Below are 144179 nucleotides of genomic sequence, written 5' to 3' on the forward strand. Positions count from 1 at the left end.
AATGTTCTTGAATCAAAACAATCTCTATAGGTTTGTATCTCTAGGTCTCTATAGAGCTATTCACACTGAGGAGATTTTTTGGGGGGGCTTTAGTCGGTGTGTCGATTTATGTATTGTTAATTTATTGCTGGTTTATTTATTCATTGACCATTTGATGAGATGGGTCGTCCAATTAGATTTGAGCTTTAGATCATGTGCCCGGAGAAGTTGTTGTTGTTTTTGGCGCTACAGCACAGAAGGCTGTTTGAAAACCAATGTAGATGCTAAAGAATAGTGTTCCTGAAAAGATGCGAAGTGTCTGAGACAACTTTTCACAGTGATTACAAAATCAGTCAAAAAATAAATAAATAAATAAATAAAAAAGTAAATGAGAAATTGTAAGGATGATGATTTGTTTTTGGTGTACTGGTGAAGCTACAAGAATAACTTTGTGCTAAATAAATAAATGCGTTTATTTATTTTAAATATATATTTTTAGCTTAAAGAATTCTCTTCAACATCAGTTCAAGATGTGCTTTCATGAGAGCTCTACGACATTGCGCTGCTGGTGTATAAAGCCCACTTTATACTTCAGCATCTAGTGATGACTGTACCGCACTAGCCTTGCTGTGCTCCTATGGCTCTCTGCCCCTAGTCTCATAATGCAGTTTCATAAAATACAGCTGAACCACTGACAACACTTGGACTGTTTTGACAATGTTATTGGTCCCTTTCTGGGCTTTGATTGTTACATATTTGATGCATATGCAGTGTCAGACATCTCTTGGATTTTTATCACAAATATCTTAATTTGTTTTCCAAAGATGAGTTTGGACCAACAATAGGGTGAGTAAATATCCACAGTAGTACCATCCCTTTAATTTACTGCATAAGTGTAATGGAACAAAAGACTGCGGTGCAGTCAAAATGGCAGTGCAAAATACTTACCGTACAAACAGTGGGTACGCTAAGTATTTAGACTCCCTAAAGCAGCTTGGTAAAAACTTAAGAACATATTTTCCACATTAATATACACACTGCACCCCCATACTGACAGAATTGTTGACATTTTTGCAGATTTGTTAAAAAAGAATAACTAAAATATCACATGGTCCTTAAGTATTCAGACCCTTTGCTGTGACACTCATATATTTACCTCAGGTGCTGTCCATTTATTATACTGATTGGACTTGATTTGGAAAGCCACACACCGGTCTATATAAGACCTCACAATGCATGTCAGAGCAAATGAGAACCATGAGGTCAAAGGAACTGCCTGAGGAGCTCAGAGACATAATTGTGGCAAGGCACAGATCTGGCAAAGGTCAAAAAAAAATTATGATGCACTTAAGGTTCCTCGGAGCACAGTGGCCTCCATAAATGGAAGACGTTTGGTTGTCTGACCAAAAATTGAGCTATCAGGGAAGAAGAGAGGTAAAGAACCCAAAGATCACTGTGGCTGAGCTCCAGAGATGCAGTCGGGAGATGGGAGGAAGTTGTAGAAAGTCAACCATCACTGCAGCCTTCCAACCAGTCGGGGCAGCGTGGCCCGACACATAAAAGCATGCATGGAGTTTGCTAAAAAACACCTGAAGGCTCCAAGATGGTGAAAAAAATAAGATTCTTTCATCAAATGAGACCAGGATATACCTTTTTGGCCTTTATTCTAAGCAGCATGTGTGGAGAAAACCAGGTACTGCTCCTCACCTGTCCAATGCAGTCCCAACAGTGAAGCATGGTGGTGGCAGCATCATGCTGTAGGGGGGTTTTCAGCTGCAGGGATTGGACGACTGGTTGCAATTGAGGGAAAGATGAATGCTGCCAAGTACAGGGATATCCTGGACAAAAAAAAAACTTCTTTAAAGTGCTCAGGACCTCAAACTGGGCCGAAAGTTTAACTTATAACAAGAAAATGACCCTTGTGGCTTCACAACAAGTCTGTGATTGTTCTTGAATGGCCCAACCAGAGCCCTGACTTAAACCAAATTGAACATCTCTGGAGGAATCTAAAGATGGTTGTCCACCAACGTTTAGCATTCATTCTGACAGAATCTGCAAGGAGGAATGGCAGAGGATCCCCAAATCCAGGTGTGGAAAACATCTTTTCTAAAAAGACTCATTGGTGTATTAGATCAAGATTGCTTCCACTAAATACTGAGCAAAGGGTCTGAACACTTACTAAGATACATACCAAGATTGCATTTAATTAAATGGTTAGCCAATTGCATTTGATAGATTTCAATAGATGACACTTTCAATAAATCATTTGCCATGTTTTTGTACAATTTTTCAATGGATGTCAATGTCAATTTTATTTTTATAGCACTATTAAACACAACCAAAGGTTGACCAATATTGTGCGTGGTTTCTTTTGTTACCAGAAAGCGTCAAAAGTGTGTGATGTTTTCGAACTGAATCATTTTGGGAAGGTTCAGCTGATTCTGTCATAGTTTCTCCCATCATTGTCAATATTGCATACTGCATCTTTAACCATTCCAAGACTGAAAAACTGCAATTAAAGCTGCTGTCTGCAGATCAGCTTCTTTATAAACCAGCTCATCCCACTGTCTTTATCGCCCAAGACTGCATGCTATCTGTACAAGCATTAATATAAACAATATTATTAAGAAGAAAAGCAAGCAATTTATAGTCAATTTTATTATGAATGTACAGTATTGGACATTACAACGGTGCAATAAACATCTTTACAGTCAAATTTAAAATAAAAAGAACAAATTACCCTTAGACTATAACAACTGTAGGCAGACAAAGAAACTGATATTAGAAAAAAAAAGCTAACGAACATTACTCACATACCGTCAGCAAACCAGAATCACAACATTGACATCAAGTGTGAAGACTCATGCGTTACAAAAGTGACAGCTGGTCAGAACCGCTGTTCAGGTGAAAAGTGCTTGTTAGGTGGGAGTGGCACAACGGCCCGGCATTAAAAAAATAAAGTGTGCAATGTAATGTGAACGATGTTTACAGTACTTTGACATTTCCCTTAAACAAACTAGTAAACACAAAGACACACGTAACCAAGATTGAGGGACAAAACTGAATGATTTTCCCTTTGTATTCGTTCATTATTACATCGTCAGGGATGATTCATATGCTGATTGTGCAATTCTCCTTTTTGGCCCGTTGTTAAAGCAAGTATTGGGATACAAGTGGAATAGGGAATGACTGATTGTACATGCGCAATTTTCCAAACACATTATAGTTTCAACTGAAAATGGGATGGAATCGACAAAACAAATGATATTTTCCGTCATCACACAAACCATTTCATGTCCAAACATCCCAAATCTGAATCAAAATGTACACGCTATTAGACGAACAATCAAATAAATCATTCATTCATTAACCGACCCATCCAAACATGTTTGGACACACACCTCTGAAGCGTTTTTTTGATCATCATTAAACATTTACAATTTTCTTCTTTCAAGCCGACCGTATTACAAATATAACGATTCGATTACACTTTCAAACATTTGTCGTAACAAAATACACTTTCTATACATACAAGCTCAGCGTTGATTTGTGGACTATTTAAAAATCTTCTATGGGAACGCAAGTGCAACTGATGCCTATAACCCATCTGAATGAAAACAAACAAACCAAAGAAAGCTACTAATATGAACACAATTGGGTAAAAACAACCAACGTCATACTACGGTTACATGAAGCACTTCGGGTTGCTTGTTGGTGAGCGTGGTCCCATGTTTCCACAATAAAGGATGATCTCTCGCTCTCTAGGAGGTTAAAGTGTCTCTATGCAAAAATAATTTTCTCTGGTGTGAAGAAGAGCTTAAGAGAAAGAGGACGACACATACATGGACACGCGCTTCACACTTCGCCACGAACGTCCACTCAGAAAGGCACCATGCACATGTACACGACTGGAGAAGAAGGCCAGAAAAATGAACAACGAAACGGAAAGATGTCGTAGTCATCAGCAGCAGAATTTCTGTCAACTCCAGGTCAAAGGTTAAGGCTTCTGTCATGAGTTATAGCTACAGATACTGCAGTTATAAGGCATCCTGAGAGGATGGAGAGAAAAGTACATAGCTTGGGTTAGAAATGTGCTGAAAGTGCGATACATTCAATTGATGTGCATTGTACTTATTTCCACTTTACAGCACAATACCGTACAGTATGGTTTGGTACGGGTAAGGGTGTACTGTCATTTTGATTTGAATAGTGAGGGGGTAACAAAATGGGGGACAATGTTTCAAATTTGAATCCATATTCATTCATTCATTCATTCATTCATTCCTTCATTTTCCTTCGGCTTAGTCCCTTATTTATCAGGGGTTGTCACAGCGGAATGAACCACCAATCATTCTAGCATATGTTTTACGCAGCAGATGCCCTTCCAGCCGCAACCCAGTACTGGGAAATGCCTATACACTCTCAGATTCACACATGCTCTCATACACTACAGCCAATTTAGTTTAGTCAATTCACCTATAGTGCATGTCTTTGGACTGTGGGGGGGAAACCGGAGCACCTAGAGAAACCCACGCCAACACAGGTAGAACATGTAAACTTTGACTAGCAGCTTTTTTCTAATGTATACTATTTATTCTATTCTTTGTAAATAATAATAATAATTATGAAACATATTACTGACCGATATATCTGTTTATTTACAATGAAACCTCCAGATTCCTGGAATTTTTTTTGTGTGGTTGTGGTTCGGGGAGGGGGGGGGGGGGGGGAGGGGGGGGAGGTGTCACATCCCAATGTTGACAGCAACTGCATCAGATGCAGCACATTATGGCTCCAGGTTAAACTTTCTGACACCTTTACGGCACTCACGTTTAAACAATGCCTATTGTGTGCACTGTTGTGTGCAAGGTTTATTTATTTATAACCACCTCAGATGATATTGCGGGACGCAAGCCACTGGCATTGTTATTTTGGGGGTGACGGGCTGAAAAGTTTGGGAAGCCCTGCCTTAACTTATCCCTCATTAATGATCTCATTAATTAGCATTAATAATAATAATATTAATAATTCCTCACATTTATACATTGATCTGGACACTCAAAGCGCTTTACACATTGGGGGGAATCTCCTCATCCACCACCAGTGTGCAGCATCCACCTGGATGACGCGACAGCAGCCATATTGCGCCAGACATCACACCACACACCAGTTGATTGGTGTAAAGGAGACGAAAGAAGTGATGAAGCCAATTATCATATGGGGATAGTTAGGAGGCCATGATGGACAGATGCCAGTGGGCAAATTTGGCCAGGAGACCGGGGTTAAACCCCTACTCTTTTTCAAAGGACATCCTGGGATTCCTGGGATCCTGGGAAGTCGGGACCATGGTTTAACGTCTCATCTGAAAGATGGCGCTCACTGAGTAGCATGGAGTCCCCATCAATATACTGGGGCGGTAGGACCCACACAGACCCCTGCTGGCCTCACTAACACCACTTCCGGCAACGACCTAGCTTTCCCATGTGATCTCCCATCCAGATACTAACAAGGCTCAGCCCTGCTTAGCTTCAGTGGGCGACTATGTTAGAGTTACAGAGAGCTTGCTGCCAGTGTCATGAGAAATGCAGACCACCCCCAAGACAACTGGGTCCACCTAGGACCCTGGGTGATCCTGTTGGTTCATTGAAGTTGTAATAGGTATAGTTTGTAGCGCCCGATTCAAAAATACACAGTTGAAGTGAGAATTATTAGCCCCCCTTTTTTTTCTTTTTCAAATATTTCCCAAATGATGTTTAACAAAGGAGGGAAATTTTCACAGTGTGTCTGATAATAGTTTTTCTTCTGGAGAAAGTCTTATTTGTTTTATTTCAACTAGAATAAAAGCAGTTTTTAATTTTTTAAAACCCATTTTAAGGTCAAAATTATTAGCCCCCTTTAAGCTATATTTTTTCCGATAGTCTACAGAACAAACCATCATTATACAATAACTTGCTTAATTACCCTAACCTGCCTAGTTAACCTAATTAACCTAGTTAAGCCTTTAAATGTCACTTTAAGCTGTATAGAAGTATCTTGAAAAATAGTCAAATATTATTTACTGTCATCATGACAAATATAAAATAAATCAGTTATTAGAAATGAGTTATTAAAACTATTATGTTTAGAAATATGTTGAAAAAAAAATCTCTCCATTAAACAGAAATTGGGTAAAAAAATAAACAGGGGGGCTAATAATTCTGACTTTAACTGTATATATAAACGCAGTGAAATCTCGTTTAAATGTATGTAATTTAAAAGAGCGTTATAATGACATAAAACTATTTTAAATGATGTATTTTGTATACTGATGTACAACTAAAACCATGTGTTGTGGAATGGAGAATTTCTCTTTCATGCTTTTATTTTAGAAAGTGCTACCAGTTCTTATGTAAATATATAATGCTACATATAAATACATAAAAACATCCAAAAGACATTATTAAATGTTTACAAGCGCTTCAATTATTTAAACTTTGCGTGTCTTTAACTTACCTATAATAATGTGACTAATATGATGAGTCTTGTTAAAATCTCAAGACTGAGAATAGACTATAAAAGCACTTTTGATCAGGCATTCAACGCAGATGATCCATTGGGGTCCCAAGTGGACTCGATTGCAGGGGGACTCGATTTCTCACCAAACCAGCTTAACAAACTTAAAAGCTGTAATTATCATTCTGCACTATTTATTTTCATTTATATTATATTTAAACTTATTATACTTTAATTATATTTAAACTATTACATTTATCCCTAGCTTGTAAAAATAGAAATAAATAAAAATAAAACAACATCTTCAGAAGTATAAACTTAAAAAGTATGTCAGGCACAGTGGTATTGTTTTATTTTCATTTGTTAATATGCTGGCAAATGTTTAACATTAAATATAAATGATACAAGGTAAGACTAATGGTATCAAAACAGGTGAAAAAATGTTGTGATGCCCATCATCTATATAATATCAGTGTTATGACAAGTTTAATTCTAATGCAATAATGCACACTGACATGTGAGCCCCTTTACCTGCTTGTTCAGGCTGTACTGTCGGGTTCATACTGACTCAGGCGTTTTTTAGTCTTTAGTTCTTTCAGCCACTGAGGAGAAGACTCTTCTCTGAGATGGAACAAAGAGAGAGAGGGGGGGGGGGGGTAAAAAATCTGATTAAACAATTATAATAATAAAATAAAAATCACAGAATTGTAGCCAGAGCTCTCACCCGTTCTCCTTGCCACCAGCAGGGGGCAGCACACGGGGAGCAGCTCGAGGCAAGAATGGAGATTTGGGTGAGCGTGAGAGCTGAGAAGATGAAGGGCCGTCTGTCTGATTGTCTGAATCTCCTCTTTTCTTTAGCTGAGCCTGAAATGAACAAATGAGTGTTAAAGAAGCAGCCAAATCATCAGTGTCCTTTAAACAAGGTTTCAGTTCTAGGATACAAGGCCAAAAAACAACAACTATTGAGAATCATGTTTTGTTAGATTGTCACCAGCACAAAATGGTACAAAAAGAATAGACAGGAAAAACATTTTCTCATGGAAAAGTTAGCAACTTTTGTTAGCGAAGTTTATGAGATGGTGAACTGACAAACAAACAAATAAAAAAATGTACACAATTTTCTGCATGTCTTCTGACCTATTCACATGTATTTTTTGTGCAGGGTTTCTGAAGATTTCACGAAGTTAAATTTAAGACTTAAGACATTTTTAAGACCATTATGAAGGAAATTTTAGACTTATACAGGGCTAAACGCTGAGGATTTGTTTTCGAATATTCCAGTTAGAAAAGATTTTTACTTGCCCTATCAAAAATGATTAAAATGTAATAAATTGAATAATAAAATAATCATAATTTAGATTTTGTTTTTCAATAATAATTTTTATTTATTTTTTATTAATTTTCAAATATATCCATTCACAAACCTTAGAGCCCTTACCAAGAATAGAACACAACAAAGCTGTCATTTACGTCACTCTACTATAATAATACAATTAAGAAAAAACAAATTTAAAGGAAAATTAAGACCTGTTAAAGAAGATTTAAGACCTACAACACAACATTTCAGTAGATTTAAGACTTTTAAGGGCTAAAATGTAGCTTTTGAGACTTAAGACATCTTAGGACTTTTTAAGACCCTGCGGATACCCTGTTTGTGGTTTGAAATTTAATATAGTAAATGTCAGAAGACCTTGTATATCATTTGTAATATTCTAATATGTACACTTCCTGGACTGAAACCACTTAAGTTTAATTGATTATTCACATGTAACGAATGGAGGAAGATCAAACAGACGCATTTCATTATTACATACACTTTTTAAACAGCCCCCAGAAAACCACCCCACCGGGAGGTCACATACCCAAGCGATCTTGATAGGTGAGCTTCAAACACTATCTTTGCCATGATGACAGTAAATAATATTTTACTATATATTTTTCAAGACACTAGTATACAGCTTCAAAGACTTTCACACTCACACATGAAAAGAACTGGACCTTTCTTTTAATAGCCAATTCTATATTCTAGAATGTCGGTAATGTTGTTGCGTGTGAGTATGTTCATGTTCTTATTCACAGGTAGACAGCCATGTCTGTGCTAAATAGTGTTCACTGATAAGTTACTGGAAGTATGTCAATCTTCTTGGTGTTAAAACCCTTAGAAGTATTGCTTAATAACTTAGACTTAAATACCATCACATAAGTGTTTGATATGTATGCACAGCTAATGTGCTTTAGAGAACAACTGTATGCATTGTATTTTGGTACTTGTAACACACGTTGAGATTATAAAATCTTTAGCATGTCTCTATGAAAACATCTCTCTCTCTCTCTCTCTCTCTCTCTCTCTCTCTCTCTCTCTCTCTCGTATAGTTCAAGTCAGAATTATTAGCCCCCCCGTTTATTTTTTTCCCAATTTCTGTTTTTTTGTTCAACACATTTCTAAACATAATAGTTTTAACTCATTTCTAATAATCATTGCCATGATGACAGTAAATAATATTTGACTAGATATTTATCAAGACACTTCTATACAGCTTAAAGTGACATTTAAAGGTTTAACTAGGTTAATTAGGTTAACTAGGCAGGTTAGGGTAATTAGGCAAGTTATTGTATAACAATGGTTTGTTCTGTAGACTATCGGAAAAAAAATTAGCTTAAAGGGGCTAATAATTTTGACATTAAAGAATTAAAAACTGCTTTTATTCTAGTTGAAATAAAACAAATAAGACTTTCTTCAGAAGAAAAAAATATTATCAGACATACTGTGAAAATTTCCTTGCTCTGTTAAAAATCATTTGGGAAATATTTAAAAAAAGAAAAAATTCAAAGGGGGCTAATAATAATGACTTCAACTGTATGCATGCTTGTAAATAGATATGTTGTCTACACCTTTTTGTTACTATTATTAAACGTTTGAGCACACATAGATTGTACTAATTTAAGGTTGTACTAATCTGTTAATGTAGTAAGATAAATTATTCTTCCAGACCAGGAAATTAATTGATCTTTGAATTAATAGACACATAAATTGTAGGCTCTAACAGAACAGCAGTTCAATTTAATGTAATTTGAGTTCGGCTATTAACAATAAAATCAACCCAAATATTCATGATTAAATAATAACTTGTTCATTCGTTCATTCATTTTCTTTTCGGCTTAGTCCCTTTATAAATTTGTGATCGCCACAGCGGAATGAACTGCCAACTTATCCAGCACGTTTTACGCAGTGGATGCCCTTCCAGCTGCAACCCATCTCTGGGAAACATCCATACACACTCATACACTACAGAAAATTTAGCCTACACAATTCACCTGTACCACATGTCTTTGGGCTTGTGGGGGAAACCGGAGCACCCGGAGGAAACCCACGCAAACGCAGGGAGATCATACAAACTCCACACAGAAATGCCAACTGACCCAACCAAGGCTTGAACCAGCGACCTTCTTGCTGTGAAGCGACAGCACTACCTACTGAGCCACTGCGTCGCCGATAATAACTTGTTATTATTAATTATTAATATTAATAATTTTATGAGCTTAATTTGCTACACATATGAACAATTATGCTATAAACAAATCAAATTCTCAGCTACAAAAGCCTTGTACTCCATTAAGATTCACTCCTACAAATTTGATCATAAAACTATATGCAAACATTATATTTCTACAAATAAATTATCAATAGATATAGTGCGAGCATATGTTGTGTTTTTGTTTCCTTCATATATTATTATGCTGTGATCGATGCAAAAATAAAAACATAAATAAATAAATCAATAAAATTTGTGAAATATTGTGGAAAAAAGGGTGGCATGGTGGCTAAGTGGTTAGCTGGGCTGAACCAGGAGGCCTTTCTGTGTAAAGTTTGCATGTTTTCCTAATGAATAATGCTCCAAATACATGCAATCAAGGATAATTGGGTAATGCACTGGGAGTGCTTGTGTGTGTTTCCCAGCACTGAGGGTTGCACTCTATTTTGTTCTATGTTGTACTATCTTGTTTTTCTTTGTTGTTAATAGTTCTGTTATAGATATGATGGCATGATTGAGATCATTGTCTTGTCATGGCTTAATTTTGGCTAAACTTTAGCTGTCAGATGGTCACTGAGTTAACACACACCTGAAGGCTCCAGACCAATGAACTGCTAAAATCTCTGTTGATGGTCACTTTATTAGGTATTTTATTAGAAGTGTCTGGCTTATTTTTGTTGGCGCTATATGCTGTTGTTCATATGTTGAGTGTTTTTCTTGCAAATATCAGATTTTCAAAGTCCTTATATGGAAAAATGTGAATTTCACAGGGTATCCTAACTTGACTGTATGAAATATCCAGTAAACTACTAATGTATGATCTTCTATTTCATATGTCATGCTTTGCAGGATTAAAAAAAGCAACTGAAAGAAGAGTACCCACAGTACCCTCACCTTCAAAGCAGACGGGTCCATGCCAGGGAAAAGAGCCACTCTCTGAGGCTGAGACATGGAGGAAGTGCGGGTCTCGATTCCCTTGGCCTGCTCCTCAGAATCAGACTCTTCCGCCTCCTTAAAAGAGTCAGCTTTCTCCTCTACAGAAAAACAGAGACTGAAGTGAGTGCTGAAGACTAGAATTAGTTGACTTCCCAGCAATACACAGACAATAGGCTATATCGCCACGTTTAGGATCTGGTTTGTTTAAAATCAATGGTCCTCAATGTCTGAATGTGTTATGTCTTAAAGTGGATCTCATGCCATGTGCCATGTCTTTAAAGGTCCTGTAAAGTGCTTTGAAATGTGCATTTTTTGATTCGATGTTTGATGTAATCTTAAGTGAATCATAAAGAGAGGTTGAGATGATAGGATGCCGATCACTTTTTCACAGCCAATAGTGTTTTGTTTTAATCGCAGCTCTGACAGAGAGAATGGTTGAGCGCAATTGCATCAAATGAAAACCGAATGAGAAATGCATTGATGGGGGAGCAGAGAGCATTTGATTGGTCAAGATTATATGAGAATCTAAATCATTTGCATACCTGTCAACATTCGGATCATAAAATCCGGGAGATTTTATCCAGGGGTGCGCATGAAGTAGAGAGAGAGAGAGAGGAGAGGGAGAGAGAGAGAGGGTGGGGGGGGATCGGGGCGAAAGGTGCGCGCGAAGTCCTGGGGGGGGGATTTGGTTGGGGTGGGGTGGTGGTGAACCCTGCACGCGAACTGAAGAGTGGGGTGAAGGTGCGCACGAACTGGGAAGCAATTATGAAGATGGTTGGGCGTTGGGTTCGGTGTGCATGGGGACTGAACCTAAAAGCATGCTGCACACACACCCTGATAACCATCCCATGACTTTTAAAAACGGACTATCACTAAGCTTGCAGATGAGTTGTGTGTGGGTCTATGAATGATTGCATGATTTCATATAGCCATGTGCAAATATAGCAGCAGATTTTTAATACATAAATTGAAATTATTAAAAAATAGCCTAGTTGTTTTATATATCCGGCTTCAATGAGGAAAATATGTATTAACAAAATCCTTTTATAACATTATTAAGTGGGAAAAAAATAATAGCCTATAGCAGGCTAGCCTGTGTGTGGCAGCATTGCGGAATTAAAAAAAAAAAAAAAGTTTTTATTCGTTTTTGTTTTCTGGTGATTTTAGTTTTTGTTATTCAAAATAAAAAATGAAAATCAAATCATTTTTGAATTTTGTTTTTCCGTTTTTCATCATGAAAACGAAAAACGAGCCGTTTTTTTATTTTTCGTTTTAAAGTTCAAAAACGAAAATCAAAAAACGCTTTAAATTTCAATTTTCGTTTTTTAATTTTAAAATAAATTTTAAAATAAAATTGGTGGAAGTCGCTCACTCTCTGTTGTAAAAAACGGTCGCCTGTCGCTTTGCCGCTGCGAGTCGCTTGTAGTGTGAATGAGTCGCAAGTCTACCTAATGAACTATATTTTCTAATTAAATACTATTATCAATGCTGTAGGAACACATATAAAATTGAAAATAGTCACATCATCATTTCACCACAAGTTTATCGGGGGCTTAAAAACCCTTGCCGTGCAATTAGCACATAAAGACAAGAATATGCACATGTCTCACTGCAAAGAAAAAGTCGAAGTAAGTACCTGTCGAGTCCCTGAAGCGCCATTCATCGTCTCTGGGTCCCTCTGGTACTTGTGTTAGGAGTGCACTGTGACGGGCGGCTCGAGATGGCGGAGCTCTGCGAGTGCTCTTCTGGTTCAGTTTGACCCTGCCACGCAGCACACTAGTGTCTAACAGTGCTGTTGATGTCTACAGAGAAGCACAGACAAACAAATCTCATGTATAGCTTCTTTTGTATTAAACAATTATTGAAATTTAATTATCTATCGAATGGAAATTTCACCAACAGTTTGACTAGGTTTTACTTCTTCTAAAGATCTTCTGAAGAACCAAATGTCTCATGTGTTTTGATTAAGGTTTATAAATGAAAAAGAATAAATGAAATCTGTTGTGTCTTGGATCAAGCACCATGACTGACATGGATTTACTGTATGATGTCTTTATGAACTTTTTTGTTTGCATGATGAGTGAATGAAACACCCACTATTAATCATTACATGAGTAAGAACTGACCTCTGGGAACAGAAGCTCTGTCTGCTTTCGAGGCGATGTGGTTGAGCCATCTGGAGTGTCGATGAGAAGGGGTTGGTCAGCTGTGTGTGGTGGAGTGGGCTTTCGTGGAGATGGAGTGAGGTTCCCTTCTGATGAAGGTGTAGCTGGAGTGAGGCTGAAGTAGACGAAAAAGAACATAATTACATTGTGTTAGTGTTTAATATGTGCAGTAAACGAAGAAAAAAAAGTTTCACAAATGGTGGATCATGTTGCAAGAAGCAACTGTGACTGTATTTATACACTACTTATATTCATTATGTTATTCAGGACGTGCTGTAAAAAGTCAATTCAACACTATTTTAACTATTCTTCACTATTTTTGGCTCTAAACACCAACACAATCAATTGAACAAGGTTTTAACACAATGAAACAAACTGCAGACTGTCAGCTTTAATTTGAGGTCATTTACATCCAAATCAGGTGAACGGTGTAGGAATTACAACAGTTTGCATATGTGCCTCCCACTTGTTAAGGGTCCAAAAGTAATTGGACAGAATAATATTCATAAATCAAACTTTCACTGTTTAATACTTGGTTGCAAATCCTTTGCAGTCAATTACAGCCTGATGTCTGGAGCGCATAGACATTACCAGACGCTGGGTTTCAACCATGGTGGTGCTCTGCCAGGCCTCTACAGCAATTGTCTTCAATTCTTGCTTGTTCTTGGGACATTTTCCCTTCAGTTTTGTCTTCAGCAAGTGAAATGCAAGCTCAATCGGATTCAGATCAGGCGATTGACTTGACCATTGCATAACATTCCACTTCTTTCCCTCCAAAAACTCTTTGGTTGCTTTTGCAGTATGCTTTGGGTTAGCATACTGTGAAGGACCGTCCAATGAGTTCTGTAGCATTTCGCCAAATATGAGCAGAAAATATTATCAGTAAATATTATTTGGGGGGGCATATATAAATGGGGGAAATGTTGTATGAATGCTTTAATGTGTTATTAACTTTCTGTTAAAATGTGTGAAGGTCATGTGACCATCAGGAAGAACGTAGCATCTCGTTCCTCAAAGAATGAGTACAGTGTTCTAGCGTTCTCCAGAGTTCGTTCTTCTGAGGTAACTTGTCAAGACTGGTCTCCACGAGAACGTGACTCCATTCTCTGTGTTCTTGCAATTGAGAAACAGACTGAAATAGTATTTGTAACATATAACACAACTCAGCTTTTCTGTAAAATCTTAGACTTAGCAATCAATATATTTTTGCCTTTATCAATAATCTGTTGGATGCAATGTCACAACATGGAAGAAAAGCTTCTATGCAACTTTAGTTACATCTGAACTTTAACAGCAGATGATTTGTACACCATGTACATTGATTTGCTGCCCTACATGGGTGTCGTTCGTATAATGAGATTTAAACCATGCATAATTGTGCAGTGCAGTTCCTAATAAAGTTACCAGTTCCTGGACGACTACATCACTTTTGCAACACACTGTCCACCAATCTCAAGATACAGCCCATGAGACCCGATGATCCCCATATATTAGCCCTGATTTCATCTGAATCCCGTTTGCATTGGTCACTACTGTAACCAAAGCTCTCGTTCAGCCCCAGTAATGAAGATAAACGTGTCTGTGTGTCAGTCCAGCAGATCATTAGAGCTCTGCTACAGATGGTCCACTCGATAGATGCAATTGACCGTGGTGTTGAGTTACAAAAAGTGGCCTTGACAATTTAGTTTGAGATCAAAAACGGCTCTTTTACGAGTTTGTGTTTGGTGTGAGGGTATATGTGTGTTTTTTCACCTGTCATCTGTGTGTAGTCCTGTCTCCCAGGTGCCGTATTGACTGTCAGTCTCCTGCACCAGATTGTCTGTGTCTTTATTTTCCTCCTTTCCTCCAACGCTCTGTTTTATAAGCTCCTGCAGGGAAAGGAAGAAAAGAGGATTTTAAACTAAAAAAGCTAACAAATTGATCTGATTCTACAAAAGGGGAAATAAGGACAAATAATGATGTAAATAATTTTCAGTTTCTTGCATAAACAGGTATTAATTTTGTTTTTTCCATATGCATTTATGACTTTTATAACGCCACGGACGACTGTTTCAAGTAAAATACTTTTATACCTCTTTATAACTTTAAATATTTTATCTTAAAGGGGAATATATGGGGAATATACACCACCGGACAAAAGTTTGAGGTCAGTACGATTTTTAAATGTTTTAAATTAAGCTTCTCCTGCTCACCAAGGCTGCATTTATTTAATCAAAAATAAAGTACAAATTCTAAAATTGTGAAATGTTATTGCACTATAAAATAATTATTCAAAAAAAGTTTATAATTTAATTTAATTATTTATTCCAGTGATTTTAAAGACGAATTCTCAGCTTCATTACTCCAATCTTCAGAGTCACATGATCCTTCTGGAGTAATACTGACTCAAAGTAATAAATAAATATTTAACAAATGAGTATTTAACAATTTAACATTTTTTTTACATTTAAAAAAAGCCGCCTTGATCAACAGAATAATTTTATTTAAATTATTAAATAAAATGAATAATTAAAAAAAACTTTTGAAACCCCAAACTTTTGACCGGTAGTGTAAGTATATATAAAATAAGTATTCAGAGAGATTTGTGATCAAATCTTGGCATGAACAATTACAGTTTAAAAGTGGCTAAATATATTATAATTTATTTATTATTGTTCAATTTTCACATGTCGTATCTCAGTAACCATTTCCCATTTTTACACACTTAAAAATGTGATTTATTTCTGTGACCCTGTACTACAGTCATCAGTGTCACATAAAAATGTAGAAAACTGATTTATTGCTCAGGAAAAAAATAAGGGACCTTTGAAAATTTGAAAGTTTCTCTGTATTCTTTAATTTTGTGCATTGAATTATTTGTATTTCAATATTATTTTATTCTATAAAGTCTGGTAAAATTCCTCAAACATTATAGTTTTTGTCATCTTTTAGTTCTGTTTTGTTTAGTTTTTTTTTGTTTTTTTCCTCCAGAAAAACAAATACTTTAATTTCTAGTGATTAAAAATCTGGATTATTCCACCAAATAATTACAGGCATTGTGTAGTCTAAAAATTAATATAAACATATATGAAACTGTTACGATCTTAGTTGATCTAGGGATGTGACTGCAACAAAAATAATTATATATAAATAATTGGTGATGGGTGATATGCAGCGGCTGAAAAAAAGAACTCTCATCTCCACGACCAAAATGGCTAATGACTTTAAAAACCAAGGTCAAATCAAGAAAAAGTTATATAACAAATAAATAATAAAAAAAACACATAAAATAACAAAATAACAAATAAAATAGAACAAACTTCTAAGAAAAACTCATCAAAATCTGAAAAGAAAAAGAAACAAAAATACATCAACATAAACAAACTCGCTTTACTGGCATAAATAGGTGAAAAATAGTAAATCAAAACAAAATGGCACTTACCTTCTAAGTTAACCATAAAAATAAATAAATAAATAAATAAATAAATAAATAAAGATAAATCAGTCAAACCCACATCTCTTTGGGTGAATTGTTGGATGCTATCAGGAAGATCATTAACAGTAGAAGTTTGTTTATATATATTAATAGACCTGGAAGCTAGTAATATTGAGCTTTTCTGAATGAACATGATGCTTCAGATTGTGAAAAACCATGAATGAAAAAAAGTTAAATCACCTTGCAGTACTGCAAACAACCAGCAGGTGAAGCTAAATCTCTGAACAACTCAGTCATAAAACCCTCACACTCTCCCTATGGAGATGTGACATCACAGCAGCAGAGCTGGACATCAGCCAATCACTGAGTGAGGAGACTCAATCTGCCCACCAGAGCCATAAAAGTAATACATCACAGAACACAACAGCATTAACAATCCTGTAACAAATTACAGTGGGCAGCATAAGTGAGTACGTCCCCTTTTTGAAAATGAATACATGTCTCCATTTCTCAGTGAATATGGACAACATATTTTGGTATATTTAAACAAATCAGTTCTATTAAACAGTTAACATCTTTAGGAATAGCACGATAATAGATGTACATTCAAAACTACAAACTACACAATTTGAACTAAATTATATACAGTGGAAGTCAGAATTATTAGCCCCCCTGAATATTATACTCCCCAATTTCTGTTTAACAGAGATTTTTTCAACCCATTTCTAAACATAATTGTTTTAATAACTTATCTTTGCCATAATGACTGTACATAATATTTTACTAGATATTTTTCAAGATAGTAGTATTCAACTTAATGTGACATTTAAAGGCTTAACGGGGTAATTTGGCAAGTTAGGGTAACTAAGCAAGTCACTGTGTGATGATAGTTTGTTCTTTGAACAATCGGAAGCAAATATTGCTTAAAGGGGCTAATAATACTGAACTTAAAATGATTGTTTTTTTTAATTATAAAAACTGCTTTTATTCTAGCCAAAATAAAACAAGACTTTCTCCAGAAGAAAAATATTATAGAAAATACTGTGGAAAATTTCTTGCGCTGTTAAACAAAATTTGGGAACTATTTGAAAAAATAAAAAATAAAAATAAAAATAAATAAATTAATAAAAAAATAAATAAAATAAAATAAAAAAATAAATAAATCACAGGAGGCCGAATAATTTTGACTGCAACTGTATATATTTTTGGTTCTGTTGATTTTTCCTCTATTAAAATCGCATGTATTATTTTTCCCCTAACACATTCATTTAGTACTAATCTTTGCACCTTAATATTAAGACCTTAAAATAATTTAGATAGATAAGTTCCTATTTTTGGCTTTGGTACTGACTAATCAAATGTGTATAGACACATATTATTGAATAGCATCCTGTACAAAATAAGGCTGCACGATATTGGAAAAATCTAGTATTGCGAATTGTTTTTTTTATTGTGTGATATATATTGGGATATGAATACAATTTCACCAGTTGAATTAATCTCTATTTGGAAAGAATTCATAATGTTAGATCAATTGGCATGATTCTGCAGTTGGAGTGCATCTCCATAAAATCAAATAAGCAATCTATAATTTTCTCAGACACATTTTTGTTGTGGTGTGTGCTATTTGCAGTGCATTTCTGTATTTGCATGTGTTGTGAGTATTTTCATGCACGTGCTTAGTCAATGATTGATGAGTTAATGTTTACTATTTGCATCTCTATAAAATCTAATAAACAATCTATACGCTTTTTGGGCTCCGCCAAACACATTTTCGTTGTGGTGTGTGCTATTTGCAGTGCATTACTGTATTTGCATGTGTTGTAAGTATTTTATGCATAATCTATAAATATTATCAAGAAAAAGATACAACAAAAATAAAATGTTTTATCATTTCCCGAGTCTAACCGTATTCAAGTACAGTAATTGAATGATAAAAATAAAAATAATTAAATTAAATGATAAATTAAAAGTCTTAAAATTTATTATACCGGAATGCTTTTAAAATGATTATACAATTCCAGGCATTAAAAACATATGCAAATGATACATTTTGATACAAACTCAACATTGCATATATCTTGCGATATGACTATTGCGAATTATCACATTGTGATATCGATGCTGAATTGATGTATTGTTCAACAATATATCGTTTCAGCGTCGATATTGCAATGTGCAAATCTGCAAGTCATATCGCAGAATCTTAAGAGGTTTCAATTTAATTTAAACCATTTGGACACAAGATATTTTAACATTTTCTGCTTCAACAATTAGATTTGAATAATTGGGTTTATATATTTATACAATGAAGACCCTGTTAATTAACATTTGATTATTAAATGTCTATATCTCAATACTGTTAGACTCCACTGAAAGCCACTGTTTTGATTATTTAATTTTTCAGAATCAGAATCAGAATCAGAATCAGAAAGAGCTTTATTGCCAGGTATGTTCACACATACGAGGAATTTGTTTTCGTGACAAAGCTTCTACAGTGCAACAGGATTACAGAGACAGGACAAAAAACAGATAATAAATATATTTAAAAAAATAGAAGTAAGTAGTGAGTGCAAATATACAGATAGACAAGTGTATGTACATGTTTATTACTATATACAACGTTATATGTGCAGCTGTTATGTGCAAATTGGCATGTAAAGTGTGTTGTTAAATAAGTGTATATGTGTATAAAACTGTATGGCAAGTAGTGATGTTGGCTCCACAATTATTATCATCAAGTGTTCATGAGATGGATTGCCTGAGGGAAGAAACTGTTTCTGTGTCGGGCTGTTCTGGTGCGCAGTGCTCTGTAGCGTCGACCAGAAGGTAAAAGTTCAAAGAGGCAGTGTGCTGGGTGTGAGGGGTCCAGAGTGATTTTGGCAGCCCTTCTGCTCGCTCTTGATAAGTACAGTTCTTGGGGAGTAGGAAGCGTTGTACCAATGATTCGCTCAGCAGTCCGTACTATTCGATGTAGTCTTTGGAGGTCGTATTTAGTAGCTGAGCTAAACCAGACAGTTATTGATGTGCAGATGACTGATTCAATGATGGAGGTGTAGAACTGTTTCAGCAGCTCCTTTGGGAGGTTAAACTTCCTCAGCTGACGAAGAAAGTACAGCCTCTGTTGAGCTTTTTTGACAATGGAGTCAATGTGAGTGTCCCACTTCAGGTCCTGAGAGATGGTGGTGCCCAGGAACCTGAATGACTTCACTGCTGCCACAATGCTGTCCATGATGCTCAGTGGGGGGAGAGCAGGGGGGTTTCTCCTGAAGTCCACTATCATCTCCACTGTTTGAGCGTGTTGAGCTCCAGGTTGTTGTGGCTACACCAGACAGCCAACTCCTTAACCTCCTGTCTGTAAGCAGACTCGTCACCGTCCTGAATGAGGCCGATAAGTGTGGTGTCGTCTGCAAACTTCAGGAGCTTCACAGTGGAGTCTTTTGAAGTGCAGTCATTCGTGTACAGCGAGAAGAGCAGTGGGGAGAGGACACACCCCTGGGGGGCGCCAGTGCTGATTGTACGGATACTAGATGAGAATTTTCCCAGCTTCACCAGCTGCTGCCTGTCCGTTAGGAAGCTGTTGATCCACTGACAGACAGAGGTGGGCACAGAGAGCTGAGTTAATTCGGGCAGGAGAAGTTTTGGGATGATAGTGTTAAACGCCGAGCTGAAGTCAACAAACAAGATCCTCACATAGGTCCCTGGTCTGTCTAGGTGTTGCAGAGCATAATGCAGTCCCATATTTACTGCATCATCCACAGACTTGTTTGCTCTGTAGGCAAACTGAAGAGAGTCCAGTGAGGGTTCAGTGATGTCCTTCAGGTGGGCCAGCACCAGTTTTTCAAAAGACTTCATGACCACAGATGTTAGCGCCACCGGTCTGTAGTCATTTAGTCCTGTAAGTTTGGGTTTCTTTGGGATGGGGATGATGGTGGAGCGTTTGAGGCAGGAGGGCACTTCACACAGCTCCAGTGATCTGTTGAAGATCAGGGTGAAGATGGGGGCCAGTTGGTCAGCACAGGATTTTAAACAGGCTGGTGTTATAAAATCTGGGCCTGGTGCTTTTTTCCTCTTCTGTTTCTGGAAGACCTGGCGCACCTCCTCTTCACTGAACTGTAGGGCAGGTATGAAGGGGCGGGGGGTGGTGGAGGGGTTAATGGTGGTGTGAAGAGCAGTTCAGAGTGGGTGTGGGGGGTTTTCTCAAACCGGCAGTAAAACTCATTCAGGTCGTTTGCAAGTCGTTCATTGTCTACAGTGCTGGGGGATGGTGTCTTGTAGTTTGTGATGTTTTTCAGACTTTTCCACACGGACGCTGAGTCGCTGGAAGAGAACTGACTCCTTAGTTTCTCAGAATAGTTCCTTTTTGCGACTCTGATCTCCTTTTCCAGTGTGTATTTGGCCTGCTTATACAAGGCCCTATCCCCATTCCTGTAAGCAACCTCCTTGGCCTGGCGTAGCTGTCTGAGTTTTACAGTGAACCATGGTTTGTCATTGTTGTAAGTGAGTTGAGTCCTGGTAGGAATGCACACGTCTTCACAGAAACTGATATAAGATGTTACAGTCTCTGTGAGCTCATCCAGATCGTTTGCAGCAGCTTCAAAAACACTCCAGTCAGTGAGGTCGAAAAAGGCTTGTAGATCCCGCTCTGTTTCGTTAGTCCATCTTTTCACAGATCTTAATACAGGTTTGGCTGTTTTCAGTTTCTGCCTGTAGGTTGGAATGAGATGAATCAAACAATGGTCAGAGTGTCCCAAAGCTGCTCGTTGGACGGAGCGGTATGCATCCTTTATTGTGGTATAGCAGTGATCCAGTATATTTCTGTCTCTTGTGGGACATGTCACATGCTGTCTATATTTTGGCAGTTCACGGGACAGTTTTGCTTTGTTAAAATCCCCGAGAATGATTAAAACAGAGTCCGGATGTTGTTGCTCTATTACCGTGATCTGATCGGCTAGTTTCTGTATCGCCAGACTCGCGTGCGCGAGCGGAGGAATGTAAACACTGACGAGGATGAACGAGCAAAACTCGCGCGGGGAGTAAAAAGGCTTACAGTTAATAAACAGTGCTTCGAGATCTGGACAGCACATCTTCTTTAAAACTGTTACATCTGTACACCACCTTTCATTGATGTAAAAGCACGTCCCGCCACCGCGTGATTTCCGCGTTGATTCTTCGTCGCGATCCGCTCTGAACAGCTGATAGCCCGGTAGGTGAAGCGCGTTGTCCGGTATGGTGTCGTTCAGCCAGGTTTCCGTGAACACAGAGCAGCTGAATGCAGAAAATCCCTGTTTGTCTGAGAGAGCAGAATGAGTTCGTCTATTTTGTTGGGTAGAGAGCGGAGATTTGCTAGATGGATGCTAGGCAATGCGGTCCAGAAATCCGCGCCGTCTGAGTTTCACCAGCGCGCCTGCACGCTTTCCTCGTCTGCGCGCTTGAAAGCGTTTGGCAGCACCGCCGACTACAATGTCCAACAAAACATCAGATAAATCCAGGTATGGAAAAATATTCGGTGGTGTATGTGCCCGAATGTCCAACAATTCGTCTCTGGTGAAACTAATTGTAGGAATATGACTTGAGACAGGACAAACTAACAAAAACACAAACACTACTGCAGAGCACGACACGGAGGCTGCCATCGCCATCGGCGCCATCTTTGTATATATCTCTGTTCTAATGTCTTTATCTGTGCTTTAAATGATATTGTGTACTTTTGCATAATTTTGTATACTTAATGCAGATCCCCAACAAAATCATTACAATCAGTGTAAAATTATTATAATTTTTTTCAAATAGTCATCTTGCGTAATTATATTCACATCGCAATATATATTGCCGAAAACAAAAATATCGCAACGCCATTTTTTTCCAATATCGTGCAACCCTAGTACAAAATCTTAAGTTAAAAGAGAGATCTGTAAGACGTGTACTCATTTTTGCTAAGACCTGGGGTTCGTTCTTCGTACGTGGATTACTCAATTCGCTGGATTTGGATATTGATGATTTGACATGATCCAGGATGGTTTAGTTCTTCAAAACTCATCTGAGACTTGTTGTCATAACAAGGCTCATTTCATACAAACAGGATTAGATCAGGTAATTTCGAGCAAAGGCAATGCTAAAAGTATGTACCGAATTCTGATATTTACTTAAAGTAGTTATATACACTTGGGAAATAGTAAATATATATTTTTAACTATATATATATATATATATAGATATATATATATATATATATATATATATATATATATATATATATATATATATATAAATATATAAATAAAGTATTAAATACATGTTAATAAAGCGTATGCAATCTCCACTTCGAAATAAAAGTAAAAGACTGCCACCTGGTGGTTCAAAGATAAAATTTATTGATATAAACATTTTAGATACAAACGAGTACATGCACAATATTCGACTTTTTTTAAAAAAGGATAATAATTTATGCAGTCATGCACGTATTTTTACCGCTAATATGATGGTGATTTGATGCTTTGCAAAAGTTGCAGACACCTTTACCGATATCAAAATGCTTTTTGCATGCTAAATTAATTTATACAGTTATTCTTTACGTCGATAAAAAAAAACTTGAGTAGGCCTAGGCTACTATAATACAGAAAATCTTCTCTAAATGTCTAAACAAAATACATTGATATGCATTGAAATACATGATGAATACTCTTGACACATGAAAGAATAAAACCTGCAGCTCTCAACAAATGTGGAAAGATATTGCGTGTCATATTTAACAAACGGTTTACTGCTAATTTAACGTAATTTTGCTTACATGGATAATTTAATATTAATCAGATGATGTCATTACACTGCTGTGCCGTCAGCCAATCGTTGCATTGCTGATAATGATAGAGGATTGATAGATCTGTCCTTCACAACACACGCAGCAATCTCAGATCAGTTCATCCAGATATTTTAATCTGATTCACGAACTTGTTTGAAGAACCAAATTAACCAGAGATTAGTTATCAAGATTAACAGATCCAGGATCTGCCAAATCATCTTAGATCATTAAAGCGAGGTACGAAGAACGGACCGCTGTATGTATGCAAGTGAAATGACAAGTAAAGCACAGCAGGAATATACTGGACTCCCATGAAAGCACAGCGATGACCTCATAGAAATATACTGGTTGAACTGGTGAACGTGTTCATTCAGCCATGCCCTTTTTAATGAGGAGACTACAGAGGGTACAGTGTAATACACACACACACACCACACACACACACACACACACACACACACACCACACACACACACACACACACACACACACACACACACACACTCATCATCTTGCTGATTACAAGCAGAACTGAACTGCACATGACGAGAAGAGAACTTCAAATCAACTTTTGAATGAGTTCATACAGCAAAGTATTATTAAAAATTGTGGAAATCAAAAAATCGTGGAAACTATAACTACATCTTTTTCTTCACATTATTACATTTACATTAGTAACAGTGTTTTTTCAGTTATATATGTTTATAGTTTTAATCACTTAAAGGAACACTTCACTTTCTTTCATTTTACACTCCCCTATAGTGAAGGCCTGTGCACACGGCACGCTTTTTGCTCGCATTTCCGTCAACGTTTACTGTCTGTGACTAAATAAAGGACACCAATGTAATCGTGCACACCAACGTGCAAAACGGCAGACGTTAAAGCGTCATTTTTTAAAGAAATGCCTCATGCTTGTTTCTTTGTTTTGGTGCGTCAAAACCTTCTCCACCAATCAGATTGGCACTTTTGGTCTCAGACTTAGATGATGTCCAGAGGTGATATGAATATGGAGCTGCTTATTGCACCGGGGAACAATAATCATTTCTTCATCACTAGAGCTGCTACTTGAACCATGCTTGTTCGAATCGCCAGTAACTTTTACAAGCGTGTCAACTTTGTTCTTCTTCTGCGTTACAAATGGATGTCACAGGCTTAAAGTTGTGTGGCGCCCACCCTGTGCACCGGGGTCTTTCTGTTTTTCATTAGGCACCATCCAATGTCAATAAGTGATTTTGCATACTCTACTGCTCGACGCCAGTGAAAAATCGCAAGGGTTGAATGCGGAAAACCTCTCGAAAAACACTGACGATAAACGCAAATAAAAAGCGTCCCGGGTTGTACGAGCCTTAAAACAGTTGCATTTTATTTTCTAATCTATTCTGCCTATTTCTGGATCTGGCGGGAGCACTTTTAGCTTAGCTTAGCATAGATCATTGAATCCGATTAGACCATTAGCATCTCGCTCAAAAATGACCAAATAGCTTCAATAACATGAATAGCAGCTTGGTGCTGGGGACTATTTTCATGGGCTGCGTAATATCGGTGCGCATTAGCAATTAATAACTACATACAGACATAGCTGATATAGATTCATTTCAGCTTACATTTCCCAAAATACTCTAAATTTACTTTCAAAATGTACAACATGAAGCATATTCAAACGACAGAGACCTTAACAAAATATGTGATGTGGAATTGTGTTAGTAACTAATTATATTCAGTAAATTCCTTTCCCGTTCCCGTTATTATTGTTATTTTTATTAACTTTTAACTCACACTTACTCATGAATGGAACATGAGAAGGTCACCAGAGCACATTTCAGATTTTAAAGGGCACCTATGGTGAAAAATCTACTTTTCCAAGCTGTTTGGACAGAAATGTGTGTAAGTATAGGTGTATAAACTGTCATATTGGGGTGATATAAACACACCCAGTGCTTTTTTTTTTTTCAAATTTAACAACATAAAAACGGTGGACCAATTGGAGCGGTTTTCAGATCGACCGCTACTTTAAGTAGGAGTGCGGTCCCCCCGCCCACCAATATTGATTGACAGCTGCGCGCATTAACATTGTCCCGGTAGTCACGTGTATAATCAACAAGAGAGGACGAGCGCAAAGCAGCCGGGAATAAAAGGTGTGTTCAGTTCGCTAGGATCATCAATCATCATCAAACGTGATCAAGAGTGAGTTTCAGAAGTTTATAATGTTTTAAAACAGTGCATGTGTGTAATGATTATAGCGATTCACTTCAGATTCACTTAATCAGCACAGCCGCGTGTCAGAACAATTATAAAGGGAAGACACTTCAATCGCGATTTGTGGACGTTAAATCTGGTTTATTTTGTACATTAATATAAGAGATATCCATACAGCAGTGGATATTACCAGTATCATGTCACATATGCGTGCAAAACGAGTGCAAAGCTTAACGCGCTGTCTCTCTCTCTCTCTCTCTCTCTGTCTCTGTGTGTGTGTGTCTGCGTGTCTGAGCTATGTGTGTGTGTTTGTGTATATGTCTGCGCTACGTTTGTGTGTGTGTGTGTGTGTATGTGTGAGCTATGTGCCTTGTGTCCTCGCTGTGTGTGTGCGTAAACTTTGTAACGACATTGTGGTGACTCTTGTTGCAACTCCGCAAAAAAAAAATGCATCAGATACTGATTGTTAAAGTTCTTACTGTAGTATTTCTCACACGCGTTACGTGAGATCTGCTTCCTGAGGCAGCCGAGGGCAGCGATTGCTCACAGGCACGTGGGAACGGTGGGCGGGGAGGACTAGCCTTAAAGGGCCAGTACAAAAAAACAGCAAAACCTTTTTTCCAGCTAAAATATAGACACTTCAAACAGCTATAATAAATAATCTGATGGGTGTCTTGAGCTGAAACTTTACAGACACATTCTGGGGACACAAAAGTCTTATATTAAATATGAAAAAAGGGGTAACCTATGTGCCCTTTAAGATTATTAGATTTACATCAGTAACGGTGTTATATTAATTTCACTATTATATACTTTTTGTTTTAATAAACACTTAAAGAAACACTTCATTTTATTTGAAAATAGGCTTGTTTTACAACTCCCTTAGAGTTACACAGTTAAGTTTTACCATTTTCTAATCCATTCAGCCCATCTCTGAAATCTGACAGGAGCATTTTAGCTTATCTTAGCATAGATCATTGAATCGGATTAGACCATTAGCATCACGCTCAAAAATAACAAATAGCTTCAATACATGCATAGCACATTCCTACTAATAGTGCAAGTGTAAGGCTTGGTGCTGGGGACTTTTTTCATGGTCTGCGTAAAATTCATTGCGCCTTCTGCAGCAAATGAATTAGCACTTAATTAGCATTTAATAATCACATACAGACATATTGATATAGATTCATATCAGCTTACATGTCCCAAAATACTCAAAATTTAAAATCAAAATCTACAACATGAAGCATGTACACATGACAGAGACCTTAAACAAAACGTGATGTGCGAATGTGATAGTGGACTAATTATATTCAGTAAATTCTTTCCTGTTCCCGTTTCTTACTATTAAATTTAAACTCATGAATGTAAAGTGAGCAGGTCACCAGAGCCACATTTCAGATTTTAAGACTACAAGTATCGATCAGAGCATTAAGTCATTAATATTAATGGGAGAGAGAGTGTGTGTGTGTGAGTGTGTTTAAGTGACTGAATGAGAGTAAGTATGTGTGTGTGTGTGTGTGTGTGTGTGTGTGTGTGTGTGTGTGGTGTGTGTTGTGTTGTGGGTTTTTGCAATAGAAAAAAGAGCACAGGATGTCATTATCAGCTTTGCCTTTCCGACAGGAAGAGTACAAGCAACAAAGAGAAGTGAGAATCAGACCGGCCACCATCAGTGGACTACTCTCACCTGACAAACAACTTATACGTGTACACACACACACATACTGTGCTCACATGATAAGTTCCATGTGGACTTTCTATAGGCATTATATGATGTTATACTCTCTAAACTGTACATTCTACTTGCTCTCCCGATATGCAGTTAAAGTCAGTATTATTAGCCTACCATTTTTTTTCTTTTTTAAAATATTTCCCAAATGATGTTTAACAGAACAAGGTTAAATTTTCACAGCATCTCTGATAATATTTTTACTTCTGGAGAAAGTCTTATTTGTTTTATTTCAGCTAGAATAAAAGCAGCTTTAAATTTTTTAAAAACCATTTTAAGGTCAAAATTATTAGCCCCCTTTAGCTATACTTTTTTTGATAGACTACAGAACAAACCATCGTTATACAATAACTTGCCTAATTACCCTAACCTGCCTAGTTAACCTAATTAACCTAGTTAAGCCTTGAAATGTCACTTTAAGCTGTATAGAAGTGTCTTGAAAAATATCTAGTCAAATATTATTGATGTCATCATGGCAAAGATAAAATAAATCAGTTATTAGAGATGAGTTATTAAAACTATTATGTGCAGAAATGTGTTGAAAAAAAATCTTCTCTCTGTTAAACAGAAATTGGGGGAAAAATAAACAGGGGGGGCTAATAATTCCGGGGGGGGTGGCTGATAATTCTGACTTCAACTGTATAAGTTCCATCAATCTTAACACATTAACGAATGCAATTAATCTGAAAAAACTTGTTGATATTTCCCTAATATAAACTAATCGCTTGATAAATTTGACCCCAGCTTTTTTTGTCATTGCAGACCGTCATTACGATGGATAATATCATGGATCAAAACACAGACTGCTGACAGAACTGCAAGAATCATTATTAAACAGCTTCCAGATGGAAGTTTCAATTACACCGCAGTTGTGTAAACTTATTGTACTGTCCGTACCACTGAACCACAACAACTCTGATGTACCATCTTCAGGCCAAATGTTATGATGTTAGCAAATATGTCATCGCAGAGACAGCATCAACCAGCCACATTCATCAAAAGACAAAGAGAGCAGCAGTGCAAGCCTGTCAAAAAAAAAAAAAAACAGCTGCAAAGCCAACTTATCCTCTCACTAAATGAATATTTACAAACTACCAGCAAGGTCAACTACTAATAATATGAGAATACATGAACTGTAAGACACTTACAAAGCTAAAACAAACAAAAAAAAGGACTCAAATTGCAGAAGACAATCCCATTGCACTTACTGGAGACCACTGCGTATCAGCAAGTAACCAAAATTACCTCCGTGTAACAGTGCAGCTAATCAATGACAAATGACATCTGTATTTATTCACTTTAGTCAAATTAAAATGATCAATTATGATTAAGTATAATAAGACCAGAACACTAGAGCAGGAGGGTCCAACTCAGTCCTGGAGGGCCTGTGTCCTGCCTGAGTTTAGCTCCATTTACTTCAACACACCTGTCAGGAAGTTTTACTGAACTGTATATCTAAGAAGAGCTTGATTAGCTGGTTTAGGTGTGTTTGATTAGGATTGGCGCTAACCTATCCAGGACACCGGCCCTCCAGGACAGTGTGTGACACCCCTGGACTAGAGGATCTGTTTCTTTAAACTAGATTGTCATGCATTTCTTTAGTTCAGCAGTGCATATTTGTAGTTAAAGCCTAATTTTAAACTTTTAGATTAGAGGTGTGGCGTGGCTTTTAATGACAGCAGTAAATAACTGAACAATTATTTGAACTGTACATTTGTACAAGTTAAACATTTATTTTTATATATTTTTATTCACAAAGTGTGCAGCTTTTGTCAGCAGCAGTGTATCTTTCTGGGCCTCTGGAAGAACATTTCCAGAGCTTCTTGGTATGGAAAAGTCAGAAATGTCTGGCCCATTTATTGAGATCCTGCATGCAGGCTGCAAGATGGTCTCCTTGTAGCCTATTGCGAATGTTTGTCTTGACCTGCAAATAACTGTTTAAAATTTGCTTAAAGCAGCAAATGCTGTTGTAAAAGTATTTATTACCCTGTTGATGTTTGAGAAGTCCCTCTCACAGTTTACACTGCTGACTGGGACCGTCAGGGCAATAGAAGCTATTTAAACTTAAAATAGAAAACTACAGCTTTAAAAACTAGGGCCAGTTTGTCTCAAGCGCTATTAGTACACAAGCACATTGTACTAGTACATTGCTATTAGTATATTAACTAATAAAGTATACTTTTTATACTTGACCTTTGATCGAGTGTGCGCATAGAGAGAGACCAATGCATGAGAGAGGCCGAGTGTTGGTGCGCGAGAGAGGACGCACTCTGCCTCTCTCGCCTGCACCTCGGTCTACCTCGCATGCATTCAGTCTCTCTGCATTAGCTTGACTTTTATCCAGTCTGGAACCTCATACTTTGGGACCCAGAGCAGGAGAGCTAGACTCCGGTTGCTCCATGCAGAAGAGCGAGTGCTGCGCATTATCACTACACTGGAGCGTTTAAAGAATTCTGACGGTTTCTGTTTTCTGTGGTTGACACGACATCCTAGGCAGTAACAACACTAGTAATATTAGGCCTATCTATAGGTCTATTGTGGTTTAAAATGCTAAATTTTAAACCGACTTGGAACAGTGGACTAATTCACAGTAAAGTGATGACATCACACTACAACCTATACATTATTCTAAGTGAATAATTATGCTTGAGACATCGGCAGGACATAAAAAGTCTGACATTTGTCATTAACAAAATTATATACATGCAAATTATACTTCCCGCACGGCTCCCAATTGATCCCTCTTGTGTAACAAACTGAACGGTATTTACAGCTTTATTACCTGTTATTCACAGCCTATGCAGGTTCTGTTCACTAAAGTAGTCATCATTTACTGACACGCGCACTCCTCACGATAGTAAACAGTGCGTCGTTCATGTGTGATTTTGCGGCTGAAAATACGTCATTGCATTAGGACAGAAATGGCCTTTTGGGGTTAATTATACCTTATAAATACAGTATGTGACACTTAACACCATTTGGAGGTGTCCATGTTGCTGAGCAACGTATATATAAAAAACAATGTGAAGACTTTTGAAACCGCCTTTATGCTTCTCTCCTGACCTGACAATGTAATTGACTGAATCGTAGAAAAGCTTTCCTCATAGGTGGCGGTGAATTAATTATTTATGAATAATCATTCATTCATAATGAACTCATTATTTGTAGCCTACCGTTTCAACTACCTGACCCGCAATGGTCTCAGTTTTACCCATAAATAAATAAAGATAAGTTACATGCAAATTACCACTTGTCAATCACTTTCTGCGGACTCTGCATGAATAGGCAGAGTGATCTGTCGTTATGAATGTAAAAAAGGTACACAACCAACAGTATCTGAGGTTTCAACTTACAAGCGTGAAAGCGAAAGATTGAAGCAGTGTACTGACCCGCTGACTGCTTGGACCTGCTGCCTCAAGCGCATGACAATGCGGAAACTATTTATTTTGACACCCTACGTAATAGCAATAGTAACAATAGAATAGAAACTTGTTCATGCATTTATCACCAGCAGAATGGATTACTGTAATGAGCTCCTCACTAGCCTTACCAAAAAGACAATCAGACAGTTGCAGCATATCCAGAAAGCTGCTGTCAGGATTCTGACCAGAACCAGAAAATCCAAGCACATCTGTCTTCATGTCTTTACACTGGCTCCCAGTTACATTCAGAATGGATTTTTAAAGTATTACTACTTGTCTATAAATCACTAAATGGCCAATGACCTAACATACTTACAGATATGCTCACTGAACACAACCATAACAGATCACTTAGGATCATTAGGATCAAGTAAATTAGAAATTTAAAAGCAGGATTAATCCGCTTTCAGCTACTATGGCCCCCTGCTGCTAGAATCAGCTTCCAGAAATGATCAGAGGTGCTCCAACATAGGCACATTCAAATCAAGACTTAAAACACATGCTGTTCAGGCTGTGCCTTACTGAATGAGCAACTGTGCTACATTAACAGATCATGCTATTATGTCTTTCTTTTCTTTTCAATTAGTTTACAACCTGTTTTAACACATTTTAAATTTGTTTTTAATCATTTTAATTATTTTAATCATTTTATTTTCTTGTTTCTTTTATTCTTGTTTATATAAAGCACTTTGAATTACCTTGCCTAATCAGATTTTTATATTTGAGTAAGAGTACCATACTTGGTATGCTTGCTTGCTTGCTTCTTTGTAAGCTAACGCCAGAAACAGATTATGCTAGCTTCTCTTAAAGGCCACATAGGTTAACCCTTTTTTTCATATTTAATATAAGTTTTTTGTGTCCCCCAGAATGTGTCTGTACAGTTTCAGCTCAAAACACCCATCAGATTATTTATTATAGCTGTTTGAAAGCTGAAAAAAAAGTTGTTGCTGTTTTTTTTGTACTGGGCCTTTAAGACTAGTCCTCCCCGCCCACCGTTCCCGATGTGCCTGTCAGCAATCGCCGCCCTCGCTGCCTCAGGAAGCAGATCTCACGTAACGTGTGTGAGAGATACTACAGTAAGAACTTAACAATCAGTATTTGATGCAATTTTTTTGTGGATTCGCAACAATGAGTCACACACATGTCGTTACAAAAGTTCACGCACACACACAGCGAGGACACACACAGCGCAGAAACATACACCCACATATAGTGTCAGACACACACACACACACACAACACACACCACACACACACACACACACACACAGCACACACACACACACATAGCGCAGACATACAACCCACACACAGCGCAGAAACACACACACACACACACACCACACACAAAGAGAGAGAGACAGAGCGTTAAACTTGCACGCATATGTGACATGATACTGGTAATCTTCCACAGCTGTATGGATATCTGTTAGGTCCAGATATTTGTAATTATGTGTAATTGTTCTGAACGCGGCTGGTGCTGATAAGTGAATCCTGAAGTGAATCGCTATAATTCATTACCACACGTGCTCTGTTTTAAAAACATTTTAAACTTGTGAAACTCACTCTTGATAACTTTAATGATGTTTGATGATCCTAGCGAACTGAACACACCTTTTATTCCTGGCTGCCTTTGCGCTGGTTGATTATACACGTGACTACCGGAACATGTTAATGCGCGCAGCTGTCAATCAATATTGAGGGCGGGGGACTGCACTCCTACGTAAAGTTGCGGCGATCTGAAAACCGCTCCAATTGGTCCACCGTTTTATGTTGTTAAATTTGAAAAAAAAAGGACTGGGTGTGTTTATTTTCACCCCCAATATGACAGTTTATATACTATACTCATACACATTTCTGTCCAAACAGCTTGAAAAGTAGATTTTCACTATAGGTGCCCTTAAAGCCAAGTAGATAAAAAAACTTACCACTAATCCAAATCCATAACACAGGCTAAATTTTCACCATACTGCATATGCCAATCACTTGACTATAGAAAAGCATGAGGAATGTCTCAAACAGCTTGTGCTTGATTAACCTAATGCTTTTAGAATACATTGCAGTTCTAAGTCATTAGCATTCGTTCTAAAAACTGCCTCAGCACAAGGTCTGTATAAGCCTTTGCACATCTTTGCATATATCTTCCCTCAAAGTCTAAGAAATGGGTGTGTTCAGTTGTAAATGCTTTCATTTTTGGCTATTCAAATCATTCGGGTTTATTTACAGCAGACTGTCCAAGTCTCATAAACAAAGCTCGCTAATAACAGCGATGCACTTCAAATAAAGACACACCTATGAACTGAGTGATATTCTGTGTTGCCGACCACACATAAATAACACACACACTGAGAGGGAGTGGAATTCAGGACTAACATTAGTTGTAGTAGCCTAAAGCACTAGCATTGACAATATAAGGGTGTAGGCTCCAGATAGAACAATATCTTATTTTAAAGGCCAAAGTCACGGATAAGAACCCTTATCTCAACCAATACACACCTAAAAAGAGAGAAAACCTCTCACTACATGAACAGGAAGAGTGCGTCAGGGGAAGCGAAGAAACAATGAACGGATGGAAAGAAAGATGAGAGAAAGGGTAGTCGTCACTTGAACCCAGACGCGCTAATGCTTGGCCTTTTTATAAGCAGCGTCTGTGTTTCTATTTACATTTGAGAATGTCTCATGTCATCTTCTTTTTGTGTCTCTTCAAACTCAACACTTGCTCAGCCTTTCTTCATTTCCAAATGTGCATGGCAGTGTTTACAGACTCGTGTTTGCATTCTGACAACACATTCCCACTGAAGGTGTGGCTACATTTACCTCAGGGAATATCAAACATTAACAGCTGATGCTTCTGTGTTATGAAGGAGTAGTGTGCAAGGGTTTTAAAGCTGACTTGAACTAAAGCTGACATGAATACATCAAACTATTAAGATCATTCTTTGGAATAAGCAGCGTGAAAAGAGTTATGACTGTGAAATCCCTAGTCAAAATAAATACCGTTATTAAATGATCAGTCAATGTACTCATAAACTACTAAAATTGAAAAAAATATCAATAAAATTGTAGTTTCATGTTATAAATCAGAGATGCCCAAACTAGCAAACTAGGGCCCATGAGCCAAAGTTGGCCCATGATAACATTTTATTTGGCCTACCATCCCTTCAGAGAAGAGATCGACATTTCAAATTTAACATAACCTTCTTTTTGCTTGTTTGTTTTATTGCTCAGCTACCAAAAAAGCTAACTGAAACTAAATATTTCCATTAAATGTATCTTTAAATGAATTAGATTTTTTAAAATGTAAACTGTCATTCGATGCTCCGAAAACATCAGGGAGCAATTCAATGCAAAAACAGATGCTCCAGTGAACTTCATTCTGTTATAAATGGGATTGTTTTTAATATAATAGGTTTATTATAAATATAAACAATACTGCATTAGTTAATATGAAGCAATGTTTTCTATTTTTATTATTATTTTTTATAATAAATAAATTAGGAAATTAACATAATACAGTTTGGTATATTGAGGGTAGCTCACCACCCTCAATCAAGTTTGGTTTTTTGCCCTTTATAATAAAAAGTTTTGGCACCCCTGATATAAATGAATATTAATACAATTAGTAATGAAGTACATAAAGAAAAACAGATTTTTTTTTAAAACAGCCGATTCTAAATTACAGTTAAATCTGAATTTTCCACAGCCTTTACTCTAATCTTCAGCATCACATCGTCCTTCAGAAATCACTCAAATATGCTAATTTGCTGCACTTATTATTACATATACTAATAATATACACTGCCTGACAAAAGTCTTGTCGTCGATCCCAATTGTAAGAGCAACAAATAATAAATTGACATGTGATCGTATGGAAAAGTGGCAGAAAGTAGATTTTTCCGATGAATCATCTGTTGAACTGCATCTCAATCATCACAAATACTGCAGAAGACCTATTGGAACCCACATGGACCCCAAGGTTCTAACAGATATCAGTCAAGTTTGGTGAAGGGAAAATCATGGTTTGGGGTTACATTCAGCGTGGGGGTGGGTGCGAGATCTGCAAAATGTTTGGCAACATCAACATCACAGCCTGAGGTATCAAGACATTTCTGCTGCCTATTACATTAGAAACTACAAGAGAGGGCAAATTCTTAAGCAGGATAGCACTCCTGATACTTCAGCCTCCACATCAGGTCCTGAAAGCAAAGAAGATCAAAGTGCTCCGGATTGGCAAGCCTGTCACCAAACATGAACATTATTGAGCATGTCTGGGGTAAGTGTGGGGTATATACTGTATATATTATCATTTTCTTTTCGGCTTAGTCCCTTTATAAATTTGTGATCGCCACAGCGGAATGAACTGCCAACTTATCCACACGTTTTACGCAGTGGATGCCCTTCCAGCTGCAACCCATCTCTGGGAAACATCCATACACACTCATACACTACAGAAAATTTAGCCTACACAATTCACCTGTACCACATGTCTTGGGCTTGTGGGGAAACCGGCACCCGGAGGAAACCCACGCAAACGCAGGGAGATCATACAAACTACCACACAGAAATGCCAACTGACCCAACCAAGGCTTGAACCAGCGACCTTCTTGCTGTGAAGCGACAGCACTACCTACTGAGCCACTGCGTCGCCGATAATAACTTGTTATTAATTATTAATATTAAATAATTTATGAGCTTAATTTGCTACACATATGAACAATTAGCTATAAACAAATCAAATTCTCAGCTACAAAGCCTTGTACTCCATTAAGATTCACTCCTACAAATTTGATCATAAAACTATATGCAAACATTATATTTCTACAAATAAATTATCAATAGATATAGTGCGAGCATATTTGTGTTTTTGTTTCCTTCATATATTATTATGCTGTGATATGCAAAAATAAAAACATAATAAATAAATCAAAAAAAATTTGTGAAATATTGTGGAAAAAAGGGTGGCATGGTGGCTAAGTGGTTAGCTGGGCTGAACCAGGAGGCCTTTCTGTGTAAAGTTTGCATGTTTTCCCTAATGAATAATGCTCCAAATACATGCAATCAAGGATAATTGGGTAATGCACTGGGAGTGCTTGTGTGTTTTCCCAGCACTGAGGGTTGCACTCTATTTTGTTCTATGTTGTACTATCTTGTTTTCTTTGTTAATAGTTCTGTTATAGATATGATGGCATGATTGAGATCATTGTCTTGTCATGGCTTAATTTGGCTAAACTTTAGCTGTCAGATGGTCACTGAGTTAACACACACCTGAAGGCTCCAGACCAATGAACTGCTAAAATCTCTGTTGATGGTCACTTTATTAGGTATTTTATTAGAAGTGTCTGGCTTATTTTTGTTGGCGCTATATGCTGTTGTTCATATGTTGAGTGTTTTTCTTGCAAATATCAGATTTTCAAAGTCCTTATATGGAAAAATGTGAATTTCACAGGGTATCCTAACTTGACTGTATGAAATATCCAGTAAACTACTAATGTATGATCTTCTATTTCATTGTCATGCTTTGCAGGATTAAAAAAGCAACTGAAAGAAGAGTACCCACAGTACCCTCACCTTCAAAGCAGACGGGTCCATGCCAGGGAAAAGAGCCACTCTCTGAGGCTGAGAGACATGGAGGAAGTGCGGGTCTCGATTCCCTTGGCCTGCTCCTCAGAATCAGACTCTTCCGCCTCCTTAAAAGAGTCAGCTTTCTCCTCTACAGAAAAACAGAGACTGAAGTGAGTGCTGAAGACTAGAATTAGTTGACTTCCCAGCAATACACAGACAATAGGCTATATCGCCACGTTTAGGATCTGGTTTGTTAAAATCAATGGTCCTCAATGTCTGAATGTGTTATGTCTTAAAGTGGATCTCATGCCATGTGCCATGTCTTTAAAGGTCCTGTAAAGTGCTTTGAAATGTGCATTTTTTGATTCGATGTTTGATGTAATCTTAAGTGAATCATAAAGAGAGGTTGAGATGATAGGATGCCGATCACTTTTTCACAGCCAATAGTGTTTTGTTTTAATCGCAGCTCTGACAGAGAGAATGGTTGAGCGCAATTGCATCAAATGAAAACCGAATGAGAAATGCATTGATGGGGGAGCAGAGAGCATTGATTGGTCAAGATTATATGAGAATCTAAATCATTTGCATACCTGTCAACATTCGGATCATAAAATCCGGGAGATTTTTCCAGGGGTGCGCATGAAGTAGAGAGAGAGAGAAGAGGAGAGAGAGAGAGGGTGGGGGGGGATCGGGGCGAAAGGTGCGCGCGAAGTCCTGGGGGGGGGATTTGGTTGGGGTGGGGTGGTGGTGAACCCTGCACGCGAACTGAAGAGTGGGGTGAAGGTGCGCACGAACTGGGAAGCAATTATGAAGATGGTTGGGCGTTGGGTTCGGTGTGCATGGGGACTGAACCTAAAAGCATGCTGCACACACACCCTGATAACCATCCCATGACTTTTAAAAACGGACTATCACTAAGCTTGCAGATGAGTTGTGTGGGTCTATGAATGATTGCATGATTTCATATAGCCATGTGCAAATATAGCAGCAGATTTTTAATACATAAATTGAAATTATTAAAAAAAGCCTAGTTGTTTTATATCCGGCTTCAATGAGGAAAATGTATTAACAAAATCCTTTTATAACATTATTAAGTGGGAAAAAAATAATAGCCTATAGCAGGCTAGCCTGTGTGTGGCAGCATTGCGGAATTAAAAAAAAAAAAAAAGTTTTATTCGTTTTGTTTTCTGGTGATTTTAGTTTTTGTTATTCAAAATAAAAAATGAAAATCAAATCATTTTGAATTTTGTTTTTCCGTTTTTCATCATGAAAACGAAAAACGAGCCGTTTTTTTATTTTTCGTTTTAAAGTTCAAAAACGAAAATCAAAAACGCTTTAAATTTCAATTTTCGTTTTTTAATTTTAAAATAAATTTTAAAATAAAATTGGTGGAAGTCGCTCACTCTCTGTTGTAAAAAACGGTCGCCTGTCGCTTTGCCGCTGCGAGTCGCTTGTAGTGTGAATGAGTCGCAAGTCTACCTAATGAACTATATTTTCTAATTAAATACTATTATCAATGCTGTAGGAACACATATAAAATTGAAAATAGTCACATCATCATTTCACCACAAGTTTATCGGGGGCTGAAAAACCCTTGCCGTGCAATTAGCACATAAAGACAAGAATATGCACATGTCTCACTGCAAAGAAAAAGTCGAAGTAAGTACCTGTCGAGTCCCTGAAGCGCCATTCATCGTCTCTGGGTCCCTCTGGTACTTGTGTTAGGAGTGCACTGTGACGGGCGGCTCGAGATGGCGGAGCTCTGCGAGTGCTCTTCTGGTTCAGTTTGACCCTGCCACGCAGCACACTAGTGTCTAACAGTGCTGTTGATGTCTACAGAGAAGCACAGACAAACAAATCTCATGTATAGCTTCTTTGTATTAAACAATTATTGAAATTTAATTATCTATCGAATGGAAATTTCACCAACAGTTTGACTAGGTTTTACTTCTTCTAAAGATCTTCTGAAGAACCAAATGTCTCATGTGTTTTGATTAAGGTTTATAAATGAAAAAGAATAAATGAAATCTGTTGTGTCTTGGATCAAGCACCATGACTGACATGGATTTACTGTATGATGTCTTTATGAACTTTTTGTTTGCATGATGAGTGAATGAAACACCCACTATTAATCATTACATGAGTAAGAACTGACCTCTGGGAACAGAAGCTCTGTCTGCTTTCGAGGCGATGTGGTTGAGCCATCTGGAGTGTCGATGAGAAGGGGTTGGTCAGCTGTGTGTGGTGGAGTGGGCTTTCGTGGAGATGGAGTGAGGTTCCCTTCTGATGAAGGTGTAGCTGGAGTGAGGCTGAAGTAGACGAAAAAGAACATAATTACATTGTGTTAGTGTTTAATATGTGCAGTAAACGAAGAAAAAAAAGTTTCACAAATGGTGGATCATGTTGCAAGAAGCAACTGTGACTGTATTTATACACTACTTATATTCATTATGTTATTCAGGACGTGCTGTAAAAAGTCAATTCAACACTATTTTAACTATTCTTCACTATTTTTGGCTCTAAACACCAACACAATCAATGAACAAGGTTTTAACACACATGAAACAAACTGCAGACTGTCAGCTTTAATTGAGGTCATTTACATCCAAATCAGGTGAACGGTGTAGGAATTACAACAGTTTGCATATGTGCCTCCCACTTGTTAAGGGTCCAAAAGTAATTGGACAGAATAATATTCATAAATCAAACTTTCACTGTTTAATACTTGGTTGCAAATCCTTTGCAGTCAATTACAGCCTGATGTCTGGAGCGCATAGACATTACCAGACGCTGGGTTTCAACCATGGTGGTGCTCTGCCAGGCCTCTACAGCAATTGTCTTCAATTCTTGCTTGTTCTTGGGACATTTTCCCTTCAGTTTTGTCTTCAGCAAGTGAAATGCAAGCTCAATCGGATTCAGATCAGGCGATTGACTTGACCATTGCATAACATTCCACTTCTTTCCCTCCAAAAACTCTTTGGTTGCTTTTGCAGTATGCTTTGGGTTAGCATACTGTGAAGGACCGTCCAATGAGTTCTGTAGCATTTCGCCAAATATGAGCAGAAAATATTATCAGTAAATATTATTTGGGGGGGCATATATAAATGGGGGAAATGTTGTATGAATGCTTTAATGTGTTATTAACTTTCTGTTAAAATGTGTGAAGGTCATGTGACCATCAGGAAGAACGTAGCATCTCGTTCCTCAAAGAATGAGTACAGTGTTCTAGCGTTCTCCAGAGTTCGTTCTTCTGAGGTAACTTGTCAAGACTGGTCTCCACGAGAACGTGACTCCATTCTCTGTGTTCTTGCAATTGAGAAACAGACTGAAATAGTATTTGTAACATATAACACAACTCAGCTTTTCTGTAAAATCTTAGACTTAGCAATCAATATATTTTTGCCTTTATCAATAATCTGTTGGATGCAATGTCACAACATGGAAGAAAAGCTTCTATGCAACTTTAGTTACATCTGAACTTTAACAGCAGAGATTTGTACACCATGTACATTGATTTGCTGCCCTACATGGGTGTCGTTCGTATAATGAGATTTAAACCATGCATAATTGTGCAGTGCAGTTCCTAATAAAGTTACCAGTTCCTGGACGACTACATCACTTTTGCAACACACTGTCCACCAATCTCAAGATACCCCATGAGACCCGATGATCCCCATATATTAGCCCTGATTTCATCTGAATCCCGTTTGCATTGGTCACTACTGTAACCAAAGCTCTCGTTCAGCCCCAGTAATGAAGATAAACGTGTCTGTGTGTCAGTCCAGCAGATCATTAGAGCTCTGCTACAGATGGTCCACTCGATAGATGCAATTGACCGTGGTGTTGAGTTACAAAAAGTGGCCTTGACAATTTAGTTTGAGATCAAAAACGGCTCTTTTACGAGTTTGTGTTTGGTGTGAGGGTATATGTGTGTTTTTTCACCTGTCATCTGTGTGTAGTCCTGTCTCCCAGGTGCCGTATTGACTGTCAGTCTCCTGCACCAGATTGTCTGTGTCTTTATTTTCCTCCTTTCCTCCAACGCTCTGTTTTATAAGCTCCTGCAGGGAAAGGAAGAAAAGAGGATTTTAAACTAAAAAAGCTAACAAATTGATCTGATTCTACAAAAGGGGAAATAAGGACAAATAATGATAAATAATTTTCAGTTTCTTGCATAAACAGGTATTAATTTTGTTTTTTCCATATGCATTTATGACTTTTATAACGCCACGGACGACTGTTTCAAGTAAAATACTTTTATACCTCTTTAACTTTAAATATTTTATCTTAAAGGGGAATATATGGGGAATATACACCACCGGACAAAAGTTTGAGGTCAGTACGATTTTTAAATGTTTAAATTAAGCTTCTCCTGCTCACCAAGGCTGCATTTATTTAATCAAAATAAAGTACAAATTCTAAAATTGTGAAATGTTATTGCACTATAAAATAATTATTCAAAAAAGTTTATAATTTAATTTAATTATTTATTCCAGTGATTTTAAAGACGAATTCTCAGCTTCATTACTCCAATCTTCAGAGTCACATGATCCTTCTCTGAGTAATACTGACTCAAAGTAATAAAAAATATTTAACAAATGAGTATTTAACAATTTACATTTTTTTTTACATTTAAAAAAAGCCGCCTTGATCAACAGAATAATTTTATTTAAATTATTAAATAAAATGAATAATTAAAAAAACTTTTGAAACCCCAAACTTTTGACCGGTAGTGTAAGTATATATAAAATAAGTATTCAGAGAGATTTGTGATCAAATCTTGGCATGAACAATTACAGTTTAAAAGTGGCTAAATATATTATAATTTATTTATTATTGTTCAATTTTCACATGTCGTATCTCAGTAACCATTTCCCATTTTTACACACACTTAAAAATGTGATTTATTTCTGTGACCCTGTACTACAGTCATCAGTGTCACATAAAAATAGAAAACTGATTTATTGCTCAGGAAAAAAATAAGGGACCTTTGAAAATTTGAAAGTTTCTCTGTATTCTTTAATTTTGTGCATTGAATTATTTGTATTTCAATATTATTTTATTCTATAAAGTCTGGTAAATTCCTCAAACATTATAGTTTTTGTCATCTTTTAGTTCTGTTTTGTTTAGTTTTTTTTTGTTTTTTTCCTCCAGAAAAACAAATACTTTAATTTCTGTGATTAAAAATCTGGATTATTCCACCAAATAATTACAGGCATTGTGTAGTCTAAAAATTAATATAAACATATATGAAACTGTTACGATCTTAGTTGATCTAGGGATGTGACTGCAACAAAAATAATTATATATAAATAATTGGTGATGGGTGATATGCAGCGGCTGAAAAAAGAACTCTCATCTCCACGACCAAAATGGCTAATGACTTTAAAAACCAAGGTCAAATCAAGAAAAAGTTATATAACAAATAAATAATAAAAAAAACACATAAATAACAAAATAACAAATAAATAGAACAAACTTATTCTAAGAAAAAACTCATCAAAATCTGAAAAGAAAAGAAAACAAAAATACATCAACATAAACAACCTCGCTTTACTGGCATAATAGGTGAAAAATAGTAAATCAAAACAAAATGGCACTTACCTTCTAAGTTAACCATAAAAATAAATAATAAATAAATAAATAAATAAATAAAGATAATCAGTCAAACCCACATCTCTTTGGGTGAATTGTTGGATGCTATCAGGAAGATATTAACAGTAGAAGTTTGTTTATATATATTAATAGACCTGGAAGCTAGTAATATTGAGCTTTTCTGAATGAACATGATGCTTCAGATTGTGAAAAACCATGAATGAAAAAAAGTTAAATCACCTTGCAGTACTGCAAACAACCAGCAGGTGAAGCTAAATCTCTGAACAACTCAGTCATAAACCCTCACACTCTCCCTATGGAGATGTGACATCACAGCAGCAGAGCTGGACATCAGCCAATCACTGAGTGAGGAGACTCAATCTGCCACCAGAGCCATAAAGTAATACATCACAGAACAACAACAGCATTAACAATCCTGTAACAAATTACAGTGGGCAGCATAAGTGAGTACGTCCCCTTTTTGAAAATGAATACATGTCTCCATTTCTCAGTGAATATGGACAAACATATTTTGGTATATTTAAACAAATCAGTTCTATTAAACAGTTAACATCTTTAGGAATAGCACGATAATAGATGTACATTCAAACTACAAACTACACAATTTGAACTAAATTATATACAGTGGAAGTCAGAATTATTAGCCCCCCTGAATATTATACTCCCAATTTCTGTTTAACAGAGATTTTTTTCAACCCATTTCTAACATAATTGTTTTAAATAACTTATCTTTGCCATAATGACTGTACATAATATTTTACTAGATATTTTTCAAGATAGTAGTATTCAACTTAATGTGACATTTAAAGGCTTAACGGGGTAAGTTGGCAAGTTTAGGGTAACTAAGCAAGTCACTGTGTGATGATAGTTTGTTCTTTGAACAATCGGAAGCAAATATTGCTTAAAGGGGCTAATAATACTGAACTTAAAATGATTGTTTTTTTTTAATTATAAAAACTGCTTTTATTCTAGCCAAAATAAACAAGACTTTCTCCAGAAGAAAAATATTATAGACAATACTGTGGAAAAATTTCTTGCGCTGTTAAACAAAATTTGGGAACTATTTGAAAAAATAAAAAATAAAAATAAAAATAATAAAATTAATAAAAAATAAATAAAATAAAATAAAAAAATAAATAAAATCACAGGAGGCCGAATAATTTTGACTGCAAACTGTATATATTTTTGGTTCTGTTGATTTTTCCTCTATTAAATCGCATGTATTATTTTTCCCCTAACACATTCATTTAGTACTAATCTTTGCACCTTAATATTAAGACCTTAAAATAATTTAGATAGATAAGTTCCTATTTTGGCTTTGGTACTGACCTAATCAAATGTGTATAGACACATATTATTGAATAGCATCCTGTACAAAATAAGGCTGCACGATATTGGAAAAATCTAGTATTGCGAATTGTTTTTTTTATTGTGTGATATATATTGGGATATGATACAATTTCACCAGTTGAATTAATCTCTATTGGAAAGAATTCATAATGTTAGATCAATTGGCATGATTCTGCAGTTGGAGTGCATCTCCATAAAATCAAATAAGCAATCTATAATTTTTCTCAGACACATTTTGTTGTGGTGTGTGCTATTTGCAGTGCATTTCTGTATTTGCATGTGTGTGAGTATTTTCATGCACTGTGCTTTAGTCAATGATTGATGAGTTAATGTTTACTATTTGCATCTCTATAAAATCTAATAAACAATCTATACGCTTTTTGGGCTCCGCCAACACATTTCGTTTGTGGTGTGTGCTATTTGCAGTGCAGTTCTGTATTTGCATGTGTTGTAAGTATTTTATGCATAATCTATTAAATATTATCAAGAAAAAGATACAACAAAAATAAAATGTTTTATCATTTCCCGAAGTCTAACCGTATTCAAGTACAGTAATTGACTGATAAAAATAACAATAATTAAATTAATGATAAATTAAAAGTCTTAAAATTATATACCGGAATGCTTTTAAAATGATTATACAATTCCAGGCATTAAAACATATGCAAATGATACATTTTGATACAAACTCAACATTGCATATATCTTGCGATATGACTATTGCGAATTATCACATGTGATATCGATGCTGAATTGATGTATTGTTCAACAATATATCGTTTCAGCGTCGATATTGCAATGTGCAAATCTGCAAGTCATATCGCAGAATCTTAAGAGGTTCAATTTAATTAAACCCATTTGGACACAAGATATTTTAACATTTTCTGCTTCAACAATTAGATTGAATAATTGGGTTTATATATTTATACAATGAAGACCCTGTTAATTAACATTTGATTATTAAATGTCTATATCTCAATACTGTTAGACTCCACTGAAAGCCACTGTTTTGATTATTTAATTTTTCAGAATCAGAATCAGAATCAGAATCAGAAAGAGCTTTATTGCCAGGTATGTCACACATACGAGGAATTTGTTTTCGTGACAAGCTTCTACAGTGCAACAGGATTACAGGAGACAGGACAAAAACAGATAATAAATATATTTAAAAAAATAGAAGTAAGTAGTGAGTGCAAATATACAGATAGACAAGTGTATGTACATGTTTATTACTATATACAACGTTATATGTGCAGCTGTTATGTGCAAATTGGCATGTAAAGTGTGTTGTTAAATAAGTGTATATGTGTATAAAACTGTATGGCAAGTAGTGATGTTGGCTCCACAATTATTATCATCAAGTGTCATGAGATGGATTGCCTGAGGGAAGAAAACTGTTTCTGTGTCGGGCTGTTCTGGTGCGCAGTGCTCTGTAGCGTCGACCAGAAGGTAAAGTTCAAAGAGGCAGTGTGCTGGGTGTGAGGGGGTCCAGAGTGATTTTGGCAAGCCCTTCTGCTCGCTCTTGATAAGTACAGTTCTTGGGGAGTAGGAAGCGTTGTACCAATGATTCGCTCAGCAGTCCGTACTATTCGATGTAGTCTTTGGAGGTCGTATTTAGTAGCTGAGCTAAACCAGACAGTTATTGATGTGCAGATGACTGATTCAATGATGGAGGTGTAGAACTGTTTCAGCAGCTCTTTGGGAGGTTAAACTTCCTCAGCTGACGAAGAAAGTACAGCCTCTGTTGAGCTTTTTTGACAATGGAGTCAATGTGAGTGTCCCACTTCAGGTCCTGAGAGATGGTGGTGCCCCGGAACCTGAATGACTTCACTGCTGCCACAATGCTGTCCATGATGCTCAGGGGGGGAGAGCAGGGGGGTTTCTCCTGAAGTCCACTATCATCTCCACTGTTTTGAGCGTGTTGAGCTCCCAGGTTGTTGTGGCTACACCAGACAGCCAACTCTTAACCTCCTGTCTGTAAGCAGACTCGTCACCGTCCTGAATGAGGCCGATAAGTGTGGTGTCGTCTGCAAACTTCAGGAGCTTCACAGTGGAGTCTTTTGAAGTGCAGTCATTCGTGTACAGCGAGAAGAGCAGTGGGAGGAGGACACACCCCTGGGGGGGCGCCAGTGCTGATGTACGGATACTAGATGAGAATTTTCCCAGCTTCACCAGCTGCTGCCTGTCCGTTAGGAAGCTGTTGATCCACTGACAGACAGAGGTGGGCACAGAGAGCTGAGTTAATTCGGGCAGGAGAAGTTTTGGATGATAGTGTTAAACGCCGAGCTGAAGTCAACAAACAAGATCCTCACATAGGTCCCTGGTCTGTCTAGGTGTTGCAGAGCATAATGCAGTCCCATATTTACTGCATCATCCACAGACTTGTTTGCTCTGTAGGCAAACTGAAGAGAGTCCAGTGAGGGTTCAGTGATGTCCTTCAGGTGGGCCAGCACCAGTTTTTCAAAGACTTCATGACCACAGATGTTAGCGCCACCGGTCTGTAGTCATTTAGTCCTGTAAGTTTGGGTTTCTTTGGGATGGGGATGATGGTGGAGCGTTTGAGGCAGGAGGGGCACTTCACACAGCTCCAGTGATCTGTTGAAGATCAGGGTGAAGATGGGGGCCAGTTGGTCAGCACAGGATTTTAAACAGGCTGGTGTTAATTAAATCTGGGCCTGGTGCTTTTTTCCTCTTCTGTTTCTGGAAGACCTGGCGCACCTCTCTTCCCTGAACTGTAGGGCAGGTATGAAGGGGGCGGGGGGGTGGTGGAGGGGTTAATGGTGGTGTGAAGAGGCAGTTCAGAGTGGGGTGTGGGGGGTTTTCTCAAACCGGCAGTAAAAACTCATTCTGGTCGTTTGCAAGGCGTTCATTGTCTACAGTGCCTGGGGGATGGTGTCTTGTAGTTTGGATGTTTTTCAGACTTTTCCACACGGACGCTGAGTCGCTGGAAGAGAACTGACTCCTTAGTTTCTCAGAATAGTTCCTTTTTGCGACTCTGATCTCCTTTTTCCAGTGTGTATTTGGCCTGCTTATACAAGGCCCCTATCCCCATTCCTGTAAGCAACCTCCTTGGCCTGGCGTAGCTGTCTGAGTTTTACAGTGAACCATGGTTTGTCATTGTTGTAAGTGAGTTGAGTCCTGGTAGGAATGCACACGTCTTCACAGAAACTGATATAAGATGTTACAGTCTCTGTGAGCTCATCCAGATCGTTTGCAGCAGCTTCAAAAACACTCCAGTCAGTGAGGTCGAAAAAGGCTTGTAGATCCCGCTCTGTTTCGTTAGTCCATCTTTTCACAGATCTTAATACAGGTTTGGCTGTTTTCAGTTTCTGCCTGTAGGTTGGAATGAGATGAATCAAACAATGGTCAGAGTGTCCCAAAGCTGCTCGTTGGACGGAGCGGTATGCATCCTTTATTGTGGTATAGCAGTGATCCGTATATTCTGTCTCTGTGGGACATGTCACATGCTGTCTATATTTTGGCAGTTCACGGGACAGTTTTGCTTTGTTAAAATCCCCGAGAATGATTAAAACAGAGTCCGGATGTTGTTGCTCTATTACCGTGATCTGATCGGCTAGTTTCTGTATCGCCAGACTCGCGTGCGCGAGCGGAGGAATGTAAACACTGACGAGGATGAACGAGCAAAACTCGCGCGGGGAGTAAAAAGGCTTACAGTTAATAAACAGTGCTTCGAGATCTGGACAGCACATCTTCTTTAAAACTGTTACATCTGTACACCACCTTTCATTGATGTAAAAGCACGTCCCGCCACCGCGTGATTTCCGCGTTGATTCTTCGTCGCGATCCGCTCTGAACAGCTGATAGCCCGGTAGGTGAAGCGCGTTGTCCGGTATGGTGTCGTTCAGCCAGGTTTCCGTGAAACACAGAGCAGCTGAATGCAGAAAATCCCTGTTTGTCTGAGAGAGCAGAATGAGTTCGTCTATTTTGTTGGGTAGAGAGCGGAGATTGCTAGATGGATGCTAGGCAATGCGGTCCGAAATCCGCGCCGTCTGAGTTTCACCAGCGCGCCTGCACGCTTTCCTCGTCTGCGCGCTTGAAAGCGTTTGAGCAGCACCGCCGACTACAATGTCCAACAAAACATCAGATAAATCCAGGTATGGAAAAATATTCGGTGGTGTATGTGCCCGAATGTCCAACAATTCGTCTCTGGTGAAACTAATTGTAGGAATATGACTTGAGACAGGACAAACTAACAAAAACACAAACACTACTGCAGAGCACGACACGGAGGCTGCCATCGCCATCGGCGCCATCTTTGTATATATCTCTGTTCTAATGTCTTTATCTGTGCTTTAAATGATATTGTGTACTTTTGCATAATTTTGTATACTTAATGCAGATCCCCAACAAAATCATTACAATCAGTGTAAAATTATTATAATTTTTTTCAAATAGTCATCTTGCGTAATTATATTCACATCGCAATATATATTGCCGAAACAAAAATATCGCAACGCCATTTTTTTCCAATATCGTGCAACCCTAGTACAAAATCTTAAGTTAAAAGAGAGATCTGTAAGACGTGTACTCATTTTTGCTAAGACCTGGGGTTCGTTCTTCGTACGTGGATTACTCAATTCGCTGGATTTGGATATTGATGATTTGACATGATCCAGGATGGTTTAGTTCTTCAAAACTCATCTGAGACTTGTTGTCATAACAAGGCTCAATTTCATACAAACAGGATTAGATCAGGTAATTTCGAGCAAAGGCAATGCTAAAAGTATGTACCGAATTCTGATATTTACTTAAAGTAGTTATATACACTTGGGAAAATAGTAAATATATATTTTTTAACTATATATATATATATATATATATATATATATATATATATATATATATATATATTATATATATATATATATATATATATAAATATATAAATAAAGTATAATACATGTTAATAAAGCGTATGCAATCTCCACTTCGAAATAAAAGTAAAAGACTGCCACCTGGTGGTTCAAAGATAAAATTTTATTGATATAAACATTTAGATACAAACGAGTACATGCACAATATTCGACTTTTTTTAAAAAAGGATAATAATTTATGCAGTCATGCACGTATTTTTACCGCTAATATGATGGTGATTTGATGCTTTGCAAAAGTTGCAGACACCTTTACCGATATCAAAATGCTTTTGCATGCTAAATTAATTTATACAGTTATTCTTACGTCGATAAAAAAAAACTTGAGTAGGCCTAGGCTACTATAATACAGAAAATCTTCTCTAAATGTCTAAACAAAATACATTGATATGCATTGAAATACATGATGAATACTCTTGACACATGAAAGAATAAAACCTGCAGCTCTCAACAAATGTGGAAAGATATTGCGTGTCATATTTAACAAACGGTTTACTGCTAATTTAACGTAATTTTGCTTACATGGATAATTTAATATTAATCAGATGATGTCATTACACTGCTGTGCCGTCAGCCAATCGTTGCATTGCTGATAATGATAGAGGATTGATAGATCTGTCCTTCACAACACACGCAGCAATCTCAGATCAGTTCATCCAGATATTTTAATCTGATTCACGAACTTGTTTGAAGAACCAAATTAACCAGAGATTAGTTATCAAGATTAACAGATCCAGGATCTGCCAAATCATCTTAGATCATTAAAGCGAGGTACGAAGAACGGACCGCTGTATGTATGCAAGTGAAATGACAAGTAAAGCACAGCAGGAATATACTGGACTCCCATGAAAGCACAGCGATGGACCTCATAGAAATATACTGGTTGAACTGGTGAACGTGTTCATTCAGCCATGCCCTTTTTAATGAGGAGACTACAGAGGGTACAGTGTAATACACACACACACACACACACACACACACACACACACACACACACACACACACACACACACACACACACACACACACACACACACACTCATCATCTTGCTGATTACAAGCAGAACTGAACTGCACATGACGAGAAGAGAACTTCAAATCAACTTTTGAATGAGTTCATACAGCAAAGTATTATTAAAAATTGTGGAAATCAAAAAATCGTGGAAACTATAACTACATCTTTTTCTTCACATTATTACATTTACATTAGTAACAGTGTTTTTTTCAGTTATATATGTTTATAGTTTTAATCACTTAAAGGAACACTTCACTTTCTTTCATTTTACACTCCCCTATAGTGAAGGCCTGTGCACACGGCACGCTTTTTGCTCGCATTTTCCGTCAACGTTTACTGTCTGTGACTAAATAAAGGACACCAATGTAATCGTGCACACCAACGTGCAAAACGGCAGACGTTAAAGCGTCATTTTTTAAAGAAATGCCTCATGCTTGTTTCTTTGTTTTGGTGCGTCAAACCTTCTCCACCAATCAGATTGGCACTTTTGGTCTCAGACTTAGATGATGTCCAGAGGTGATATGAATATGGAGCTGCTTATTGCACCGGGGAACAATAATCATTTCTTCATCACTAGAGCTGCTACTTGAACCATGCTTGTTCGGAATCGCCAGTAACTTTACAAGCGTGGTCAACTTTGTCTTCTTCTGCGTTACAAATGGATGTCACAGGCTTAAAGTTGTGTGGCGCCCACCCTGTGCACCGGGGTCTTTCTGTTTTTCATTAGGCACCATCCAATGTCAATAAGTGATTTTGCATACTCTACTGCTCGACGCCAGTGAAAAATCGCAAGGGTTTGAATGCGGAAAACCTCTCGAAAAACACTGACGATAAACGCAAATAAAAAGCGTCCCGGGTTGTACGAGCCTTAAAACAGTTGCATTTTATTTTCTAATCTATTCTGCCTATTTCTGGATCTGGCGGGAGCACTTTTAGCTTAGCTTAGCATAGATCATTGAATCCGATTAGACCATTAGCATCTCGCTCAAAAATGACCAAATAGCTTCAATAACATGAATAGCAGCTTGGTGCTGGGGACTATTTTCATGGGCTGCGTAATATCGGTGCGCATTAGCAATTAATAACTACATACAGACATAGCTGATATAGATTCATTTCAGCTTACATTTCCCAAAATACTCTAAATTTACTTTCAAAATGTACAACATGAAGCATATTCAAACGACAGAGACCTTAAACAAAATATGTGATGTGGAATTGTGTTAGTAAACTAATTATATTCAGTAAATTCCTTTCCCGTTCCCGTTATTATTGTTATTTTTATTAACTTTTAACTCACACTTACTCATGAATGGAACATGAGAAGGTCACCAGAGCACATTTCAGATTTTAAAGGGCACCTATGGTGAAAAATCTACTTTTCAAGCTGTTTGGACAGAAATGTGTGTAAGTATAGTGTATAAACTGTCATATTGGGGTGATATAAACACACCCAGTCCTTTTTTTTTCAAATTTAACAACATAAAAACGGTGGACCAATTGGAGCGGTTTTCAGATCGACCGCAACTTTAAGTAGGAGTGCGGTCCCCCCGCCCACCAATATTGATTGACAGCTGCGCGCATTAACATGTCCCGGTAGTCACGTGTATAATCAACAAGAGAGGACGAGCGCAAAGCAGCCGGGAATAAAAGGTGTGTTCAGTTCGCTAGGATCATCAATCATCATCAAACGTGATCAAGAGTGAGTTTCAGAAGTTTATAATGTTTTAAAACAGTGCATGTGTGTAATGAATTATAGCGATTCACTTCAGATTCACTTAATCAGCACAGCCGCGTGTCAGAACAATTATAAAGGAAGACACTTCAATCGCGATTTGTGGACGTTAAATCTGGTTTATTTTGTACATTAATATAAGAGATATCCATACAGCAGTGGATATTACCAGTATCATGTCACATATGCGTGCAAAACGAGTGCAAAGCTTAACGCGCTGTCTCTCTCTCTCTCTCTCTCTCTCTGTCTCTGTGTGTGTGTGTCTGCGTGTCTGAGCTATGTGTGTGTGTTTGTGTATATGTCTGCGCTACGTTTGTGTGTGTGTGTGTGTGTATGTGTGTGAGCTATGTGCTTGTGTCCTCGCTGTGTGTGTGCGTAAACTTTGTAACGACATTGTGTGTGACTCATTGTTGCAACTCCGCAAAAAAAAAATGCATCAGATACTGATTGTTAAAGTTCTTACTGTAGTATTTCTCACACGCGTTACGTGAGATCTGCTTCCTGAGGCAGCCGAGGGCAGCGATTGCTCACAGGCACGTGGGAACGGTGGGCGGGGAGGACTAGCCTTAAAGGGCCAGTACAAAAAAACAGCAAAACCTTTTTTCCAGCTAAAATATAGACACTTCAAACAGCTATAATAAATAATCTGATGGGTGTCTTGAGCTGAAACTTTACAGACACATTCTGGGGACACAAAAGTCTTATATTAAATATGAAAAAAGGGGTAACCTATGTGCCCTTTAAGATTATTAGATTTACATCAGTAACGGTGTTATATTAATTTCACTATTATATACTTTTTGTTTTAATAAACACTTAAAGAAACACTTCATTTTATTTGAAAATAGGCTTGTTTTACAACTCCCTTAGAGTTACACAGTTAAGTTTTACCATTTTCTAATCCATTCAGCCCATCTCTGAATCTGACAGGAGCATTTTAGCTTATCTTAGCATAGATCATTGAATCGGATTAGACCATTAGCATCACGCTCAAAAATAACCAAATAGCTTCAATAACATGCATAGCACATTCTAACTAATAGTGCAAGTGTAAGGCTTGGTGCTGGGGACTTTTTTCATGGTCTGCGTAAAATCATTGCGCCTTCTGCAGCAAATGAATTAGCACTTAATTAGCATTTAATAATCACATACAGACATATTTGATATAGATTCATATCAGCTTACATGTCCCAAAATACTCAAAATTTAAAATCAAAATCTACAACATGAAGCATGTACACATGACAGAGACCTTAAACAAAACGTGATGTGCGAATGTGATAGTGGACTAATTATATTCAGTAAATTCTTTCCTGTTCCCGTTTCTTACTATTAAATTTAAACTCATGAATGTAAAGTGAGCAGGTCACCAGAGCACATTTCAGATTTTAAGACTACAAGTATCGATCAGAGCATTAAGTCATTAATATTAATGGGAGAGAGAGTGTGTGTGTGTGAGTGTGTTTAAGTGACTGAATGAGAGTAAGTATGTGTGTGTGTGTGTGTGTGTGTGTGTGTGTGTGTGTGTGTGTGTGTGTGTGTGTGTGTTGTGGGTTTTTGCAATAGAAAAAAGAGCACAGGATGTCATTTATCAGCTTTGCCTTTCCTGACAGGAAGAGTAACAAGCAACAAAGAGAAGTGAGAATCAGACCGGCCACCATCAGTGGACTACTCTCACCTGACAAACAACTTATACGTGTACACACACACACATACTGTGCTCACATGATAAGTTCATGTGGACTTTCTATAGGCATTATATGATGTTATACTCTCTAAACTGTACATTCTACTTTCTCTCCCGATATGCAGTTAAAGTCAGTATTATTAGCCTACCATTTTTTTTCTTTTTTAAATATTTCCCAAATGATGTTTAACAGAACAAGGTTAAATTTTCACAGCATCTCTGATAATATTTTTACTTCTGGAGAAAGTCTTATTTGTTTTATTTCAGCTAGAATAAAAGCAGCTTTAAATTTTTTAAAAACCATTTTAAGGTCAAAATTATTAGCCCCCTTTAGCTATACTTTTTTTGATAGACTACAGAACAAACCATCGTTATACAATAACTTGCCTAATTACCCTAACCTGCCTAGTTAACCTAATTAACCTAGTTAAGCCTTGAAATGTCACTTTAAGCTGTATAGAAGTGTCTTGAAAAATATCTAGTCAAATATTATTGACTGTCATCATGGCAAAGATAAAATAAATCAGTTATTAGAGATGAGTTATTAAAACTATTATGTGCAGAAATGTGTTGAAAAAAAATCTTCTCTCTGTTAAACAGAAATTGGGGGAAAAATAAACAGGGGGGCTAATAATTCGGGGGGGGGTGGCTGATAATTCTGACTTCAACTGTATAAGTTCCATCAATCTTAACACATTAACGAATGCAATTAATCTGAAAAACTTGTTGATATTTCCCTAATATAAACTAATCGCTTGATAAAATTTGACCCCAGCTTTTTTTTGTCATTGCAGACACGTCATTACGATGGATAATATCATGGATCAAAACACGACTGCTGACAGAACTGCAAGAATCATTATTAAAACAGCTTCCAGATGGAAGTTTCAATTACACCGCAGTTGTGTAAACTTATTGTACTGTCCGTCCACTGAACCACAACAACTCTGATGTACCATCTTCAGGCCAAATGTTATGATGTTAGCAAATATGTCATCGCAGAGACAGCATCAACCAGCCACATTCATCAAAAGACAAATGAGAGCAGCAGTGCAAGCCTGTCAAAAAAAAAAAAAAACAGCTGCAAAGCCAACTTATCCTCTCACTAAATGAATATTTACAAACTACCAGCAAGGTCAACTACTAATAATATGAGAATACATGAACTGTAAGACACTTACAAAGCTAAAACAAACAAAAAAAAGGACTCAAATTGCAGAAGACAATCCCATTGCACTTACTGGAGACCACTGCGTATCAGCAAGTAACCAAAATTACCTCCGTGTAACAGTGCAGCTAATCAATGACAAATGACATCTGTATTTATTCACTTTAGTCAAATTAAAATGATCAATTATGATTAAGTATAATAAGACCAGAACACTAGAGCAGGAGGGTCCAAACTCAGTCCTGGAGGGCCTGTGTCCTGCTGAGTTTAGCTCCATTTACTTCAACACACCTGTCAGGAAGTTTTACTGAACTGTATATCTAAGAAGAGCTTGATTAGCTGGTTTAGGTGTGTTTGATTAGGATTGGCGCTAACCTATCCAGGACACCGGCCCTCCAGGACAGTGTGGACACCCCTGGACTAGAGGATCTGTTTCTTTAAACTAGATTGTCATGCATTTCTTTAGTTCAGCAGTGCATATTTGTAGTTAAAGCCTATATTTTAAACTTTTAGATTAGAGGTGTGGCGTGGCTTTTAATGACAGCAGTAAATAACTGAACAATTATTTGAACTGTACATTTGTACAAGTTAAACATTTATTTTTATATATTTTTATTCACAAAGTGTGCAGCTTTTGTCACAGCAGTGTATCTTTCTGGGCCTCTGGAAGAACATTTCCAGAGCTTCTTGGTATGGAAAGTCAGAAATGTCTGGCCCATTTATTGAGATCTGCATGCAGGCTGCAAGATGGTCTCCTTGTAGCCTATTGCGAATGTTTGTCTTGACCTGCAAATAACTGTTAAAATTTGCTTAAAGCAGCAAATGCTGTTGTAAAAAGTATTTATTACCCTGTTGATGTTTGAGAAGTCCCTCTCACAGTTTACACTGCTGACTGGGACCGTCAGGGCAATAGAAGCTATTTTAAACTTAAAATAGAAAACTACAGCTTTAAAAACTAGGGCCAGTTTGTCTCAAGCGCTATTAGTACACAAGCACATTGTACTAGTACATTGCTATTAGTATATTAACTAAATAAAGTATACTTTTATACTTGACCTTTGATCGAGTGTGCGCATGAGAGAGACCAAATGCATGAGAGAGGCCGAGTGTTGGTGCGCGAGAGAGGCGCACTCTGCCTCTCTCGCCTGCACTCGGTCTACCTCGCATGCATTCAGTCTCTCTGCATTAGCTTGACTTTTATCCAGTCTGGAACCTCATACTTTGGGACCCAGAGCAGGAGAGCTACTCCGGTTGCTCCATGCAGAAGAGCGAGTGCTGCCATTATCACTACACTGGGAGCGTTTAAAGAATTCTGACGGTTTTCTGTTTTCTGTAGGTTGACACGACATCCTAGGCAGTAACAACACTAGTAATATTAGGCCTATCTATAGGTCTATTGTTGGTTAAAATGCTAAATTTTAAACCGACTTGGAACAGTGGACTAATTCACAGTAAAGTGATGACATCACACTACAACTATACATTATTCTAAAGTTGAATAATTATGCTTGAGACATCTGCAGGACATAAAAATCTGACATTTGTCATTAACAAAATTATATACATGCAAATTATACTTCCCGCACGGCTCCCAATTGATCCCTCTGTGTAACAAACTGAACGTTATTTACAGCTTTATTACCTGTTATTCACAGCCTATGCAGGTTCTGTTCACTAAAGTAGTCATCATTTACTGACACGCGCACATCCTCACGATAGTAAACAGTGCGTCGGTTCATGTGTGATTTTGCGGCTGAAAATACGTCATTGCATTAGGACAGAAATGCCTTTTTGGGGTGAATTATACCTTATAAATACAGTATGTGACACTTTAAACACCATTTGGAGGTGTCCATGTTGCTGAGCAACGTATATATAAAAAACAATGTGAAGACTTTTGAAACCGCCTTTATGCTTCTCTCCTGACCTGAAAATGTAATTGACTGAATCGTAGAAAAGCTTTCCTCATAGGTGGCGGTGAATTAATTATTTATGAATAATTCATTCATTCATAATGAACTCATTATTTGTAGCCTACCGTTTCAACTACCTGACCCGCATGGTCTCAGTTTTACCCATAAATAAATAAAGATAAGTTACATGCAAATTACCACTTGTCAATCACTTTCTGCGGGACTCTGGCATGAATAGGCAGAGTGATCTGTCGTTATAATGTAAAAAAGGTACACAACCAACAGTATCTGAGGTTTTCACTTACAAGCGTGAAAGCGAAAGATTGAAGCAGTGTACTGACCCGCTGACTGCTTGGACCTGCTGCCTCAAGCGCATGACAATGCGAAACTATTTATTTTGACACCCTACGTAATAGCAATAGTAACAATAGAATAGAAACTTGTTCATGCATTTATCACCAGCAGAATGGATTACTGTAATGAGCTCCTCACTAGCCTTACCAAAAAGACAATCAGACAGTTGCAGCATATCCAGAAAGCTGCTGTCAGGATTCTGACCAGAACCAGAAAATCCAAGCACATCTGTCTTCATGTCTTTACACTGGCTCCCAGTTACATTCAGAATGGATTTTTTAAAGTATTACTACTTGTCTATAAATCACTAAATGGCCAATGACCTAAATACATTACAGATATGCTCACTGAACACAACCATAACAGATCACTTAGATCATTAGGATCAAGTAAATTAGAAATTTAAAAGCAGGATTAATCCGCTTTCAGCTACTATGCCCCCTGCTGCTAGAATCAGCTTCCAGAAATGATCAGAGGTGCTCCAACATAGGCACATTCAAATCAAGACTTAAAACACATCTGTTCAGCTGTGCCTTTACTGAATGAGCACTGTGCTACATTAACAGATCATGCTATTATGTCTTTCTTTTCTTTTCAATTAGTTTACAACCTGTTTTAACACATTTTAATTTGTTTTTAATCATTTTAATTATTTTAATCATTTTTATTTTCTTGTTTCTTTTATTCTTGTTTATATAAAGCACTTTGAATTACCTTGCCTAATCAGATTTTTATATTTGAGTAAGAGTACCATACTTGGTATGCTTGCTTGCTTGCTTCTTTGTAAGCTAACGCCAGAAACAGATTATGCTAGCTTCTCTTAAAGGCCACATAGGTTAACCCTTTTTTCATATTTAATATAAGTTTTTTGTGTCCCCAGAATGTGTCTGTACAGTTTCAGCTCAAAACACCCATCAGATTATTTATTATAGCTGTTTGAAGCTGAAAAAAAGTTGTTGCTGTTTTTTTGTACTGGGCCTTTAAGACTAGTCCTCCCCGCCCACCGTTCCCATGTGCCTGTCAGCAATCGCCGCCCTCGGCTGCCTCAGGAAGCAGATCTCACGTAACGTGTGTGAGAGATACTACAGTAAGAACTTTAACAATCAGTATTTGATGCATTTTTTTGTGGATTCGCAACAATGAGTCACACACAATGTCGTTACAAAGTTCACGCACACACACAGCGAGGACACACACAGCGCAGAAACATACACACACATATAGTGCAGACACACACACACACACACACACACACACACACACACACACACACACACACACACACACACACACACACATAGCGCAGACATACACACACACACACAGCGCAGAAACACACACACACACACACACACACACAAAGAGAGAGAGACAGAGCGTTAAACTTGCACGCATATGTGACATGATACTGGTAATCTCCACAGCTGTATGGATATCTGTTAGGTCCAGATATTTGTAATTATGTGTAATTGTTCTGACACGCGGCTGTGCTGATTAAGTGAATCTGAAGTGAATCGCTATAATTCATTACACACGTGCTCTGTTTTAAAACATTTTAAACTTGTGAAACTCACTCTTGATCACGTTTAATGATGTTTGATGATCCTAGCGAACTGAACACACCTTTTATTCCTGGCTGCTTTGCGCTGGTTGATTATACACGTGACTACCGGAACATGTTAATGCGCGCAGCTGTCAATCAATATTGATGGGCGGGGGGACTGCACTCCTACGTAAAGTTGCGGTCGATCTGAAAACCGCTCCAATTGGTCCACCGTTTTTATGTTGTTAAATTTGAAAAAAAAAGGACTGGGTGTGTTTATTTCACCCCAATATGACAGTTTATATACTATACTCATACACATTTCTGTCCAAACAGCTTGAAAAGTAGATTTTTCACTATAGGTGCCCTTTAAAGCAAGTAGATAAAAAAAACTTACCAACTAATCCAAATCCATAACACAGGCTAAATTTTCACCATACTGCATATGCCAATCACTTGACTATAGAAAAGCCATGAGGAATGTCTCAAACAGCTTGTGCTTGATTAACCTAATGCTTTTAGAATACATTGCAGTTCTAAGTCATTAGCATTCGTTCTAAAAACTGCCTCAGCACAAGGTCTGTATAAGCCTTTGCACATCTTTGCATATATCTTCCCTCAAAGTCTAAGAAATGGGTGTGTTCAGTTGTAAATGCTTTCATTTTTGGCTATTCAAATCATTCGGGTTTATTTACAGCAGACTGTCCAAGTCTCATAAACAAAGCTCGCTAATAACAGCGATGCACTTCAAATAAAGACACACCTATGAACTGAGTGATATTCTGTGTTGCCGACCACACATAAATAAACACACACACTGAGAGGGAGTGGAATTCAGGACTAACATTAGTTGTAGTAGCCTAAAGCACTAGCATTGACAATATAAGGGTGTAGGCTCCAGATAGAACAATATCTTATTTTAAAGGCCAAAGTCACGGATAAGAACCCTTATCTCAACCAATACACACCTAAAAAGAGAGAAAACCTCTCACTACATGAACAGGAAGAGTGCGTCAGGGGAAGCGAAGAAACAATGAACGGATGGAAAGAAAAGATGAGAGAAAGGGTAGTCGTCACTTGAACCCAGACGCGCTAATGCTTGGCCTTTTTATAAGCAGCGTCTGTGTTTCTATTTACATTTGAGAATGTCTCATGTCATCTTCTTTTTGTGTCTCTTCAAACTCAACACTTGCTCAGCCTTTCTTCATTTCCAAATGTGCATGGCAGTGTTTACAGACTCGTGTTTGCATTCTGACAACACATTCCCACTGAAGGTGTGGCTACATTTACCTCAGGGAATATCAAACATTAACAGCTGATGCTTCTGTGTTATGAAGGAGTAGTGTGCAAGGGTTTTAAAGCTGACTTGAACTAAAGCTGACATGAATACATCAAACTATTAAGATCATTCTTTGGAATAAGCAGCGTGAAAAGAGTTATGACTGTGAAATCCCTAGTCAAAATAAATACCGTTATTAAATGATCAGTCAATGTACTCATAAACTACTAAAATTGAAAAAAATATACAATAAAATTGTAGTTTCATGTTATAAATCAGAGATGCCCAAACTAGCAAACTAGGGCCCATGAGCCAAAGTTGGCCCATGATAACATTTTATTTGGCCTACCATCCCTTCAGAGAAGAGATCGACATTTCAAATTTAACATAACCTTCTTTTTGCTTGTTTGTTTTATTGCTCAGCTACCAAAAAAAGCTAACTGAAACTAAATATTTCCATTAAATGTATCTTTAAATGAATTAGATTTTTTAAAATGTAAATACTGTCATTCGATGCTCCGAAAACATCAGGGAGCAATTCAATGCAAAAACAGATGCTCCAGTGAACTTCATTCTGTTATAAATGGGATTGTTTTTAATATAATAGGTTTATTATAAAATATAAACAATATACTGCATTAGTTAATATGAAGCAATGTTTTCTATTTTTATTATTATTTTTTTTATAATAAATAAATTAGGAAATTAACATAATACAGTTTGGTATATTGAGGGTAGCTCACCACCCTCAATCAAGTTTGGTTTTTTGCCCTTTATAATAAAAAGTTTTGGCACCCCTGATATAAATGAATATTAATACAATTAGTAAATGAAGTACATAAAGAAAAACAGATTTTTTTTTAAAACAGCCGATTCTAAATTACAGTTAAATCTGAATTTTCCACAGCCTTTACTCTAATCTTCAGCATCACATCGTCCTTCAGAAATCACTCAAATATGCTAATTTGCTGCACTTATTATTACATATACTAATAATATACACTGCCTGACAAAAGTCTTGTCGTCGATCCCAATTGTAAGAGCAACAAATAATAAATTGACATGTGATCGTATGGAAAAGTGGCAGAAAGTAGATTTTTCCGATGAATCATCTGTTGAACTGCATCTCAATCATCACAAATACTGCAGAAGACCTATTGGAACCCACATGGACCCCAAGGTTCTAACAGATATCAGTCAAGTTTGGTGAAGGGAAAATCATGGTTTGGGGTTACATTCAGCGTGGGGGTGTGCGAGAGATCTGCAAAATGTTTGGCAACATCAACAGCCTGAGGTATCAAGACATTTCTGCTGCCTATTACATTAGAAACTACAAGAGAGGGCAAATTCTTAAGCAGGATAGCACTCCTGATACTTCAGCCTCCACATCAGGTCCTGAAAGCAAAGAAGATCAAAGTGCTCCAGGATTGGCAAGCCCTGTCACCAAACATGAACATTATTGAGCATGTCTGGGGTAAGTGTGGGGTATATACTGTATATATTACATATATTACCTCTCTCTCTCTCTCTCTCTCTCTCTCTCTCTCTCTCTCTCTCTCTCTCTCTCTCTCTCTCTCTCTCTCTCTCTCTCTCTCTCTCTCTCTCTCTCTCTCTCTCTCTCTCTCTCTCTCTCTCTCTCTCTCTCTCTCTCTCTCTCTCTCTCTCTCTCTCTCTCTCTCTCTCTCTCTATATATATAAACTTAATATCACTATGTTCGAACTGCAGTGTAAATTATGTATTTTTTAAATCTGTAAACCCAGTACTTAAAAAAAAAAGTGGTCTGTCAAAAAGATTAGCATAGTTTTGTTATTTCATCAGAGTTCAATGAAGCATTTGCCTCATAATGTTTAAAGTTTTACTAATGTGCACATTTACTTTCAGACCTGCACAATTCTTAGCCTGGAACCCTGCGGCTTTGTTACAAAGTTCAAACTATTCCAGTCTAAGCGTCCATATCTCAGCTTGTTCATGTGTGAGAAAATATAGTACAGCTAAAGGGGAAATGGAGCACTGTGCCTGTGTATGTCACCTAGAGAGCGATGATGCTCGAAGGACACAGGAAACACTTCATTGTGGTTATTTAATTCTATTACAAGAACTACTGACGTGACATTGAAATCAAGCATCAATGTACAGCATTATTCTTTCTGTTGTTCAATCTTTGTCATACTGACTCAGACACACAAACAGAGTCTGAGGGATGGAGGTAAAGCTCTTGACTGACATACAATGTGAATGAGCATTATGAGAAGTGACGCGAATGAAGCTCAGCTATCTAGTGGTTTGTAATAGTTGAAAATCTCCCACCAGAATTCCTTGATACACTCTCTCCACCTCACTGTCTTAGATAAACAGGAGATTTGTGTATTTGAGATCACAAACACCTTTGAACTGACTAAAAATGGTACATGATGTTTCATCAAAGAAGAACATCGCCCAAGAACATGCATGTAAATGTCAAAGAAGTATATGCAAATTGTTATGCAATGTGCTGCCAGTTTACAAGCCTTCAGTATTCATGAGATCCATGTAGATGATGCCTACAGTACATTTCGTCAATAATGCTGACCTAGCTTTTCCACAATGCCCTTCTGGGCTCAATGTATATCTCAAAGCTTTTCTTACACCACTGAAAAGGTCAAGCTACTAGCATACAAACAAATACACTGCAGGAGATTGAAGTAGACAAGAAGCTTCTAAATCCAGACACAATGATATACACAAGGTCTCTTACAGTCCTTTTGGAAGTCTCCTTGATTCGACTCATCGATTTCAGGTTTAATCCTACTTCCAATTATCCGTACTGCCCAACAACAACAACAGTAGGAACTATATCTGAATTCATAGTATTCCAAAAACAGACAAAAAGAACTAAGATGATCTGTTACATCTGTCATGATTCTCAAAGGTGCATCCAACGGACACTTTAAAGTCACAGGGAAGGATTTGTTAATGGCCTTGAATTGACATAACTGACATCACAAAGGCAACATGACATTTTTAATGTATGGGAAGGCAACAAGAGCTACCCAATTCCAAAATACTGGGATTCTTTAAGACTCAATATCTCTAAAAATGTCTCTTACATACATCATTGGTGCACATCCCAGTAAATGTCACTTTACGGTGTATGAATTTGCGCCCTTAGTCCACTAAAACAGCCCACTTAAAGGAGTGAATAAAAACAACTGATCAAATTTTGACACTGAGTGCAACAAAATGGCCGCAGCTTTTACTTAGTCACTAAAATGTGAAGCATGTGTAAAAGTTTAAATCAATTAAAAACTTAAAATACACCTTTATGATTACTGCTATGATGACTGCTATACCCACTTTAGCAATCGGGAAAATAGATGGATGAATGAGTCATTTCAGCAGCTGTGCGTAGCATCTTCTGGTGATATGCAGGAATATGTTTGTCATGCCAACAGAGGCCCAATCCCCAATCATCCTCATTGATGAGTATTCTCTGATGCTGCACCAGATGCAGAACACGTTACTAAATTGTGCTGATCGCACGGAAATAGACGTGTAAACAATGAATTTGAAACATTGAAAAAAATTGAAACATTGAACGCGCGTCAAATTCACTTTAAAATAGATGCAGATTCGTGGCATGTGCAGGGCTTCTGTCTGCCGGGTGACTCTAGCTTTGTTGTTAAATGGATAACATGGATTTTATTGAGAGAATAGCTGTGTTTATGTGCTTTAGGAATGCTGAAAAACAGTGTAGATTCATTCGGCGCCTTGTCTAGAGGTGCACCCAGCTCTGTGAGAACTCCTCCAGAAACTGTATCTGGATGATGGAAGCTTTCAGCAGTGCTTCAGACTGAGCCAAGCCCAATTTGATGAACTGTTGTCGGTGTCTGCAAGAGGATTTCCCCTTGGGACACCAACAACAGGCACTTCATCATAATCACTCCCCTACAAGAGCAAGCTCATGATTGGTTAAAGTGGTGTGAATGTCCGCTGAAGTTCAGATTATCCAACTCGAGCAATTTGTAAGGTAAGCACGTAAAACGTGTAAAACACTCAAATCGTGTCACATTTGCGCGTATCGTGTCATTGGCGCCACCTCATTCACGTGAAACTCGCTGCAGGATGTCTATTCGCGTCTTTGCATTGACTTACCATGTAAATCACTCACGCTTGATGCTTTATCCACGTCTGCTGTGAATGCAGCATAACAGTTGAGTGAACATCGGTTGTAAAATGGTTTTGAGCACTACTTCATTGAAAATCTATGATCCAATGCTAATAATCACACTTTATAGTAGCTTAAGGATAGAAAAACAGGATTGGGGCTTCGTACAGTAAAATTGGAAAACTTCAGTCCTGGAGGGCCACTGTCTATACCTAATCAAACACACCTCCCTGCAATTTTTAAGCAAAGATGAAGTCCTTGAAAATATTGGATTCCCATCCCTTTACTGGAATCAACTACAGAAGCAAACTCAATTTCAGGTTGAAAAGAAAAGTTATAAGCAAATCACAAACGAAAACTCACAAGCAATTTTGTCTGCATAGAAAGTGATCGCCTACACAGAGATTAGTGTCTACATAATGCCAGATGGGAAATCAGTATATGCACAACTTTGTATTTGTGGTTGGTGAGATAAATGGTTTAAGAGAGGATGATGTTGGGTAATGAAAAGATGAATATAATGAGAATGAGAAACTGAAAATAGGTAATCTTACAGAAGAGGGTGTGCTTGGTGAAGCCAATGAGGTGGTTCTTCTGCGCATGGACAAGCGCTGCTGACTTCTCAGGCTGAATCTGCGAAAGGAATCACGACTCCGACTGGCCAGGCTACGTAGAGAACCAGCCCTCTTAAAGCCAACTCCATCCTCTACTCCTCCTCCAGATCTTCTCTCTACACTGCTGGAGACCAAGTTGAGGGCACCTTGAAGGGACCGACGGACATTCCCCATCCAGCCTGAAACCTGAGAGTGGGCAACTGACAACTTGTCTCCCAGGTACTCCATCTTTAGCCAGAATGAGTAAGATGTTTGCGTCCTTGTGGAGCTCAATGTCCAGTTGAGCTTTTTCAGTAAGGCTCTTTAATTGGTGACACAATGGACATCCAATCAAAACTCTCAAAATGTCAGCCTACGGTAGTCCAATACCACCTTCAGGGAAGTGGCCTTGGCTTAAATGAAAACCTACTCCAGTCAGGTCCAGTTAAAAGTGCTTCTAAGTTTAAACTCAGCTACATAACACGATGACACCAAGGACTCTTCTCTTCAGCCCAGTCCATCAAATTAAAGCGTTGTTCTGGTACACTGTGTCTCTAGAGGAAGGCCAGGACAGATGTGGCTCCAATTTGCACTGCAGTATGAAATAAACTGCAAATCTCCACCAAGCAGTATAATGTACACTAACTTCCCACCATGCTTTGCAGACAATTTTCAGAAGGCCAGACTTACTTCTTCAACTGCTCAACTCTTTTTTTACTCCATCTCTCAAATGAAATGCGATTATTTACAATTAGATGGGCCTGAGTCATTGTTTTACAATTCAGTTTCTAAGAGTTGAGACATCAGTCATCAAGAGCTGAAATAAAGGACAGAGGACTGTCTCAGAGATCACATCAGTTATCCAATGCCTCATGCTCAGTGACAAAACAACAGTTATAGTTATTATGTAACCGCAGAGGCACCTGCAATTACATCCCTAAACATAAAATCGAAGGCCGTGATGTCATGGAAGCTAATTACTTAGTGAGGCCTGCATTACCTTCTCACCTGAGCAAGACTTTTAAAATAGTTACATTTCAATAAATCAGTGCATCAATGAATGAACTGCAATGTCATTCATAGAGAAACATCATGTCGCTTCAAGCTGCGTCACTAGAGATGGTCTGAAACAAACAGTGCACCACTCCTACATGAATGTTTGAGTCTTTTGAGTCAATCTGTCAGCACAGTCACATATTCAAACAAACGCTCGTCAACTCATGAATCAGAGCTGTCACACACACACTTTCCCAGTCACGTCTCAAACCTGTCAGGCAGAATGAGTAACTTCAATACAACTGCATCTCCCAAAAAGCATCAAAACTGTCCACCTGTCAATTGACAACATCCACAATTCTCAGCATAAGGTCAAACCCGAAAGCTGAAGACCAAGATGAGTGTTTCCTTAGTTCTTTGTTGGTAGTTCCAGGATGAAAGTCTGCCAGGAAAACATGGAAGTTACAAGCCAGAAGTATCCAGGTGCTTTCGCAGATGGTAACAAGGAAATACAAATGTTGTTTTGAGGTGGTCTCTTCCTATGGTGTCCTTAAATGTGTCCCTGCAGGTACTGGCAGGTAGAACAAAAATGCGTCAGCTTTCCTGCCTCCGTCCCCCTGTGCTACAGGACTTGTGCTCAAGGAGAAAACAGAGGGAGGAGGAAAATGAGAACAGAGAGAGAGAGAGAGGGAGAGAGAGGGAGGGGTAAGGGAAGCCTGCGATATGAGCATATGACACAGAGAGAGAGAGAGAGAGAGAGAGAGAGAGAAAGAGAGAGAGAGAGAGAGAGAGAGAGAGAGAGAGAGAGAGAGAGAGAGAAAGATATATGCACTGCAGTGTTCCCTGCTACTGTTCCCAAGCTTAGAGAAAGGGAGAAGGAGAGAGAGAGACAGATGGAGAGAGGTGCACTGGTTATGCAATGTTGTCAGCAGCTCATTTTCGCTGAGAGCAGAAGAATGCTTCATGTTAGGTCAAAATTAAATAATTTAAATAAAAAATTAATTAATACCAGTCGTGTTATAGCTACAAAACAAGTCACTTAGGCATTTAAGGACTTTAAAACATATAGTGCCATGAGTTAGTTTGCTTTGCAAATGCACACATCTGCCATGCAAACATCATTGAATACCAACAAACCTTACTGTCCTTTTTTGGCCTGACATTTTTTCCATATCCGGATACTCTAAACTAGGTCTGGAGTCTAGGAAATCAACACGAATTTCATATATATATATATATATATATATATATATATATATATATATATATATGTGATAACAAATGTGAGGACAGAGCTAGGTGATCAAAAATTCTCATTACCTCCCACTAGTGGATCAAGAGTGAATTACACTGTAATTATATTATTAGAATAAAATAAAAATAATATTAAGCATATGAAATGTACAATTTGATTATTAACATCTGAGACTAATTCAAATCTAAATACTACTACTATTACTACCACTACAGTGGTAATATTATAATATAACGATAGAGACAATATCTCTAAAAATTATAATAATTACAAGAATAAATTGTGTAGATTATTTAAACAAGACAAATGAGTTAAAACCATTTTAAATGGTGTACAAATATTCTCAAGCCAATTTAGATGTAATTCCGTCCTCTCAGAGTATTTATTCAGGTTCAGATGTCTCTCTCTCGACAGCTTTGAAAATGAAAGCTAAATCAAATACTGGTTATTTTAGTAGATTTAGAAACCCTGGCCAGATGCAAAAAGGTGCGGGTCTTTGTGGGTCTGCAGAGCACGGTGTTGATAGTTCTCACGCACACAGAACGAGCAGAATGAAAGGAGAGATTTTCCACTACTTAATCACCGGCGAATGCTTGTTTTACATTGGGCGGATACAAAAAAAAAGTGCAAAAGAGTCATAATAATAGTAAAAAAAAAATGTCACTAAATATACTTGGGCGGCCATTACTATAGCACTGCACTAGTTAGGTTACTCATAATAACAATAATATCCAAATGCCAATGAACTACTACAGCTTCCTAAGTCATGTTGTAAAATTACGAATAAAAAGTATTGACTTATTTCTATTTATAGCTTAAGTAACCTAAATGAAGAGTGAAATAGAATTTTGTAAGAAAATGAAATTTAAATACATAAAATTCTGCCCTAATTAGATCCCTTTTCGGTAACACTTTATTAAGTTCACTTTAAGGGTCCAAAATAATGCATTAGTTAAGCATTAATTAATGTTTAATTTGTTCACAATTAAGCATTAGTTAAAACAAAAGCACTAGTAATTAATGATTAATTAAACATTTTAATGGTCCTGAATTATGCATTAGTTAAGCTCAATTATTGTATATGAAGTAAATCATGATTAACTTGTTCACAATTATGCATTAGTTAAGCATGAGCAAACAAATAATTCATGTTTAACTAAACATTAAGACATTTTAACCATTATTCACAATTTGATAAGCCATCATGTATTATTTCTTTGATTAATTGTGTAAGTTAACCGAACAACAAGCAACTAATTATGTTTAATTACTGCTGGTTTGGCTAAAATACTGCAATTAACACAATTTAACCTCATGCCCTAAAGTTATGTCCAAGTTTATAATGGAACTTGAGTGATATTTAAGCTTATTGACAACTAGCTAATTAAGGCTATCATCGATAAAGTACTAATAAATGCAATTTGACCTCATATTTTAAAATGAAAGTTATTCACTGATATTTTTAAAGTTGCATAATTGTGAAAAAGTTAATCAGTTTAACCAGGCTTAACTAATGCATAATTCAGGACCATTAAAATGTTTAGTTAAACATTAACTACTGGTGTTTTTGCTTTTAACTAATGCTTAATTGTGAACAAATTAAAGATTAATTAATGCTTACTTTCTAATAACAGGGTTCATACACATTTTTACTACTAAAATTCTATGCCTTTTCCAGGACTTTTCCAGGAATTTCAAGTAAATTTTTATGACATGTTTCATGTCTACATATACGTGTTAAATAATAAGAAAAGCAATGCATGTTCAAATGTATTACAGCATATCATAAAACACTCAATAATCTATTTAGTTTAATTTTATTTTTATATCTATTTAAAATGTATTTAGGTCATGCTTACACAGCACTAATAATCTGAGAGTAGGGCTATAGGGCTATGGGGCTATAGTAAGCAATACATCGTTTGAGGATCGATATCTCAATATGTGTATCCGCAATAGCCACATCCCAAAATTAGACTGGTTACCAAAAGATTGAGAAGTTACATTTTTTTTGTTTATTTATACAATGATGACCTTGTTATTTTACGTTTCCTTGTATTTGATTACTTTTAGCACTGTTTATTTTAGCTCTGTCGTGTTTATATATGCTTGTAATTTATTATATTTTATGCCAATAGACTGCATAGAAAAAATATAATCCCAGTTGATCTATATGAAATGAAATCTTTCCAAGTAGAGCTGTTCAAATCATCTGGTGATTATTATATTCATATCGCAATATACATATACAAAACATGAAAAATATGCTAAAAACATGCTTTTATATATATATATATATATATATATATAGATATATATATATATATATATATATATATATATATATATATATATATATATATATATATATATATATATATATATATATATATATATATAGATATATATATATATATATATATAGGTATATATATATATATATATATATATATATATATATATATTATATATATATCTATATCTATATCTATATCTATATATATATATATATATATATATATATATATATATATATATATATATAAGGGGTGTAACGATACACCAAAGGCACGGTTCGGTTTACGGTATATATATATATATATATATATACACACACATATATATATATATATATATACACACACACACACATATATATATATATATATATATATATATATATATATATATATATATATATATATATATATATATATATATATATATATATATATATATATATATATATATATATATATATACATATATATATCTATATCTATATATATATATATATATATATATATATATATATATATATATATCTATATCTATATATATATCCATATCTATATATATATCCATATCTATCTATCTATCTATCTATCTATCTATCTATATATATATATATATATATATATATATATCTATATATATATATATATATATATATATATATATATATATATATATATATATATATATATATATATATATATAGATATATATATAGATATATATGTATATGCATGTTTTTAGCAGAAAAGGACAGAAAAGAGGTAAAGGCAACTAACTAATATCTAACAAGTAGATATTTGTTAAACAAATTTCCATGACTTTTTTAGGTTTTCCATGACCGTATAAACCCTGTAATAAGCAAAATAGTTATAGTTATAATTACCATTAATGTAAAATAACATTTTTCCTTCAGTTTATAAAAAAAAGTAAGAAAATGGAAAAAAAAAAACTTGATAAAATCAGATTAAGGAACAGCATGACAATTATTATTAATGTCGAAAGCCAATTAAATTAGTTTGTGTTCCTTATAAACAGACAAAGCAAGAGTTAAGTAGGTGGGATATGCTTTCCTTCCCTTATGACAATCAATACACAACCACACATTAATCATGCTTAATACACATTCATCACCATAGAAGCAAAGAATCCAACTGTAATACAAACTGACATGATGATCTAGCTAACATCCATATATTGATTAAGTGCATACATTAGGCACAATGCTGAGTGATAAAACGATGACCATACTTTTATAAATGTATCAGCACAACAGCCAAGATTTCAGATGAGTAACAGACTCACTGCTCATGATTCTGTCACTGACCTAATGGTAAAACACATAGGGAACTGGAATCTTTTGCTTACTACAATTTCTGGAAATACTATTTAGATCAAACAGTATTTATATTTAGGAGTCATGTATGATTTCTTAGAAAATGTATACCATGCGTAACCAGTAGGTGCTATGGTTAAAAGAATTTCACCCTAGTTTTGGAAACTTCATAGCTATCAATTGACCTAAATCAGGGATTCTCAACTGGTGGGCCGTGGGATTTAACTTTATTATTGTACTATAATTATTTGATTTCATGATTAAATATGTTTTATATAAAAATGATTGGTATAATGGCATTTCCCATTTTCTGTTATTGATTCGGACTAACTGTGATAAGAGTTATAACCAGTTCGCGCATGCCTCATGTCTGCGACTTGTATCAGAGACGCACATCTCCGCTGATTCACAAACTATGCATGCTCTCTTTGTGTAAACTTTTTAGAATTTCAGCATAGTTTTATAACGACGTGCGCCCATACAGGAGGATCTAGCAAGACTTGGTGGTCAGATTGATGCGTTTCAATAGACTTAGAGTGTTTTTACTGTATTTTACTTTTTTTGTTTTGTTTATTTTATTGTATACGATAAATAGATGAATAGTCAGTCCAATTCAAAGCAGCAGCTTTTTTGTCATCTTTGTCCTGTACAGCTTCATTTATTAAAGTAAAGGCCCAAATACTATACATTATATATATAAACTAGTTTAGTTTTTTTATCAAATGCTGTAGAAAAAAAGGATAATAATAGTATGAGCAAAAGAAATGTATTGCCAATAAATAAAGCTTTAAAAAAAGCATTTTCTCTAAACAATCAGTTTAAAAAAAAAATGTCATAAGTGCACCATCAAAAACATTTCAAAGAAGGAGGTGGGCCCCGAAATGAAAAAGATTGAGAACACCTGGTCTAATATAGACTCTCAATATATAGATTCTCAAATACAGCGGTATATTATGCCACATACACATTATTTTTCTTGACTCTTAATAAAAGACTCGTAATAAAAATGATGCATTTATAATAGGGCTGTCCAAGGAGGGTAAAAATGTAATTGTGATTTTTCTGAAACTGTGATTTTGATTCTATTGGCGATTTTATTTTAGTAAACAGATTAATATTCTTAATGGTATCTCTACCCCATTTAAGTTCCTCTCACTTACTGTCCTCTCATAATAAAAGCAAACTGCCAAAAATAAATTGTTTAAAAAAAAAGGATATCGGTCTAGAAGATTCTCCAAGTTAAACAGCCACTTTCTTTAATGTATTTCAGGAGAATTGATGTTTTTACGAGTTGTAAATCTAGCAGCTGTAATCTCTTTACTGCAGACTAACATGTTGGCATCAATTGAAGATCATAGCTAATATAATCATTAATAAAATGTTAAGAAAATATGAGAATATTTTGAGAATATATAAAATTTCACAACACAATTAATTTGAGCCAAGAATATTGGTCAAGTTGGCACTGATACCCTAGTGGCCAGTGTGCTAACAAATAGTGCATTTAAGCTGAGGGTGTTCCAAGTTCGAGTCCCGACTCACAGACATTGCCTGACCCCATCCCTATCTCTATCCCACTTAAGTTCCTCTCACTTACTGTCCTCTCATAATAAAAGCAAAATGCCAAAAATAAATCGTTTTAAAAAAAGAATATCGGTCTAGAATATCGTGCAAAACCTTTGCACACACACATATATAGCAAGAAATATCACAGTGGTGAGAGAGTTATTTTTGTTGTAAACCCCTGCCCACACCACAACAACTCAAATTTCCATAGACAGAATTTGAACCACTAAGTAACATCATTAAATCCCCGAAAATAAGTTTGTAGTCCAAAGGAGCCATTGTAGTTCTTGAAAAAGGATTTATTTAAACAAAATGTCTCCATTTACAGTGAAATTTTAAATTAGTATATATTTGTACCCAAACATTACAAACTACACACTGACTACAGTTTAAAAAGTGAAAAAGCATAATAGCAGTAAATAATATTGTCCCCAATATGACAGTACTGTATAAATGTATGGTTGCTTGTGTAGGTATATTTCACTTAGAAATTACATAAACCTCTTTTTAATTTCTGTCTGTCTGCTCCAATATTACAGTAGCTATTCTTGGTTAAGACATTAACATACTAAAAACACTATGTGTTCTGCAGTTACATGTTTTACTGGGCATTTTACATCCTCTTACTCTCACTATATCAAGATAACAAAGAGCAATTCTAAAGTCCAAACAGAACAAGTGGTCTAAACAACTTGATGTTCCTCTTTAAACCACATGTGGCCCATACAGGAAGGATAATACAGACTGGTGTTACTTCCTTTCTGTACACATTATTAAATGCTGACAATTATACACAGGTGGCCCAGGCTATGAAATATATCATGCAATCCATTTTATTTTAAGACAGCTCACAGTGTTCAATTTGAGTGTTCAATATTTATGAACAAATTTAAGTATTTTCATTTCATGAGAACTGAAGTATTTTTTGAGCACAGTTCTATGATTCAGTGGAAGTGTTAAACCAGGTACTGAAGATTGATTATTTTTTTGCTTAAAAAGATGCTCAATTGGTTTGGGAAATTGAAACAATTTAAAGTATGGATTAGATAAGACTGATTCAAATGCTGAGATCTTGGAAATCAATCACTTTAGTAAACAAGTATAAAGAACTCTACAATTCATATTTAGAGGTCTCTTTATGGCAGTATGTATCGGCTTCTTTACATTGATTTGCTCCTACAGTCAGCAATATGACAGTAAAAGAGAAATATATAGAATAATATAAAGAATATAGAAATGATATAAAGTTGAAATAAGAATTATTAAACCCCCTTTGGCTTTTTTTCTTTTTAAATATTTCCCAAATGATGTTTAACAGAGCAAATAAATTTTCACAGTATGTCTGATAATATTTTTTCTTCTGGAGAAAGTTTTATTTTAGGGCGACGCAGTGGCGCAATAGGTAGTGTTGTCGCCTCACAGCAAGAGGGTCACTGGTTCGAGCCTCGGCTGGGTCAGTTGGCGTTTCTGTGTTTGCATGTTCTCCCTGCGTTCACGTGGGTTTCCTCCGGGAGCTCCAGTTTCCCCCACAAGCCCAAAGACATGTGGTACAGGTGAATTGGGTAGGCTAAATTTTCCATAGTGTATGAGTGTGAATGTGTGTGTCTGGATGTTTTCCAGAGATGGGTTGCGGCTGGAAGGGCATCCGCTGTGTAAAACATGTGCTGGATAAGTTGGCGGTTCATTCTGCTGTGGCGACCCCGGATTAATAAAGGGACTAAGCCGAAAAGAAAATGAATGAATGAATGAATGTTTTATTTTGGCTAGAATAAAAGCAGTTTAAAATTTTTTAGGGTCAAAATTATTAGCCCCTTTAAGCTATATTTTTTTGATAATCTACAGAACAAACCATCATTATACAATAACTTGCCTATTTGTCCCATCCTGCCTAGTTAACCTAATTAACCTAGTTAAGCCTTTAAATGTCACTTTAAGCTGTATAGAAGTGTCTCGAAAAATATGTAGTAAAATTTTCTTTACTGTCATCATGGCAAAGATAAAATAAATCAGTTATTAGAAAGGAGTTAATAAAACTAAGTTGGAAAAATCTTCTCTACGTTAAACAGAAATTGGGGGAAAAAAAATAAACAGGGGGGCTAATAATTCAGAGAATTCAATAATTCTGACTTCACCTGTATATGTATGTATAATAACAATGTAATCTAACAGAATATTGTATTAGTGGTGGACTGTGGTACGGTGGGATTTTAAATCATAACAAAAAAATACAATAAAATATTCAAATTTGAACAAAGTGCCTGTTTTTTGTGTCCAGTATGCGATTCCCTTAATACTAAAATGCGCTTAGGCATTTGCATTAACAGAACTGGTTTATACAGTTAGCATGTCTAAAATGCTTTGTAAGTGATACAACTATGATAAGAAGTAAATATTTTGGGTTAGTGAGGGGATGCAGATCAGCAGGTGACATAAATAGAACTTAATAAAAAAAGGATAATTATCCATAGTGCATGATTTAAAAAAAATACTGGGCTCATTTTAAAACAATGAGCAAAAAATGTTGTTAACAGCTAAATAAATGATACAAAACGTGTAATTTAATATTTCAATTAATAATAGTTAATAATATTTTTTTTTCAGAACTGCTTCTCAACACAAAATTTAAATGTGATTCATCCAACAATTGCTTTGTTTTTTTATAGAGGATGAGCCATCTCTCCAACTCCATAGTTAAGTAAGCTAATTACTTTAAAATCTTACTTTAGAATTTCAAGAAAGTTCAAATAACAGAGAGAAGAATCTCTGTTTGAATAATCGGTGAAGAGTACATCTACAGAGGCCTCACTATGGCCACGTGAAGATATATTGTACAGAACAATACTTACAAACTACAGGAAAAGAAACAACTTCACAAATCAATGCGCTATAAACACTATAATTGTATCTAAAGCAAAAGGTTAAGAAAAAAACAAAAGTCAATCTTGACCAAAAATGTGTGTAACATTCTTAATATCTGACTATCTTTTGTTTGCATTTGTCTTGTGGTGTTTTGATAGTTTAGATGTACTGCAATGTGGAGAGTCAAATAAAGTAAACTTACCCACAGCCACCAACAGCAGGAAGGACAGAAGTGATAAGCCATCTTTCTATAAAGCAAATCTTTATATTTAACGCAAAAGAGTGCTTCAAAGCATATCTATCTGACTATAGACTGATCTGAACGCTCATTACTTCTCTACCTCCCTGTGTGTCTCTGTAAGTCCCCTGTGCGAATGAGTCCACGGTGATGTAAAAGTGACTCGGTGACCAATACTGAGAAAAGATGAGAGTGAGTGAGAGAGATAGAGAGAGAGAGACTTCCTCTCCAAAAGCCATACGTATACACCCACATCCCTCATAACTAGAACAAACTCAAACATTATAGTTCTAGTTTCCAATTCAATGGTTTCCATTTTAAACTAAGTAAAAATGTAATATTCCCATCAGATTAGCAATATTTTACAGCCAGTGAATCATAAAAAAAATATGCTGTAATACTTAATTCATACAGCAGATGGCGATATGTGTTAACTCAAAGGCTCTGTAAAAAGACAACACAAGCCTTATGGAACAAATTAATCCCTGGAAAATCTTTCTTCATTCTGAAAGCATCAAAAAATCCACACAAAATGTCAAATTCTCTGTTCAATAAAGCAATCTTAATTTCTTTAACTCAGGGGTCACCAAACTTGTTCCTGGAGGGCCGGTGTCCTGCAGATTTTAGCTACAATCCTAATCAAACACATCTGAACAAGCTAATCAAGGTCTTACTAGGTATACTTGAAACACCCAGGCAGGTGTGTTGAGGCAAGTTGGAGCTAAACCCTGCAGGGACACTGGCCCTCATGGACCGAGATTCGTGACCCCTGCTTTAACTTAATGTTTCTTTAAAATTATTATTTTGTCTGCACGTATGCCCACATTCAAATTCTCCATATGATTCCTCTTGTCCACAGGCTTATGATCTGCTTTACATTGATTTGTTATTCACAGTCTTACTAACTACAAGCAACTTTGATATGTTACAAAAATGCTCTGCCATTACACAGTAACTTTAAGGCACTCCTTCTTTCTGTCGTCAGACTGCATTCCTGCACCACCCTCTCAATCACAAGCTTGAGTTAGCTTCCGTCAAAAAAACAATACATATAAGTAGAAAACAAAAAGTAGACATTACACTTTAATGACCCTCAGCCAAAATTACTGTCAATATGCACTTATACCTTCATCAAATACAGGCATACATTATTAGTCAAGCATTACATGCCAGAAAGAGTTAGATGACAGCTGTTATTCGCATTGCTGAGGAAAAGCTGGTGACATCATTAGAAGCTAAGCACTTTCTCCATCTTTGGTTTTGATCACTTTCCGTTAGAACATGGTGAAGAACTCTTATGTAATATGTTTGCTGGACCATGTGCCTAGTATGGCTGGGTCATAACCTTTCTATTTTTCAGCTTTTAAAAAATAATTTTTCTAAAAATATTTTCTAAATATTGATGTAATCATTTTACCATAGGTTAAAGGAATGGTGATGCAAAAACTAAATCCAAGTAATAATCTATAATCAATGCATGCTTTTTCTTACCGAGCTTTCTCCAACTCTTTCTTTGTGTGCACTGCGACTTCTGCGAGTTCTCACATGGGCAACTGGACCATCGGCAGAGCTTTCTGTGGGGGCAGATCTTCGACACATACTCCTTGAACGTTTCTACTCAAATACAGAGATAAAAAAAAAAAAAGTCAAGTTCATCTGTGTTTTCAACGGATACACAACACAACATCACAGGAAAATAATTAGCTAAAACCAATAGTTGGATAGATCCGCATCAAACTGACCAGTGTCAGGTGGTGTATAGAATTTCTTCCTCACCTGCTGTACTTTGTCCCTGTGTGAGGTACGGTTTTCTCTCTGTCCCTGGGAAGCCAGCTCCCAGTTTGGAGTCCATATAGGATCAGAAACAGACAGGGCTGAAGCCTGACTTCTGGGTCTTGAAGTCTCTTTCCTAGATAATGGTGTTGGGGGAGAAGAAACTGAATCTCCACTTGACCCTGCATTCAAAGGTACTGAGGTCCAGCATCTCTCTGGAGCCAGTATAGGTGCTGCACCGGGACCAAGACTTGGTTGTGCAGTAAACATAGGGGTTTGAATTTGAACCATGGGTGGTGCAAGAGTGGAATACTGTACAGGAGTAAAGACTGGACTCATGGAAGAGGTTGAACTAGGTGCCAAAATGTTACTTAAGCCTCTATCCTCTGGCCGCAAAAATTGTTGCTCAAAACCACCTGGTCTGGTGCTGATTGGCCTTCTGGATCCCTCCATGGGTGATACCCAAAGAGGTTCATCTACAGTCAACTCTGTTTCAGAATGAGCCCAAACACTGGTTTGCTCAGAGGGCAAAGCTGAGATGGACTGCTGAGCGCCAAAGGCCCAATTTGAGGTCTCAATTAATGAGTGAGGTTGTGGCCTAGGTTTTTCTGTAGCATATGGCTGTGACAGAGGTTGGATTTGGTGCAGAACTTGAGGTTGGAGAGGTGGAGGGAGTTGAGTTCTCATACGTTCTGTTGGGGAGGGCTGGAAAGAAGTCTGTGACTGAGGGTAGAACTGGGGATGAAGAGGAAACTGAACTTGAGATGCTGCTTGAGAATGGAGAATATTTGTTTGTGTGGCCTGTGGACGAGCTTGTGTCATAGAACCACCAATTCCAGACTCTAAACTTGCAAATCCAGTTAGAGGGAAGATATTAGGTTGGGCTTGGCTCTTAAATGAGTCAATGTCTAATATAGCTGGTTTGTAAATTTCATCAGGATGAAGTGAGGGCTGCTTCCATCGAGCAGTGGGGCTGTTATCATGATTGTCCCGAGCAGTTCTTACACCCAGAGACACAGCATCCAGATCTAGAACTTTGGGCCGTAGTGGAGATGTAGGCTTTGCCATCTCATGTTCCATCTCTTTCCGGTGTTGATCTGTTCCTTTGTGCCATTCAACCTGATGTTGTCTCTCATCCCGTTCTTTTTTTGATTTTTGTCTCACTTGGTCTTGCTGGAGTGGCCTTTCCCGTAGTCTCTGTGACTCAAAATCAAGAAGCTGCTGTTTCTCAAGCTCCTTGATCTTCTCAAGTTCATCTAGTTCACTCTTGGCCTCCCTCTCGTCTGCTTTTTGTCGATTCCATCTCTCAATATCCAGGTCCATCTGCTTCTGTCTTTCCAATTCTTTCTGCTTTTTAATCTCCTTCTGTCTTTCAATCTCACGTTGTCTCTCCAATTCTTGTTGCCTTTCAAGTTCCCTTTGCCTGTCCAATTCTTTCTGCCTTTCCAAGTGTCTCTGTTTTTCCCTTTCCAGCTCCTTTTGTTTCTCCAGCTCTCGCTGCCTCTGCAACTCTCGCTGTCTTTCAATCTCCTTTTGCCTCTCTATCTCTCTTTGTTTTTCGAGTTCTCTCTGTTTTTGTCTTTCAACTTCCCTCTGTCTCTCCAACTCCTGCTGTCTCTCTCTTTCTCTCTCTATCTCTTTCTGTTTTTCAAATTCTCTAAGCCTAAGCCTCTCTTGATCAAGCATTCTCTCTTTTTCACGCTCAAACTCTTTTTGCCGTTGCCTCTCAAACTCTCTCTGCTGTTCAAGTTCTCTTTCTGCGGCCTTCATTCGCTCATATTCAATTTGCTTCAGTCGCTCCTTTTCACGTTTCTGACGTTCAATTTCTCTTTGTCTCTCTATCTGTCTCTGTCTCTCCCTCTCTTGCTCTCTCTGTCTTTCCAACTCCTTTTGCCTCTCTTTTTCTTTCTGCATTTCAGCCTCCCTCCTTTTCTGTCTTTCAATTTTGCTTTGTTGCTCTATCTCCAAGTCTCGTTGTTTCTTCATTTCTCGCTGTCTTTCTAACTCTTTTTCCTTTTCAATTTCTGCTTTCCTTTGTCTGTCTATTTCCAACCCTTCCCTAACTGCTTTCTGCCGTTCCCTTTCTTGTAATCTGGGGTCTGTTATTGGTCCAGCTTCATTTTTATTCTCCTGCGAATCCCTCTGCATTGCTGCATCTAATGAAGGATTTCTTCTAAATGGAGCAATTGACATCGGTGTACCCCACTGCCCTGACCTAACAGCAAAGTCATCAAATGGAACCTCACAATTTATGCCACTGCCCTCTTCACCCACTACTCTGTGTATACCTCTCCTGAATATTGCTTCCTCCTGCACTCGCTCACCTTGATAAACAGGCTCCTGAATCTGACCAGTCAGAGCAAAGTATGTGGCTCTAGGTTTGTTCATCTGGTCTTCTGCATCTAGCATCTTAGGCCTTTTGGGTGCTGCAACTTCCTCTCGTTCCCTTTCCCTGTCTCTTTGTGCTTCTGACCATTTCATCCTTTCCGTTTCGCTCTCTTCTTCTTCTTCCTTGAGTGCAGCTGCTGCAGCAATGTGCAATTCCGTCTGTCTCCGTATTTCTTCTTCCATCTTTTTTACCATCTCTTTTTGTCGCTCCCTCTCAGCTTCAAACTCTATTTCCGTCTCTGTGGCATTCCATTTCTGCAGTGCTCCAACTCTGAGGTAACGTGGCATGGCTGCATCATCCTTTAGATAATTAGTGATCTCGTGGGTAGGTTTTCCCTCTTCCACTTGAGGAGCTGATCGCCGTGAACGTAGGGTAAGAGCTCTGTCCTCAAGCTGAGCAGTTGGCAAAGCCTCACTTACAGCACGGCTCTCTCCAGACAATGCCACTGTGTCAAATACATGCTCCACACGTACAGGGCTAGAAGGAGAAACTTGCTCTCTATAGGTCGCTTTGACCAAACTACCAGGATCATCATCTTCAAAAGCATTAAAGGCACTGTCTTGAATCCGCAAAGAGTGGTTTCGTCTGGGCATGGGTTTAATTGTGCTTTCCCGCTGTGCTCTAGGGCCTTGTAAAGGGTTATCCTCCATCACTTGGACATTGTGCCTTTCTACCACATGCTCAAACATGGATGCTCGTACTGTTTGCACTCCATCATTACTAAAAGTGGATAGTGTAGACAAGTCTTGAACACTCATTGATACTTTCTTGTCCTCCTGTCTGTTTAATTGTCCTTCATTTATAGAGTAATCAAACTGGAAAAGAAAAAATATGTTTTAATTTTTTTTTACATCATTTTATTTGATATATATCTTGTAAAGCAAAAATTTGTAAAATTTTCTATTTATTTGCAGATTCCCTTACTTATCTCAGTTCCCTTCTTTATCTAGTTTATGTAAAGTTTCATGAGTAAGCAACAACCAAGAGCTTGGATTGATTTTCAGTCAGACAAGGTGAGCTCTGTCTACAACGGTGATCCTTAAAAAAAGCAGCCTTTAACAACCCCCAAGTGTAATTATAGCTTTCACTGACAGGTATGACATTTAGAGGTAACAATTTCTTTGCTATGTTATAAGCTATTATTACAGTAAAGGCTGTGTACAGTGTGCCTATTACAATACTGATTTTAAGTCAAATCTAGAGAGGCAATGAAACATGTTTCTAATGCAAAAGAAAGGCATAGTCGAAGACAGAAAGAATCTGATATAGCCTTATTGGAATAACCATTTTATTCAAATCTTTCAAACTTTAAAACTGTTGTTCAAAGTTATATTAAAGTAAAATATAATGACACAGAAACAAAATGTTTTAGAGGTTGTTTTGGAAAGGGTTTATTAACAGTACTAAAAAGATAGCATGAAGTACAAGAGTACATGAAAAGGGAGAAGAGCATGACAAGTGTGACCGAGAATACTGAAATGGGATATACATGCTCTTTGTCAAAGCTCATAAGGCAGGGTGGGGCATGAAGGGGCCATAATCAAAGCCTCCTCTTCCCTCTCACAAACAAACCTTTCCCACCCCCTCTTCCCTCTGAAGCATGCATGTTTCATAATCACAATATGACTAATTCCACAGCTCAGGTTACACATCTTTGGAGTGCCGCACCTTCCGTGACATCAGGTGCTTGACCTCATTTGTTATTCCTCTCTCTCTCAGAATGAAATCCTTCCATTTATTTTTTTACATAGCGAACAATGTTCATTTTGGGGCTGCAAGCAGCAGTAAGGCATTTACTGTCCTAAATTTCATAACATATGGTGATTTTAAGCATTTACTTTAACAATGAACATTTTAGTTTGTCAAAAAAGTGGCATAGTGAATAACTTAATTTAGGTAACTTAGGAAAAACACAAAAAACAAGGTAATTAAAATAAAAAAAAACTATATGGAACACTAGGTCTGCCATACTGCTCCTGAGAAATATTCTGCAGTATGATAAATGGTGGTGATCATAATCCCATACCTTTTTGTTTAGATCTTCTTCAACCTGCTGCGGGCCTTTAGACTCACTGGAATTAAGACCTTCAAGCTCTGTTTCAAATCTGCAAAAATTAGGGTAATTAGAAAAAATAGGTCTCGTCACAAGAAATCATGATGAAAACAAATCAGAATTGTAATGTTCATAGCACCTCAGCACATAATATACATTTTTGCATACTGTGGCAAAGAGTTTGGGCATGGAATGATAACAGCATCAGGGTTTACAGCTAAAATTTTAACAGTATCTCCAGCAGCAAATAACCATGCACCTCAAAAGCTACTGGTAAGCCCAAGATTCAGATATTTAATAGCAGTGACCACAATACAGCGATACTGTGATTCTTTTAAGCAAGAATCTTATACTGGCCTTTGCCTCAGTATTATTTGACAGAGGTGAGGTCTGCATTAAATAATCATAATAATAATAATCATATATACACTTTAAAAAAAAATGTATAACCTTTACTATGCATTTTGGTGCATAAGGGTTAAAATGCTGCCTTTGTGTAAAAGTAAAAAGAAAAAGAGAGTTCCAATGACATTCATTTGATTCTGGCCAAAACCTGATTGTTATAAATACAAATTCTGAAAGACATTGATCTGAGCTACAGCAATAACATAGCAGACCTTAACAACGAATGTTAAAAATCCACTGGACCTTACTTTTTAGTGCGGTCAGATACTAGGTTCCGTGGCTTATATTGTGGCTTCTGGAGTGGTGAGAGTGTAGTAGGTACTTCGTCGTTCAATTCTTTAACTCGCTGTTTTACTCCCATTGCTCCATCCGTTTCAGAGACAGACAGCCCAGGTGAAAGAGGTTCTGTCCCTGACATATCTGCACGCACAGCTGAGAAGGATGAGGAAGAAGAGTCCAAGAGCAGGCTGATGCGTCTCTTTATAATGCTACCTCCTGTATCCTCAGCTTTAGGGTCCTTTTCGGAGTCCTCATCTTTCAGATTTATCTTCTGAGTCCTATTTTCTGGCAAAGAGGCCTTTTTTAGCCTTTCCGCCCCATCAGCATGATGTTGTTTCTCTTGAGGTACAACTCTAACATCCTCTGGAGTTTCAGGAGTGTTTTCTTTCCCATCCTCTTGGGCCGCTCGTCGGTTAAGGGAGAGACCAATTGACTCAAACTTTGAGGTAAGGTCAGATGAAAGGGGTCGTGCTTTTCCCCAACGAGGCGCAGGTGTAGGGGGTATAACCTGAGGCTCAGACTGAGCAGAGTTTTGAAGGAACACAGCTGAAACTGGTCTCGGTCTGGATCCTTTCGTTTGGGGCCGAAGAACAGTTGGAGAATTTTCATCCATGGCACCAGTCTCCTCTTTACTGTCCTCATAATTCAGTCCAATCTCTGATAAGAAGCCTAATGATTTAGCACGAGTGATTGAAGGGCCAGACTGCTTTTTCCGAGATAAATATGGCCATTCAGCACCAGGAGTGGAGGCATGACCATCGGTTTTGTTTCCAGAACTTGTTCTTCTTAGCATGGCTCCAGTATGAGATGTTCTAAACTTGTTGGAATCAACAGAGGCAATGGTAGGTGCTGGTTTAAAGGGTTGTGCCACAAGTTTGTTTGTTTGTCCACTGGGCTTGGGGCCCATTTTAGAGGCAGATGGCAGACTAGGTTTACTGGCTGGCTGAGGTTTAGGTGTGCTGGGTAGGTCTGGCTTGTAGGAAACTGGTCGAGTGGACTCAGACCTAGGTTTTGGATGTGGTTTGGGAGCAAGAATGGGGCGTATAGATGGATTTTTTTCCACAGTGTATGGTTTTGGAGTGAGTCTGGGCTTGGGGCCTGGGACAGGTTTGCTAGGCTCTGAGGCATTAATAAGTGGCCCCTGGGGGCCACCTGAACTCTCCATTAAGCTCTTGGTGCTTGAGTCTATGAGAGCACTAAGGTGCAGATGACTCCCCACCACACATGGCCGCCCAGTATCAACCTCAACCTGGGCAGCCATTGGACCACCTGAAACAAGAAAAAAATAAATTGATTTAGATAATAATCACTTCTATGAATAATTTAACATCAGTGTGATTAAATCTCTGGATAGTGAAGAGTCAGTAGGGTGTTGGTTTGTAGAACATAGTCTGACACTGTTATGGTAGTCAAGTGAATCATTTCCTGACTGCCTTTGTTTGTTGCCAAATCCTTTTCTCATAATTTGCATACAGTTAAGCTCTGCTCAACACTGCCTCACTGTCAACAGTCAGTCTTCAGTACAAATCACAGGCTCTCACTAAAACAAAAAATAACTGTTTGCCTTGTTGAACCTCATCACTGTCAGTGCAAACCCTCCTTTAGGTTGGCAGGACAAGTCTATATTCAATTGAACCCACTGGCCAATTTTAGCACAATTTAACATCCATCATGCAAAAAGAATCTCAGTGCTATGATTTTATACTGCGGAACAAATCAGTGTTCTCAGAAATGTTGTTCTGATGGGGTGTGTCTGCGAACCCGAAGAAAAATGCTCTCTTCTAACCCACTCTTTCTCTCCTGCTTTGGACTTTGCCTTGGCACATCGAACGCTTTACTGACACATCATTAATCATGCTGTGAGAGTGCATGTGTACGGGTGTATTAAATCAGCATGATTGGACATTGCCCAGGAGGGAGGGATCAATTTGCTGAATTAAGAGTCCAGACTGAGACCAAATCTGTGCGGAGAATCCTGCTACTACAGGCAAACACACATCCAACAAAAGGAATTCACAGGAGGATCCAGAGAGCCATATTTGCTAATGCAATACACATGTCGATCTTGGAAGCCGCATGCTAATACAAACACGTGTTCACGCTTAGACACACAGACTTTTGCAAAGCACAATCTCTAGCATTTAACACTGTGAAAAATAAGTGTAAATAATAACCTTCGTGTCTATGTATAGGCACATGCATTTGACATGCTTTCCCACGCAGTTATTAAATTGTGCTTTGTCTGCAATTTTCCCAACACCATAACAATAACTCACCTGCCTGGCTGTCAACCGTCTGCAGTGGAGCCCTGGTTTCTGTGGTAACCGCAGAGTGATGTCATATCATGGAGAGGAGGCGGAGCCAGATTCTGTTGCAGGGAATACAGCATGGTCAGACACAGTTACTACTGCACAATTAAAGTATCAGACAATGTGATTTTGAAGCCTACACTAAGACTTGAGGCACAGAACACTCTTAACACACACGTGCCTGCATCTGAAACCTAACAATTATTTTCCAACATGCAAATTAGACCCGATCAGTCTCTTTTACAAACAAATGAATACTCAAAAAGCAAAGATTGAAGTTTTGAAAATTTACCAGCATGACTGACCTACATCTACAGATTACCAAACAAACCAACACATCTGATATGTCTCCGCTAGTGAAATCTTAGCTGTGTGGTTGCGAAAGGGGGACAGAAGTGGTGACATGGAAGGAAGGGGACAGCAAACTGATCAAGAGAAAGAGAAAGAACGACTGCAAAGGAAGGAAAGGAGGAGGATCCTGATCAGAGTGCATGAACTGGCATGCAGTCCTTGTTGACAGGAAACGCCTCTGCAGCTGGAATGTTTAATATCTACAGCTTCAAAACTAGTGTTTAGGGAAGTTAATTCTGGCATCCCGTAGAGACACATTTACACACAAGCATGATCTAGTAACGATCAAGCTTGAAACATTCAAACAAATCTTTCCAGATTTTTTTATTATCATTAAAGTGACTTGTTTACTTGTTTTACTTGTTTTAAGTCTTGGCAGACTTGCAGTATATTTTGGTAGCAGCAAATCATACAATAATACACAACAATACTATAAAATAGACCTTTTTTTCTTTATCAGAACAAAAAAAAAAAAAGAATTATTTTAGGATTATATTTGTTGCTCAAAATTTAAGATCACTATAATTATACTTATTTCACATTGCACTAATCAAATTTTGGTAGGGTGGAATTAGAGCGGCATGATTCTGGCTAAAATGAGAATCGCGACTTTTTTGATTTTCCTACGATTCTGTAGATGTAAAATTAAGGTTAATATCAGAAGGCTAATATTATTGTTACTTCTCAAACATATGGTAAAACAACAATATTATTATGTGTAGGTCTACTGTTGGTCTGATGTTGAATTTTTATATTTGAGACATATGCTTGCAATCTGTCATTGACAACATTATTAGACCATTTTTTTCTACTGGTAAAAATCAGACATTTGTCATTATCAGATTTCCTCTTGCATTATATTCAACATTATATAGGCTTCAGTAGTTATCCTGACACTGTTAAACATTTATTCTCATGCACAACACTGTTCGCTATGAAAGAAAAACATATTAAATGCTTGTCGTAATCATAACTCTAAAATGCGACATGATTATGTAAATGATGTTGGCACTTTCGGTTTCATTTTTACTGCTAAGTGCAGTTAATACTTCCAGCGCGGCTCCCAAACAATGTTATTTATAACTTTATTACCTGTTATTCACAGCCTAAGCAGGTTCTGTTCACTAAAGTATACGCGCACGTGTCTATCATTAAGTAGGGCCCGCGCCTGCCCCCTCTAGTTTTTTTTTTTTCATGTTAATAAGAACCTATTTATTGTGCATTTGGATGTAATGTTTCATCTAACATACTTTCTATCTAACACACTGCACCTCAAAGAGTAGCGACATGATGGGCTTATTTTTTATTTATTTATTTATTTATTTTTATTATGTAAGAAAGAACATTACAAAGATGCAATATAAACAAGGAGACAAAGATACATACATAAAAGGAGAGGGTTACATAAAACTAATTCCAGCAAATTAAACAAGTTTAAATGATTTACACCAAGAAAGCGTTTCAGATGCAATGTAATTGTTAGAGTCTTTTAAAGAGTCCACGTATAATTCAAAATCCTTTCCGAAAATAAAAAAGTAAGGGTGTTTCTTTGAAAATTTACATTTCTGGATGTAAAATTTTGGCAAAAAAAAGCTATAAATTAATAATACATTTACAACGAGAAGGATCTACATTCAGTGAGTAACCAAATAATAACATTTTGGGGGAAATACAGAAGTTTGGAAATAAGTTTGGAAATTTTTTAATGAAATTGGAAAAGTCAACCCAAAAAACTTTACAGTAAGTACACTCCCAAAATAAATGGTTTAGTGTTTCATCATATTGAGTACAGAATGAGCATTTAGGGCAAATATTGTTATTAAATTTAGCTAGTTTGGCATTTATTGAGTAGCAATTATGAATGCTTTTGATTGAGACTTCAACAGCCCGCCCTCTCTGTGGTAAAAGCTCACGTCACGTGTGTTTTCGCGGGCGCGAATACATCATTACATGAAGACAGAAACATTTCTGGGTAAATTATACCTTATAAATACAGTATGTGACTCTTTCAGCGCTATTTGGAGGTATCCATGTCGCTAAGCAACGTATGTAAAACAATGTAAAGACTTATGCTGACACTGACACAGTTTCAATTGAACTGACACTGTTTCAATTTACTACGATCATCAAAACACAAACCACATTGTAAAAGCGCTATACAAATAAAGGTGAAAATTATGCAGCCGCCTTTGCTTCTCTCCTGAACTTGAAAATATGATTGGCAGAATCGTAGAAATGTTGGATTAAGATCGTCTAGGGTGTCGAATCGAGATCGTGATGTTTTTTGATCAATCGTGCAGCTCTAGGTGGAATTAATAGTCAATGATGCAGCAAAAGAAATGTGATAACCCTATATTAACACATAATTTGCATTAGAGCTGCACAATTAATCGAAAAAAGATCACAATCTCGATTCAACCGCCCACATGATCTTAACTCAGCATCTCTACGATTCAGACGATTATATTTTAAAGTTCGGGACAAGCATAAAGGCGATCGCCCAAGTCTACACATTGTTTTATATACATTGCTCAGCAACACGGACACCTCCAAATGGTGTTAAAAGTGTCACATACTGTATTTATAAGGTATAACTTACCCAAAAATGTCATTTCTATCTTCATGTAATGAAGTATTTGCAGGCGCGAAATCACAGGTTTGCTGTTTGTTTACTACTGAGAGGACACACACGTGCCCGCGAATGATGTCTTCTGTAGTGAACAGAAACCTGCATAAGCTGTGAATAACAGGTAATAAACTTGCAAATAACATTGAGTTTGTTGCACAGAGCGATCAAATGGGAGTCGCGAGGTGAGTATGATTTGCATGCATGTTTCTTTTCTCAGAGTGACGGCAGCCATGACATGAGCCGCACTCGGCAGTGAAAGTGAAACTAAAACCTTGAATATCATTTAAATGATCATATAGCATTGTAAAGTTGATTACCACAAGCATTTGATATTTTTTTTTCTTTTATAGCGAACAAAGAGTGTCAATATAACTACCTGTATAATGTTGAATACAATGCAGGAGGGAATCTGATAATGAAAGACGTTTCATTTTAACAGAGAAAAAATGATCTAATAATGTTGTCAATGACAGATTGCAAGCACATGTCTCAAACATAATAATTCAACTTTAGATTTATGAATAGTTATATTCTGATGTCATCATCACTTTACTGTGAATGAACAACCAGGACAAATTTAAAACCTATTCAAGTCCCCCATTCCAAGTCTATGCAACATGTAGCATTTTAACCAACAGTAGAGCTACACATAGGGCTAATATTATTACTGTTGTTTTACCATATGTTTGAGAAAAACAATAATAATAGTCTACTCATATTAACCTTTATTTTACATCTACAGAATCGTGAGAAAATCGTGATCTTGACTTTAAGCAAAAAAAATCTTGATTCTCATTTTAGCCAGAATTGTGGTGCCCTAATTTACATTCTTTAAAATATATTTTTATTGTTCATAATTATAATTTAATATTATGTTTCTGATTTTGGTGCAAAACATGACACAGAAATATTTTCCTATATTCTTAATATATTTTGCCACAGCCATATAACCCTGCAGCTCAAGACAGGTTGCTCACTGAAGCTAAGCAGGGCTGAGCCTGGTCAGTACCTGGATGGGAGACCACATGGGAAAACTAGGTTTCTGTTGGAAGTGGTGTTAGTGAGGCCAGTAGGGGGCGTGAGTCCTAATGCCCCAGTAAAGTGAAGAGGACACTATACTGCCCATATGAGAGGTTAAACCGAGGTCCTGACTCTTTGTGGTCATTAAAAATCCCAAGGCACTTCTCGTAAAAAGTAGGGTAACTCCAGTGTCCTGGCCAAATTCCCTGAATCATCCCTTACCGATCATGACCTCCCAATCATCCACTGCCACCAAATTGGCTGAATCACTGTCTCTACACACCATCTATAGCTGGTGTGTGGTGAGCGCACTGGTGCCGTTATCTTGTGGCTGCCGTTACATCATCCAAGTGGATGCTGCACACTGGTGGTGGAGTGGGGGGCTCCACTCATGGTTGTAAAGCGCTTTGAGTGTATGGCCTATATAAATACACATTCAATTAAATTATTATATATGAAATCTATTTTATTATTATTTTTATACATTTTATAATAATTATTAATCTCACCTTATTGTCTACCACTGATTATTATTACTATTATTTCAATAATAAAATTTGTTAGTTAGTTAGTTATGTTTTTCTGAACTCCATTTTAATTCAAATAGATATTAGTAATCAAAAAGCATGTGCAATTAATCATGAAGCCCATTTAATTTAACAGGAACTTTTAAAAGTATAACATAAAGTACATTTAAGGAACCTTGTGAAATATGCTTTTACCCCTCAAATTCTGTTATTGTTTATGTTGAAATAAAAATGAGAAAGAAATAAAGTTGCATATTATTATTATTATTATTATTATTTTACAAAGTAGATTCGACTGTACAACATTAATCCATTACTGTCTTAAATTTTTTCAAGTTAAACTGAACTTTTAGAAACTGAATTTTGACCAGTTGTCGTCACACAAAATTGTTGTTGTTTAATATTCACACATATTAGTCCACATCACAATTTCAATAAATGAGGATATTTAAAAAAAAAAATTATGCTTTCAAAAAATGGCAATTTCCATTAACTTTCTGAGTAGCTAATTATTATTAATTATTACTGGAGTCCAACATTCCATCTACATTTACTGCATTACAAAAATCACAGGCTTTTATAACAACATATCTACATTAATTTAAAAGAAGCAAGAATGACTTTAATGCTACCAAATATTTTTTTATACAGCACTCAACTTGCAATCTATGTCCAAAACTTTCCCAACAATCAGAACCTATGGTCTCAAAATTTATCCTGACCTTTGCCATCGAACCAATTCCAATCCAAAAAAAAAAAAAATGCCAGCACCTTAACTTGATCTTGAAACATAAACCAAGGCTGTAAAAATCAGTCAATCAAATCTGAGATCAGCTTTCAGTGGAAAGTTAAACAAGAAAAGCATCCTCAGGCATTGCGTTAACTGTCCACAAAAAACGTGTAAATTACCAACTGTCATTTAAAAAGAAGCAGCCAGAGTTCCTGTGAAGATCAGATCGTGTGATGATATGGAGGACTCCGCTGGATGTTAAACGTGCTCTTTAACTAGGAGTGACACAATAAGTGTAAACGGGTTCACACACAGATGTACAGATACACATACACAGTGTGTAATTATCAAATTGGATTTACTGTTCTTTAAAACCATAAAGATTTAATGGCTTTTAGAGCCCAGTACAGAGAGATAACAAAGACAATTTTACAGGAAATATTCTTGAGGGCTATACATTTACACATCCAATAACAGCCAGAAATAAAGCAGGCCAGGGTGTACTTCATTACTTTATTTTAGCATTATTGTGAAATCACTCGCGTTTAGAAAATATAAAACTGATATAAACATCAAAACCTTGTAGTTTGTCACTTCCACCTAAATGGATCAACAATTTTTTTTCACATCACTTCATACTTTAGTTTCTGATCAAATCTTGACCAATCAAATGCTCTCTAGTTTCTGATATGCCCCGCCCTCTTCAAGGCGCTTTTCATTTGATGCGCTTGACCTCAACCACTCTCACTGGGAGAACTGTGATAAAAACGAAATGCTATTGGCTGTTTTTTAAAGGGGAGGAGCTACTATATGTCCCACCCTCTGTTCATTTTTCAATTGAGATTACATCAAACATCAAATAAAAAAATGCACATTTCAAAGCACTTCAAGAGACCTTTAATGTAAATATATCCAAAATTATATATCTAAATATTTTCCTATTGAGATTACAGTAAATTTTACCATTTGGGTGAAATACTATTGCTAAAATTATAGACAATGTTAGATTCAGTAAAGACAAGAGTTTATAAGTCATAACTTTTGCACGTTTTGTCAGTTTAGTGGCTGATTTATATGAGTTCAATCGTACAATTTTGAAATAGAGGCATGGCACCCAACTAGGCATGGGACGATAACTGTTTTCAAGGTATATCGCGGTTTAGAAAACTCAAGGTTTTAAAACTGTCAAAATTTTCAGCAATACTGTTCCTAAGGTTTGTGTACGATTTTTATTTACTTTTAAATTTTTTTTTAATCAGTATCTCTAGCAAGATATCCAAACAGGCCGATTTGAATTGTAAAAAAAATTGTTTTTTAAACAAATGAAAACAGAAGTCAATGATTCATTTGAATTATTTAGCCTGAAACGTTAAAAACAAAAAAAAAGCTTCCCCCTTTTGCGATGTGTGTGTGTGTGTGTGGTCCTTTAATGACAGCCGCTTGTGTGGTGGATCTTGCCTGAAAATATGGCAAAAAGTCCAACATGACGGTAATAGTTTGATTGCCGTGTTTACTTCAGTAATGCCACTAATATATGCATATACTCCACATCTTAATTCCATTTCTGTTTAGTTTAGTTATGACTTTAGTTGGATTAAGGTATTCCAAAAAATAAAAATAAATTTAAAAAAATCCCTGTTTCGAGCTTATGTAGGCCAACAGTTCAAAATTCATGATTAATTGAATAAACAGCTATCGAACACAAGTACATCTTATTGAACATAATTTATTTTCATCACCAATTATAGTAGAACAGCTTCTCAAGCAGTTTGTGATGCATTTTGGAAACAGGAGATGAGCCCCTGGTCTGATATTCTCAAAGACTTACTTTTTAGTCATTATTTGGGTAGCACACATATTCTGAATGCCTTCGGCAGAATTAAGATGAGCCATTTTAATCTAGATTAATTCCAAGATTACAGTGAGATTAATCTAGATTTAAAAAAATTCATCTATGCCAACCTATAGTCTTAAGTGAGCATAAACTAGCATTTCTATTTGACCTACACGTTATCTCTTAATGTGACAGTAGACTAAATCCATTTCCTGCCTGCCAATTTTAAATAAAATACAGAGAGAAATATCACTGTTAAAGGAATAGTTAACCCATCATTTCCTCATCCTTTACTTGTTACCCATTTCTCTTTTTTTCTTCTGATAAACACAAAAGATATTTTGAAGAATGAGTTTGAAGCTATGTGTCCGTGTCTCCTGTCACATTAAGTAACATTCATTTTATTCTGTGCTATTACAGTATTATAGCCCAAGTCTGTTACACAGAAGAATTTGTTAAATTATTTCAAATGACCCATCTTTGAAAGTAATCTAAGCACAATTGGTTATATCCTAAGTGAGCATAAAATAGCATTTCTATTTGACCTAGGCGTTATCTCTTGAAGTTACAGTAGCCCAAATAAACAATTTTCTGCCTGCCAATTTTAAATAAAATACAGAGAGAAAAATCACAGTTAAAGGAATAGTTAACCCATCATTTACTCATCCTTTACTCGTTACCCATTTCTCTTTCTTTTTTCTGTTGAACAAAAGAGAAGATATTTTGAAGAATGAGTTCAAGGCTATGTCCGTGCCTCCTGTCACATTAAGTAACATTCGTTTTATTCAGTGTTATTAGGGTTTTACACAGTGTTATTAAGTTTGTTACACAGATGAATTTGTTAAACTATTTCAAATAACCCATATTTGTGAGTAATCTCATTATGTCTTAAGTGAGCATAATCTAGAATTTCTATTTGCCCTACGCATTATCTCTTAAAAAGACAGTAGCCCAAATAAACCATTTTCTGCCTGCCAATGTTAAATAACAAAATACAGAAAAATCACTGCTGAAGGAATAATTAACCCATCATTTTACTCATTCTTGACTTGTTAGTCATTTCTCTTTCTTTCTTCTGTTGAACACAAAAGGAGATATTTTAAAGAATGCTAAAAATCTGTAAATATCGACTTCCACTGCATTTGTCTTTCCTACTATGGAAGTCTATAGTTATAGGTTGTGAGCTTTCTTCAAAATATCTTCTTTTGTGTTGAACTGAATAGAGAAACTTGTAAAGGATTTGGACTACTTGAGGGTGAGTAAATTGTGTACATTTTCATTTTTGGGTGAAACTATCATTCGGTATCAAAAGCTTTTTCTATTATTATGAAGGTGTACCATCAATATATTTCGATAACATTTTATCACCCTGGCCTAAAAGATAGTAACAGTTTTCTTCAGCATAGCATAGGTTAACCAATCTTCCAAGTCAACAAGGACCAACAGAATACCATTAAGCCTTTTTTTATGCCACTGTTTCCTGTCTTTTTTGAGCGTGTGTGTCTGTGCGTGTGCACAATTAATGCTCTGGTTCGGCCAGTTTTGAAGAAGGAAAATACTTTCCACGCAATACCTGAGCAAGGAATGAGCGTGAATGACAGTCAGACTTTATACATACAAAGCCCAGTGCCTGCACACAGCTGACGCAAATCTGTTTGTAAATAATCTGAAAGTAGAAAACTTTGCAAAGCTAACCTGCCAGGGAAAACTATGAATCCCAATGAAAAAAAGTGAACAACAAACCTAAAATGACATATTATGTATGGCTGAATCTGATTTAATTACACACAACAAAAATTTGGTTCTTCAGCAGTTCCTTTGGAATGCCATACAAAAAAAACTAAACATTAAGCACGTGCAAAGCCTTTTAAAGTTTCTCTAACACTCTCGTAGTCTCTTTTTAGTTTAGATTTAGTTTAGTTAGGCAGAAACATATACTACAGTGATACAGTTATTCTCAACATTTAATGCACATTTAATGTTTCCTTAAACAAATATAAAAAAAAACACCCATGAGAATGTTTCGACCTCAGAAGAACATAAAAGTTTTTCAAATCAAATCAACTTTTTTCAATCATAGCAAAACACACGACAGTGAAGTAACATAATCTAATCTAATATTAGAATTAGTATAATATCTATTTTTTTTTCTACACCACTGACAAAGTTGCTGCCATGTTCAAGTGGCTTCCGATTTAAACGCAAACTCATTAACTGTATGAGCAATTCCATGAAAATATCAACCTTGCCATGAAAAAATTAGGCTTTTACCAAAATAGCAAAACCCTTTGTAAGTTTTTTTTTGTGTATAGTACTCAAAAATGTATCTGTCAATGTTCTCAAACAATTATATTTGATTTACAAAGTCACACAAGCGGCAATTTCACATCCGTCACATCCATCATGGAAAGACGTCACATCCATAACGAAGCTTCTTTTCCTCACAAATACAAAAATGTAAAATAAAATCAATCATTTGTGTTCTACAGTGAGCCAACTCTTATCCTTTTGATTAGCACTATTTCTTTTGGGTTGTGCAGTTTAATTCACAGAATTTCTACAAAGTATATTGTGTACTACGACTTTTTTGGTCACATCCATAAGGCATGTTTATTTTCCTTATTTAAAGTATAAAAAATGTTTACAGATTGATATTTTTCTGTTCTCATAACTCTCTGGATAGTTGATTTGGAAAAATATAAATAGATATTTCAATATAATGTTAACAAATACTTTCTCCGTGAATTTATGTTTTGAGTTTTTACTGCAAATGTCACATGCGTAACGCTGGAATTGCTCGTATGCAAATAATTCAGGGAGGAATATAAATAAATGAAAAAGCTGATTGAGAAAATTGAAACACATCCACACAGCTACAACAATCAATCAAAACAAAAGATACACAGCATGACAATGAAAAACCTGACTAACAACTACCAGAAATAAACACCTAATGTTTATCATAGAAACAACAAGAAAGACAATTTACCAAAATGTATACATAATAAATAATAATAATAACAAAAAAATTATAATATTACAATAAATAAACAAAGTGTCCACAACATCACACAATGTAAAATAAAGCACAAAACCTTAAATAAAAGTGTAAATCAGACTATGTTTATTTTCATAGAGGGACATAAATAATACATTAATTTTGAATACCACAGTAACCACATTTGCAAATAAACTTTACATATTAACTACTGAATAATCGGTCAATAAAAATCTCTTTCACAATAGTTTAATTAATGCTTTGTTGACAACACTGCCTAATAACATAGCTATAAGTTTACTTTAAATTCTTTAAAGTTTCTTAGTTCTAACATCACAGACGGTAACCATTACATTCTGACGTATACTGAGGTTACCATGATACATTTGTAATAGTAATAATCAGAAATGTAAACAGCTCGCGTGAGTTTCTTTGTTAGCTGATTTGACTAGCCTATTTCTTTATTCTGATTAGTCTGAAGAACACAAGAAACGCAAAGTAACATGAAATGTTTAAGCAAGCACACAAATACAAGCGCAATGTTTTACTTTACTCACCTTTTTGTCAACTTCAAACCACCGTCTGTCTGTCTGTCCGTCCCACCTGTGAGTGTGATCTGTTTGGGCTCTTCTGAGCTCAACCAAACCTCGCTGTCTCTGCGGTCGGGATAGACCGGGGAGGGTGTCCTGTTGATCGCGGGTTAATGTTCGGCTCCGCCGTCGTTATTTACGTGCTTTTTCCAGCTTAAATCACACCAGGACGTCATTCCTCACACCATGCATGAACTGTAGTATTTCTATGATCACAGTCTGGCTCACACAAACTTGCTGAGAGAGCCGGAAGGCGGTACGGGATCGCATTGCACGGAAGGATGGAGGATTTGTTTTGGTACGCCAGACCGGGACAGTGTGGAGGAGCGGTAGAGTGGGTCTTCCTGCCCCCTTGTGGAGGATCATGAAATATGCCTATTTGGATTAGAAAGAGGATTTTGGTCACGTGATAACGTAGTTTTACGTTTCCTTGAAGCATGTTTTTGGGTTGACTACGAGCAGCGATGGATTACAGACTGGGCCAATGGGGGAGGAGCCATGAACTTCAAACCGGAGTCATGCTTATAGGAAACCTAACAACAGTGAAAATGAAAATGAAAATTTGTTTATGCTTCAATATATGGGTCCCATACACCATCCAAGGCTTCTCAGGCAAGACTCATTTAAAAGGGCCTCTAGGCATTTTTTATTTGCTCATGTGAAAACGAAAGACTCCAAAGGTCATCTTAGATCATTTTTCTTATAATTGTATGACAATTTGTTTGAATCACACTGAATTGCATTCAGTGAAGCTTTCTCGTTATTATATTAAGCAGCCTTTTTTTTTAAAAACAAGGGAATAATTTTGAAAATTACATATAAAGATAAGTCATAATTATAAATAATTTATATTTTTCACTAAAAGTATTGTAATTTGTCAATAGTAAATGGGTCATTCCCACTATTCGGTGCCCTTTGTGTCCCCAAGGCATTATATGTTGGTAGTTAGCTCCAGGGGCGGACTGGCCGTCTGGCAATTCTGGCAAATGCCAGAAGGGCCGGAGCAGTTTTAAAATGTGGGCCGGTCAGGTTCTTTTTTTTTATTTATTTATTTATTTATTTTTTAAATATGTATTGTTTTTGCATGCTGGCAGCTTTTATCTCTTGCAAGATGTGAATATAATGCTACTGTTGATGACAATAATAATAATAATAATAATAATAATGATGATTGATAATTATAAACATGTTAAGCATTTGGGCCAATCGGCGACGGCCGGCAGGTTTCGAGATGGGCCGACCCAATCAGAGGCTGTGGATTACGCTGATGTAATCAAAATCTGGCAAGATGGTCAAACAGTAAATGCAACACAACACAAGCTAACGTTAATGTCAAAATATGGACCGTAAAAAAAAGGAAAGGCGGTGCTGAAAAGGTCAGAGAGAGTAAGAAAAGGGCTCTAAAATCAGATGCTGCCAAATGCATAAAATTAACCGAAATATTCGCGAGAGGAGGTGTAAATGCATCGGAGGACAGTAGCGCGGTAGAGGAGGTAAGAAGGGAACAGAAAATAAAGCAGGTCACACATCGGATGCGCTGCATCCGGACTGACCCCCTTAATTATACTAAAATATAAATAATAATTAATTTTAATGTCATTCACGCTACTTCTGACAGTTTTTGACAGTAACCTACACTGTGTTTAACAGTTAACTCAGCGTGGAACTCCCATACATTTTAAAATATCATTATAAGCAGATAACGTGGAATTTAGGGTATACACAGAACAGCTATAGCTATAGTACTGTAGGAATTTGTAGTCAACTCTAAATACATAGCTAGTCTTTAAAGTAAAACATTAAATACATGCATATGTCACAGTATGTAGGTGGAACATTGACTTCTTTTACAGGCAACATTGTAGTATATCTATGCAATAGTCAGACATTGGCTTGCTTATGTTCTTCCTTTCCTGACTCCTGTGTTCATCTATTCAAACTAGAATGTTTCTGGACCCAGTGGCAGTGCAGATAGCCTGACTGCTGCAGCAGAGTCAAGTGTCATGGAGGTAGGAATACAGCCGTAAGAGAAACACACCCTGACACAAATGCTGACAGTTTCTTAATACTGTGTACAGAAAACTGATATAGAAACCACAAACCAGTTAGGGGTTGTCAGTGGGGGCTAGTTCACCACAGATGTCTGGTCAGTCAGAGGCAACGAGCTGCAATCAATCCAGAATTCTTTATTCTTTTTCCACAAAGTTTCCAACAAGTACTGAGCATGCAAGTGCTAAACATCACTTCGGAGTATCCATGTAAGTTGGTATGTATGTGTGTGGTCCCGAAACAAATAAGAATAAACTGGCTGATTGCCAGAAACACTTCAAAATAAAAGCTCATGTAAGCCTTTTTAAGACTGTGGCTAATTAATGATAAATTAACCCCTATGATAGGAGTAGCCTGTGAATGTGTGTCACACACACACAAATGGAGATGCAGCACTAGCAACACTTCAGCATACTTTATATCAAAAAAAGCTATATATCATGAAGGATTAAAAATGTACAAATCTGCTAGTACACACAAATATTTCCGAAGTGTTGCTAGTGCTGCGTGTCCATTTGTGTGTAAAGCTCTGTGTGTGTGTGTGTGTGTAAGACACATTCAAAGGTTACTTCTATCATATAATAGCAGACAAACATTTTTTATTAAGTTTTTACTGTATGTATACATTTTTTATAAAGAGGTTGTTTTTGTTCCAGGCACATACATTTAAATGTTTTAATATCTATAACATTTGGCACTGCGTATATTATTTCACCATCTGTACACTAATATAATGTGTGGATGTGCGTGTCCATGGGTGGGGCTGTGTCGGTGTGGTAATGTGGGCTGGTGTGGCTACAGTGCCAGGGCTGAATTTTTGTCCCAGTCCGCCCCTGGTTAGCTCTCTGCAACTCTTACATGGTTGCCCACTGAAGTTAAGCAGGGCTGTGACCAGGTCAGTACCTGGATGGGAGACCACATGGGAAAGCTGGGTTGCTGCTGGTGTTTGTGAGGCCAGCAGGGGGTGCTCAACCTGTGGTCTGTGTTGGTCCTAATGCTCCAGTATAGTAATGGGCACTCTATAGAGTGGGGGAACTATGATGTCACCTTGTAGGCTTGTTGGCTGCTAGCATAAAACTGGTTCCCTTGATAAAATCCCTATAGGATTTTCCCATAGGCTTTTCGAAGATTGCAAATAATAAGCTCTGCGTTCAAACACTGTTTATTACACTTACACGTTTTGTCCAGCCGGATAATTCTCACACGAAAATACAACTTTGAGCACTTTTGGATCTAAAATGAATTGCATGAATTGAAAAGCTAACATTATTCTGCAAACAGACTACAGTGCTTTCGAGGCGCTCGTCTGTGACGTCAGCACCACCCTGCTACAGACCACTTTTCAAGCTTATTTTTAGAAATTTGGTCCATGGCAAAGATTTAATCTCTCGGTTTATTATATTATAATCCACGCTATACATTATAAACAAATAAATACGCAAAACACAAAGACCTACGTGCCTTTTGGATTTTTTTTTTATTTTTACGTGGGAAATACATTTTGTTTTACTTTATGATTGTTGTAAAAGTTTTGAAACTGAATGTATAAATGTGCCTACATAGTATTATCATAAGACATTTAAAGAAGTGTATCGCTCGCGTGCACACAGCCTGCTTACCTTAGACGACAAAAATGAGGTATGAGGGACAAGTCTATATACCTGCAAGTTCCATCATAGATAGAGAACAGCATTCAATATTCTTTTTTGCCATGATGTACAGCGAAAAGCAGCCCATACAGTCACATCTGCTATACATTTTAAGGAGTGTAAATATTGCAGTTATGACAGAGTTAAATGTGTTCAGATGAAGAAAAAAAAACTATGAAAAATCCATTGATCCTATTAAAATTACAGTTAACATGTATGTATTTTTTACACATTTATTCACACGTTTGCATTATTGAAAGCAGGAAAGAGACAGGCTGCACTGGTATAATATTGTTTATTTAAAATAAAGGATCAACAAATGAATCTGTCTTGACAGTCTTTACAAGTGAAGGCATTATCTACACACAATATGAATTCCCAATTAGAAAAAAATACTACAAACGATAAAATACTATTCATGAAAATACTTAAACAACAGACAAATCCAAATGCCCAACACAAGCGAGCTGCGCTCCAGACCAGTTCAGCTCGATGGAGTATAATGTCTCCGACACCATCTGTAGACCCATTTAGCAACTTGATAGCAACTGTCTTTTTAAAGAAGCGTAACCGTTTTAAAAAAATAATAAGAGTGTGATGTAACTGATGTGTTTTATATCGTAGAGTAAAATGTGAAAGTATCTTGAGTTTGTGTTAGCCACGAACCTTATTTAAGCGATTTAACTGAAATCCCATTGAAAAAACCCATTGACTTTGGGACGAGGGAACCGGAACTGCTAAAATGCTAACTAGCTTCTGGGTTTTTGCATACAAACTTTCTCCACTCTATACTGCTCTGTCAGTACCCTCTTTCGGATGAGTCCTGACTCTCTGTGGTCTTTAAAAATCCAGGATGTCCTTCAAAAAAGATAAAGGGTTAACCCTGGCATCCTGGCCAAATTTGCCCACTGGGCTCGGTCCATCATGGCCTCCTAACCATACCCATAATTGGCTTCATCACTTTGTCTCCCCTCCAGCAATCAGCTGGTGTGTGGTGTGCGGTTTGGCGCAATATGGCTGCTGTCATTTCATCCAGGTGGATGCTGCTCATTATTGGTGGATGAGGAGATTCCCCCTAATGTCTAAAGCGCTTTATGTGTCCAGAAAAGCATATAAATGTAAGGAATTATGAATTATTAATGTATGGTACAGAATATTTAAAAATGCTTTTAAAAATTCCTTAAAGCTTGTCTGATAGGATTATTCCATTTTCATAATATGACACAATGATCAATGCTCAAAATAAAATAAAAATTTAAATAATTACTCTGATTTCAGTGCAAGTAGTTGAATTGCCATGTCCTAGGTCATGTATGCTCATGTTCAGTTACAAATATAACCTAGAAAAATCTAATAAATCCTATACTTTTTATTGATTTTGTATTGTCATAATACATCTGACCAAATGCTGCTTTTGTTAAAATAATTAAAATATATTAATACAATCTTTATTTAAACGTGTGTCCCTGAAATGAATGTACCCCCATTACTTTAATTGTAATCCCAATAAAAATGCCCCCAGATTGCTCCTCTAGTCATTCTAGTCTCTAGTCATTTATTTTCAACATTTTAGAGTAGTTTTCTGTTGTGGTAAATCAAAACACGTCCACCCTGTTACCCATTTTGTGTGTGTGTGTGTTGTTTCCCTATAAAAATGGGTAACAGATATTCCAAATATATATTAATACAGTTAATAAACATGTTTTAAATCTTCCTCAGGTCATTACGTGCTAGCTCGGATTTAATCATGTAAGTAGTAATGCCTGACTTTAACAAAAAAATGTCTCTCCTGTTACTGTCCACCTTGTTACTGTTTTGCTTAAATATTGCACTCCGTCCATGGTATTGCTCTTTATTATTATTAACTTATTTTATACTATCAAAGAAGATCAGTTTAAACCATGTGCATGATTTTGTCAGGGAATGGCACTCTTGTCCGCTGCAGAAAAGCAGAGATGATGCAGGGCACATCATGGTGCAAACCACCATAAAAATTTAAATTTAAAAAAGTTTTATATAGTGATCTCACTATATCATCCACCTGAAAAGACATTAAGAAAATAGATCAACTAAATACAGAAGAAATGTGACAACATCTTCAATTGTACACGTGCCATCTGTTTTTAAAGGTATGTTTATTTTTTTATTGACATACAAATAAAAGACAATGCATTTTCCACATTCTATCATTTGATATTTTTGAAACAAAAAGGTTTAACTGCATTGCTGTTTGTTTTTGTGCTACGCTGACCTTAATTTAATTTGTTTTGTTTTAGTAACCCTTCTTATTTGTTCAGCTGCGCTGCTCACACCAGTAATCAGCTACTGGTAGGCATAAAATTATATCTAAATAAAATAAAAAAAATTGCTACATGCATAACTTTAAAATAATAATAAAATAAATGAAATATACCCCATAAAAGCGCATGTCTCGTTTTCAATTTCACATTAAATTCTCTATTTATTTGTAATGTCCTGTTTTGTTTAGTTATATGTGGTTGATTTGCTGTATATACAGTTACAGTGGGTGATGTCAAAGTGATTATCAAGTTGTGCTTTGAGGCAGGTTCTGTAGACAGCAGATGGAGTAGTTGCACTTTATGTTTAGACAAAGGGACATAAGCCAAATAATTTAATTATCTAAATGAAATTATCGTATTCTGAAAACATTTTAAATATATTCACAAAATGGCTTCTTTACATAAATGGTATGAAGAAAAAATCAGTTCACTGTTAATACTTCCTGTTCAACTGGTCCTGCATGTCTTACGAGAAGGAAGGTTTTGTTTTTTATTGTGGTATTTGCTTAGTTGCTTATTGTTCTCAGAAGAAGAGTGATGTCAACTGTGCTGTAAATGTTTCAGGTAAGAAATTATTTATATTATTTTGCTTAAATACAAAATCTTTTATTAAAAAAAAAATTCTGTTTAGTTACAGTAAAATCTACATGGTTCATGTCATTAACAAAAAGGTAATGAGAACATAATGGCATAGTTTAAGTGTACTAATTCACTGGAAGTTGACCTTCTGTTGTTTCTGTAGAACATTGCGGTTTGAAAAAACTAAACAGACAATGAAGAGCTCAAGTATGTTGTAAAAAACGATGCTCTGTTGAGTTTTATGTTTCTTGACTTTTAGCATCCTGCATATAAAGTACAGTCTGTCTGTTGTCAGAATTTTAGGTTGAATATTGAGTTTAAATATGTAAATTGGAGCTAAAAATGTATCTTAGTCTTTTACTTGGTTGTTCAATTACAGTAGCTTTCTATCCAATGCATGTAACGATTTAATCTTGCAGTTACCATAAAGTGTAAATGATAATCCAGAGTGTACTCTGTATTCATTATTTATGAAGAATTAGATTTTTTTTAAATATTGTAATATAATGTAATATTAAACACTAAAACATTGTATATTAGAATCAATATATACTTTTTAAAATGTAAATTTTATTACAATTAATTCATGTAACAGTTTTGTGTTAGCAATTTTATATATTTGCATATATCATTTCTAATCAGAATGAAATTGAATGTGCAAAATATTCAGCTTAATAATTAGCAAATAGTCCTTTGATGTATTTTCAGAGGGCGACGCAGTGGCGCAGCAGGTAGTGCTGTCACCTAATCAACAATTATTGCACAGAGGAAACGTATGAAAACCACAAAAAAATGAAAAAGTTGTGCAGTGCGGTATGGAAGCAAATATCAACTGATGACATGTGTGAGTATATCTGACCGAGAAGCAAAATCTCATTCAAGAAATTTGTATTTTAGGTTATCCAAGAAATATCTAAGAGTTACAGAGTAAAAAATAAGGTTTACGTGTATGGTGATTGATTGATCATCATGCCCTAATTTACACTCTGTTCAGTATACATTCAGTTTTTCTTTTAATATTAGTCTTTTTTTTTTCTTAATGTTATCTTGTGTATTTAAAGGTGCTGTATGTAAATTTTTGAATCTTCCAAAGCAAAGAAATAGCATAATATGTTTGCAGATATTTCAGATATGTGCTAAGTGAACATATTTGTTTATGTGAAAAACAAATACTAAAGTCAGTTATTTTCCTTTGAAAATGTGCATTCTGTGGTGAAATGTCTTTGTTTTGGTCTGTATAATCCACCCACTCCCAGTTTACCCAATTATATTTCAACACTCTGGGTAGCCTTGCTGGAAAACACAGCACATTTAATTTCAGTCAAGAAGGCTGCCTCAATGTACTGTATGCAGCCGTGGCTGAAATTGCTACCTCTAGAGGACAGTAGCAGCACCCATCCCGAGATGCAGGTTCAAAGTTATAAAAATCTACATTAGGTGTTTTTTTTAATTACCAAAATAATATAAATATCACCAATGTAAACATTTGAGCAGCTTACATTGTAACACTGTGTCCTAAAAACATGACAAGATTCTAGTGACAAGCAATTTGATTGTCTGCACCAGATGGAGATGCAATGTGATAGAAACATTTAAACACCACAGCTATTTAGAAGCGTAAAATAGTGCAATGCGCTGCAATGAAATGGTAAGACTTTGAATTAAATTAATACATATTAAAGTTTGTAAGCATTATTAAAAGTGCACGCTGAGTGACTGATGTTTTGTTGATGAGTCCCAGTTCTAAAATTAATTTTCAAATATGTTTGTTTTATTTTCAAGATCTGAGGTAAATTATCTGATACTGCTTTAAGTATGGCAGTTAATGTCACGTAAATTGGCATTCAAACTCACATTAGTAGCATTTAACACTGAAAAAGGCACTTAATCAGTACCTGAAGTGATCATTGTCATGGTAGTTTATGCTGCTGTTCAGCTGCGAGAAGTAAAAACCGTTTCTAAAATAGAAAATTCAGATGGTGGTTGGGACAAAAATTCCTTTTAACATGGAAAAGATTACATTTATTGCATGTAGTTATGGTGTAGGCTCGATAGGAAGGCACACTCACTCCTGTTGGTGTCGTCAATCCAGCCTGATCTCACATGGAAGCGTAACTTTTATATTTTGTCAGTTTAGTGGTGAATTTGAGTTCAGTCGTACGAAAATACGATTTTAAAAAAGAGCCACATACAATACAAATTAGCTACTAAATTAAAAAGTTACAAATTGCCATGTGGTAGCGTTGGTCAATCTGGTAACCTGCATTTGCGTGAGCCGTCGTCAGAGGGTCTGGGAAAAAAGGTGTCTTGAATTTAAACTGCAATACCTAGTTCAACCGCTGGGTGTCTATCTTACATCCTGCACCTGTAAGCTCCTGTGTCTTCTGCATTCATTGTGTGTTATCATTCTTCATTGGCTATGCATACAAAGGTGCAAACTCATGCACAAAACGTGGAATATTGCACTCTGGAAAATTTCCAAAAAGAACAAAATCGTTACTTTATTATAAACTAGTGCCAAATATCATAATAAATTCTATCATGAAAGCAGAATGCCATTGAAGCACTTTTCCATTTCATGCACATTTCCATCATAGTTTTAAACTAAAGTTTATCCTGTTAATTAGCAAATTTTATGCAAATCGTTAGGTTTTCATTAAGTATTAAGCATATAGTGCACATTGTACATAAAAGGTGAATGAAAACATAGCTGATGCATGTATTGTATTTGTGCACAGTAAAAATTTTTTATCAGTTTCAGTTTTTTTTTTTTTTTTGTAATTATTATTACAATGAATGTTTATTAAGAAACCGATATGATGACATGTTATATATTGTATATTTTGTATAGGTTTTGCCATGAATATAGCCAATGCTGCTGATTTGGCATTAAAACAAAAATAAACAAATTAAAAAATTTAATTATTATTGATTTTAATTATTCATTTCCTGCCTCTTCTGAGTTCTCCTCTCCATTATATTGATCTGCCACGTGATCCTACAACAAATGTTCACAGACCTTCATGGATTTGTGTTAATATTTACAATTAAGAAGAGATTAATTAATTTAAATATGTTTGCTTTGCAGCATCAGAAAGGAACTCTATCACTTCTGTCATTTCATCAGACTCAGGATATGCTTCAAGAAAGAACACAGATTTAGAAGTCACTGAAATAGAGGATGTGGATTTTTTAAATAAAACCTCCTAAAACTTTTCCAAAGAGTACCAACCCATGAACCCCAAGTCCTGGGAAACACCCATACACCTTCTCATTCACACACAAATGGCGGACAATTTAGTTGGTCCAGTTCACCTATATCATGTCTTTGGACTTTTGGGGAAACCAAAGCACACGGAGGAAACCCATACAGAGACTGGGAGAACATTCAAACTCCTTCCTTTCGCCTGTTAAAATAAAAAGAAGATATTCTGAAGAACATTGGAAATGAATATGAAGGAGATTTAATACATGCTTTTGACAACTGTTATTGTGTGTCTTAGCTCAGTTATTTCATTTCAAATGCAAAGATTATGCTGTTTGAGATGTCTTTGTTATGACAACTTGCCATAAACAAAAACATCAGAAACTGTCTTTGTTATGACAACTTGACATTACCACAAAAAAAACCTTTTCATAAATCTGTCATAAACATGTTTGTCATGAGGCCATTATAATTTTTCTGATCATGTTTTTTTTCAGTGGAACAGACTGAAACCTTTCTGAGTTTCTTTATTCTGTTAAACACGAAGATATACTGGAAACCTTTAACAATTAACTTCCATATTTCCTACTGTGAAAGTTAATAGTTACAAGTTTTCAGCTTTCTTAAAAGTATCTTATTTTGTGTTAAGCAGAAAACAAATATACAAAAAAGGGTTAGAGCCACTTGAGGGTAAATTGTGAGTAAATATTCATTTTTGGGTGAACTATCCCTTTAATGTTATCATAAATTTTTGTTGTTTAACAAAAAAACAAAAAGGTTTAATATGACTGAATATTTTCTGAAGTTTCACACAAATTGCTTTACTCTCACATGTACAAAACTAACCCTTTCTACCAGTTAACCTTTATAATATTCTAAAAGGACATGTTCTGTGTGCTCTAAAGATACAGCAGAATGTAGTCTAACTTTATTTATTTATTTTATTTTTATTTTCGTAGATCAGTGGGTAACCTAGGTAGCTACATTTAAGTTACATTTTACTAGCTACATTTTACTAAGAGAAAACACCCATAAACATTTCATCACTGTTATGGGTCAAGAAGTTACAGGTAGGAAACAAAAAAATTAGCAATTTGTGAAAAGTGCAGCAGAAATGAAAAATTAAAATATAATGTAGATCACACTGCTTGTCACATTTGTTTTTTTAAATGTTAAACCTTGATTATTTATTAGTTTGTTTCCCTAGGAAAAAAAAATCATATTTGACAACATGCTCAAGTTGACAAATCAAATACTGTTGTTTTTACAATGTGAGAAGAATGCAAGGAGTGAACTTAATGTTCATTTAGTTTTATTTTTGATCAAACTGTGTTTGTTTTGTGACACTACTTATCATGACTATTTAACACACACACACACACACACACATATATATATATATATATATATATATATATATATATATATATATATATATATATATATATATATATATTTATATATATATATATATATATATTTATATATATATATATATATATATATATATATAAATAATAAAACAAAAGGAACCCAATTAATATTTTGTCAGATACTGTATATATATATATACAGTATCTGACAAAATATTAATTGGGTTCCTTTTGTTTTATTATATTTTAGTAACTACACAGAGAGAGAAAACATTTTTTGCAAAAAAATAAAAAGACCTTATGGTGAAACAAAGAAAAGAAAACCAATAAGGTAACTTTATTTTTGTTTACAAACATTACAAAGGTCATTACCAGTTTATACATTTAAAGTCTATGTAAAATCAAAATTTACAATGTCTATTTTTCTAGCGTACATTGTTATCCATTAGGTGAACAATTAATCTGTGGATGTTAATCCACTAATAAAAAAAACCACATTCGTTTAGGGAATTCAATCAAAGTCTATTTATTTGCTTCATTGTTTGGAGCATGCTTTAGATGAATTATCAGTTTAATATAAGCCATATATGTCTGTGAATTTTCAGGTCAAAACAGGCTTTATCTACTACACAGATAATTTACTATATCATGGTATTCCACTAGAGGAAGCTACACTAAAATATTGTAAAAGCTAAATATTAGCATTTTACTGCAGTAAAAACTCACAAATTTATACACATTTAAAAGCGCATTACGCTTAGATTTTGTACATTTTGAAAAACAACACAACTTTCCACAACATTTCTGGTAAATAGTGTTGGCACCCAATGCACACTTGTTTTTATGCATGGGACATTGTGGAAGTAAGTCTTTCTTTCTTTCTTTCTTTCTTTCTTTCTTTCTTTCTTTCTTTCTTTCTTTCTTTCTTTCTTTCTTTCTTTCTTTCTTTCTTTCTTTCTTTCTTTCTTTCTTTCTTTAATTATTTATAATGTCTTGTTTTGTTTATGTGGTGGATTTATTGTATATATGCTTACAGTGAGAGATGCCAACAGTGATTATCAAATTGTGCTGTTGCCAGCAGATGGAATAGTTAAGTTTAGACAAGGGGAAGTAAACCAAATTTAATTATCTTGACGAAATGACTGGGTTCAGACAACATTTTAATCATATCTTTATGAAATGACCTTTTTTATTATCTTGAATGTTTTGAAGAAAAAAAAAACTGTTTACTGTAATACTTCCTGTTCAACTGGTCCTGCATGTCTTACGAGAAGAAAGTTTTTCTTTTTCTTTCTTTCTTTCTTTCTTTCTTTCTTTCTTTCTTTCTTTCTTTCTTTCTTTCTTTCTTTCTTTCTTTCTTTTTTGGAATTTCCTTAGTTGCTTGTTATCAGAAGAAGAGTGTGATGTAAACTGCTACAAATGTACCAGGCAAATTCTTTCTTTTTAGTTACAGTAATACCTTAATGTATAGTCTCAGTTTATGTCATTAACGAAACGGTAATGAGAACATGAGGCATATTCACTGGTAGTTGAGTTGACGTCTGTTGTTTTTGTAGAACATTACGGTTTAGAAAAAAAAAAAAACAGACTCTTAAGAGCTGAAGAATAGTTTAAAAATAAAAAAGGTCCTCAGTTGAGTTTTGTGTGTTACTTGCATGTTACATTCATATTTACGATTACACTTTCTTCAAAACAGAAATTGGCAAATGAGCTATATTACAGAGGACATGATGACAGAAACCACTGATATTAATGTGCCAGAGGAGACCAGGCAGAGCAATTCAGACTGTACGTATTGTAACCAAGTATAAAGTACAGTATGTCTGTGTACTGTGAATTTCAGGCTGAATATTTAGTTTAAATATGTATATTGGAGCCAAAAACGTATCTTAGTCATTTACTGAACTGTTCAAACTGAACTTCAACTTTGAAAACTGGACTGACACAGGTTCATTATATGTTAAGTTGCTTTGACACAATCTACATTGGAAAAGCGCTATAGAAATAAAGATGAATTGAACTAAAAAAAAAAACTTGCTTATTTTATTAGCTCTCTATCCAATGCATTTGATAAATTTTTCAGTTTCATAGATATTGGGTAAACTCTGGCATTTTTAAGATTATTTCACTGCTCTATTTAACTGCTACAGCATTTTAAAGGGCCACGAAACCCCCCTGCCTCAGCAGGGTGTTTTCTCACCTCTAGTTTGAAAAAAGTAAGGAAAGTGGGTGAGTCCAGCTATGTTTAGGTGGGAGTGTCGAGTGGTGGAAGAGGGAAGGGTTTGAATGAAAAGGGGAGTTTCATGCACGCACCCTTTATATTTTACTCTTTAAATCTGTGAAAAGGATGTCTTATAAAATACAAATCATGCATCTACATTTACCTTTAGGCTTTACATTTTCTTTACAAGAAAAGTGTCCTGTGAACACTTACAGTGTTTATTGGTGCTCTAAATCTGCAGTTTCAGACTGCAAAATGAATGTTGAACTGTTGAAGGAGTGGCCTCGGCTGGGTATGTTGACGATTCTGTGTGGAGTTCTCCCTTGTTTGCATCCCTTGGTTTCCTCCGGATGCTCCGGTTTCCCCCACAAGTCCAAAGACATGCGGTACAGGTGAATTGGGTAAGCTAAAATTGCCCCTAGTGTATGTGTGAATGAGAGTATGGGTGTTTACCAGTGATGGGTTGCAGCTGGAACGGCATCCGCTGCGTAAAACATATGCTGAGTAAGTTAGCGGTTCATTCCGCTGTGGCAACCCCAGATTAATAAAGGCACTAAGCCGAAAAGAAAACGAATGAATGAATGAATTATTAGATCAGACAAACAATTTCTGACTAAAGAGCTGACCCTCGGAGAGAAAATGCAAAGAAAAATGGTAGAAACTGAGCAAAAATAGCTGTGCCAAACTTGAAGCATGTCAAAGATTTAAAAACACGTGAAGCAGTAATTGGTGCCAAATATCCTTCAATAAAATACAGAACAAAGTCTGTGATATTTATGTTTTTTATTCTTTTTCTAATTTAGTTTTTAAAATTTGCAAATATTTCAAACAAAAAAATCAACTTGTCATCATGGGATATTGTAGAATTTTTAACAAAATTACATTACAAAACATTACTTCAATCAAATCACTTACTTTACTTCAAATCAATCAAAGCAAATAAAAAAATCAAGAAAGCAAATAAAATGCTTTCCAAGATACCAAGATTATTATTTAAAGTTGTTACTAGGACCATTTCTGTCATTTAAGCCCAGAATTGACTATTAACATCCTTCTATAAGTTAAGCTAATACCATAGATGTATTATTTGCGTAGATTGAAAATAATTACTAATGCTTTCCCAATGGTCTCAAGATACAATTCCTAATTCCTACAATTCCGTAAATCCTAACATGGATGAAATGTAGTTTAATAACACTTTAGATTAAAATAAGCTACAATTTAAGCACATTGTAATGTACCTAAAATGCAATAGAAGTTTATTATGTTTAACAAATTATTGTCCCACGCCCTTAAAGTGTAACTTTGTTGCAATTGTAATGTTATACTTAGCATAATACAACATCTTAATGGTACATCAGATATAGCAGCCTGATCTTACGAGAAAACTTATTTTACGTTTTGTCAGTTTAGTGGCTAATTCGCACGAATTCGTAGAAGTTCAGTCTTGCGAAATTGTACAATTTTAAAAAGGAGGTGTGGCACATAACCCCACCCCTAAACCAACCGTCATTGGGGGATGAGCAAATCGTACGAAAATGTACGAATTAGATCATACGAATTCATACAAATTAGCCACTAAATAAAAAAGTTACGAATTGCCGTGAGATTGTGTTGGATATAGCACTCATTGTTGTGTTACTAAAATCAATAAGTATTCTTTACTGTTGATTAAAAATATATAGCATATAAATTCTTCAGACAATTGTAAATTCTTCAGTTTTTGTTTAAATGTAAATAAAAGCTGAGAAATATATTTTTCCACAACAGTGCCTCTTTGTCATTGTGTCATTTACGGTCAAAAAACAAAACAAAAAAACTTGCTGGTTGAATAAAAGTAAGCATACATGTCAGTCTTGATATAATTGCAAATACAAATATAAAGTCGGCAACACCAAGGATTCAAAAGTATTTTTGGAGAGGTTTTCTTGCATTTATCATACTGTATAATATATAAGATAATTCAAGCCAGTGTGTTAAAATTTTGATTCAAACTAGTTACAAGTGTCTGCTATTAAATGGCATAGATAGTATATTTGCATCACAATCAGAAAATGCACAGTTAAGTTTTAAATAGAAGTGAAATGTTACAATTATTGACCCCATTGTCAAGATTAGTTGTAACACACTCTGGGATGGGATGTAACATCACGATTTCCACAGAGCTGAGAAAAAGGATTTGAAAGCTGTTTATTCAACACTGAGTCACCGGTATTATTGGTGTTTCTCTCTTTGAATAAAATGTGCAAATGAACAGCAGCTTCTTGAGGCCACAGAGGACACGTCAAAAGGCTTTGAGGTCTTTCTTTCAGTACCTATAGACATACTGGAATTAAAACATGAATACAGTTAAACTTGCTCCAGGTTGGTGGTAACAGTTTTGTTGTTACAACTGGCCCTGAATATTGTAGCCATAAATTTGAATCACCTTTGCTTAGCATCATCACCAACAACATACAATAAAAATATCTACACAGACACACAATTTACATAATTTAACTTTGATTAGTAATAAGTATCTTTTTTTTTTACGTCATGTTTTTTTCCTGGGAATAATAATTCTAAAAGAGCTGTTGAGATGGAATTGAACTAGATTTTGGTAAAAACCCAAACAGTGCAAAAATAAAACAAAACAAAAAAAATCTGAAAAATGTGTTATGTGTAAAAACTATGAAATACAGTAACACAAGGTGAAAGTACTACTGAAACATATTTAATACTTTATATAGAAGGCTTTTTTTTGGTAATTGCAGCTTAAAAATGCCTCTCATATGGAGAATGAAATCACATAAATTGCTCAGGTGTAAGTTTTCACAGACGTCAACAGAGTGCAAAAATCTTTCATTTTGAGGGGGCACTTTTTCTCCAAGAGCACCCAAAGCCTGGGTTGGGCCATTCTACAGCTTGATTTTCTTTCTCTGAAACCATTTGAGTTTCCTTGGCTGTGTTTTGGATCATTGTCTTGCTAAATGGCCACCCTGGTTTCATCCTCATCATGTAGACGTTGGACTTAAGAAGCTAATATTAATTTGCTGTGACAAAAAACAGAGGGTTGCTGAAGAACTAATGCGAGATTCCAGCTGCTGTCTGGACTTTCACTGCCTTTCCACACCTCCCTTTCTCCATGTGTTCAATACTTTTTCTCTGTGTCCTTTCATTTTATTACACATAACTTAATTTGTAAACTAATTAGTTTTATTTTCTTTCCATATATGCATATTTCAAAAATTTCAAGTCAACAGCACCTTTAGAAATATGTTGTTGGAGAAAAATGGTGAAGTTTTCAATACTTATTTTCCCCACTGTATATACAAAAACATTTTATATGCTCATATGTTGTTTGTCAGAATGTGCTGAGATCTTGGACACACTATTTTGCCGTTTGTGAGTGTTCAAGGGAGCATGAAGATCCATATCCTGAACTGCTGACTATTGAACACGATGACCCAAGTCCACTATCTGCTTCTAGTTGTCTGATAGACCTTCCATGAGACCAGGCCCTTCCATTGTTTGAATTCACTAAATGAAAGGTTGATTAGAACACTACATGTTGACAGTAGACTATTCAGCATTATTAGACCTTATTTACTAAAAGTGATAAGAGTACACATCAAGATTAAAAATGTATCAAAAATACTTACTGTTTAGTATGTGACCATCCATGCTTTGTGTCAATCTTGTGGGTTTGTGGTCAGTGCTTTGAGGACTATGATATGAGCTTGAGACTGGCATCTTCCAAGAAGTCTGCCCTTTAACACACAAATTGGAAAAGTAGACAATGTTTTGGTAGGACATACGGTTATAGACTCACATACAGCAGAAAGCAAACACTTACTGTATGTGCACTATTTTCTTTTTTTTTATTTTACTATTTGTGTATCCTTTTTTGAGCACACTTTATCAACAAAATACTTGGTCTGATTAATGGTGCTGGTTTAATACAGCACATTTAAAAAGAAAAATACAGTGGGAACAGATTAAGTGAACGTCTTTCCCACCAATCTATCTGCCATTGCTCTAACATACACAAAGAAACTATTACAAAAATATATAACTTTACTAATAAAATGTGTTTAATTCTTAAAGCATGTACAATTAAAAATGTTATCTTGAATGCATGAAGATCTGTTAATTTGATATGGTGTGTTTAGTAAGAGTTTTGATTTTTATATTTGTTTGTTTGTTTGTTTTTGCTTTTGCCCTCCAGGGAGTTTGAGACCTTTGCTTTAGATAGAATCACATACCACGAGTCTGCAGGGAATTTATCCAGAACATTTACCTTATTTCCTACATTTTTTTATATGTCACAGTCTGAAAATCCCATAATTTATTATTTACTTACTTGTTTGATCTGCAGTTTCAAAACCTTCTCTACATTTTTGCAATTCAAAATGGCAGCCATTGTTTTGTACCACCGTCTCCTCTATCTTCTCCAGGAGCTGTTTGATTTGAGTGTTGTCACTTGTGTCCTGATTGTTGAGAAGATGATACCTGTTCCCACATTTGTCCAACAACCACTGCAGATGCTGCCCTTCACTCTCAATATGTTGCTCAACAGGTGTGTCTAACAGAGAATCTCCGAATGTAAACAGAACTAAAATGTGATTCCAGACTCTTTCACCAAGAAGATCCACATACCCCTGCAATGCTTCTCTGTCATCTTTTTTAAATGGGTAATCTGCACGTATGAGCAGTAGTACAGCATGTGGTCCTGGAGGACATAGAAACACACTATTCTCAATCGCCTTTTTCAGTGGTCCCAGACTAGACTCTACTCTGTAGTCCCTCCACCATCCCGGAGCTTCAATGAGTATGATGTTTCTTTCTTCAATTTCTCCATGTCTCATCAAACATTGAACAGATTTTGTCTCTGCCCAGTTCTCCTCTCTGCCCAGGATTGTGTTTCCTGTTGAACTCTTACCAGATCGCTTATAACCTAATAAAACAATCCTCATCTCTGAGATATTCCGGGTGTCACCTGCAACAAAATAAGATTTCATTAAACTCTTTAAATGTCTCCTGTTTATGCAATTAAAGATATCCCTAAGGAATATAATAAGGCCACTGATACAATCATTTTCACAATAAACAAATGCAGAAAGAAATAAACTGATCAGGACCTTACAGAGAACCCTATACAATAGGGTATACACACAGAAATTTTTAATTTTGAATAAGGCATCCCAGAGGTTTCAGGTTAACTGTCATTCCATTATAAACTCTTTGCGTTTTAGTGCTGGTTTGTACGGTGGCCGAGAGAACAATGCGCTGCAACTTAAGAAAACTTCTTTATCAGTTTGACAGTACATGCGCTGCAAATCCTCACAACACAACATAAATTAAAATTGTGCTGCAAAACCTTAAAACACAAACCAATAAAACAAAATGCTGCAAATTCGCACAATGCAAACACAAATAGAAATTGCAAATCCTCACAGCACATACACATTTTGATCTGAAAAAAAAGAGTTGATTGAAGTTAGCGTGTTGTATTTGTATTATGTTGTCATTTTTAAAATATTATTGTATTATATTAAATATATATTTTTAATTTTTAAATATTATATTAAATATTATATTAATGACCTCTTTTTAACAATGAAGCATTTTAAATTTATTTTTCATTAAACTTGTACTTATAGTTGAGGATATAAGTTCATTTAGTTATCAAATAACATTTCATAGTTCATCTTCAGTTTATTTAGTCTAATGATATGCAAAAGACAAAGAAATAGTTTAATCAGGGTGTTAAAATGAACAAAAAACTGATCTTACCTACCATCTGACCAATAGTCACAGCATAATAAGCAAATCCCAGCAACATTGTGAGGATTTGCAGTGCATTTTTCGATTTGTACATGTCATAATACATGTAGCCCATTGTACTATAAACTATCTACTTATCTACTAAACTATTTAAAACTATCTACTAAACTATCTAAAAATAGATATACAAGTTATCTTGGGTCTTGGTGAATAAACACCAACAGGTTAATTTTACTGTTATGAACAATTTATGTTAATTAGCAATGAATTTTGTACGCATGCGCATGAACGATTTACTCAAGATAATCAGTGTATACAGTATGTTGACTCACTCATCTGTGATCTGATGTTGTCTCTCTGTTTTTTCACCATTCTGATTCGTTCTTTTGCTCTCTCTTCTTCTGCTTCTCTCCTTTTAGCAATTTTCATTAAAATCTTGATATCTGTTTCAAAATGTCTGTCATTGTTTTGTGCCACTGTGTCCTTGATCTTTTTCAACAGATCTTTTATTTGAATGTTGTCACTTGTGTCCTCATTGTTGAGAATATGATACCTGTTCCCACATTTGTCCAACAACCACTGGAGATGCTGCCCTTCACTCTCAATATGTTGCTCAATAGGTGTGTCAAACTGAGAATCTCCATGAGTGAACAGCACGATAACATGATTCCAAACTTGCTTACCAAGAAGCTCAAGGTGTCCTTTTACAGATTTTCTCACAGTTTCTGCAAATCTAATGTCCATACGTATCAGCAGTAGTACAACGTGTGGCCCTGGAGAACACAGAGACATGCTGAGTATAATCTCCTGTTTAAGTAACTCAGGACTCTCCTGTGTAGTGTAACTCCTCCACCATCCTGGTACTTCAATGGCCATGATGTGTCTGCCTGCTACTTTTCCACGTCTCCGCATACACTGACTTGATCTTTTCAAGTCAAACACCTTTTTGCCCATGATTGTGTTTCCTGTTGAACTCTTACCAGATTTCCTATACCCCGTTAACAAAATCCTCAACTCTGAGGGATGTCGGATGTCACCTACAAGAGAAAAATAAATTTAATGATATTCCTTTTGTCACAGTTATGAACTTTGTTTTCTGTTTGTATGACATAGTTTCTCGTTTGTTGCGTTTCATTTTATCCTTTCAGTTAACCGTCTGAAGTCTGAGGGTGTTTTGGGGATCTGGAAAAGTTCTGGCATGCTCTGCCATTTGCAGTTTTTTCAGTTGCTTATAAACATATATTTTTGTGAAGAAATGTTTGCCCCTTACTGATTTTTTCTTACTGATTCTTACTGATTTTTCTGTTTCTTACACTTTAATATTTCAGATCATCAAACAAATGTAAATATTATTCACAGGGTTATGACGTTTTTTTTTTTTTTTTTGATTAATATTAAGCGAAAACAAAATAGAAAACTACATAGCCCTGTGTGAACGTGTTTGCCCCTAAACCTTATAACTGCTTGTTATTAGGTTTAGCAGAATTTGCAGGATTATTGTAATTAAGCCACACTGTAGGGTTTTTGAGCATGAACCTCCTTTTAAGGTCATGCCACAGCATCTCAATTGGATTCAGCTCAGGATTTTAACTAGGCCACTCCAAAGTCTTCATTTTGTTTTTTTTTTCAGTCATTCAGAAGTGGACTTTCTGGTGTGCTTTGGATCATTGTCCTGCTGCAGAACCCAAGTTCACTTCAGTTTGACGTCACTAACAGATGGCCGGACATTCTCCTTCAGGATATGTTGGTACACCGCAAAATTTCATGGTTCCATTTATCACAGCAGGTCTTCCAGATCCTGAGCAGCAAAACACTCCAGATAATTCCACTACCACTACCATATTTTACTGTGTGTATGATGATCTTTTACTGAAATGCGTTGTTAATTTTACGCCACACACAATGGGGCACACACTTTTTAAAAAATGCTATTTTTGTCTCGTCCTGTCCATGTCAGTCCACATTGTCAGTCTACAGTTCATATTTCCCAAAAGTCTTGGGAATCATCAAGATGTTTTCTGGCAAAAAGGAAACAAGCTGTTAAATTATATTTGCTCAGCAGTGCTTTTTGTCTTGGAACTCTGCCATCCAAACCATTTTGCTCTTATGGTGGAATCATGAGCAATCACCTTAACTACGGCAAGTAAGAACTGCAGTTATTTGGATATTGTTGTGAGGTCTTTTGTGACCTCTTGGATGAGTTGTTGCTGTGCTCATGATTTAATTTTGGTTGACTGGCCACTTCTGGAGAGGTTTTCCACTGTTCCATGTTTTTGCCATTTGTAGATAATGGCTCTCACTCTAATTCACTGCAGTCCTGACGCTTTATAATCTTTTTTCCAGACTGGTCGATCTGAATTATTGACTTCCTCAATTGTTTTCTGAATTTGAACCACATTTGAACTTTTGAGATTCAATTCAGAATTGTTAGAGAAAGAATTGTGATGCATTAATGAATGTCCTTATTACAAAGGTTATCATATGCACCAGAGATCAGCCTAGACTAATCATACTGGTGCATACCTGTCAACATTGGGATGTAAAAATGAGGACATGAAGGACAGGTTTGATATGCAATGGGCCAGGGGCTGCTGTGAAATGGGTAATGTAACCAGTTTACCCACAGGCAAATGTCAAAGTGTTTTTGACATGGCACAGACTGAGAAACTATGGGTATACCTGATGACATTTCCTGTTATACCTGGACACCAATAATGGTAGTGGTGAAGTGAGAGAATGGGATTCCGCTGACTGGGTGTATAGAGTCCAGAATTTCATAAATTGTGTTCAGAAGATGTTTATAACATGTTGATCATACATACATCCATGGCCTTCCCAGCAAAGCAGGTTTGTGGAGAGTGGCAGCACAGATATCTTAATAAATGGTCTGTTCCAAGAAGCAATAAACTTGTGAGAGCTTGAGAAGCAAACAGTTTTTTATGATCTATATCATTTGTATATGTATATATATATATATATATATATATATATATATATATATATATATATATATATATATATATATATATATATATATATATATATATATATATATATATATATATATACAGTTGAAGTCAGAATTATTAGCCCCCCTGTTTGTTTTTTTTCTCAGTTTCTGTTTAACGGAGAGAACAGTATTCTAAACATAATAGTTTTAATAACTCATTTCTAATAACTGATATTTTATCCTTGCCATGATGACAGTAAATAATATTGTACTATATATTTTTCAAGACACTTCTATACAGCTTAAAGTGACATTTAAAGGCTTAACTAGGTTAATAAGGTTAACTAGGCAGGTTAGGGTAATTAGGCAAGTTATTGTATAACGATGGTTTGTTCTGTAGACTATCGAAAAAATATATAGCTTAAAGGGGCTAATAATTTTGACCTTAAAATGATTAAAAAAAAATTAAAAACTGCTTTTATTTTAGTTGAAATAAAACAAATAAGACTTTCTCCAGAAGAAAAAATATAATCAGACTTACTGTGAAAATGTCCTTGCTCTGTTAAACATCATTGAGCATATATTTAAAAAAAGAAAAAAAAAATCAAAGGGGGGCTAATAATTCTGACTTCAGAATTATATATATGATATGACTGGCCCTGCACTTGTCTTTATGCATTTTCCTCAATCACTCTGATACCACAGGACATCAAGGGAGTCAGAAAAAATGAAGCCTGCTCTCCTCCTCATGGCTGTGTGATATATGGCTGTCAGTACAGCCTTTGTGGCAAGTACTGCTGAGGAGAGACCTCCTTTTACAGGTGATATGGCATTCCTGAACAGAGTCATGGACCTGCATGTGTAGACTTGGAGCCGGGAACTGACTTGCTACCAACGCGAGTTTGCAGCACCATTCTAGACGCAAGACCACCATCCATGAGATGGCTCTATGCTTCAAAATGGAAAGTTTTCTGCAATTGGTGTTTAGCCTGGCACACGAACCCAACAAAGCTTGGGCTGTGGACCCAAGGGCAGGGTCCCTTCCATGCTCAAAGTCTACATAGCAGCCATCGTGGTGCATCATGCCCTTAAAGCTGGCCAATTACTATGCAGGAATGACATAATCGTAAAATTTTAGAAAGACGCCTGAAGGCTCAAACCCCTGCACACCAGCACGGTCCCAGCCTCAAAGCAGTGACTTTCTCACTGAATAGTTAATGCTATCACATCCGCTCACACCTCTGAGGGTGTGCAGTGCCCTATGAGGGTGATAGTACACTCCACTTGGCCTCCTCCTGGGCTTAGTCTAGTGGGATCCCTATCCTGGACATCTGTGTGGATGGTTTTCTCCTTCCACTTTCACTAGATTTTACCATCTGGATGTCCCCGCTCTACAAGCTTGGGTACTGTCAGCATATAAACCTTTATGTATGGTTCTCATATGCCTAGAACCTCATTTACTGTCTTTTACCCTTTTACATGGTCCTTGTTTAAGTGCTATGTAAATGAGCTCTTGCAAAGAGCTCATATACATAGCATGGCAAGATTGCTTATATTAAAGCACGGCAAGATTGGACCATAGAGTTGATACTAAACATAAGGGAATGTTCGATTGGGTTTTACTGCCGTTTTACGTTCCCTGAGATAAGAGAATGAGATTGCATTCACTGCCTGCTTGCAACGTCATAGTCTAAACAAAATTTAATGAATGGCTTAGAAAGCAAGCCAGGTGCCACATGTACTAAACGCAATGCTCATTCTCTTAACTCAGCCATTAAAGCACAGCCACCAAAACCACAGCTTTATAACAGATAATTCAAGCCAGTACCATTTGACAGTTAGAAATAGCTGAAGACTTTACAAAATCTGTCAAAAAATAAGGTGGCTCCATGGTTAGCACAGTCACCTCACAGCAAGAAAGTCGCTGACTGGAGTTCACATGTTCTCCCAATGTTGGCGTAGGTTTCTTCCGGGTGCTCCGGTTTCCCCCACAGTCCAATTACATGCGGTACAGGTGAATTGAATAAACTAAAATGGCCATATTGTATGTGTGAATGAGTGTGTATGGATGTTTCGCAGTACTGCATTGCAGCTGGAAGGGCGTCTGCTGTGTAAAACATCTGCTGGATAAGTTGGTAGTTCCTTCCGCTGCGGTGACCCCTGATGAATAAAGGGACTAAGCCGATGGAAAATGAATGAATAAATGAATGAGTGAATGAATGTCTTGCAACCAAGAAGACTATAAGGAGATCTGAAAAGGAGCCTATCGATTTTGAAATCAATTTAAATTATATTAAAACTAAAACCAAAATACAATTAATTGCATTTTTGTTACAAACATATACTGAAACGACAAGTATTTAAAAAAGTTAGGCTAAATTGTTATTAGTTTTTATTATAAAAAAAACAGACTCATTTCAGCTTAATGGCTATTTACTCATTTAATGAATTTGCATATTTTTACTGTGTCTTTGGCCACCCGGATATATTTTTAAATTTAGACAATATATAGGTTAGGCTTAACACTAGAGTCTATTATTCATATATTTACTAGTAAAATATAGAGTTTTCCCAGTGATGGGTTGCAGCTGGAATGGCATCCGCTGCGTAAACATATGCTGGATAGGTTGGCGGGTTATTCCGCTGTGACGACCCCAGATTAATAAAGGGACTAAGCCAAAAAGAAAAATGAATGAATGAACAAAATATTGAGTATGAAAAATAATTGTAGGTTAAATATTTAGCTAGGCTAATCAAACATGTTATTTATATTCTGTTGAATTGCATTCTTCAGGATTTAACAATAACAGCTAAATGTCTTATAACATGTCTCACTGTCATTTACTTCATTCTCTTTTTTTATTTTGCTCCCTTGTTATGGAGCAAGTGGCAGAGTATTGTGATGATAGAAACACTCCCCACTTTAAATTTCTTTTAAAAATGTAAAGATTTAAGGGAAAATTGAGTTTGTCTTATATACTTGTATTTGTCTTTGATGTAAATTTTTTGTCATCCTGTATCTCTGTAAGTGATCCTGTATCTCAATAGGACTTTCCTGGTAAAATAAAGGATAAATAAATAAATCATGTGATGCAAATATCAACACCAGAGCATATGCAGTGTGCATATCATGCTATTGAACAATCAATTTCCCTCAAGATAAATTTCTTCAACAGTCCTGTAGAGTTGACCAAATGTATATTATGAGATTATATGAACTGTGCAACATTAAGCTATTTTAATTAAAACTATTTCATATATTAACATTTGTTTTTTGTGAGAATGCACACACCTGGCATAGTCTGGCCAGAATCTTGTAACATCAATGCAGTGGCTGTCCCTGAATTCGACGTGTCTTCTTCACCTATAGGTGCAATTGGACATGGCACCAATTTAGACATGTCATTTTAAACCGTTTTCAGCTATTCTGTTTAGCCAAACGTGTAAATAAGAATAGAAGTTTATACTTACAATAAGGACTGGGGCCTGTATCTGATGCTTCTACTCTGGCAGTTGCATTTGCCTTGGGATTCTCCAAAAATTTGCTGAATGCATCTGTCATGATTGTAATTATATTAATGATACCATAAACAAACTTCTCATAATCTATACACCCATTGTCTGTCTGTCAGAGAAAAATGTGATTATGTGTAGATATCCATACAATCTCATAGTTTACTCACTCTGTGATCTGAAATCCATTCTCCATTTATTAACTTTTTTTATTTGTTTTTCTTTCCTTTTGTCAGTCATTATTGGTAAAACATTTCTATTCATTTCAAAATGGCAGCCATTGTTTTGTACCATCATCTCCTCAATCTTCTCCAGGAGCTGTTTGATTTGAATGTTGTCACTTGTGTCCTGATTGTTGAGAATATGATACCTGTTCCCACATTTGTCCAACAACCACTGCAGATGCTGCCCTTCACTCTCAATATGTTGCTCAATAGGTGTGTCAAACAGAGAATCTCCATGAGTGAACAGCACCATAATGTGATTCCAGACTCTCTCCCCAAAAAGATCCACATACCCCTGCAAAACTCTTCTTGAACGCTCCTTGAATCTAATGTCTGCACGAATGAGCAGTAGTACCGCATGTGGTCCTGGAGGACACATAGATATGCTGAGCAAAATCTGATCTTTAAATGACTCAGAGCTAAACTCTACAGAGTAATTCATCCACCATCCTGGAGCTTCAATGATTGTGAAGTGTCTGTCTGTTACTTCTCCGCATCTCCTCACACTATAAACATTTCTATTCATGCCAAACACCTCTCTGCCCAGGATTGTGTTTCCTGTTGAACTTTTTCCAGATTTTATATACCCCATTAATACAATTCTCAACTGTTTGGGATATTGGGAGTCACCTATATGAGAAAAATGCAGATATCAATTGACCAGTTCACTGCAGAAATGTAAATATGGATAAAGGCTGTTGCTGTGAGTTAAAAAAAATTCCCAAAAAGTTTTAGAACCTAACAAAACTAAAACATTTTCATTTAGAGCCAGGAAGTAACCAACTAACTGAGTTATAAACTTATGACTAAAACCTTTTAATTAAGTGCCAGGAAGTAAGTAACTTCAAACAAAGCACATTTGTTGGGATGAGCGCAACTGGAGAATAGCCATAAAAATATTACTATAATACTAAAAATATAATCTCAACGACAAGCCCAAGCCAACCTCAGCTCTCACCAAACATTGGGAGTCCTAATCACTGTACCGTTCTGTCCTAATCACTCACTCTATTTTGAGTCTCTCTGGGCCATCGTTGTAGGACATCTACATCAATCTACAGTACCATGCCTTCCATGATTCCTTTTCTCTTATTCCCCTTCATCCCATCTGCCCCTTCCCATCCCTCCTCCTTTTCCCTTTTCATCCCTACACCTATAGAACAAAGGTTACTTTCTAAGTGTGACATCCTCCTTGCTAGTGAATAATAATGTAATGAAAATAACAAATCACACCAAAGCTTTTAAAGTCATCTTAATTAGATATCCCAACAGGTAAAACAGACCTTCATACTAACCTCACGTCCATTTTGATAAATCCCAGGTTTTACATTCCTATTTTGCATTCAAATATGACTGGCTACTTTTCTGCTGTACATTACTTTGATAAATGAGGCCCATTGTCTGCAATTGTTTGCTTACTGCTGACTTCATGAATGCGTAAGACCTAATAGTTTTATTTTTTATTATAGTTGTATTTTATCACTTTTATGTTTTAAGCCAGAAAGCACATTTTGTTTATCTAGCAAAAGAGCAGTCCTTTGATTTGGTACAACTGTAAACGTATACTGTCTAAAAACGTTGAACACTGTTGATCAAGCAGTTATTTGTAGATCAAATGTTCAAAATAAAAATACATAAGCAATTCCTGCATTATAACTACTTTTTGTAGTACTTTAAATTAATAGTAAAATAAAGTTGATAATTTTGACAAAGATCAAACTTACCAGAATGTGTTTTAATTGACATTATATTCCCGTAGAGTATTCTACCACTGAACTTTCCCACTGTGACCAAGTTGACATACCGGTTTCTTTGCGGATGTAGTCGACTGGTTTAGTTTCAGTTTGAAGAGTGTAACCTGAGATAAATGTGGTAAACAATGAAGCATGTATAATCAGATTCTATTGGCATGTAGTTTTCACATGTTTAAAGTACTTATTACCTGCACAAGTAGCAGACAAAATCAACTGCATGTTACATGTAACATTGTCAAAAAAGTTAGCATGTTCATATAATAATTGTTTTTTCAATTTATTATAGCTCTTTGTTTTATAATAATTATTAGTATGCAGTTCCCAGTTCCTGTCTTTAAAAATGTGGCTCAAAACTGCCGTTTAGCTAAATAAAAAAATAAAAAACAACAACTAGAGATATATAGGCAAACAAAGTCTTTTTATTTTTTACCGTTTTTTCGTGGAGCACAAAGGTGTTCTTGGAGCTTCGTATGATTACAGTTGAACCACTGAAGTCACATGGAATGTTTTGATAGAGGCAGTTTTGTGATCTGGGCAATGTTCTGCTGGGAAACCCTGGATCATAGCTTTAATGTGGATGCTAGCCTACTTTGACAAGCTCTGCCTTCATACTGTTGCAGTACTATAGTCCCACAGACATTAATATGTTTCCTGGTGAAAGTCTTAAAAACAGGAACAGTTCTGGAATGGTCTGAAGATGAAAAAGAGTTCAAGTTGCAGACTTGGCCTCTACATTCCACAAATGTGACTTCACTTAATCATCTATTATATGTTAAACCAACAAGTCCTATCTCACAACTTGCAGAACTTTGAGTGCTGCTAATGTAAATTCTAGCAGCATGAGGGGAATCTCTATTTACCAGATGGCTTTAATTGTGTGTCTGGTCATTGTATGTATGAATCACTAGAAGACTTATGGAACATTTTACCAGAAACGTACATATTCACTCATAAAAAAAGTGATAGGGCCTGACATAAGCTTGTCATCCCTAAAAAAATAAATAAATAAAAATAAATAAATCATACAAAAGCAAGCATACAATCATACAGTTCAATGATAGAATGCATCCTGGATCACTGTCAGCTTCTTCTCTGTCAAATGTCACTTCCAAGTCCTAGATTTAAAGGTGTATTGCTCAAATTTTATGCTACATTTAATCAAACTGTGACAGGACTGACAGAAACATGGGGACAATTGTAAATGTATTTGTATTATATATTTGTAGTATTTATTTGAAGAATTTATTCATAATTTCATGCTTTTAAGTATTTTTTTTTCTAAATAACAGTTTTTAGCATAACAAAACTATTAAAGCTGTAGGTTCAATTGAGCTGAGAACAAGGACAATGATAGGGTTTGTAAATTTGTAAAGTATTTTTAATAAAGAACATAAATCTGAGAACTAAATGAATGACATATTCCTTTAACAACTCACAGAAATCAACCATCAGTCCATTTTAGAAATTTTGGGGAGGACATACTTTTTATTCGCTGTATTTATGTTTTTATTTTAGGGGCAGATAATATATATTTCTGAGAGAATGTCCCTTACAAAATTGTGTGCAGAATCAACCAAACCAGCAGCATTGCAGTGTTTTAGTAGCAGACGTCAGATTCTTCAACCTGCTTCTGCTCTTTCACGATACGCTCACACTTACAGGCTAGCTAAACATCTTTTTGCAGTTTTAATAAAACCATATTTCTGTCATGACAATTTTCTAATAGTAAAGAAGCCAGCAGAGGGAGCTATTTTGCTTTAAATCATAATTGGTGTACATACAAAGCTGCTTATACGTTTATGAACATGCAGATTCTGTGTAAGTGTGAATAATTTGAACAAAATGAAAGAGATCATACAAAATGCATGTTATTTTTTTGTTTGTTTTATTTATTTAGTACTTTATTTGAGTTAGATATTTCACATAAAATATGTTTGCATACACAAGATTAAAAATAAAAATTACAAAAAATAATTAAATAAACCCCTGCAAAAGTTTGTTAATGTGAACCATTGATTTTTAACACTTTGTTTTGTTTACCTGGATAATCTACAACATTTTTTAAAATTTGGTTCATGAGTCCCTTGTTTGTTCTGAAGTATTAAAGGAACAGTTCTCAAAAAATGGCATCATTTACTCAAACTTCACTTGTTTAAATCATATTTACATTTCTTCAGTTAAGCACAAAATAAGATATTTTGAAGAAAGCTGAAAACCTGTAACCATTGACTTCCATCGTATTTGTTTTTCCTACTATGGAAGTCAAAGGTGTTAGTTCAACAGAAAGAAGAATCTTATAAAGGTTTGGAACCAATCACACAAGGGTTAGTATTTAGCTTTTTTGGGCGAACTATCCCTTTAAACTTATGCTCTTCAGAAAAATCCTCCATGTCCTGCAGATTCTTCATTTTCTCCTGCAGATTTGTATTTTGCATACTTGAACCCTTTCCAGCAGTGACTGTGTAATTTTGAGATCCATCTTTTTACACTGAAAAACTGAAAAACTAGCAGCACTTTTAATGCCCTTTGAAAAAGTTCATTTTGCACATATACAATGATTATTATTAACAGAAAGTATGTTGAGTTTAGAGATGAATGCTACTATAGTCGGCGGCAAGAAGGTTGCTGGTTCGAGCCCCAACTGTGTCAGCTGGAATTTCTGTGCTTTAGGTAAATTGAATAAGCTAAATTGGCCACTGTGTATGTGTGTGAATGCAAGAGTGTATGGGTGATTCCCAGTACTGGGTTGCAGCTGGAAGGCCAAAACATATGCTGGATAAGTTGGCGGTTCATTCTGCTGTGGCAACCCCTGATTAATAAAGGGGCTAAGCTGAAAAGAAAATAATTGAATGAATGGATGGATGAATGAATATTATTATAGCATGATGCTATGATATCTGCACCTTGACAAGATTAGACTTGTCTGCAAAACATATAATAATAAAATGAGAAGCCATAATCTTGGGTTCTCCTTATGATAAGTCAGAACACAGAGCTGAAGAATGTGAACATGCAGACAGAGAACACTGATAATATTGTGCCAGAAATGACCAGACAGAGCAAGGACTATCCTCCAGACTGTGAGTTATAAATAAATGTAACCCTATATTCATAAGAGTAAGCTCATACCATGGTGAATTAAATAATACAGTTCTGTGTCTCCTCTACTTTTCTAGTTGAGAGCACCATTTTGTCTCTGAGATTTAACCACAAGCTGGATTGGGTAAGTAAAGCTGCATGTATATTATTTTATTCACATAAAATTACAATAATTAACATTTTTACACTGAGAATTTGAACGCAATTACTTACATGTGATTATTCAACTAAGACAGTTTAAAGGGGCAATAATCTATTTATGAGAAGCACTGTTTAAAATTTGCATCCAAAACAAATAATTTTGTGAATATTTACTAGCTGTCATATGCATAATGCTTTATAATTTGCATCATGATTTGTGGTATAATGTGGAAAAATAATCATAAGGACTATTACAAGAACAAACAACAATTCCTAATGCAGTAAAATGCACAAAAATGTGTAAATTAACAGGTTTTTGTGATTCCTGTTTTTTATTTTTGCCCATTTCATCATGCATTTGAATTGTATTATGAGACTTTGATCATTCTTGCAACAAAGTTCAACCTTCTATTAACATTTATAATAGTTTGAAGTGATATATTGTCTGGGTCGGTGGTAATAAATACTAAACATTAAATGTTGTAATAAACTGCCAGTACAATCTATGTTATTTTGCAGACTTATTTCTCTATACATGATTTATTTTACATGTTATTATTTCAAACTACTAAAATGTCAAAAAAAGTCACTTTGTGAAACTGCAGAGTTGAACTTTCAACATCAAAAGTTGACAGAGCAGAGATCAGCGTCCCATAATGAAGTTCATTCGTTCATTTTCTTTTTGGCTTAGTCCCTTTATTAATCAGGGGTCACCACAGCAGAATGAACCGCCAATTTATCCAGCACATGTTTTATGAGCGGATGCCCTTCCAGCTGCAACTCATCACTGGGAAACATCCATACACTCTCATTTACACACATACACTGCAGACAATTTAGCCTACCCAATTCACCTGTACCTCATGTCTTTGGACTGTGGGGGAAACTGAAGCACCCAGAGGAAACCCACGCGAACACTGGGAGAACATGCAAACTCCACACAGAAAGGCCAGCTGACCCAGTCAAGCCTCAACCCAGCGATCTTCGTGCTGTGAGGCAACAGTGCTACCCACTGTGCCACCGCAATGCTCCATCATGCAATTCACAACTGTAAAAATACGAATAACACTTGGTAAAACATGAAAACGGTTAATTAACAGGTATATATGTTATAGACGGACGGACGGACGGACGGACGGACGGACGGACGGACGGACGGACGGACGGACAGACAGACAGACAGACAGACAGACAGACAGACAGACAGACAGACAGACAGACAGACAGACAGACAGACAGACAGACAGACAGATAGATAGATAGATAGATAGATAGATAGATAGATAGATAGATAGATAGATAGATAGATAGGTTGTTGTGGTGGTTAAGGTATTGATTAAGAGATGTACTGTGTGATCATGATGAAAGTATTTATAATATTTCCTAATAACCAGCCAATATGAAAGCTAATAAACAATTAGCCAAATGTGTGAATTGTCCTTATACTATCTAATGAGCACATTATAAAGACATTAAAAGGTTGTTAGTACAGAATAGAACCCAACATGCTTATCAGCAGCTGGACCCTAAATGCATAACATAAATAAAACAGTACCCTATACAGTATTATGCATCAGTATGTGACTAGTTGGAAATGAGAAAATTTGGTTCCCACATAAAGCAATATTCATTCATTCATTCATTTATCCAGGACCAGGATCGTGGGGGCAGTCTCCGGACAGAACCCCAGACTTCTCTCTCCCCAGACACTTCCTCCAGCTCCTCCGGGGGGATCTCGAGGCGTTCCCTGGCCAGCCGAGAGACATGGTCCCTCCAGCTTGTCCTTGGTCTTCCACTAGGTCTCCTCCTGGTGGCACATGCCTGGAACATATCCCTAGGTAGCATTCATGGAGGCATCCGAAACAGATGCCCAAGCCACATCAGTTGGCTTCTCTCGATGTGGAGCAGTGAATCTACTCCAAGCTCCACTCGGGTGACAGAGCTCCTCACCCTATCTATAAGAGTGCACCCTGTCACCCTGTGAAGGAAGCTCATTTCGGCCGTTTGTATCCGAGATCTTGTCCTTTCAGTCATGACCTAAAGCTCATGACCATAGGTGAGAGTAGGAATGTAGATTGACCGGTAAATCGAGAGCTTTGCCTTTTGGCTCAGCTCCTTTACCACAACAGACTGATACATCAACTGCATTACTGCTGCACCAATCCGCCTGTCAATCCCACATTCCATCCTTCCCTCACTTGTGTCCAAAACAGCAAGATACTTGAACTCCTAGACCTGAGGTAAAGACTTTCCTCCATTTTCTCACTTAAAGCAATAATTCACCCAAAAATGAATATTCTGTCATCATTTACTCACTTTCCCCCTGTTTCAAATCTGTTTGAATTTATTTCTTCTGTTGAACACAATAGAAGTATTTTGGAAGTTTGGATACCCATTTGCAGCATTTTTAAAATATTGTCTTTTGTGTTCAACATATGAAATTAAAACTTTTTAGGTTTGAAATCATTTGTTATTTTTTCATTGAATCTACTCCTTTAAATTGATTCCGACATTAAATATTTATGCCAGCACATTTATATAAATCCACACAGCTTCTGATTTACATGCCAGTTCATGTACAGTACATTTGAGTCATCAGTGTCTATTTTTATTAAGAATGTGTCCCTTGGTATGCCATAAATGACTTATAAGCCTGAGGGATGGGTCTTGGGTTGGAAGTGGGCTGACGGTCGCAGCTGAACACACATCATTATGTATTCCATTACACGTTTCAAGAGATCTAATCCACCACCGGATCAAATAAAGCAAAATGTAGCCTCTCTGATTTCAAATTAATTCACAGTTTTAAATGTCCTCTGAGCTAATTGTGTGTATTGTTGATTAAATCAGTCTTGCTTTAGCATCCTCTCCCTCTTTCTCACACACACACACATATTCGCTCCTCTGCCATAATTAAATCTCTGAATGCTCCCGTTCTCCAGGGGTCTCTCGCTGCTTGAGGTGGGCTAAAAATAATTCTAGCCATTCAAGTCTAGACTTAACTCCAACCCTCATGAGTGCACACAAGCTACACCTTTCTCATGATATTGTCCTATTATTGCACGTTTTTCAAGTCACCGTCTACAAAAAACCACAACAAAAAGTGTCTGTGGCTTTTAGCTCAATCTGTTACTATGCTTTCCTGACACTGCTACTTAGCAACAGTCTCCAGGACAACAAATTCAGCCCTCTCCTCCTCATCTTGTTTTACTTTGCTTCTCTTTTTCTTCATTATTGAAGACTTAGTTCGGCTATAAATAGTTAGTGAGCCCCTAAACCTTCTGATTGTGTTGTGAAGCACAAAAAGTTTGCAGTCTTGCGTTTGAGACTGATTTAGTAATCCACAATGCATGAGATCTATTTTCTTTGGATTAGGTCTGCGGAGAAAGCAAATCAGCCATCAAGTGTGAGGAATGCAAATCATGGCAGTGAAAAGTCAGCTATTTTTAAATGCATCTAAATTTAGACCTGCGGCTCCCCTCAAAATAAAAAGCACCCGTGCTTCATCATTTTATTACATATGTAGTGGTGCTTTGACTGAATTACATTGGCATTTTAGTTACAATTATCATTGGACTCAACATTTACAACAACAAGGACTTATGGACCTAATGAGCATTTACTGTAATAGACTGAATAAGATTAAGAGCATGATTATTGTGTTCATTTGGACATAATATGCATATTACCATTCCAGGCTCATTCTAAAAATGTACTTCTATCTACATTTCTGGAGAGCGACAAATACGTCCCAGGAGCTACATTTCTGGCAGTTTTTGTTTTCACGAATCCATGCTGTGTAAGCTTTTTCAGATCTCAAATTTCTCTCGCGAGTGCCATTTCCACCTGCTGTTCTTGTGTAAATCCACCAGAGGCCGCTGTTGACTGACTGAACAATCGACTGACCCACCCTCCTCTTTCTCTAAAGCTAACCAACAGTGTTTTCAAAAGCAGAGATTGACCTGCCCACCCACTTCCCTAAACCCAACCGACAGTTTTTAAAAGCAATCCAGAAAAGTTCTTACCTGATTTTACCACATTTTCAGATTTTACCACATTCTCACCCTTTTATTTACTTGATTATTTGGATTCTGTTTTGGTATGACCCACTTTCTGGAACTGTGTCGTGGTCAACTCTTCTCCGCGTCTCTAGTCCGCCAGCAAACATGGCGAGCTAACTGGACAAACTGGTAACAGCGGGAAGGCCCTCCATACGGAGGTAATCGGTCAGCTGGTAAGTGTACAAAAGGAACGGTGTCATATGGCCCCATAGCATTCATTTTAAAAATGAAATGCAGCCAAACATACTTCTGGCTACATAATTCACAATCTCCAGAAATGTATATAGAGCTATGTTTTCAGAATGAGCCTATGTTGCAAGGGAGACGATGACAAGGGAGTGCGGATCCAAATGCAGGATTTATTATACAGAGAATGATCAGGCAGGCAATGATCATAATCAGGAGCAAACGGATGTATACAGCGAATCCAGAGTTGTGGTCAAATAACAGGCGAATGGTCAGTACAGGCAGGAAGCAGACAACATAAACAAACAACAAGGCAAGGATTTAACATGGCAAAACAAGGCAAGGAAAATGCGTCTTAATGTTAACTTGACAGATAAACAAAACTCAGGTATGAGAGTCTCAAAATGAGCCGTATATATGTGTGTGTAATCAGTATTTGAGCAGCATCAGCTGTGTTAGTGTAATCAATGGAGATTTGGAGCAGTAGTTCATATTGAGACAGGATTGAAGTCTGTGTAAATCTAAATGTTCTCCAGCGATCTATGAGGGTTAAATCGCTGGTGATCATGACAGCAACATTACAAATAACTCTTGTGACATATAGAAAGAAAAGGGTGCACTGTAAAAAAATTATAACTGAAATCTCTTGATTAATAAAAGTGCATTTGCTTCAAGTTAATGGAAGGGTAATAAATAGAAGCATAAAACGAATAGATCAAATTTATAATTCATTGACAACACATATTTAGGCCCACTCTCAATTCTATTTTTGTACCCCTACCCCTTCCCCTTGGCCCTTACAACCGAGGGTTAAGGGGAAGGGTTTCAAAATTTGCCCCTAAGAATTGGGACAGCACTAAAGCACCTGCACACGTCATCATATATCATCGCGATCTCATGCTTCATGTGAAATCAGACGATCGCGACCGCTGTGGTTATTCCAGTTGTGTTTTTTTTGGCATATATTATGTTATCATAATCTAATGTGGCAATAAGATTGTAACTGTACTGTGTATTTACACAGTGGCCATATTAATCTATGTAAACACACCAAAAACAACATTAACATTATACCAGACACTGTGAAAAGCTCATTGACAGCGTTTAAAAAAAAAAGCAGTAAAACATGACAGTAAAAAATGTGAACGCGTTATGAATATATTAAAACATATGTTTGTTTATTGTAAAAATTCGTAATAATGACAAAAATACAATTTGTGGATCTCCTTATTTCCGGGGCAGCTGTGGATGGTGTATTCTGGGAAATTTTCTTAATCCTTGGTTTCGAGTGTGGTCCTGAAAAATCCTGTGGTCCTAAAAGTTGTTAGAGCAGCTGACTAAAGTCAAAGACTATAGAATAAGACATATCACTCATATAGTTTTGAATGGGGAAAAGTGTAACGATCAATATGGTGAATGAAAGCCCCGCCTACTAGTACAGGAGCCAATCATCGATCGCTATAAACTGATTTTTCTCCAGGGGAGAAGCTCAGACCAGACGTGTGATTTAATGACAGTTTGGTGGTCAACAAACACACTGGGAATTTCAGCGAATACTTGCTTTACAAACATGAGAAATATACCAACATAAAGCTTGAAATTTGGGCTTTTAAATGAACCAAGTGCACTTGAAAACAAAAGTTTTTTGGTTTAGTAATCTGTATGAAACGAACGCGAGGTACAGTCCGTCCTGTCAAACACACATGTCATGACAGCAGCAAACTCTCAAACGCCCACATTAGTGTAAACAGAGAGTCGCTTTTATTTCTGGAGGAGATTCCCCATCAAGACCAAGTTGTGGATTACTTCAGGAGAGTAGCGTGATCAGACGATCATTATTCAGAGGATGATAATGTGTAGAACGGCCATAAATGAGGTTGGTATCGTGATCTTGTTCTTTTCAAGTGTGTGTGCACATTAGTTTGTGCAACCTGAAAAATTTTTGATTTTGTTTGATTCGGACGTTTAGAAACAAAATTTATGAGACAGTTGTTGTTTATTTATTTATTTTTTATTCCAAATTATGTAATTGTAAGCTTGGCAAACAGTTTTGAAAAATTTGATGTTTCCCCATTCGGACAGAATGCCCAAGAATACTGTCCGAGTGGCACTTCAAAGATGTCCACAGAGTGGAATGATTTGCCTTAAATGGAACTTTGCTATAGTATTATTGGTAACCTTAGTAACCAACAATAATCGAAGCAACCATAATGGAGTTAGGTGGGTGCAATGTTCACAACGTCAAAGTTTGTTTACGGTTTCATCTCCCATAATTTGCATTAACATTTTTTGTACAAGTCTAAAACTACCTCAAGCAGGCATAAAAACATGTAAATTAAGGGATATTTATTCGAGATTTACACCTCCATCCCTTATTTCTCATGCTATACCTCAAAATGTATATTACCACAGGGTGATGGAAACCCAGCTAAATAGCAAACAGAACCAAACAATATACAGAGTTAACACATTGATCAAAACAAGGAACAGGTGAACAAAGTTAACAGTAACCATAACATACACGCATGCACACTCTTTAAAACATACAGTAGGTCCTTTCTTTGAACTTCACTTTTAAATGGTCTAAGAATCGATTTGTGTTGAGACAATGTGAAGGAATTAGGATAACTTATTAATTTTTACAAGTGGATTGAACATAAAACAATTAATCTGTCACAAAAAACCCTAGGAATTATGTTCTTTCAGCTCAATCAGCTTTAAATGTGTTTTTTGTGTATGTGTGTGTGTATTTTGCAATTTATTTAGAGTTACTTTTATATCTGATTATCTACATGACAGTATTTACATATTTTAAACCCATAAGTCAGACCTTGGCTATTTAACTATTTATTTTCACACCAAAAAAAAGCATTTTGATATTTCAGAAGTGATCTGCATCTCCTGCACTGATTCAAATCACCTGCATATTAACTGTCAATGTTGCCTGTGCAGGACAGGTTTCGGTTTATAGACCTATTGCTATGACAACAAATCCTGGATGTTTTTGAAGAATGACATTATCCTGGATTGTGTCAAATCTTCAATAATAAAAACCAGCTAACTGAATAATCCATATATGAAAAAAAAACCCAGAGCTTTATTTCTCATAAGAAGCTAAAAAGAGGCAGAATAAAATGTGTTTCAGATATCATGCGATGTCACACAGTAATATGGCTGTTTGTAGACATGGCAAAGTTATACTATATTGTTTAATTCTTCCCTAGATTTATTTTGCTAAACTAAATTTCATTGCATAAATTGACTTTCATGTTATTTTTGTTTCTACTATGGAAGTCAATCTATACAGGTTTTTTCAACACAGGCTCATTGTAAAAAACGTACCCCTGTATACATTTCTAGAGAGCATGAATTATGTAGCCAGAGCTATGTATGGCTGCATTTCATCTTTAAAATGAACGTTACGGGGTGGTATGATGCAGCCGACAGCTTCTGTTTCAGCTTACCTCCGTGTGGACGGCTTTTCCACTGTTATCAGTTTGGCCAGTAGCTCGCCATGTTCGTCAGCAAACTTGAGACGGAGAGAAAAGTAGACTGTGACAATGGGGTTTAGCGAAAAACAGTTCCACAAAGCGGGTAAAACAAAAAACGAAAACGAAAAGAAACAAGTAAATAACAGGGTGAGAACATAGTAAGATCTGAAAACGTGGATAACAAATCAGGCAATAGCTTCTATTCACTGGATTGCTTTTGAAAACACTGTCGGTTGGGTTTAGGGAAGAAGGGATTGGTTTAATCAGTGCTTTTGAAAATACTATCGGTTGGGTTTAGGGAAGACAGTGGGTGGGTGGAGTGATTGATTGGTCAGTCAATTAGTCAGTCGACATTAGCCTCTGGTGGATTTAAGTGAGAACAGCGGAAAAGAAATTTGACATCTGAAATAGTGTACACAGCTGCCTCTAGTGGATTTGCGAAAACAAAAACTGCATAAAATTTACCTCCTGGGAAGCATTTTGCAATCTCCAGAAATGTATATAGGGGTACGTATCAATAATGAGCCTGGCTTGGGTATTTTTTGTAAAACTTATAAATGTTTGAAACCACTTGAGGGTGAGTAAATGATGAATAAATGTTCATTGTTGGGTAAACTATCCCTTTAAGATGAGACACTACAGGCAAATAAACAACAATTTTGAGAGTTTTGGGCTTTTCAATTTTTATTTTTTATTTTTTTTTGCTTTTTTCTTTTATTGCACTTTGTCATCGTTTCGTCTGTATGTTTCGATTAAAATAGGCCTACTACACATTTATAAAGGCTTTTTTCTCAAAATGATTTCATGTCTTGCACTGAGCCATAAATCTTACACCCCAAACTTGACAGTTTTATTCAAATCTGTATTCTGAAGGTTTTTACAGAGAGGAATGTGCTTAAATGTTCTAAATGTCCACTAATTTTATTCATTCATGTTCTTTTCGGCTTAGTCCCTTTATTAGTCAGGGGTCGCCACACGGTCAACTTATCCAGCATATGTTTTACACAGTGGATGCCCTTCCAGCTCCAACCCATCACCATACATTCACACACATACACTATGAACAATTTAGCATATTCAATTCACCTATACCGCATGTCTTTGGATTTCTGGGGGAAACCGGAGCACCTGGAGGAAACCTATGCAAACATGGGAAGAACATGCAAACTCCACACAGAAATGCCTACTGACCCAGCCGTGGCTCGAACCAGCAACCTTCTTGCTGTGAAGCAACAGCACTACCCACTGTGCCATCGCACCACTTGTCCAATAATTTGCCAGATTTTAAACAAACTTATCCATCACTTATCCATCACAAATGTAGAAAAGTTTACTGTGAAAGCATTTGACTTCAGAATAAAAATGCAGTTTATTAAATAAAAAGTAAACAAACAAACTAAATTATATCTTAACTTGACTAAACTTGGCAAGTAGAAAAACATGAAACATAAACCATGAAACTTAATGAGGAAACACCAAGTAGCAAGGTTCAGAAGATAAACAAAGACAAAAGGAAATGTGAGGGTTATAAAGACCAACTATAAAGTAGAAAATCAGTTGTTGTTGTTTGTTTGTTTGTTTGTTTGTTTGTTTGTTTTTAATTGTTGCAACATTTTTTTACTCTAAGATGTCTAGAATGAAACACAATTTTTGGACCAGATCTGGAGTGACCTATTAATTGACTTATTTGAACTACAGTATGGTTCTAACCACAGGTCAAGAGCTATAGTTAGAAATACAGACTTTTGTGATTCACTGGTTGTGATAGTCATTGGAATGATGGATTCAGAAAACACTGAATAGCTGAGCTACAGTATAATGCTAATTACTGTATTAACCAACAAACTTGTACACTACTGGTTGAGTTCTAATTTCCACAAAGCTCCTTCTTTCATAAACCCCAGTGCACTCCGATTGTGCCACTTCATACAGTGTGCTGTCATTGGCCAAACACATCAAACAGTGTGTTGGAAATGCAACGCTACTCACCATAATCACGGGTTTCAGCTTCCAAGACTTCTAAAGCAATTGTAAACGCAAATAGTTAATAATGCAAAGGGTTTTACTGTGTCAGTCAGATTGACAAAGATCATGTGAGTCAGCTGAACTTTGAAAGCATGAAAAGAGCAAAGCCTTTCACAGTTTATTTTTGCTAATTTTATTAATTTTATTTTATTTATGCTTTGTGGAGCCAAATATCATGGATATCATGAATCAATGTTGTCAGACAATAAAAATTGATGGGCGACTATGTGCTTTGCAAATTTCTTAACCTTCACTCAACATTTTTTTGCTGCTTGTTCAAACTACGTATTTAAAATGAGCTAAATCAACTCAATTCTTGAGCATTTTTGTGGACAACTTAATTGTTTTATGTTTAATCAACCTACATTTTTGAAAGCAATTAAGTTAACTTAATTAACTTAATTTGTGTTGGGACAACATGAAGGAATTGTGTGGAACCCAGCATTTTTTTACAGTGTTATACATGCACAAACTAATAATTTACACCCTAAAGGTAAAGTGGCTAATCTGTCCCTTTAAATCCTGTTTTTAGAAAGGAAGCATCAGCAAGATTAGCAATATACTCAGAGATATGACAGGATATTTTTAGAAATTATGATCTCAACTTGTTACCTCGAGAATCGCTGTGAGAATTGTGCTCTCAGCTCCTGAGATAGTGAGGCTGCCCGGAGAAAAAGTTTAATTGGCAATGTTCATTCAGACAGTAGAAAGAGAGTCTGAGTGAGGGAGAAGAGGGAGTGAAAACTAATGCTCATTCAGTCGGTCCAGCGGACTCATTAAACACAGCGTAAAGGGCAGCGAGACGGCATGTGTAGGACAGACACAGCTGCACAGACTAGTACACTGTCTGTTAACACCATACACTATATTCCTGCCTGTCAGTGAGATGCTACATGTGCTGCTGTAAGAATGAAATTCAATTGCTGAGTTTAAATGGTCACACTTTATTTTGATAGTCCTTTGGTGAATTTAAGTTACATTGCATCTACATGCCAACTAATTCTCATTAGATTAGATGTAGACTGTTAGGTTAGGTTGGGGTTAGGGTTAGTGTAAGTTGACATGCACTTGCAAAGTTTCTTATAGTCAGTTAAATGCCTGTTTAGCAGCAACATCAACAGATATTAAGCAGACAGTCTACTAATAATCAAATGAACCATCAAAATAAAGTGTTACCGATTAAATAAACTGCAACCAGCAAATTATTGTCTGTTCTTTTGCTGGGTTCACACAAAATGTGGAATTAAGAATTCACATAAGTAAAATTATATAAAAAGTCAATGCAAACACACAAACAGAGGCTTATTTTCACCATGCAGCATGAATAACGTGGAATGCACTATGCCAGGGGTGCCCACAGTTTTTAAGCATGCAAGCTACTTATAAAAAGACCAAGTCAAAATGATCTACCTAATATAAAAACATATATTTATTTACAAACATATTGAGAATTCTGGATTTGTACAATATACAGTTAGGTCCATAAATAATTGGACATAGACACAATTCTAACATTTTTAGCTCTATACACCAACACAATCGATTTGAAGTAAAACGAACAAGATGTGCTTTAACTGCAGACTATCAGCTTTAATTTGAGGCATTTACATCCAAATCAGGTGAATGGTGTAGGAATTACAACAGTTTGCATAGGTGCCTCCCACTTGTTAAGGGACCAAGTGTAATTGTACAATTGGCTTCTAAGCTGTTCCATGGCCAGGTGTGTGTTATTCCCTCATCGTTCCAATTACAATAAACAGTGTCACGGTGTGAAGTATCACACGACAAGGTTGCTCAAAATAAAAGCCCCGGAGTGTGGATTTATTTTCCGAACAAAATAAGTACTCATTGAAGGCAAGTTGGAGGGAGTGCTCTGGTGGGTGGCATTCTCTTTTAGGCTGCAAGGGCTCCAGTGGATGCTTCTCTAAGTTCTTTCTGGTCACCAACTGATGTCTGTGAAATCAGAGGAATAGGGTGTTAGCTCTTTTCTTATGGAAAGGTTTCTCACCCTTTTCCAGGCTTGAATGGCTTATATAGCCCTTGGCTGAGGAACTGCAGCTGGTTCCAATCTGACTAGGCGAAGGAGGTGCAGGTGATCCTCATTTGTATTCAGTGCGACGCTGATGATCCACGGGACGCTCATCAGAGCAGATAAAAGGTCCAGAGTTCATTTCAAGCGTGCTATTTGCATTTGGAATCCGTTACTGTCAACCCTCAAGATGAGATCCAAAGAGGTGTCACTATCAGTCAAGCAAGCCATCATTAGGCTTAAAAAAACTAAACAAACCCATCAGAGAAATAGCAAAAACATTAGGCATGGCCAAAACAACTGTTTGGAACATTCGTAAACCAAAAGACCCAGGCGACCACAGAAACAACTGTGGTGGATGACCAATTATTTTCCTGGTAAAGAAATCACATTCACAACAGTTTGCCAGACCAGGAACACTCTCCTAGAGGTAGGTGTATGTGTGTCAGAGTCATGATCCTAAGCAGTGAAGCATGGTGGTGGTAGAGACATGGCGTGGGCATGTATGGCTATCAATGGAACTGGTTTTCTTGTATTTTTTGATGATATGACAAATGACAAAAGCAGCAGGATGAATTCTGAAGTGTTTCAGGCAATAATTTCTGCTCATATTAAGCCAAATGCTTCAGAACTCATTGGGCGGTGCTTCATAGTGAAGATGGACAATGACCCAAAGCATACTGCAAAAGCAACCAAAAAGTTTTTCAAGGGAAAAAAGTGGAATGTTATAAAATGGACAAGTCAATCACCTGACCTGAATCCAATTGAGCTTGCATTTCACTTGCTGAAGACAAAACTTAAGGGAAAATGACCCAAGAACAAGCAGAAACTGCAGACAGTTGCTGTAGAGGCCTGGCAGAGCACCACCAGGAATGAAACCCAGTGTCTGGTGATGTCTATGCATTCGAGACTTCAGGCTGTAATTGACTGCAAAGGATTTGCAACCAAGTATTAAAAAGTGAAAGTTTGATTTCTGATTATTATTCTGTCCAATTACTTTTGGTCCCTTAAGTGGGAGGCACATATGCAAACTCTTGTAATTCCTACACCGTTCACTTGATTTGGATGTAAATGCCCTCAAATTAAAGCTGACATACTGCAGTTAAAGCACATCTTGTTCGTTTAATTTCAAATCGATTATTGTATAGAGTGTATAGAGCCAAAAATGTTAGAATAGTGTCTATGTCTAAATATGTATGGACCTAACTGTATATTAATGTACCTTGCATAACTGTATGAACCCATATTGTGCAATCGCCTACAACTCTGTACATCTTTTTGTCATTACCTTACTCTGATGACTTGCACTGAATGGAATCAGCCAGGGAAGCATTGTCCGGACAGTAGCTGCTGATAGCCAGCCTCAAGCACACTAACAAATGATCATCAGTCATAGTGGAATGATATTGGGACTAGCTACTGTAGTTTTGCAGCACTTAGCAAAATTGGTCCAGTTTTATGCGCATGCTTGGATACCCTCTTCAGATACTGACCTCTGCGTCAGAAATGGTCAGATATCAGACTGGCTTCCCTGTATGTCAATAAAGCAACAGATTTCAGTGAGGATGGATGATAGGCTGACATCTATTTTTTGATGCCATGCGATCTACCCATGCTATCTTTTGCGATCAATTTTTTTTGCGTTAGATTTCGATCTAGACCTGCACTACGCATCTGCCATGAAAGACTAAAATTTGCCTCAATTGCATCTACAGTGCAAGTTAAAAAAAAAATCAACTTGAGCTGAAAACTAGTGTAAGGGGAAAAACATCCCGTGAGTAAACTAGAGCAAGTGACACGGTGCTCTTAGTGAATATCACCATAAACTTTACTCAAGCAACCTCAAAGTGGGGACACCGACTAGTGACTTCAATCGCCACCCAGAGCGACAGGCAGCTACAAAGTCTCTGCTAGTGTGAATGAGGCATAAGACTACAAGCCTGCGTCTCTGTAAACCATATAAGCCTACACGCACGCACACACATACACAAAGAATGTTCCACTAAGTTACACATTTGAAAACCTCACTGAATGATTTTACACTCTTATGCCAGAGGAAGATCATACACTTTAAGGAGTCCAGGATGCACTAATGCTGTTCCTTAGAATTAACTAAAACATAGAAATAAAGTAATCTAACATGTTGATGAGTGTAAAATAAATGTTGGACATAGATTTGCTATTTTTCTCAAAGTGTATTAACTTATAATTCCATTGCATACTAAAGATTACAACCCAAGAATTGTTGGTCGGGACAACTTTTATGTTGTCTGACAAATTCTGCAAGCATAATATCATGACCATTTTATAATACAGTGAATAATTATTTATTATTTACATTTTTAGAATGTCCTTTGCAGTGGTGTTCATTACAGCAGTTCCTTTTCATACAGAAATATTTTTACATTTTAATCTGGTCTATATAACATGTGAGCGATATTAACTTAAAATGTATTTCTTAATCTTAGGCAAATGTCATTTTTTAGTTAATTCTTAATAATGCATTAAAAACACAAGCTGGAACTTTTTTTAAATGAGTCTATTTACTGATAAAGTTAATCTGTGTTATTTTAAACTACAACCCCAAATCCGAAAAAGTTGGGACAGTATGGAAAACGCAAATAAAGAAAGAAGTGATTTCACATATTCCAATTTTGGTTCTGTCAATGCAGTAAACAGGAACAGTAAAGCATTTACCACTTTGTAACATTGTCATTCCTTTTCACAACACTTAAAAGATGTTTAGGGACTGAAGACACCTAGTGATGAAGTGTTTCAGGTGTAATTTTGTCCCATTCTTCCTACAAACATGTCTCAAGGTGGGCTACAGTATAGGGTTTTTTATTCTCTATTGGAGACAGGTCAGGACTGCAGATAGGCCAGTCAAGTACCTGTATCTTCTTTTTCTGCAACCAGGACTTTGTAATGTGTGCAGAATGTGGTTTTGCATTGTCTTGTTGAAATATGCATGGGTGTCCCTGGAAAAAAACTGTATGTTGTGCTCCAAAATCTCAATGTACATTTCAGAATTAATGGTGCCATCACACAAGTGCAAGTTACCCTTACTGATACTAACACAACCCCATACCATGATAGACCCTGTCTTTTGGACTTGTTGCTGGTAACAGTCTGGATGATCCTTTTCTTCTTTGGTCCAGAGCAAAGAATTTTTTCTCCCTTTTCTCCCCAAAATACCTGAAATACTGGTTCATCTACCATGTTTCTACTGTGTGATGGTCTATACCAGATACCTCTGAGTCCAGAGAAGTCGACGGAGCTTCTGGATACTGTTAACATAGGGCTTCCTTTTGTCACAGTACATTTTTATCTGGTATTTGTGGATGTAACTATGTATTGTGGTACTTGACAAAGGTTTGCCAATGTAGTCCTGAGCCCATGTGATTATATTGTGTATAGATGAATGATGATTCTTAATGCAGCACCGCCTGAGGGATCGGAGATCAGATTGGTGTTCAGTTTAGCCATGCCCCCTTGTTGTTTACGTACTGAAATTCCTCTCTTTGAATCTTTTAATTATGTTATGCACTGTTGAAGGTGGAATGTCCAAATGTCTTCCTATCCTTCTTAGATGAACATTGTTTTTAAACATTTCAATAATTTTCTCACATATTTGTTGGCATACTGATGATTCTCGGCCAATCTTTGCTCCAAAAGGACTAGACCTGTCTTAGATGCTGCTTTTGTACTAAATTATAATTACTATCACCTGTTAACATCACCTGTTTCAAATCACATAATTATTTATCCAGTTTACCTGATTACTAGCCCTAAACTGCTCCTTTCCCTGGTCTGAATGGCAGGAAAGGATGCATATTTACAAATGAAATGAAGTTGACCAGACAAAACATGAAATATTTTGTGTTCATGTTGTCTGCAATGAAATACAAGATAAAGTAAACTTAGAAATCACTACTTACTTTTTATTTTTTATTATTATTTTTTTTTCATACCCTTTTTCTGATTTGTGGTTATAACATTAACGTATCTTCTGTAACACATGTATCTATTTCTTATTTCAGATGTTAGGGTTAGGGTTAGGACTAGGTCTAAACTTTTAGATGTAAATGCATTAACTAATGTTTTCCAATGAGATGTTATTGTAAAATGTAAATTATTTTGCAAATTAATTTGAGTGAGTTTGAGTGAGTTCACTAATGTACGCCTATTAAAGAAACCCTTCTTTTTGCATATTATGTCATAGTACTGTATATCATGATAAAATCTCCACCAATTCAGCAACATAGACATCAGATGCCTAGCTCTTTTTTCGAAACATTTTCTAAGCCTTTAAAGTGTAAAACTTATACTCGGAATGCTTTAAAATCAATAAAACATTAAGAGCTGGAAAAGACAGATGGATGTAAAGTAGCTCGAGGAATAACCGTCAGAAATTATCAACAGTGTACAGCGTGTTTGATCATCCACTAAGGGAAAACTGTAAGTTTGATCTGCTAGAAAAGATGAAGCAAACTGAGCGAGAACAGACTGAAATTCTGTGCTGAGTTTGCTGGATGCAGCTTGAAGGTTTTAAGAGTTTGTCAAGCCAATGTCACTTTTTATATTTTTATTTTATTTTTGCTCACAGTTGTTTATGTTTAATTGCCATTGTCTGGAAAGGATGCTAGTCTGCAGCCAAGTGCAAACAGGACATTGAATAAAAGAGCTCAAGCTGTCTCTCAGTTTGTCAAATTTCTCCAGCACAGTATGTCCGAACACAACCGCCTAAGACAATGACTCTGACAGGAATGGCTGTTTGCGTGTTTTTATTCAGGCGTTTTATGAAAACGAACCTACACTAGAATCCTTAACCATTAACCTGGAGTTAATTGGCTTTTCCGAGACCACTTTGATTATACAGGTTCACAGGTCAGCATTATCTGACTTTCTGTGTGAATTTTATCACTTTAATTCTCATTAAGTTACCAGCACCTCTGCTAGCGCTGCAGTTTCCTTTATCTACAAATAACACCATCCATTATAATCCATCTAGGCTCACTAAAACCACAGTCTGTAGCTAATCTCATTCATGCTACATCTTCTTTATGAATACAGCGCAAAGCCTTTATTATTTTCTTATACACTGTGACTGTAACACTATAAATATACAGTGCTGTGAATGAAAGCCTACTTGAAAGAAAATGTCATTTATATGATAATGTGAATGTACATAAGGTGACATTTAAAAAAAATCTTAAACGTTTCTATACATTTTTGGACAATATATGTAAAATAACTCCCAGGGCTTTTTATTTCGAAGTTGATATTTAGTCGCACCATATTGTTTCGTAACATCTCATTTTTATGAGGTGGGTCATTAGCCCAACGCTCAACCCCTAATCTGGAGGACCAGGACATACACACATACACTACATACAATTTAACTCACCCAATTCACGTATAACGCATGTCTTTGGACTCTGGGGGAAATCAGAGAACCCAGAGAAATCCCATGCAAACATGGAGAGAACATGCAAACTCCACACAGAAATGGCAACTGACCCAGCCGGGGCTCGAACCAGCGACCTTCTTGCTGTGAGGTGACAGGACGTCCCACTGCACCTCTGTGCCGCCCCATATATATATATATATATATATATATATATATATATATATATATATATATATATATATATATATATTTGTGTGTGTATTTTACTGCAAACAAAATATATTTTAATAAGAAATTATGTAAATATAGATATAGCTACACTATACTATATGCCAGTGGATCCCAACCTTTTAAAGCTTATTTTTAATTTCTTTAACATGCTCCACAGCCTACTGCATTTTTTAAATGAACCCACTATTTGTGGTTAACTAACTCAGACACAAGACTGTTGAGCCTTACTGGCTTTATTAAATAAGTTGCCAATGATTTCATTAAACATAAAATGAACAAAACAGTTCACCAACCCAAAGAGCTTCAGGCTAACACTTCTTAAGAAGCAGTGGAGCATTCAGAACAGGCAGAGCGCATTCAGACTAGACCTCTGTGTGAACACAGGCTTATTGGGAATTTGTGCCCATGGCTACATTTTTGAGAATTGACAAATATATAAATATTTGGGGGGGGTTACAACAAATTGCTTACCTCCATGGACAGCGTTTCCAGTGTGACTGGTTTGATCAGTAGGTTACCTCGAATGGTATGGACTTGGGAAGTTGAATGGACTGGGTTCGAGTACAGAAGGATGATTTCTAAAACCAGGTAAAACAAAGCCCAAAAAAGCAGCATGATGTTGCGATATGCTCACGCATCCACAATGACTTTTCTCTTAAAGTTTGACTTTGAAAACATTATTGGCTCGGTTTAGGGATGGAGGGTGGATCAGTTGATATCAAGCTGATATATTATGCATGACGACAAGCCAACTGGCTTCTCTCATGAGCGTGTATAAGAAGGACCTTAATATTTGCAGAAATGGATACAGCAACATCTGGTGGATTTACGAGAAATGGCCAACACAGGCTCATTGTGAAAACGTACCCCTGTATAACTTTCTTGAGAGCGCAAATTATGTAGCCAGAGCTATGTATGGCTGCATTTCGTCTTTAAAATGAACGCTACGGAGCAGTATGACACCGCTGATGCCTCCTTTTTCTTTTCACGCTACCAGCTGACTGCTTACCTCCATGTGGATGGCTTTTCCGCTGTTACCAGTTTGCCCAGAATCACCATGTACATCTTGAGACTTGAGATGCAGAAAGGAGTTGACCGCGATGATGAAGTTCAAGTCTGCCAAAATAACAGTTTCAGCTAGCAGGTAAAGCAAAAGGTAAAAAATAAAATAACATGTAACAGGGTGAGAATGTGTTAATTTCTGATAACGTGGAAAAAAATCAGATGAGGATTTTTTCTGGATTGCTCTTGAAAACACTGTCAGTTGGGTTTAAGGAAGGGGGTGATCTGGGTCAATTGGTGCTTTTGAAAACACTATCTGTTGGATTTAAGCAAGGAGATGAGTGGGGGATATCAGTCGGTCGGTCAGTCAGTTGACAGCGGATTTACGCAAGAACAGCAGACACAAATGGCACTCACGAGAGAAATTTGAGATCGGAAAAAGCATACACAGTGACCTCGTATTTTGTGATCTCCAGAAATGTATCTAGGGGTACGTATCGATATTAAGCCTGGGTTGGAAATGGCACATATGAGAAAATGTGCCTCAATGTATTTGAGATTTCAGTTTAAAAAAACTAAAACTGCAAGACAAACAAAGTACGATATTTGTTGATTCTCAAAAATGTAGTCCTGAGTACATATATCCAATGAGCCTGGGTTGTTTTTAATAGATTGAAATTATATATTGTTATTATTGGTGTTGTACATTATGCTACTAAAACTTGGTAAAAAATTCATAGTACTTTTTCTGTTATTTTTTACATAATTTCACATACAGTATAATTTGTTTTGAACTACTAAAACATCAATAAAAGTCCCTTTTGTTAAACTGCTGAATTGAATTTTCAACATCAAAAGTCTACAGAGATAAAAGTTCCATAAACTCACAACCATGGACAAACAAAACTCACCTGTCAATCATAAAAAACTGAAACCTTTTTATATTTTACATAGCACCCAGAGCATCATAT

At 36.4% G+C, this 144179-nt stretch overlaps 3 protein-coding genes across 3 annotated transcripts; 1 reads left to right on the plus strand and 2 right to left on the minus strand.

Moving 5' to 3' along the window:
• Positions 1–7010: 7010 nt before the first annotated feature.
• Positions 7011–94256, minus strand: si:ch73-138n13.1 (uncharacterized). Its single transcript, XM_056464307.1, has 16 exons — positions 93918–94256; positions 83239–83330; positions 80932–82231; positions 80252–80330; positions 75840–79040; positions 75555–75677; positions 40174–40289; positions 38387–38540; positions 37899–38064; positions 36261–36379; positions 14858–14973; positions 13067–13220; positions 12577–12742; positions 10899–11038; positions 7196–7335; positions 7011–7092 (listed from the first exon to the last, which is right to left on the minus strand). Exons 3-16 carry the CDS (start codon positions 82221–82223, stop codon positions 7011–7013), a joined length of 6048 nt encoding a protein of 2015 aa, XP_056320282.1. The 5' UTR covers positions 82224–82231; positions 83239–83330; positions 93918–94256.
• Positions 94257–100595: 6339 nt separating this feature from the next.
• zgc:194007 (uncharacterized protein LOC565039 homolog) lies at positions 100596–104168 on the plus strand. Its single transcript, XM_056464308.1, has 3 exons — positions 100596–100619; positions 101263–101371; positions 103616–104168. Exons 1-3 carry the CDS (start codon positions 100596–100598, stop codon positions 103735–103737), a joined length of 255 nt encoding a protein of 84 aa, XP_056320283.1. The 3' UTR covers positions 103738–104168.
• A 7492-nt stretch (positions 104169–111660) lies between these two features.
• On the minus strand, positions 111661–121752 carry LOC130234032 (GTPase IMAP family member 8-like). Its single transcript, XM_056464309.1, has 6 exons — positions 121722–121752; positions 121584–121637; positions 120849–120932; positions 119726–120409; positions 113425–114129; positions 111661–112304 (listed from the first exon to the last, which is right to left on the minus strand). The coding sequence occupies exons 1-6, from the start codon at positions 121750–121752 to the stop codon at positions 111661–111663; spliced, it is 2202 nt and encodes a 733-aa protein (XP_056320284.1).
• Positions 121753–144179: the final 22427 nt, after the last annotated feature.

This window comes from Danio aesculapii, chromosome 8 (assembly GCF_903798145.1).
Source record: "Danio aesculapii chromosome 8, fDanAes4.1, whole genome shotgun sequence".
Classification (NCBI taxonomy): domain Eukaryota; kingdom Metazoa; phylum Chordata; class Actinopteri; order Cypriniformes; family Danionidae; genus Danio; species Danio aesculapii.

What these genes read in the sequence shown, in the direction of transcription:
- si:ch73-138n13.1 (XM_056464307.1), bottom strand. Translation starts at nt 82,223, where the DNA reads ATGGCTGCCCAGGTTGAGGTTGATACTGGGCGGCCATGTGTGGTGGGG. An exon ending in CAGAGCTTCTGTTCCCAGAG is followed by an intron (nt 12,743 to 13,066) that starts GTCAGTTCTTAC and finishes GCTTCTCTGTAG; the next exon opens with ACATCAACAGCACTGTTAGA. An exon ending in TGGACCCGTCTGCTTTGAAG is followed by an intron (nt 7,336 to 10,898) that starts GTGAGGGTACTG and finishes TGTTCATTTCAG; the next exon opens with GCTCAGCTAAAGAAAAGAGG.
- zgc:194007 (XM_056464308.1), top strand. Translation starts at nt 100,596, where the DNA reads ATGGTTCATGTCATTAACAAAAAG. An exon ending in TTCATGTCATTAACAAAAAG is followed by an intron (nt 100,620 to 101,262) that starts GTAATGAGAACA and finishes CGCAGCAGGTAG; the next exon opens with TGCTGTCACCTAATCAACAA. An exon ending in AATATCAACTGATGACATGT is followed by an intron (nt 101,372 to 103,615) that starts GTGAGTATATCT and finishes TTTGCTTTGCAG; the next exon opens with CATCAGAAAGGAACTCTATC.
- LOC130234032 (XM_056464309.1), bottom strand. Translation starts at nt 121,752, where the DNA reads ATGCAGTTGATTTTGTCTGCTACTTGTGCAG. An exon ending in GAGAAAAGGAATCATGGAAG is followed by an intron (nt 120,410 to 120,848) that starts GCATGGTACTGT and finishes TTTCTCATATAG; the next exon opens with GTGACTCCCAATATCCCAAA. An exon ending in CAACATCAGATCACAGATGA is followed by an intron (nt 112,305 to 113,424) that starts GTGAGTCAACAT and finishes ATTTTGTTGCAG; the next exon opens with GTGACACCCGGAATATCTCA.